The following is a 144,179-nucleotide window of genomic DNA, read 5'->3' as shown; positions in this document are numbered from 1 at the left end:
CCTGAATCAAGGTAGTTTTCAATGTATGCATACCAAGGTGTGTGAAAAGATACTTCAAACAAATATTCATCTGGAAAATTGTCCTCTACAGGAGAATTATTAGCATTTATAATAAATATAGATAAAATATATGCAACTACATTATCTTTACCAAGTTTATCAATAATTGTAATGTCAAATTATTTCATAAGTAATAGCCACCTAATAACTCACACACTAGTAACAGGTTTTTTAGATAAATACTCATTGGTCGAATGGTATGTGTGCACAAAAGTGGGGTAATCAGTTATATAATTCGTGAATTTGTTAATTGAAAACATGATAGTAAGAAAATCCTTCTCAATTACTGTATAATTCAATTCTACTAGCAATAGGTTCTTGTTGGTATAGTAGATGGCGTATGGTATCTTATCTTCTTCCTATCCATGCACAACTCCCACAGAAGTATTAGAAGCATCTGAAGCAATATGGAATGGAAATTTCCAATTAGGTCCATATAATACAGGGGATGCAGACACAATCTTCTTAAGCTTTTCAAAATTAACCTGGCAGTTGTCAGACAACTCAAATGTTACATCCTTCATTAATAATACATATAAAGGGGAAGCAATTTAGAGAAATTTTCAATCAAACGATGATAATACTCAATTTTCCCCAAAAATATGTGTACCTCGTTTTGTGTTTTTAGAGGGATTAAGCTCAATATTACCTAAATTTGATCTGGATTTAAATAGGAACACAACAAATTACAGCGATAACCATAAACACAGAGATGCAGCACAAATAATACTTCATTAATGTAAAATACTAAAATATGCTTACAAACAACAATGGAAATAAACCAACTAGGGCGATGGTAGCTTATCTCTGAGAAGAGATGTGATGGCTACATGCCTCTGAACTACCTTACAATGAGGCTCAAGGGCCCTTTTATTATTGAACAATAAGAGCAAACCCTAAACAACCAAAACCCTAACCCGAGGAGATGTAACACCAAGAGTTTATGGGCCCTGTTGGGGTGAGTTGGAAAGCCAACTTCCAGGGGTCGCCACTTGGTCATACTATCTCTATTTGACGTGCATGATAGCCCATTGGAAATATCTCTTCGAGCACTATGACAAAAAAGAAAATTCGAAATAAAAAAACATTGGCGGTAGATTTCCAAAAAAACGTCGTTTAGGGCCTCAAAACGGCTCCAGAAGTTTAGGACTCGAAAAACTGCTAAAAATAGTAAAATGTGCTACAATTAAGGAAACTGAAAAACTGAAAGAGACAGTTGTGGGGGTCCAAGTGGGATAGGTGGGTGGCCACCAACATCCACCTGGATCAAAATTTTCACTGGATCAACCTAAATTTCTACAGCTGAGAGAATATGTCTCAATATTATGCCTTTTGTCATCATCATATGACATTTTTTTGCACTTAATGCAAGATTAACAATTATGCACTGTTGGAGTTTTTCCTCTAGATTAAACAATGCTTGATCAAAATCATTTCCATACGTTGTAAATTCATCCATGTATATTTCAAGGCTATCATTAATCAAATAAAAAAATATGCCTAATATGGCTTGTTGAAAAGTTGAAAGAGTATTGCAAAGACCAAAAGGGAGAACATGATATGCAAATGTGCCCCATGGGTAGGTGAACTTTGTCTTGTCTTGGTTTTTGTGGAGATTTGTATATGATTATATACATTAAAATCATCGAGTAAAGAAAATGACTTTTCCCCGATAGTGTATCCAAGGCCTGTTCAATAAATGGAAGAGGAAAATGTTATTTTTGTGTTGCTTTGTTTAGTTCACGATAATCTACATAGATTCACAACTTATTGTTCTTATTTGGGGCAATCATAAGAAGGGAAACCCATCAGTGTCAGATATGGGATAGATAAAATTAGCATCCAACAACTTCTGGATTTCTTGTTTAACAACATCCATTGAAGCGAGATTTGTTATCCTTTGTGGTTTTCAGATGGGATTAAAGTCCTTTACTATAAATATGATGTGTAAAAATATCTAGGTGTATACCCTTAATATCTTTCTAGTCCCAAGTGAAGGGTTCCTTTTTCCTTTTTAAAATTTTTAACTACTTATCATGATGCCTAGGGGTTAATTTTGGGTTTATATTTAATGTTTTCCCTGGTTCAATTTCAATGGGGACTACTATGGAAAATTGTAGTTGGTATTCCCTCTTCTTATTTCTCTTAGTCAAAATGTCTGCAACAATATCTTCCATGGTTGTTTCTATAATCTGCTGAACATGCCATAAAATAAAGGAAGGGCTACTGATAATATTGTCATCTATTTTTGTTTTCAATGCTAGGGCTTTTTCAATGGTTAATATTTGTTGGGTAAGATCACCCTTGTGTTCAAGATCGACCCATATAGGATATTCACATTCTAGGGTAGGTTTTACTGGGGGATAAAGTGTTGGATTTTTCATAAAATACCTATGAGAGATCATCATATTCCCCATTTTTAGGCACCACCGGTAGTGAACCATGGTCTCCCTAAAATCAAAGGATGACCACCAAGACTAGATTTTGTTTGAAGAACAATGAAATCTACTGGGTAGGCCCAAGAATCCACAAAGATAACCACATCTTCCAAAACCCCCTCGGGTTAGATGCTAGATCGATCAACAAGTTCAAGGATAGTGGGTGTGGGCCTAAGAGGTGGAGATCCTAGCATTTCCCAATATTCCTTAGCGATAATGTTGATGATTGCACCTAGGTCTACTAGTACATTTGGGAACATTGTATTTTTAATTTGAAGCATACTAGTTGGAGTTCCAAGATGATCATACTTAAAAGGTATAATTTCTCCTAAAATTAAACTATAGAATCTTCCTAGAACATGAAATGTGGGTGGATCCTTAGGTTTTCTCCTAGGTTTCTTAAAATATAAATCTCAGAGAGTCTTAGCATAGATCAACATGTCCCTTATTGCTTGAAGCAATGGAATCTTAGCATACAAATTATGTAGTTCTCCAAACAGATCAAATTCAAGTTTCAGGGTTGTTTTGACTATTGCTAGTCATTCAATATAAGGTGGAGTAACAACTAAAGTATCAACTGGATTAGAATAAGCCACTTGAGTTTTTGTTTCTTCTATTACTCTCAGGTCTTCTATATATTAGGGTTTTCCTTCTTCATCATGACTCTTCCTTGTTTCCTGATATGAAATTTCATCCTCCACTTGTTCTCTAACAATTGGTGGATTTTATGAGTGAAGTGTTTTCCCAAACTTAAGTTTTATATAATTTCACACAATAGGACTAATACTATAGGCTAGGAAGTTCATTTTTTCAACCTGCTACACCATTTTACTATTAGCATTTGGTGCATCTTGGATAGGTAATTAGGGTCGAACAACAGGATGACTTGTTTAAGCATTGACTATAGGATTCATAGGATATTGTAATTGAGCCTATGAGTGAAGTAGTGAAGGTAACTTTGGTTGGAGTGTTAGGATTTTTTTCCCAGGGAAAGAATAAATTCGCCAATTCAACAGCCATTATTGGTTTTTCATTGGTTGGATTGGCCATTGTACCCATGGTGAAGGATATTGGAACCGTTGAGGATTTTTTCACTTACAAGAAAATGGTTGAGTCTCTGGAAAGCTATATTGATTAGCCCATGTATTGAAAAATGAAAAAGGGTCATAATTCATACCTCGGTTTCGTAATTTCCACGGCTTCTTTGATACACATGAAGCACGTTGATTCAACCTCCTCACTAGTGCCTTGATAAACTAATTTCAATCCAGGAAAATATGGGAAAGTGTTTGTAGGATGTTCCTTATCATATATCTCACATATTTACATGACCTTAACTGGACATTCTTTAGAAGAATGTTTCATTCTGTGTCTTGGGAAAAATATGGCAAGTGCTTTCTCGAATTCTAACTATTTTTGTTTGTTTTGAAACATGTACAACTGAGAAGTCAATGTTCTGAGAATATCAATATTAACATATTCTAGTAAATCTTTGATCTCCATAAGATTTACTCCTCCAGTGGTCGACTTTGTGACCTTATAAAGATCCTTGATCCCTGCTTTGTTGTTGATCGATCCTCGTGAACAGATTTTGAATAGCTCTCAAATATTATCATAGGTTTCTTTATAAATGTCTCATTTTCCCATTACATTAAGCAAATCCAACCATTCATCTCGTGTTATTTTAATTAAAATCATCTCTAAAATATCTCCTCCTAATGAAGCATATGGGTACCTCTACACATTATACTGAAACCAATCCACGAAGTCCTCCAAATTTTCTTCTTCCTTTTGAGCTATTTTAAAGAAATATATTTTAATATCCCAAGTTCTACTATATTCCTAATACTTTTCAAGGAATTTATTATTGATTCCATCCCATGTGGTTATAGTATTGCCACCTACGCCCATAAACCACCTCAAAGTTCTCCCCTTTAAGGTCACTGGAAACAATTTTAGTTTATGAAAATCATCAATCTAGTTGTAGCTTCAACATATTACGTTAAATTTAAACACGAAAGCAATTGGGTCGTCAGTGGTGATTCCATGAAAATTTGGAAGAGATGCCAAAGAAATAAATTCCATAGGGGCATTTCCCTGAGTATCAATAATAGGTAACTTGATTATGGGAGTAGTATTGGACATCTCTTCCCAAATCCTCAAATATATTTTCGGAATTTCAAAATTAGGAGGAACTCACTGCAATGATATGGGAGATATTACCTTTGGTTCTATAGGTTTAACAACACTGCCTTGGTTGAGATGAAGGGTTTCAGGGTAGGTCCCTTAGACTATGCTACAATAACTTGATACAAAATCCCTTGTTTCCCCTCGTCCTTCAACTAGGTGCCAATGCTTAGGCCCAAATGTATATTATCTAGACTATATCTTAGTAGGTTGTTTAGATTCTGCCACCTCAGAAAATCTTCGCGGATACCTTACTTTCCTCTTATGTCTATCTTTGACTGTTTCAGTTGAATGACCACTTAAGGTGGTCATATGACTGAGTCTTTTACTGTAACGGGACTTTGCTTCTGCTTTTGAGATAATATCTTGTATATATGTCTTCCTCCTCAATTCATGTTGTTTTTGACCTTATCTACCTATACTATTGTTATTTTTATGTTGTTTTTCTTATCTCTAGGATTATAGTCCTATATGCTTCACTTCATGCAATATAATTATTCTGGTACCAGTGGGATGATAGGCTACCATGTTTTGTCCCCGCAGGGAGGTATGTGGTTAGTTGCGTAGGTTGATTCCCCTCCCATGTTTAAAAATAAAGCCCCAATAGTACCAAGAATGATATAGCTATCTAACACTAGATCACTTCTTCATGCCCTTACAACCTACCCTGAAACTAATGAGCCTAAATATTACAACAAGAGTGTTGCAACTCCCAAGGATACTATCTATAATTATCAACATGAGGTTCATAAAAACTTAAGGGTTGGTAGTGTTATATGCATAGTAGTCTAAGCTCCACTCAAGTAACTTTGAAGAAATGGCCCAGACCAAGGTATACAGAGACCACTCTATCAATTGAATCTAGATTTGAAAGGAAAGAAATTGTGTGAAAGGAAAGTTCTAATCTACTTTGGAGATTCAATGAAAATGTTACTCTATTTGCAAAAATGGAAATGCTACTTGCTCAAATGTAAAAGCTAACCTATTTTCATAAATGTAAGTGATGCACTACTTACGAGAATGTAAAGGATACACTATTTTCCGAAATGTAAACATTAATCTATTTACAGAATGTAAATGTTGCATTAGAAGGAAACTTAGCCTATGGAATGGAAATACCAATGCTCGAAATAGAAACCCTACCTTAAGAAGAATAGAACAAAGACAACCAACATAATCTACCTTGCATAGATAAAAGAGCATGAAATCAATCTTTAATCACTACATTACAAAGAGATTAGATCTAGTGACATAGTTCATTAGATACTTCATGAGGCAATTGAGAAAATCATCACTATGTTATCTAATTCATAAATGTGTCCACTAACCCTAATTGTTGAAATGTGTTGCAGTGGTTAAAAGGAAATTCGTAAGTGGTATATAGTCTTCCTCAATCATGGTTTCAAGGCCTAAGGGACATCATTCAATGCAAGAGGTAAAAATCAAGCTTCAAGGGAAAATCTTGTCAAGTTTACACGGTGCTACGAGATGTTACAAGATTGCTACAGGATGCTACATGAACTCACTTTTTTGCTACAAGATTGGATTCATGATTATTTTGAGGTTGGAAAAGGTGATCCACATGTAGGGAAGGGTAGTAGAGGGTAGATTAAGGTTATATGAGTTCCTTACAAAGATTAGTACCCTTCAGGGTCCCATCTTGCATAAGAACCAATGCACACGGTAGCCTTAAATAACCCAGGAATGTACTCTTGGTGAACAGTTCTTTGAGGGAGCTTTTGAGGTTGAAGAAAGTAATATGGTCATGGGATAGAGCGTGAATGATAATTCCAACCTTGCATATCAACAATAATGATTACATACCATAGAAAGCTACACAACTTTCCCAAACAAATAAAGCATGATAATAATGTAAAATGCAGAAAATTGAAATAACATAGAAAGTATGAGTTCAATTTTATTGGGAATCTAATTATTGCATAGGAAGACAACTATCTCAAAATTTGCATAAGTCCTACATCCTCCAGAGGTCATACTTCATTTGATAAAAAAAAACTACTAAACCAATCACTAGATTGCAGAAAACAGATATGCAAGAAAAAGGACTAATCTGAGGTCTAACTAATGCAAAGGAAAGTGACTATATATTTTTTTATTGCCAATACAGTATTCTCAACCACACTTCCCACAAGAGAGGTGGTAGATAGACATGCACATGAAATTTTCATAAACAAATGCTACTAAGAAAGGAAGAAAATGTTGTTAGGAAAGAAAATGCATAAGTAAAATACACATGAGAGAGACTAGAGCCTCTGCGTTGGGCCCTATGCAAAGGGTACTCAGCCCTCTAGAACAAGATAAAATGGAAAATAATAACAAACTTCTCATTAGTAGGAAATAGTGTTCAAGTACATGATGAAAAGAAATGAAAATGACAAGCTCGAGCTCCTAGCTCTTTGTAGTCCCTATATGCTCTGAAATTTCGAATCCTATTGAGCCCTTCAGCTTCCTTATTCATACAAAATTTATTAAGGGGAGTCCTCCTTGGAAAGAGGGTTTATTCCCTCCAAAAATCCCTAGAAATATGGATCTCGCTCCCTCAGATCCTCTCACTCCTTGAGTGCATCAGCTATTAGTGTATCTTCGAATTGTGGGTGAGTATTCATGGAGCAAGTCGAGTTGCAGGTGAGTAAATGTAGGGGACAAGCCTCTTGTAGCTTCTCCAAATACCTCCAATGTATCTCTTCATAGTAAATGCACTCAAATGCACTCTTTTTCTGCACATTAATCACATTAGGGCCTCAGATATGACAATCATCCTTTAGTCTTCCTATTAAACACATAATATTCAAAAAGGTCATTAAATTCTAGGGAAGAGGTAAATATATGCTAAAGGAAGGTCATATGGGCCTTAGTATATACCTATTAATGTGGCCCATCATCGCCCCCTATTGAGGGTGTTTCTCACCCTCTGAGAAACTTAGCCATTTAGTTCCATCTCCTTCATAACCTTGATGGCTACCCTAACATCTCAAAGTATCTCTGAAGAAGTTCCTTCCTGAGGATGTAACCCTACATTTCTTTCTATTTCTACCCTCTTGTTTCTCTTCAATCTGATCCTTTCTTTCCTGCAGCCGTATCAAAAAAGGAGGATAAAAATTGAGCCCAATCTAGTTGGCCTTCAATATTTGGACTACCCTCTTGTATAAGGGTGTCTTCTCCAATGAATTCCTCAATCTCTCTAGAGAGTGATATTCCCTTATTTGAAAGTTATTGGGTAATCAATGCAATCTCCTTTGACAGGCCTACAATCCTTTGGTCCCTAGAAACCTTAACATGTCCTCAAAGTGTTGAATTTATTTATCATGTATTTCTATGTAAAGTGGTGCCAATTTGGGATCCTTAGAAACGAGCATGTGGTTATTGATGACAAGGTGGGGAGCCCTCAACTCTGCTCTAATCCATATGGGATAATTAGTCTCCTTGTTTGCTTAAGGGGGCCTGACCCAGGTTTAGATTTATTCGCGCCAACCAACAAAACCCTAAATTTTGGCCTTTTCACCAACAACCTGTGTAGCACAAGCTGCAGCCTCACCCGAAGTAGTATTGGGGGATGCTAGAACTAGGTTTTTGCATCCATAGATCGTGTGATGTGTATTCCTAATCCCTTGTAGCTCAGATATGCCTTTACGAAAATCTATACCTTCCTAAGATTTACTACTACAACTCTATTCAACTAACCTCCCCATCTTCGCGAAGGGATGTGGACGAGATTATCAGACCTAAAAGAAGTAGACTCACAACTTTCACTCAGTAAATAACAACCCTAGATCTACCTTTGCGCAAATCTACCCAATTCGAACAGTTAGTATCAGATCTATTTCAATATCTTCGTGGAAATAGTTCATCACATTCTTCGTGCATGAATATTAAAGGTTTAACAAATTCACGCAGAGAATACACTTTATTTCACAGAAAATAGATCATTAAGCAACAATACATAATCTTAAATAGAATTAAGAACAAGACACAGATGCAATAGATTCGATCCAAAATTAGTCTTTATTAGATTCAACATTCAATTTACAAACTCTTCAAACCTGCGCACCCAGATGCAGGGGCCTGCGCACTCAGCTGTGGACTTGCCAAGGTCTCCATGCACTCAGCGACATGAGCCTTTCCCTTTGCCTAAGTATAGGAAACATAGCTTTCCTACCTTAACACTTGCCCTTACACTTGTTCTTCACCAAAATTTATTTTTCTATACTCACTATGACTCAAATATTTATATCCTTTCTATTACAATACCATGGCCAGTGGCCTATTGGTGAGTCTCAAAATGATCTTATCAGTTACCCATACAAGAGGCTAAAGCCCCTTTGACTCTTACTTAGTTGCACACTCCGCTTCCACATTTCGCGGAGACTTTACATTCTTTAAAAAATTCTACTCAAAAAATTGATTAAACTAACAAAACTTGACCCTAGGGACCCTATCCCAATAAGCCCCCAACACAAATATGGTGACTCACCGTCAAGTCACTCAGTTGGCTTCTCTACTTTGCGGCGAAGCTCACTGAAATCCTACTACAACGATTCCAGCTCCGCGATGCCTTGTAATACAACCTGATTCACCTCTCTGACCAGCTTTTTTGTATTTGGTCCCTCTACTGCAAGCTGCATGGTCCTATGAGCCTGCTACAGAGCTTTGAGTTTCTCCTAAATAGTCTGGGAAATTTGGCTGGCCTCTTATGTCCATGGTTGAATCTGAGCCTTTAACACTGATTCCTTTTCCTACAACTCCTATACTTGTGCCTATATCAAATTCCCTTCCTGTAGGCGCACGAAGCGCTAGACTAGGGCCAATGTGTGCGCGGTCACCCTAATTTCATCATATCTCTACTAGGCCTCTCTGATTTTTGTACTTAATCTCTGCAAATTTGGGTCCTCCTGCAAAGTGTCCCATAAATCCATGGCGTTGTTAAAAAGGAAGTCACTACCTTTGACTGCATTCTTTAGAGTAGTCATGTCCTCCTTTATGGTTGCGTTGTGCTGCTCCCTAACCTCTGGTGGAGTAGACAACTATAGCTTCAGCTGTAATTCTGAAATCTTCATATGGAAGTCATGTGACTCTTCATATCTCATATTTTGATTCTCAGACTACAGTAGCCAATTTCCAAATATTTTTTGTAGTTGTGGCATCTTCTAGAATATGTAACTTTGGGACAGAATTACACACCTGTGTAATTGTTGCTTCCAGGCTATGACTTCGTGCTTCTATATCCTCCTGTTCTTTTATGGTTTGAGCCTTCTCAGTGAATATTTTTTCGTTGTTTACCTTAACCTCGCTGATTACTGAAAGTGCGCACTGCTCTCTAATTCAAAGCTTGTCTGAGACCCCTTGATGAAGCACATGGATGGTCTGAAGTGGCTACGCGGCTAAGTTCACCCTATGTCTTTGATCGTGCCCAGTAGAGCATGGTCGTCCCCCATTTTATGATCATAAATGCATCTTTAACGACATATCCCCAAATATTTTTGCCATAAATGTCACCTACCCACTCCTCCTAATGGGATTTTCACTATCCAATAATGAATAGTGACTTAAACAACTATTTTTGGACCTGACTGTGCAGCAGCACCCATTGTGGCATAGCTCATCTGTCACATCTTCATCCGTTGCAGCTTCATTTGTTGTAATGTCTTCCATCGTACCCTTTTCATCCATTGTGTAGCTTCGTTGTTGTATTTGTTTCTTCTTCCGACAGTGTAGTTTAAAGTCCCACTCCCCCTTGCAACTTCCTGGAGTGCTAAGACTGTCTTGTGACCATATAGTCATTGCGCGAGGCCAGGATCCCCTGTATATAGTTTCAGCCTACTGTTGGGTGCAGAGCCTGATTATCTTCTTTATTCAGAGGTATCACCGCATTGGACCCCAGTTCATAATGTGGCAGCAACGCCGCCCGTAATATTTATGCTACAGGGGGGGTCCAAGGGGGTCAACTGTGACCTTTGGGAGCCCCCCCTGGCAGGGGATCGAGGGCAGCACCCCCGAAACTAAAAATAGATGTAAAATTGCCTTGTAAAATGTTGTAATTTCATAGTCAATTTGAATCATTCATTAAGCAGAGATCTAACAGTAGAAGTTATGTTTAATTTAGGGTTTTTTGCCCTAGAAGGCAACCCCTTGCTATATATTATGGAATTGTATTGCGTCTATGTAGATCTATATTCTGAGGGAGAAAGAGAGAGGAGATTGTGTGAGAGAGAAGAGGGAATTACACCAGATTTGATGTAGGTTGTATCTCTTCAGTTTGCTCAATAATATAAAAGGAAGGACTGGCTGTTTCTCCGTGTACGTAGCCCAAATTGGGTGAACCACATATATCTGTGTCTCTCTTGTTTTATGTGTTTTCTGTGTTTGTATTTCTATAATATATTTTATTTGTTTTGTTGCTCTATAATATATAATTTTCTAACACCTGCTTCCATTCACTTTCCTAGGGAATGGCTCCCCATTCAGCTTTGCGAGCTGAACTATGCCACCATCTATGATTTCCTTAATAACATATGGCCCTAGTTAGTGCATTTGAAATTTCCCCGGAAACTTCGTGAATTTGATGTCATATAGCAGCACTAAATCATCCACCTTGAAAGTGTGCAACTTAATATGCCTATAATGCCATGCTTTTTTGTCGTTCCTTTTGTACTTGCTAGTGAAATTCGGAAATAAAGCGGTCCTCTTCCAACTCCATCAGCTGCATGAGACGTTCCTCCAAGGTCTCGTGATCCACCATCTCTATCAAAGTTGCAATACATATACTTGGCACAATATATTCCATAGGCATCACCACTTCAATCACATAGACTAGCCTAAATGGTGTTTGGCCTGTTAACTTCTTGCAAGTCATCCTATATGCCTATATAAATGTGGGTACATGCACATCCTAGTCATTCCTCTATGTGTTATAGACTTTTGTCAACGCATTCTCCAAGATATTATTAAATGCTTCCACCATTCCATTCGCTTGTGGGTGATAGGGTGTGCTCTTTTGGTGGTATACCTAGAATTATTCAAGCATCATGCTGACCGTTTCATTCAAGAAATGTGTACCCCTATCACTCGTCAACACCTTAGGGCATCCAAACCATGTTAATACATATTCAAACAAAAACTTCCCAGTGGCAACAACTATACAATCCTTCATTGGCTATGCTTCTGCCCATCTGGTTAAATATTCTGTTGCAGTAATAATACACCGCACGCATGTCTTCTTTCTTGGTGGTTGTATTGGACCTATGAAATCAATAGCCCACTTATCAAATACTTGCAACGAAACCTGAGGATTTAAAGGAAATTCATCTCTTCGCGAAGGCTTCACGGTCTTCTGGCAAGCATCGCATGCCTTGCAGTATCCTTTGGAATCCTTATGTAATGTTAGCCACCATAACCCTATGCGAAAAATCTTCTATGCAATTGCTTTTCCTGCGTAGTGTCCTCCTGCTGCTCCTCCATATGCTTTGACGAGGATACTAGCACATTCAAATTTTGGAACATACCTTCACTGTATTTCATTTGTTACCATCTTATACAAGTGACCCGAAATCACTGAAAAATTTGTAGAGCAGACTACTAATTCGTTCTTCTGGTGAGTGGAATATCATTCTAAAGATGTACCCATGGTTAAAAACTAGATGATATAAAATGGTCATCTGCGACATGCACCACAAAGAGTTGCACATCCTACAATCCTTCCTCCAAACTATTTGGTTCTGTTAGTTTCAGTCTTTACAGCCTTCCTCCAGTGATCAAATGTGCTCTTACATAGTGATTTTGAAGTGTCAAGGTCAAATTTTGTCATTTCAGTGAGTCTTCAAGCAAAATTTGGTCACTAGGCATTAGGTCTAGGGTTTGCCTAAATGTCAGTCCATGTCACTATTCAGCTGAGTCTATCATCATTCATATGGTTGTCATTATCATATCAGTGTCTAATGAGTCATTTTACACCTGGTCCATGCTTCAGTTGCCACCCAGGCAAGGTCATTTCCCTCTCCTAGGGTTTTGAAGCCAATTTCTCTTGGATGGTCAAATCACCGGCAAAACTTGTTTCCTGATATTCATACACCTTCCCCTATCCTTAAAGTACCTTATCAAACACTTCCCATCCCTTAGATCCACCAAATTCCTCATTTTTGCACAAACCCTAGTTTCTAGCTACAATCTGGCAATTTTCTAGGTTTGGCCTGTGTTTTGCCCTTTTCGACCCCTTCCCCTCACTCAATCTCTGAGATTCCACTTTCCCCTGCTTCCTAACATCCCTCGCCACTCCCAAAAATTTCCCCAAGAATTTAGAAGCCCTCTATCCCCTTCATTTCGCTCCATTTCGACAAAATCCCTTGTTTCACACATCGGGACAAGTTGCACTCAAATGATGTTTCAGAGCAATAAAAGATGAATTTTGCAAAACTGAGAGAGGTTTTGTCCACAACATGCCAAGGAAGAAAAACCTCTTTCACTTTTTACACAGGTGTCATGGTTTGAGAGAAATATCAAAAATACCGGTGAGAACGAAGGTGCTCCAAGGACGGTTGGCCAAAGCACAAAAACGAAGGAAAACGCCCGATCCACTCCAAATTTTGGCCAAAGCCTCTTTTACTGAGCATGGTACTTGATTGGGGACTCCCAGCCCAAATTTCAAGAAATTTGGAGAAAATTTTGTCATTTGTGAATTTTTTGTGCAATTTACAGGTTTTGCCCACGGTTTGGTCTCACCCCGGGTGAGACCATTTTGGAGGACTGCTCGGAATTTTGAAAATTTGGCATTTTTGGAAAGGGCATTCAAAAATAAAAATTACCAATACTTGGGAGAAGCCTGATTTTGAGTTTTGAGCCTCCAAAAGCTCAAAATACACCTAAAAAATGACTTTCTGCCCACTTTTTGAGTTGCAGAAAGTGACCTTGGGAGAAATGGTTTTTGAGGGGTCAAATCAACACCAAATTCAGAAATTCCACTTGGGATGGAAAGTATACAGGCCAAGCTTTCCAATGACCCATCTTGCACCTGATTTGGACCAGTGGAACCCACTCAAAAACAGCTGTGAAGGGGCGCGACCAGAACTTCCAGATTTGCCAGAATTGCCATTTTCGGTCAAAAAACACTGTTTTGACTATGGTTGACCATTTTTACTTGTAGATGATGGATGAATGTAATATTTTCATGGCACTTTGATAGGTTTTATCTTTCTTTACTCTTCTAGAAGCTTCTTTGATGTAAATAGTGAATAATTAATGCATGGATGAGTTAGCTAAGTAATAGAGGCAAGTTGTTGGGCTGCCTATTTTCTAGTTCTTAGTTTAGAATTAGTTCAAACTGCTCCTAGGAAGCTGAGCTCGACCCCTAGAGGTGGGGAAAGGAGTTAGATGGTCTAGGAGGTCTATATTATGCTCTCTCCTTCTCATTTTCATGGTTGGACTCTTGTGTAAGGAAGTTTTATTGTATATTGTGCATCTATTTCTGCAATTGAAGGCAAGGAAAGCCAGGGTTTTACAGACATCTTTGAGGATTCTTGTGGATCTGATTGTTGATGGTGTGTTCTCTACATGTTCTTGTAAGTTTGTTTATGTGTTTCACATCTCTCTTATGCTTCTAAATTGGACAGATGAAGTGGTAAAGTTTGAACTCATGTTTTGACATGCTCAGCTTTTTAGTTTGTTCAATTTTAATGTTTTCTACTGTCTAGAGAGGATTCGAATTGTGTGTTTGCCCTCTTTAGCTTCTCCTCTATCATCTCTGATCATCCATATCAGATTAAGACATCAGCACTCATTCCTACCTTGCCCCTTAGATCCCCCTGTGAAAACTGTGCTCAATCCCCGCACCTTGAATTGCACTTCCACCAATTGCCACCAAAACCCCCACAAATCATCAAATCAAACCCCCTATCAATTTACTAGCCTAAAATCTTTATTTTTAATTGGTCAGCCTAAACATATTGAAAGATCTATCAAATCTGACCCGAGAGAGCCTTCTCATACCTCGTAGGGCTAGCTACGAGGTGAAATGGTTTGATGTAGCCTTGAAGATTTACTTTTCTCAGCCTAGGGTGAAATCTCAAGTGCTAACAGGTTCTTCGCCCGTTTCAATCCTTGACAGGTGGTCTGGTCCTACATTCAGCCTTCTAGGCTTCACAATCACTTCAAAGTCATATTCTTGAAACAACAATAACCATCAGCAGATCTTCCCTCCCAACACAGGCTTATTGACCAGGCACTTCAGCGCAGAGTGATTTGTATACATTTTAAAATGTCTGCCCAACAAGTAATGTCTAAATTCTTTTAGCGCGTATACCATCGCTAGTCCTTCGCGCTTTGTAGTGGAATAATTCTTCTCAACCTTTGATAAATTTATGCCTGCGAAGGCTATCGGGTGATCAATTTCACCTTCTAATGCCTGTGTTAATACTCCACCGAGTGTAATGTAAGAGGCATCTACATGCACATGGAATTCTTTCTTCCAGTCTGGAAACACCAAAATAGGTGCAGTCACCATTTTTTTCCTTTAGCACATCCATACTACGCTGACATTCTTCATCCCAACAAAACATCACATCTCTCTTCAATAATTTTTCCACTGACTCAGTTATCTACGCATACACCTTGATAAATTTCTATAATACCCAGTTTGACCCAAGGTCACACGTAGCTATTTTACATTCCTGGGAGCTTCCAAATTCACAATCACAATAATCTTCACAGGGCCCACCATCAATCCTTGCTTACATACTACATGACCGAGAAAAATTCCAAAGGGCACATAGAATATACACTTCTTCAAATTCAACGCGATCTGATATCTTCGGCATGTATCCAGCATAAGGTGCAGACTTGAAACATGGCGCTTCACCAAAACAAACACAGTCCGATCATCAAAATAAACCTCCAAAATTTTATGAATAAACTCCTTGAATGCTGCGATTAATACCCGGGAAAAGATTGCAGGCGTGTTTTTCAATCCAAATGGCATTACTGTATATTGAAAGCAACCCTACTCCATATCAAAGGTTGTCTTTCTTTAGTCTTCTGGTGCAATCTTTATTTGATGGTATCCTGAGAACCCATCAGTAAATGAATAAGCCTCTTGTCCACCAACATTCTCTAATACTTCATCTGTAAATGGTGTTGGAAATGGATCATGCACGCATGCAACTTTCAGCTTTCTTAGATCTACGTATATCCGGATTTCTCCTTTTTTTTTTCTTCTCTTGGACAACCATTGGGCTTACCCAATTGGATTCTTCTACTGGTTCAACAATACCAACATCCAACATCTTATCAAGCTCTTGGCACACACCTTTTCTTTCTTCTTTAGATTTAGATGATAAGGTCTCTACTTAACGGGCTTCGCATCCGGTTTCAACTTAATCTTCATAACACCCAAATCTCAAATGATCCCCTTCAGATCCACAAAATTTGTTGGAAATAGGTCCTGGTATTCACGCAGCAGTTCGACCACCTTATCAACTTTATATTCATCCCAATATTCTCCTATCTTCACGAACTTAGGCTCTACTTCAGATCCCATATTTACTTGTCTAGTTTTCAAAGGCTCTGGTATCTCCAGGTTTTCTGCTCTCAGTCCTTCAACTTCGTGTTGTCCTTCTGCCTCTGGAATGTTAATATTTCGTGGGTCATCTTCTTCCTCTTCAGCAGTCACATTGTAACATTCCAGCACATGACGCAACTGTATACTCCAATTCGGTTGAGCCCATTCAACGGTTCCTTAGGCATTCTGAATATAGCTTCTTTTATCTTCTGGAGTGCTTCATCAATGCATTCAAACCCATCCTCAAAGATGAAAGTCAATAAGAAACTCTCTCTTAATATATATTATCTAGTTGTCCCCTGACAAAGCTCTATTTCCAAATACTAGTTCATTGGGATTATATCTAGGGTATGACAAAAAATGTGCACCCATTATGGTTGTGGTTCCATTCCCCAGGCCTTAGTCCATCGTGCCAAATGATTGCATGGATCATCCATCCCACTGTAATTTTCTGGCACCCGGGTATTATCATACTCAAACCTTAATCTCATCATTCTTCTATATTCCTTCCATCCAGCGAAGATTTCCTTGTGTGTACCCCACCAACGGGAAGGCGTAGCTCCTAGTGCCAACTCCAGGGCTTGGAAGCAATGTTCTTCTGGTACTTCACTTTCAAATTCATCTAAAAATAGATCCACAGCAGTCAAACCATCATAATGTGGAAGCTTCCTTTCCTCAGTTGAGACACACCGCAGTGATATGGTCATCATATTGCAACACAACGTAGATACTTCATGCAACCGATTCTACCAATGTTCAATCTCTTAATCTGAGTCTGAGGTGCAGGAATTATCCCTGTCTCATGCAATTCATCCATCAGCCATAGGATTGATCCAATATTCATTTCACATTGTGATCTTGTATATCTGATCCAGATCATCATCATCTTCCACAAAGTCGTGAACAGGTTCAGTATAATGCGCTCCCTCAGCAAGGTCTAGTGGCACTACAACCCTAAGCACCTTCCTTTCAAACGTCATTTTCCACTTCTTCAATTTGATTACTATGTCCATATCAAAAGCCCAGTCAACCCCCAGTAGCGCGGGGTATGGGTTACCATCATCCACTATTTAAATGAACTCAAATTCAGCTAGCGCGCTTGCACCCTCAATGTCTACAATTACACCATATAAGCGTCCCATCAGAATAATCTTTTTTGATTTTCCATGCGTAGTTGAATAGGATACTATTGTAGTGCAAGTCTCCCATCCTTTCCCACGTCTGCTTGAGTAGTAAATTCACATTAGAACCCAAATCCAGGATGACTTGGTCCATTTCATATTCGCCTATCTACGCAGAGCCTTATCTCGTGCCCTATTCACTTCTTATTCTTACCAAATTTTCTTACAATGTGCTGTTTGACAGGGGTCTTTTGTTTATTTACACACTTGTTGATTAACTCTTTCAGCCCTTCTACTTCTTTTTATCGTGTAGAAACTTGATATAGGTCTTTAGAAAAGTAGATAATACCGAAGGATCTACCTCTTGTGTTGTACTAGTTTCCGGCATTTTCTCCTGGCTTCCTAAGGTGGAGGCCTCAGCGAAGTTCTTCTTTTCTTCCATGAAGGTCTCTTTAGCTCGATTAAGATCAAATTCTATTTCTTTCTTGGTAGGCTTGCACACCCACCCATTAGTCTCAGGCTAATTTCCCTTATCTGCACCAATGGCCATACCACTTCTTGTTACTATATTTATGCCATGATATTCTTCGAGGGGCTCCGCTCTCATCATTTGGATGTTCTGCGTAGGTTTTTTGGGATGCATCTTCTTTTCTTGCATTTTTTCTATAAAGATCAAACATTCCTCTATCACATGTTCAAACTGTCTACAATACTGACATAACAGATGCATAGGGTTTGGGAAATCTCATGCGAAGTGTCATGTTTCGCCACAGTAATAAAAAATTAATGACCCCCATCCTCTGCCAGCTTTTCCCCCTCTTCCTCGTCCTCAGCTCTGGAATCCTTCGCGTGCTACTCCTACACCCTAATCTCGAGGCCGATTTTTTGCCTACATCCAATAGGTTGGGGTTCTATCCATCATTAGCTAATAACTCCTACAATGGAATTCGTCATGACCTACAGATTTATAGAAATTGCAAAACAATTGTTGGGGGCTCTATACAAACTTCTGTAGCAAATGGAAATTATCAGTTGCATGTTGTCCTGTAACCTGACAGATAGTGCACCATGGCATAGCTCCCGTGCTTGGCCCAACAATATTCTTCGGTTTCAGGGGAATAGGACCTCACCCAATAAGATAATTCTGATAAACCGGGCAATGGTCCTTATCATGCCCATGGCCCTTGCATTTCAAGCACCAAACTTCAGCACGTACCTCTGGTTGGGCTTCCTTTCCTTTCTCCAGGCTCTGTAAATCCAAGTGCGGGCATTCTAGTTGTGAGTGAATATGTTGCACTCTAAGGTTTTTATCCTATATCGATGAGGCTTCCAGCCTCATCACGATTTCTAAGGCTTTTGCTTGTGTTTCTATCTTTTGTTGTGACAGCGAAAAACTTAAGTGTGGTAAGAGCCACGCGATGTACCAGCCTCGATGTTGGGAATCTGTAATCATCATATTGGCCTTCCTGATCAAGCATTTCAACATTTAATCAAAATCCCAGGGTGACTCATCTATATTTTTTTGAATTTCTTTGAACTTAGTCATCGACTCTGCCTTTGACTTAAGCTTCCTAAACTCCTTGTTCAGAGCTTGCTGGGTTTCTGCCAACATCACGTTGAGGTTGTCAGTGTAATACTTGATGTACCATGTCAATGCTCGACCTTGTAGTGTTGTGACCAGTTGCGCTTTCTTGATGTTATCATCCGTAATCGTTTGTGATGTGCATACAACTCCTGCAACAAACCAGAATTGTTCAGGGTCTTCACTCCCTATCCCTTTAAAAACCGACATTTTCATCATTTTTTCCATGTTGAATGGTAGAAGTGGAGGTGGAGGTGGAGGTGAAGGTGTCAACATATGAGGTGGAGGTGGATGTGGAGGTGGAGTGGAAGAATGAGGTATCCTCGGGATACCCTGCTTAATCAACTGTACTACACTTTGCAGTGTGGTCAACGTTGTCCCTTCGTTGTCACTTGATGGGGATTCGATTAATGGACTGTATTTAAAGTTTTTTCATTCATTTCTTTTGAAGAATTTACCAGTTCGCATAGCTCCAAACATTAAGGTAATTGAATAACCTTCTTTTCACATAACAACATTTTAATCCATGTTTTCAATGATTTTAGATACTTACATCGCGGTCACTTGAAGAGCCTACGTTCTGCTTCACTATAGCTGATAATTCGATCAACTGTGAATTTAGTCACAAAACTTCCAAGTGTGCGATCAATCCAATGATCCACAACTCGCACGATATTGCTTTATGATGCTTCCAAACATCACACCAGTTCTAGAGTCCACACTATAGGGCCATCAAGCCTCCACGCCCCTTGACTACCTACCAATTTAGACAACCATTCTTGTAGTTCGTCAGGGAAGAAATAGAAGAATGCTTTGGTCTCGTCTGTGTATAAATATCTCTGCAACCACTGCTCCTTGAATAATTTAGGGCTCTTGTTCTCTTGAGCCACAAATGCATGTAATTTTCAGTAAATCCACTTCTTAATCGCTTTATTTGTAGGAAACCACTCATCACATATCTCTTAGATAGATCCTGGTCCTGACAATAGAACCATTTGTTGGATTAAGGGGGCCTGACCCAGGTTCAGATTTATTAGCGCAAACCAACAAAACCCTAACCGCTGGTCCTTTCGGTGACAACCTGTGTAACGCAAGCTGTAGTCTCACCTGAAGCAGTATTGGGGGATGCTAGAACCAGGTTTTTGCATCCAGAGATTGTGTGATGTGTATTCCTAATCCCTTGCAGCTCAAATCTGCCTTCTCATAGATTTATACCTTCCTAAGGTCTACTACTGCAACTTTATTTAGCTGACCTCTTGGTCTTCGCAAAGGGATGTGAATGGGCTTGTCGGACCTAAAAGAAGAAGACTCACAACTTTTGCTCAATAAATAACAACCCTAGATCTACCTTCCCGTGGATTTACCCGATTTGAATAGTTAATATCAAATCTATTTCAATATCTTCGTGGAAACAGTTCATCACATTCTTCATGCACGAATATTAAAGATTTAATAGATTCGCACAGAGAATACACTTTATTTCATAGAAAACAAATCATTAAGCAACAATGCATAAGCTTAAATATAATTAAGAACAAGACATCGATGTAATAGATTCAGTCCAAAATTAGTCTTTATTAGATTCAGCATTCAATTTACAAACTCTTCCACCCTGCGCACCCAGCTGTAGGGGTCTGTGCACTCAGCTGCAGACTTGCCAAGGTCTCCGCGCACTTAGCTGTAGGAGCCTTCCCCTTCACTTAAGTACAAGAAACAAAGCTGTCCTGCCTTAGCACTTGCCCATACACTTGTTCTTCACCAAAATTTATTATTCTATACATACTATGACTCAAATATTTATGGCCTTTCTATTACAATACCATGGCCCACGGCCTATGGGTGAGTCTCAAAATCATCCTATCACTTACCCATACAAGGGGTAAAATCCCCTTTGATTCTTACTTAGCTACGCGGTCCGCTTCCAAATTCCGTGGATACTTTACATTCTTTACAAAATTCTACTAAAAATTTGATTGAACTAACAAAAATTGACCCTAGGGACCCTATCCCAACACTCCTTGGATATCATCCTTTTTGCTTCTTCAGCCCTTGCCTCCTCATGGGTCAACTAAGAGGCTAATGCCATCAGTTGCACATACCCCATCTTAGAATTTGGATCCCAGAAGTTCATGTCAATCAATATGAGGTTGTGCATGTAAAAATATACCATCTTAGCTCGGTCTTCCACACTATGCTTGTGACAAAATTCAATAAATTTCTTGTAGTGTTGGAAGGGAAATGAACCATATTGTGTGAGATTTCTAATTTTAATTTCAAGCCACAAATTTTTTAGGAACAAGGCATATGTTTTTGAGGGATTTATGCATTGGGTGGCCTCCATGGCCAACCTTTCCATGGTGGAAAGTTGTCCTTTCTTTTGCTACAACTGCTCTTTTAATCTCTTGTTTTCCATTTTCACAATTCCCTCATGGTTGCCTCTCTCAACCTCAAACCAACCATTTATTCACCCATATTCCATGCACCCCACATTCTCAACTCCCTTGGAATTAGCAATCTGCATCCATTGATGGGTTTGACTTATTTATTTATCTACCTCAAGTAGGATGGGGACTGCATATTTAGTCAGGATGATTTTTCCTTGTTCATAAAATTTATAGTAGGACCCAAGATCTCATTGAGGATGAGGCTCTTGTTGGTCATGTGGTCCTTCTCCTCCCTCCTGAGGTGTTGATGTACTTTCATGTTGCACTATCTTCCTATCCTATAGTAGTACTTCCTCTTCTTGTAGCACTACCCTAATTTCCTATAACAGGACATATTCTTCTTTTAGCTGTTTCATTTTAGCTCCCCTAGATTTTTTCCTTCTTAGTGAGGTTTGGGGTTGTTTCCCTTTAGTTGTGAGGGAGGTCACTTCCTCAATTTTCTTTTTATATTTCTCAAGCTCCCCCCTCTTGGTGATTGGTTGATCCTTAAATGGTGATAGGAGTAGCATTGGGAGGTTTAGGTTTCCCTTGCTTGATCCTCATACTCCTCCTCCTTTTGAAATACAAGGGATCTTGCTTGGTCTTCCCCTTTTTATTTTGATAGGTGTGTTAAGGGATTCCAATGTGGAAACCACCTCTTGCTCAATGTTTCCTTCTGAAAGACTTACTTGTTGTTCTTGTTTCCTCTTCTTTTGAGGCATAAAAGGCTCCACAAGGGTCTCTTTTACTTCCTATGATTTTTATTATTCCTTTCTTCTTCACCCCCTTCTCCCTTTTCTTCCTTATTTTCTTCTCCAACCTCTTTTTTAGTAGAGATATGTTTTGTGGCATCTTCATGTTCTAATAGAGCTTGGGCTTGAGTTTCAATGAATTCCTCCATGTCCATGTCTACAAAATTTTCCCATGACACGGAGTTATTTACATGACTCAAAGAATCCATGACAATGAGCCTTATGAGCCCATGATGAGCAATGAATTGATGCTTCCCTTCTCTCACTCTTTGGCTCATTTCCACTATGGACTAAAGAAGGAAATTGGGGGATACTAAGTCTGCTTGGGATAGGAAATTCAGCCTGGAAGCTTAGCTCATTAAGTAGCCTAAACTAATAGGAAAAAAAAAACTAAGCCTTCCCTCACAAGATATGTATTTTAATATGTTGTAGGCTACTTCATCACATGGGTAAGGCAGACTTTCCCTTCTAACTTCATTTTTATCCTCAATTGGATTTTATTCATGGAGGAAGAAATTATTTTTATCTTTGATGGATTTTTTTGTATCCTCCTTGCCCGACCTAGCTCCTAAATCCAATGTGGTCACCCTACTATTGAGTTTTTCATTGAAATGGATGACAATCCCTCTTACAATGGTGGTGGCACTATCTTCCCCTTGAGGTTGAAGGACCATGGAAAATTCATGGGTAATTTCATCATCATATCCTTTAATTCTCTCAAAGAACTCCATCCATTGGTGGTTTGTGAATATTTCCTTAACATGAGGGTGTTAATGGATTCTTTTTGAGTCTGTGGGTTCCCTCATATTAAAGCATCCTCCCATGTTTTATTCTATGGTTGTCTAAAGATTTTTCAAAGAATTTTTCTATCAATGGTCAATTTCTGAGTAGCCTAGGGTTTAAAAATAGAGATGAGAGGAATGGTGCCCTTCTTATGATCAAATTTAGGAGAATTATATGCCACATCCAAGACAAATTTACCCTTTTTCTAGCATTCCTTTCACTTAATAAAATAATAGGGTTTGAAATTTTTCAATTTTATGGGTTTGCTACAGGGTGCTTCTAGAGATAGAAATTAACCAATTTTTCCAATTTTTTGTGTAGGGAAGGTGAGGAGAGTGAGCTACATACCCCTCTCTTGTAAGGTCCTTCATGTATGTGGATTTTTAGAGGAGAACATGCACCAAATCAAGCCTTGTTCCACTACTCGGGCCAATCCTGTAGAAACTAGAGACAATCATGTAGCACTAAACCCAGATCCTGTCACACTAAAGCCAAATCCTATAGTAGTTAGTAATAAACCTTGTAACGCCTTTGTAGTAGTATATGGGACCCCTAGTGGTATCTAGCTTGATGCTCAACAACATAGTGGGCCTCTCTTACTATTTGGCTCGTGCCCACTTTTTATCCTTTTTGTGATTTAGTGGCGGGCTCAACACACTGTGTTAGTTGGCTCCCACCTACCACCTATGTATCATCCTCATAGATCCATTATCTCACTCCTAAAAGTCATCACCCTTCCTATTTTTTCATTTTCCACGTTGGATGAGAGAGAGAGAGTTAACTTTTGTTCAATTATTCGAGGGTGGTCAAGACTGTTGGCCACCTTTAGCCTACAAAAACCTAGTTCCTCATGAATTTTAAACATTTTTGAACTATCATGCACTTAAAGGAAGAGGTGATGAGCTTCATACCTGTACATACCTAATGGTATTGGCCTTTGCCTGCTGCTTTAGAAATAATGGTTGGTCTGCTAGCCTCTAGAGGTACCACTTTCGATACTTGTTGCTCCATGTATTGACTGTATTTTGGGAAGAATATTTTTAAGTGTAATTTTTGACATGGACCTAACTAATTGAGGCTTGTCAACATGAGTTTTTCTGATGGTGGATCAAGTACTACTGTTGTTGGAGATGAACAAGGATCCTGTAGCATCTTTACAAAAGTATTATAGTATCCCAAGATCAAGGAAATGAGTCTTCAATACCTCCATGATTGTTGATTCTCCATTTTGGTGCTTCTAGTCCTCCAAACTATGGTCTTGTAGGGTTTGTGCATACTGCTAGAGGATTTTACTTATTCCTATAACAGTCACACAAACCCCTCTATGACCACAATATTATTTAGATGTTGCTCTAAAAAATGTTGATAATTCATGCTCAACCCATGGACAAGGATTACAAACCTTGGTTGCAGTGAAGGTAATGGAATAAGGGGTGAAAATGGGGACTTTTGATGGACATAGATGAGTATTTGGGTGAAAAAGAAGCTAAATGGGATGGAGGATGGATGATGATCGTGTGTTGGACCTCTCCTTTCATTCCTTTATGGAAAAGATAAGATATAAACCCTTTTTCTATGTCAATCACAAACTTGTAGAAAATATAGACAACCTTGTAGCACTTCAGGAATGAGGCAGAATTGAGTGAGATAGGTGACCTAATGGTGGAGGAACTTGTGCAAGGTAGTGAAATTATGGAGGACATGTATAGAGTCAGCATTGAAAATGGAAAAGTGGAGTTTTGTATTTTTCCTCCTTATCTGTTATCCTCTTTGGGCTATGACTGGAACCCTGCACAAAAACATATTAGCAATAATGATGTAAGGGATCATTTTGATTTTCCTTATTCCTTGTTCCTTTTCTTTTTTTCTCTTTCTTCTTTTTTTAAGACCTAAAGGCTACCTCAAAGGAGGTTTTCAACCTGCAAGACTGCCCTAGGTACCTCAAAGGAGGTTTTCACCTAGGGATATTTTCATTATTTCTTCTCTTTTTTCTTTTTTTTCCACTTGGACTGCCCCATAGAGGTTTCTAGCCATAGGGTTCTCCTCAAGTGCCTCATGGAGGTTTTCACCTAGATTTCTTATTCTCTTTTTTTTTTTGTTTTTTTTTTCTTCTTCTACTATTAATCAGAGGCTGGATGAGCTGAGATTTGTTAGACCCCCAATCGCATTCAACTCCTTCCTTATTGAGTTGGTAAATTCCTCCTTTGAAAGAGGTATTTTATAGAGTTTCAACTGGTATCTATTGACTAAAAGTGGAATTCATACTTCATCAATCATTTTGATATGGACAGAGCCATTTTTATGACATTTTCCCACCAGATAAGGGCTTAACCATCATGTCATCGGCTTTCCCTTGAATTCATTGAATCTTGAGTTATATAATAGGGCCCAATCACCCTCTTGGAAAGTCCTTTCTCTGATGTTTTTTTCATGCCAAATCTTCCTCTGCAATTGGACCCACCTCATTATGCATGAGGGTTTGCAGTCTAAACTCATCAAGAGCATTGAGTTGTTGAAACCTCTCTTACTAAGCATTGGTGATGTCTAAATCCAATTGTGTTTCCATTATCAAGGTGTTTTATTCAAACTCAATGGAAAACAATGCCTTCTTACCATAAACTAACTCAAGGGAGTGAACCTAGTGGTGGTTTTCCAGGTGGTACTATAGACGAAAGTGGCCTCCACAAGTTGGGTTATCCAACCCTTTTTGTTGTTACTAAAAAATGTAGTCAAGATGTTCTCCAAAGCTCTATTTGTGGCCTCCACGTTCCCATGTGCCTTATATGATTTTGCTCCATGATCCCCTCAATCATATTTGAAGTAAACTAAGTCCCTTGATTAGTGACCAGCTCCCATGGGAATCCAAACTTGTAAAATATGGTTTCCCTTAGAAACTTAGTAACCTTCTACTATGTTATTCCTTTTACTGCCTTCACTTTAATTCACTTTTTCAAATAATCAGTGCACACAATGATATATTTATTTTGTCCAAATAGGGGATCAATTGGTCTAATAAATTCCATGCCCCACTTCTCAAATGGCTCAAGAGTCACTTGAGGTTGCAAGGGAATTTCATCCTTTGGTGTAGGTTTTCCCATCCTTTGGAATTCATCACATCTGGCAGTATATCTCCTAGTATCTTGGTGTAGATTGGGTTAGTAGTAGCCATCTTGGCGAATTTTTAAGGTTGTCCTCTTGGAAACAAAATGGTCCCCACAAGTTCCATCATGGCATGCTCAGAGGATATCAAAAACCTCATCCTCCCTTACACATCTCCTCAATATCTGATATTGTCCCAATTTGAAGATATTTTCCCCAATCCAGGTGAAAGAGGCACTTTTTCTAACAATATTGCTCTTCTCCTTAGAGGATAGATTAACAGGGAATCTCCCAATAATAAAGAAATTTGATATATCATAAACTAAGGAGATAGTAGTGAAATAGAAAATAGGTGCTCATCTGAAAGCTGATCATCTATCATCTCCTCATTTTCTACAGGAAATGTTAGTCTAGACAATAGTTATGCAACCACATTTTCCTTTCCTGGCTTGTCAACAATGGTTAGATAAAATTTCCAACACAATAATAACCATGTAAAGATCTTAGCATTGACATCAGTTTTATTCACTAAACATTTTATGGTTTCATGATCAGTATGAACAAAGAATTGGTACCATGTGATATAATGCCTAACCTTGTTGAAGGAGTGCACAATAGGTAAGATTTATTTTTTATCAACTGTGTAATTGAGTTAAGCTTTGGAGAGGTTCTTACTAATGAAGTTCCTCCTACATCTTTGTCTGATGCATCTGTGTGGATGTGGAAAGGAAATGCCCAAGTGGGAACTCTAAGAAATGGTGTAGTGGTTAATTTCTCTTTCAGCTAATCAAATGCCTCTTAACATTTATCCACCTAAAAAAAATTTCAATCCTTAGTAAACAATACAAATAAAGGTGAATCCAACTTAATAAAATCCTTAATGAATCTTTTGTAATATCCATCGACCCCAAGAAAACTTCTAACATCCATTTGTTTCTAAGGGAAAGGGACCCCTTTTATAATGGAAATCTTGTTGGGGTCAACTTGGGTCCCTTCCTTAGAAAGGAAGTGACCTAGGACAATCCCTACACTCATAAAAATTCACACTTCTTAGGGCTTAGTGGGAGATTCATTTCAATCCATTTCTTTAATACTTTACACAGATTAGAAAGACCTTCCTGAAAATCATTTCCATAAGGGGTGAAGTCATCCATGTAGATTTCAATTGTGTCATGCACGAGATCAGAAAAAATACTCAAAATTGTCCTCTAGAAGGTAGAAAGGGAATTGCACATGCCAAATGAGAGGACCCTATAGGAAAAGATCCCCTATGGAAATGTGAAGTTGGTCTTGCCCTAATCCTCAACATTGATTTGGATATGATTATACCCACTAAATCCATCTAGCAATGAGAATAACTTCTTCCCTACAAGTTCATCCAAGACTTGATCAATGAAAGGAAATGGAAAATGATCTTTATTTTTAGCCTTGTTGAGTTTCTTATAGTCAACATAGATCCTCCACTTCCCATTTTTCTTGGGTATTATGACAATAGGGGATACCCGTTCACTATCTAAAATGGGGTAGATTAATCCTGCATCCAGTATTTTTTGCAATTCTTCTTTCACAATGTATTTAAGGGAAGCTTTCATTCTCCTTTGGATATTATTCATGATTAAATCCCTCTTTAATATCATGGATACAAACTAAGGGATGCACCCCTTTCATTTCCTTATAGTCCCAAGAAAAAGCATCAAGATGTTGTCTCAATACAATGCTCAGTTGCTCTTCTTGCTCTGCTGAGATGGAAGGGTTATTTTAGAGTTTTGGATGGAATGATTTCGAAAATGTTAGCATGATATTGATCATAATTGGCAGTGAATAGTTCATCCCATGGACTTTTCTCAAGTTTCCCTAAGGATTATTCTACTAGCTCATCGATTGGTATGCAACAGGAGACTAAGATTGCGTGAAGTTTTTAATAAGGCCATCCTCATCTATCTGACTACTTCCTACAGTAGTGTCTAATTTACAAATTGAGTAGAGGGATGACTACTAAAAATATTCCTTCTTCTCTTCCTCTACCCAAAAAGGTAGATCATGCTCAACAAAGGGTTGAGCAGGGGGATATAATACAAGTTTCTTTGTGAGATGCCATTTTTTATAGTCATGTTTCCAACCCTGTAACTGATGTAAGCATTAGCAGTGGCTAACCAAGTTTTCCATAAAATGAGAGGGTACACATTAAAGTTGGTTTTAGGTTGGAGGACAAGGAAGTCTTTGGGACACTCCCAAGAGTCGATGGAAACCATCACATCCTCAATAACTCCCTTGGGGGCTACTGTGGATATGTTTGCATGTAGCAACATTATAGTGGTCTTTCTCAAGGCTCCTTGGAGGTTGAGCTTCAGCATAGTTTCCTTGGTCATGACATTGATTGTAGCCCCAAGGTCAATTAGTGTGTTGGCACTATGATAATCTTGATGTGAACATCCACTAATGGTCTATCAGGATCTAAGTACTTTGGAGAGATGACACTCCCAAGCATTAGATCAGACAGTTGTCCAACAACATTAATAGTGGGGGAATCCATTTTTCTTCTTCTAGGCCTCTTGAAACACTTTTCCCTAATAATCTCGTTGTAAATGGGGACATATTTGATGGCCTAGAGAAGGGGTATTTTAACACAAAAAAATTTCAGTCCTCCTAGAAGTGCAGCCTCTTTCGAGGCATGTTCTTTAGGTTGGACCAACCTTTTAGGATAGGGAGGCATACTAGCTTGAGGGACACTATCTTCCTTCTCTTCTTCAAGATCTTCAGATGGAGAAGGTGGGTGAGCATCTAGAAGTACCTTCCTAGACCTAAGGTTGATCTCATGGATCTCCAGAACATAAGCAATATAGGATGTTTCCCCACTATATACTTGTTGTTCTTGCTTGTTGTTCGTGTTTGGATTGGATTGAGAAAGAATACGAGGTTTCTTGGGTGGATTATTGTGGGGTAGTTATGGTTGAGGTGGAATGTAACCACCCCTCCCATTTCTATCCAGTGTCACCAACTTTCCAGGGTAAATGTGAGACAGAGAGCTACTATGACATGACCCAACCTCCTAGGTCGCATTAAGGAAGTGGGGCTGACAACGCATGAAAAACTAACCTTCCACAACATCCTATAGGTGCCACAAGATACTCAAGGGTTGAAAAAATATCCCAGGTGGCCAAACGTTGATTTGGACACCCTTTTCTCTGATCTGGGTCCCCAACCACTTCCACAACAAGCTCTCCATGTGATGCAAGCCTCCAACTGCATGCACAACGTTGCATCCATGTGGTTGCAACCTAAAATGTCTAGTTCAAGGCATGTGGTCCCAAATTTTGAGCCTAAATTCCAAGTCAATCTCCACACCACTGCCTAGAACTCAATGAAACTTTCTAGAATCAATAATGACATGAATAATAAGCCATCCATACAAAAATTCATCAAAGACTTGACCTAACTAGACCTGACCATGACATTCATTTCGTCAAACATATTGAGAACATGTAATCTACAAGTCATGAATGCATATTTGAACATAGGGGTCAGAAACTTATCTGAGAATCACCAAGGAGGTCTAATTCCCTCTCATAATAGTTGTAATAACAGTTGTTAGCTTATGCCATCAACCATTCATCAATTAATCAAACATGTCAAGAGCCATAACTAGAACCTGTTATGAAACCATGCTTATAACCAACATATAACTAGAATAATAAATATGATAGAACAGCCACCAAAGCCACATAATAACAAGTACAAATATTCATGAAATACAAGAAGAAAATAGCTCTTATTAACATATGCAAAATCCAACCAAGTCAGGGACTTCCACGTACCACTCGACCATAGATTGAGTTGAACCAAATATTTATTTTAGCCAGTCGTCGTTGTGCTATATTCCAAGCATGAATTTGGGACTCAAGACAAAATCAATGAGGCTGCCTAGAGATTACTCCACCTCCACCCTCAAGATTTACCCTAATCCCGCCAAAATCGATGTTATGAAATTAGCTCACAAAAAGATAGAAAAGATAGATTAACGCCTTAGAAATAAGCCTCTTCGAGGGGGAAACCTCCTTTACATTACACAAATGAACAATTCTTAGATGATTCAAATGAAAAAACCTCCTTTGTATATATATGAGTCTAAGGGGTCACAATATAACCAAAGCCGACCGAACAATAATAATATAAAGGCACAAAAATAACAATAGTTGGATTCTATGGGGCACAATAATAACAATATGGGGACAATATGGGCACAACAATAACAATAATGGATACAACGACAATAGTAATGGGGGAATCACTAGTATTATAGGGACCTAACATGCCCCTGTCCTTCAAAAAGTGTTGTCCTCAACACTTGAGTAGTTCTAGATGCTTCTGTATAAAATTCTCATCCTCCCATGTGGAATCTTCAACGGGTAAGTTCTTCAACTTGATGAGATACTCTGAAATTGATTGATTTCATAGCTGTCAAGTTCTTGTTTCTTTTACTACTTCAAGTTCCAATATGATTTTTCCTTCCTCATCAAGTTCTAGAAATTTTGTTTGAACTAGAAGCTTGTCACCTATAACCTTCTTTAAGCATGAAACATGGAAAACTGGGTGCACTCGGGAAGCTGCAGTAAGCTCCAATTTGTATGCCATAGTACCTATCTTTTGAAACACCTTGTACAAACCATAATACTTTGGTGATAATTTATTATCCTTCTTAGCTCGCTTGAGGGACATTTTGTTATATGGTTGTAGTCGTAAGAATACCGAATCACCTACATCAAAACTTCTTTTGTTGCGATGTTGATATGCCTATTGTTTCATTCTATTATGTGCCAAGGTGAGGTTATCCTTTAAGAGTTGGAGAACTTCTTGCCAATGCTTGATGTGATCTTCCATTGCTTGAACCTTAGAATTTTCTCTTAAATATGATGTGATGGATGGTGGATGATATCCATAAAGTGCCATAAATGGGGTCATTTTTGTTGCAGTGTGGAAGGAAGTGTTATACCACCATTCAGATAGAGGCAACCATTTGACCCATTGTGTATGTTTATCGGATACAAAGTAACGAAGATATCCTTCCAAAAATTTGTTTACTATCTCAGTTTTCCCATCAGATTGAGGATGATAAGATGAGTTATGATCTAACTGAGTACCAAGACAAGAAAATAATTATGTCCAAAAATTTCCAGTGAAAATGGGATCTCTGTCGCTTACGATAATCTTTGGGTTTCCATGTGGCTTTTGGATTGTTTCCATAAATGTAGTAGAAACTGTACTCACTTTAAATGGATGAGATAATGCACAAAAGTGTGCATACTTGGTAAGTCTGTCGAATACCACCATGATAACACTCTTTCCTTCAGACTTGGGTAAACCTATGATAAAATCCATTGAAAACTCCTCCCAACGTCGGCTTGGAATGGATAAGGTTGTAATAGTCCTGCGGTCTTAACTATTTCAACTTATTTTGTTGGAAAACCAAACATTTTGCCACAAACTTTAGAATATCTGATTTAAGGCCATCCCAAAAAAAATCCTTCTTAACCTTGTGGTAGGTTTTTAGAAATCCTGAGTGCCCTCCTAAGGGAGAGGTGTGCAATTCCCTAAGAATCTTTTGTTTGAATTGGGAATTCTTACATAGGTATAATCGATCCTTGTACCATAATAAATCATTTTTCCAACTAAATGTATCAGATGTATTAGGATCTTGTTGTATCTTTTGAATGAGTGCCCACACTTCCTCATCATTCTTCTGTTCATCCCTTGCTTCGTTTATCCAATCTGGTTGGATAATAGAAATGGTGCAAAGAAATGCTTCCACATCCTCATCCTTTCTTGACAGTGCATCTGCCACAACATTTTTCTTCCCTTTTTTGTACATTATTTCAAAGTCATAAAACAACATCTTTGTGACCCATTTTTGCTTCTCTTCGGAAGATAATCTTTGTTCTAAAAAACATTTAAGACTATCATGATATATTTTTACCTTGAAGTGTCTTCCCATTAGGTAGGGTCACCATTTCTTAAGTGCATGTAGTATTGCCAACATTTCCTTCTCATAAATAGATTTGTATAAATACTTTCCTTTGATTGGATGAATTTTGAAATCAATGGGTCCTTCTTCTTGCATTAAAACATCACCAATTCCATTTCCTGAGGCATCACATTTCACAATAGAGGGTTTTGTAAAGTCTGGTGTAGCTAGGATTGGTGCTTGGCACATTGCCTCTTTAAGATGTTCAAAGGCCTTCGTTGCTTCTGGAGTCCATGAAAATGCATCTTTGTTCAATAATGTTGTTAGAGGTGTTTCTATTATCCCATAATTCTTAACAAACTTGTGATAATACCCTGTCAACCTGAGAAATCCTCGTAGATGCTTTATGGATGTGAGGATTTTCCATTCCTTAATGGTTTAAATTTTCTAGGGTCTACCTTAACACCTTCATGAGATACAATATGACCTAGATATTCCACCTCTTGTACTCCAAAGAAACATTTGGATATTTTTGCATATAATTGTTTCTCCTCCAATAGTTTGAGCACCATGTCAACATGTTGGACATGATCCTTCCAATACTTGCTATAGATTAGTATATCATCAAAAAATACTAACACAAATTTTCTAAGGAAGGGTTTGAAAATGGAATTCATCAAACCTTGAAATGTAGAAGGTGCATTAGTAAGGCCAAAAGACATGACCAAAAATTCATAATGACCCTCATGAGTTCTAAGTGCTATTTTTGGAATGTATTCAGTCTTCATTCTAATTTGATGATATCCTAAACGAGCATCCAACTTGGTGAAGTAAATTGATTCATGCAATTCATCCAATATTTCATCAATGACAGGAATGGAAAATTTATCTTTGATAGTGAGCTTGTTGAGCTCCCTATAATCTGGACACATGCGCCATGATCCATACTTCTTGTGAACCAATACTACTGGAGCAGAGAAAGAACTTTGACTAGGTTGAATTAGCCCAGCCTCTAGCATTTTTGCAACCATACATTAAATTTCACTCTTTTGGACATGGGGATATCTATAAGGCCTGATGTTTGGAGGAACACTTTCTGGAATCAAATTGATAGCATGATCATGATCACGAATAGGTGGGAGGCCTTTGGGACTCTCAAATACCTTGGAATGATTGTCCAAGACTTTTTCGAGATCTCGAGAAATAGATGATTTTGATGTGGGAACCTCTATTGAACATAATTGTGTAATTATTCCTCGTTGTTCTTTCTTTAGAAGCTTTGTCATTCTGTTAGAGCTGATTATCTTTCCTGGTTTCCATGCGATACCCCTTAATTCAACTTCCTTTCCTTCTGAAGAGAATTTCATGAAAATTTCTTGAAAATTAAAAGCTATTGTACCCAAGGAATGTAGCCATTTGACTCCTAGTACAACATCAGCACCACCCATTGGAATGGAAAGCATTGGGCTATTCAATACATATTCTCCCATGGATAGCTTGATATTATGGCACTTTCCTGAGCAATTTATGGTTCCTCCACTTGCAACCATCACTTGACACTCTGGTGTTGGATATAGGAAGCAATTCAATTCCTTGGCTATCTTACAATGAATAAAATTATGGTTACTTCTGGAATCAATCAACACTATTACCTTTTTTTTCTTGATATGCCCTTCTATCTTGATAGTTTGAGGAGTGGTAATTCCAGCCAATGCATTACAAGATATGGTCAGATTCATTTCTTCTTTTTCTAGGGTTTGTTCCTAGTTTATATCCTCTTCTTTTGATGTTTCTTGTTCCTTTTCTTCCTCCTCTTCACAATCTATGTAAAATAATTTCTTCTCAGCACACTTGTGACCTTTAGTGTATTTGCTATCGCAACTGGAACAAATCCCTTTTGCTCTTTTTTCTTCTAGTTGTTATGGTGTCAACTTTGTAGGTTGTGGACGGCTAGGGGTAGAAACACTTCCATCTTTATGATTGTGAGTAGTAGGCTTCCTTGTTGCCATAATTTTACTTTCCATTTTTCTAGCCAACTTGAATGCCTTCTCCAATGAATTTGGTTCCCAAAGGCAAACCTCATGTTGGATGTTATCTTTTAAAGTCTCTATGAACACATCAATCCTATGCTCCTCTAGAATATATTTTACCCTTATATTCAATTTTTGGAAGTCATCAATGTGCTCCATCATTGAACCCTTTTGTTTGAGATTTATCAATTGGCTAAAAAAAGTGTTTCTTTTTGTATCCTCATAATGTGCTATCATTTCATCTATAAAAATAGCCCAAGTGACTATTCTTTTACGAGAGCAAAGCCATCAAGACCATACAAACTGATTTGGTTCCAAATATAAAGTTGTAATGTGTACCTTTTGTGTGTTTTGCACATTATGGAGATCGAAAAATTGCTCCATTTATAGTATCCACGTTCCGGGATCCTTGCTATCAAACTTCCTCATATCGATCTTTGGAACATGGTGGTTCTTCGATCCAACGTTAGAGTCTATGAAATCATGATTAACATTTATTTTGTTCTCATCTTGAGTTTCCTTTACTACCCTTTCGCCATTAGTAAGCATTTTTTGTAGAAAATTTGTCAAATCTGTCTTTAAATATTCCATGCCTTTCTTTAAATCATCCATCTTAGCTTCCACACCATCCATCTTAGCTTCAATGACGTCCACCTTAGATTCCACGTCATTCATCTTAGCTTCTATGCCTTTTTTTAAACCATCCATATTAGCTTCCACGCCATACATCTTAGCTTCTATGTCTTTCTTTAAACCATCCATCTTAGCTTCTGTTACTTTTTGTGTGAGTGAAATTTGTTGCACTTGGTCTTGTAATTTTGATATATCATGTTGCATTTCTTCCTCTTCTTCATGAGTCATGCTAGAGCTTTCAGGTTGCTTACTAGGTGTTTCCATTTTCTTTCTTCGGGGCATCAATTACCGATAATAATGCTTCACTATGCCCTTTGAATTCCTTCAAACTAATTTTTCAAACCAAGCTTATGCAAAAATTTAAAAAAAACTACACACCTTTTTTCACTTTGTAGGAGCTCGATATTGAATCTGATGTATCTCTATAATTTTGGATCTCCAAGGTCTGAAATTTCTTCCTACGGTAACCCTCTGAGTAATCTTTCTAACCTCACAAGTCTGATCAAGATTGGATTCTCCAATGAAGAGTTATGCTAAATCTCCCATGATGACCTGAGTATAGATTGGTTCAATAGAGCAAACTTGTACGATGTGCCGCGCATCACTGTTTCAACCTTAGGTTATGAAAATAATACCCCAAAAACTACAGTCCGTCCTCTTTCTATAACTTCTTACGAAAATTCAATCTAATGCTCAGAACACAAGTTATGACGATTTTCCCAAGGTCACCTATTTGGAATTTAATTTGGGGGTTTGCAAAAACCCTAACTTCCTCAGATTATATATCTGAAAATTTAGTGAGACAAGATCTAAAATCTGGGCCCAAGGTTCAGACCAATTCTATCTCAAATGGGTTTTTTTGTTAGCTTTTGAAACATTGTAGAGAAAAAGTTATAGCAAACATTCCATGATGACCTGTTTGGAGCAACGAAACCCTAGAATCCAAAGCTCTGATACCAAATGTTATGAAACCAACTCACAAAAAGATAGAAAAGATAGATCAACACCTTAGAAATAAGCCTCTTCAAGGGGGCAACCTCCTTTACATTACAAATATGAACAATTCTTATATGATTCAAATGACAAAACCTCCTTTCTATATATAGGAGTCTAAGGGGTCACAATATAACCAAAGCCGAACTAACAATAATAATATAAAGGCACAAAAATAACAATAGTGGGATTCTATGGGGCACAACAATAACAATATGGGCACAATAGGGGCACAACAATAACAATAAGGGATACAATGACAATAGTAATGGGGGAATCATTAGTATTATAGGGACCTAACAACCGATCAAGGGATTCCTAGGCCCAAACAAAGCACCTAAACAATTAGGATTTACCACAATCCCACCAAAAATGGTCAAGGGATCACTAGGCGCTAAACAAGAACATAAAATACTAGGATTTACCGCAAACCCACCAAAATGGGTTAAGGGATCACTAGGCCCTAAACAAACTTGGACGCCTAAAAATTTCTTCACCAATACCTTGAGGAATTTTTCCATCTCCACCCTCAGGCTTTACCACAATCCCATGTAAATCATCCAAGGGATTCCTAGGCCCTTGGGAATTTTCCTAAGACCACCTCACTCAGTTCGAAAACCATCCAGCAGTCTAAAGATCAACTAAATAGAAGAACCACATCACACCATGGCTATCCAAAAATGGAAAGGCAAGGATGAAACCACTGTCACACCTAGAAAAACTCATGCCAATGACAACAATAGAACCAAATACACACATGCATGTACCATGACTTCACAAATTAGCTAGGAAATCATACATTCCGCTAGTTACCTATGAGTATTCTTGTTGAAGTTGCTTTATCCAACTTTTCCTTGACCTTCCTTTGTTTTCCTTTCCTTTCCTTTCTCCAATGCTAGAGTGCTCCAAGAATTCTCTAAGTGTGCAATAGTATGAGAGAATAGATAGAGCTCCAAAACTGAATTAACAAAAAGCTACAAGTTTATCCTCAGAAGCCTTTTTATTATTCAGGCCTTTATTTTCTTCATTTTCCTCTAATTTCCCTTCAATTTCCTCCTCATGCAAATTTTGTGACCTTTCACCTTCCTTTTCTCCTATTTTCCTTTATTTTCATAAATAAAATACCAAATAATGCCACTTTTCCATTTCAAAACCTTTTCCAATGCCTTTGCCAATTTCCTTAGCCATAATAAACCAAAATGAACACCCACTAGGATGTTTTGTCCAGCATTCAGTTTGGAATGCGTGTCCCATGACCTTGGTCTTATTTTTCCTTTATTAACTTTATTACATGAACTTTTAACTCATAGTTGTTATAGATCCCTCCCCCTTAGGGGAAACCCATCCTTAGCATTCTATGACACCTATGACCAGCAAGACTATTGAAAACCAAAACATACTACCCATGGACCTTTATAACTTAGCTCAATGAAATATTTACAATGAATAAGCCAACATGACAAACATGACAACATGACAACCATACCGCTTATTGGAGATTTATAATAAATCTCATTGGGGTATTTACAATAACAAGCATACATGAATATATACATATACTAAAACTCTTTTGCCTAAATAAAAAAACAATGAAGGATAATTATAACCCACATCTGATCAACCATCTCCCATGTAGCTTCATCGGGCCCAAAGTGCTTCCACTACACTTTAACTTGCTCAATTTCTTGGTTCTAAAACATGAATTGTTTCCGTTGCAAAATTCACTGAGGTTTTGACTGGAATTTTCCTTCTGGATCAACCTATAATACAAACAAATCAATCACATGATCAACATCTTTCACATATCGTTTAAGAAATAGAACATGGAAAACATAATGGAATTTGACTGTCGGAGGCAGTGCAATTCTGTAGGCCACTGGTCCAATTATCTCAAGGATCTCAAAAGGCTCACAATAACAAGGTGCCAACTTGGCACATGATCCAATCCTCAAGGAGCTCCTCAAGGGCTTGATGCATAAGTACACATGTTCCCCAACCTGAAACTCCTTAAATGCCCTATGTTGATATGCATAACTCTTCTGTCTATCCTATGTTGCCTTTAGATTCTTTTCGATAACCTGGATTTCATGTTCCATATCTACCAACATGTCCAGTCCTATAAGTACCATGTTCACTGGATTACTCCAACTAATGGGAGTATTATTCCACCCATAAAGTGCCTTGGAAGGACTCATCCTCAGTGACTCCTGATACCCATTATTGTAAGCAAACACAACCAGTGGAAGATACTCCTCCAACCTCCTCTGTTGGTGCATAACAGACATCCTCAACATGTCCTCCAGAATCTTGTTGATCCTCTATGTCTGTCCATCTGTTTGTGGATGATAAGTTGTATTGAAGGCTAAGTTTGTATCCAAACTTTCAAATAATTCTTTCCAAACCTAGAAGTGAACTTGGCATCTCTATTGGATACAATCTTCTTAGGAATACCAAGTAATCTCACTATCTCCTTGATGAATACTTGTGCTACCTCAACAACTAAATACATAGACCTAACCGCTATGAAGTGAGCTACCTTAGTCAAACTGTCAATCACAACCATAATAGAATAATGTTGTCTAGATGTTCTCAGCAAACTTATATTGAAATCTATGGAAATGACCTCCCATTTCCATTCCAGAATCAGAATCATGTGTAGTAAACCACATGGATTTTTTCACTCTACTTTTACCTATTAATAATCCAAACACCTTGTGATGAACTCAACTACCACTTTCTTTAGATTTAGCCAATAGTAGAACTTCTTCACAATTGTTAGAGTCTTCTAATATCATGGGTGACTTGAATATAGTTTATAATGAAGTTCCCTCAAGATAAGCTTCTTGAGCTCACTGTTGTCCAACACATAGATCTTGTCCCTAAATCTCACCAAACCGTCTACTGTGAGACTACTATCCACATCTTGATCACTTGTACCTTGCTGCTATAACCTGTGCCTAATATCCCTGTACCTATCATCCTATTGTTCTTCCTGTAAGATATAATCTTGTAAATCTATCCCATATCAGATCATAGTTACAATGTGATTTACTTGTAATCTCCTGCTAAGAGAATCGACAACCCTATTCTCTTTACCTTTAATGTAAATGATCTCAAAGTCTAAACTCACTGAGCATGGCCAACCATATAGCTTTCCTGAAATTTAGATTAGGTTGGTAAAATATGTATCTCATCCCACTATGATCACTCATCAACACTAACCTCCTGCTAAGAAGATAGTTCCTCCATATCTTCAATGTGTGAATGATCGTTACCAACTCAAGATCATGTGTCACATAGTTCTTCTCGTGCTCATTTAGTTTCCTTGACTCGTAACATACCACCTATCCCTCCTACATCAGGACTCCACCAAGTCCTCTATTGCAAGCATCTGTACATACCACAAACTCTTTATGTGGATCTACAATCTTTAGAACTAGAGCATTTGTAAGAAATTACTTCAATTGCTCAAAACTAGCTACACTTTCCTCTATCCATTCAATTTTTCTTCCTTTTCTCTGCAAAGAGGTGATGGGATAGGAAATCCATGAGAATTTCCTGATGGACCTCTTGTAATAGCTTGCTAACCCCATGAATGATCTAACCTCATCCACTTTCCTAGGAGTTTCCCATACTCTGAGCTCTGATCTTTTCCAGATCCATTTTTATGCCTTCCTTGGAAACAACATGTCCCAAGTAATGTACCTTTTCCTAAAATAAACTGCATTTACTAAGCTTGGCATACAACTGGTTCTCTCATAGCAATATCAACAATTCTGCTAAGTGTTTGGCATTCTCTTCCTCATTCTTAAAATATATCAATATATCATCAATTAATATAATCACAAACTTGTCCAGACAAGGATGCAACACACTATTCATCAAACACATGAAATTGGATGGAGCATTAGTCAAACCAAAAGGAACCACAATAAACTCATATTTCTCATACCTGGTCCAGAAAGTAGTCTTGTAGATGCCATCTTCTTTGATGCATACCTGATGATATCTTTATCTCAAATAAATCTTTGAGAAAATTTTTTCTTCCTTCAACTGATCAAATAAGTCATCAATCCCCGACAAAGGGTACCTATTCTTAATCGTCACCTTGTTCAACTGCCTGTAGTCAATGCATAAACTGAGAGTACCATCCTTCTTCTTCAAAAACAACACTAGTGCACCCTGAGGTAACATACTTGGCCTAATGTATCCCTTGTCCAGCATTTACTTCAACTACAACTTCATTTCCACTAAATCTGGCATGTTCATCTTGTACGGTGCCTTTGATGCCGGTGTTTCTCCTGTTGGCATTATGATGCATGTGTTGTACTTGATGGCAAACAACTCATAGAAGATCAACTCACTTATATATATCTAGATGAATCTACGGAAGAGATATCAGATGACAATTCTCAGTATGACAAGTCCAAAGGGGGAGATTGTTGGCATTATGATGCATGTGTTGTACTTGATGGAAAACAACTCATAGAAGATCAACTCACTTATATATATCTAGATGAATCTACGGAAGAGATATCAGATGACAATTCTCAGTATGACAAGTCCAAAGGGGGAGATTGTTGGCATTATGATACAAGTGTTGTCCTTGATGGCAAATCACACAAATGATAAATTATAGTGCAACAAATTTATTTGATAAATTATAGTGCAACAAAGTTTCCTTCATATAGAGAAAAGTTCACGCACTTTTATGCAGAGAAAAGTTTATTCCATGTAGAGAAAAGTTCACGCACTTTTATGCAGAGAAAAGTTTATTCCATGTAAAAAAAAAAAAAATTCACGCACTTTTATGCAGAGAAAATTTTATTCCATGTAGAGAAAAAGTTCACGCACTTTTATGCAGAGAAAAGTTTATTTCATGTAGAGAAAAAGTTCACGCACTTTCATGCAAGGAAAAACGTGTATATGTTGGAGAACTTACCTTTGGTCCATGGTAGTTAGTCCTTGGTATTTGAACCTATGGTTTTGGACCATGGTACCTCGTCAGAAGTGTTGATCCCAAGTATTGGGTTCGTGGTATTGGTTTATTATGGTTTTGGTCTGTGGTATTGCATGTAGAGAAAAATTTCACGCACTTTCATGCAAGGAAAAGCGCGTATATGTTGGATAACTTACCTTTGGTCCATGGTAGTTAGTCCTTGGTATTTGAACCTATGGTTTTGGACCATGGTACCTCGTCAAAAGTGTTGATCCCAAGTATTGGTTCATGGTATTAGTTCGACAGTTTTTGATCCTATGGTTTTGGCCCGTGGTATTGCATCCAAAAGTGTTGATCTCACACACTTTCATGGTTGGTTCATGGTATTAGTTCGAAAGTTTTTGATCCTATGGTTTTGGCCCATGGTATTGCATCCAAAAGTGTTGATCTCACGCACTTTCATGGTTGGTTCATGGTATTAGTCCAACAGTTTTTTGATCCTATGGTTTTGGACCGTGGTATTGAGAAAGGACTAAGGCTATAAAAGAGGAAGGAGATCATTTGACAAAGCATCATCTGAATTATTGAATATCTCATAAAGTGCTAGATCTGGAATACTGTGATTGGGTTATGGTGCAGATCTAGATCTGAGCTAAAGAGGGATCTCACCAATTGATGGAAAACAAGATCTAAGGATAGATCGGGATCAAACGGTTTGAAATGAACTATCTCTATATATTTGATTATGATTATTCTAGATCTATATACTGACGCTTGTAATGATCTGAACTGGGTATAACTTGAGTTTGAAATTGCTGCAAGTCATGTTTGAATATTTATAGATCTGTACGCGGGTTGGCTTTGGTGTAAGCGCGTATGTATGCAGGTTTGGTTCATTGTAGTAGCGTATACAATTTGAGCTATGATATTTGAAGTCACAGGTGGTTCTGGTTGTTGATGGGTTCTGATGACAGTTTAAAGGTGTCAGTATTCTGCATATCCTGTTTGGTTGATTGTGTTTAGCTTCAGTATTGATGGATGAGAACTAATATTGGATCAGGATCATAATGGCTCATATTTATGTGATCTGATGGACTAGATCTGGGTGCTAACACATATATTATCCTTGTATATGTATTGATCTAGTGTTTGGGTGATTCAGAAGATTGATTGATTATGTGCTTCAATGATATTAATGGGTCCAGTATGAAAATTGGATGAAACGTGGCCTTTCAGATTATGTGTTGTGCTTCAGGAGTATCTAGTATGAAAATGTATGAAACGTGGTACCTGGAGGAGAGAAGATTGTAGGTCAGTGCCTACGTACTAGTATCTTAGCTAGTACAAGAGCTAAGGGGTTGGCAGCTCCCTTCCAGTAGCAGTTGAAAAACTTTGGAGCATTGTAGCAAGTAGCAGTCTGCGTACTAGTAAATGGATCGGCTAGTACAAGAACTATGGGGGTTGTAGCTCCCTTCCAGGAAAGACTGGAGAACGAGAGAGGGTTGTAGCTCTCTGCAGGTAGAAGCCTGTGTACTGGTATAAGACTGCACCAGTACAGAAATATTGTAAAAGGATTTTCTTATTAAGAAGAAGATTGAGATGACTTGCAGCAGGTGGTTTTCTCCCACATTTGGTTTCCACCTTATATCATGGTGTTCATGTGTGTGGCTTATGTGTGATGATCTGTTCTATTTTACTGCACCTGTTTACTGTTAATATGGTTGATAATGTTCTAATGCACTCATTAAGGATCAACTAACTGAATCATAAGAAGTTGTGGAAGTAGCATATATGAATCTGAATATGGAAATGAAAAAGTTTTATTGATGTGATAATACTGATTCACCCCCCCCCTCTCAGTATTATTTCCAACAATTGGTATCAGAGCAGGTCCTTTGGTAGAAGCTTGATCGCTTGAAGGAGATCCGTGGAACAATGGGAAAGAAGCTTAAGAAGAAAGCTCATAAGAAGAAGACATCTCAGAAGAACTATGACAGTGGGAGAATCGATTGGGGATTAGGTATAAGAAGCTCTTCAGATTCAGATTCAGATTCAGAATCATTTCAGAATGAATATGAACTATCAGGTATGAATTGTCACACGGAATCTGTCAAGGGTGCGGACACGACTGACCTTCTTAGAAGTCTAAGACATTCTAATGACAAACAAGACAAAATGGAGTGATCTTTCTCTAAATACACCTTTTACAACATGAAAACTACAAGTGTTTAGGCTTACCTTATTCCAAAACGCTGTTGTTGAAGTCCGTTCTTGACGATCCGGATGAGCTCCTCCTTCAAGTCAATTCCTGCAACCACAAACAATCAAACAATTACCAAGCACTTGCATTTCATATAATAAAACATATATTCAACATGCAGACCAAGGAACACATGAAATAACTCATTAACACAAGCTATTGAGAAAAATAAACCAGTTTGTATTAATAACGAAACAAAGAAACTCTTACAACCTGGCCTTGGTGTTGTGCAAGTTCCTCCCAGGGTCCATCAAGGGTTTTCCTCTACTTTGACAAAGCTCACCCTCTCCCAAGTAGAATCAAGTGAAGACAATCTCTCCTCACAAAGGCTCTAATGGAAGACCTAAATCCTGCAGCATTTACCCAAAGAAAATGTATAGCTCCAACCTCCTCTCCTTCTGGCTCAATGCCTTTATTTATAGTGCTCTAAAGAGGTTATTCAGGTCCACTATCAATGGGATCATCCCCCTCTATGGGTGGGATAGCTCCCTTATTGATGGGATAAGTTCCCCCTTAATAGAGATACATGAACCAACTGGAGGCGCATCCATTTCATCAAACCGACCTCTAGAATGTTCTAGAAGTAACCACAAGTAACTTTTTCAAGATAAAACTCGCGCATTTTGCCTTTTACAGAGGGACGCACCTGTCCCTTAACATACAGAGCGTCCATGGACGCAGATTTTGTGAACATGGTCAGCGTCCCCGCAGGTAAGGCTAGAGAGAACCTGCGACCCCAGAGATAAACATAGTTTTTACAAGACTTTCTCTCTTCTTTGAGTTTGAGATGGATAACAGAGGCATGAGACTTGCCTAAGAGGGTAGCATGACTGTTGATTTGAGCCATACTAACTGTAAGTAGTCAAGGTGACATTTTTTAGTGTAACAGATTGCCCCCTAAAGTGCGAAGCCTGGAATAGAATAGGGTTTTGTAATTCTAGGAAGGGTGAAGCGCTTTATCATTTCAAGGATTGCCTTGTGGATGGCCTGGTTGGAACCTGCAATTTTCAACACAAAATACATGGATAAGATTATATCATCACTGAGGTAGGCATTCCCATACTCAGATTCAAAACTTTAACTAATGGACTAACTATTCTGATACAGGAATGATCTTGCAGTACATCATTTTTATAGACTTTTGTAGACACAGTATGGACGCAGCCATCTGTTTATGATTAGTCTACATAGATAATGAATACAAAACTCCTCGCAGCCTGGATGGTAGAAACTAGATCCAGGGTCTTCACTTCTACTTCCCGAATTGGTACGATTCTAGCCATGTGATTAAATGATTCGATGTCGAACATGATAGAAACCACTTGATTACCAGTCAATGATGTAAACTGTTAACAAGCGTGAGAGAAACCACCAGTAATGTCAATGGTTCTCAAAGTACCAAGCACAACCCGTGAAATGTGAATAGATGTTTTGATGTCGAACACTTCACGGAATCCTCTGATCGAAAGTCAATGATGTAAACTGACGTCAAAGGCGAGAAACCTGCCATTGATGCATGCAGACTTCAAGGTACTGTCGATTCCTAAGTCATCTTTCTAGATAATGTGTCGATGTCGATAGAAAGCGACCCGTTGCAGGCAAGCCCGCAACACGAAATCATTGTTCAAGTTGAAGAAATGTTGCTGTAAGGACTGACTCAGGGATGGTCAAATGGATGACAAGTATTTTGCAGATGAAAGTTTTTGCTTGCAGACCTCTTGAACACATAACGACACAACAGATGGCTTGGTGACGTATAACTCAAAGTTAACCCCTGGAACCCGGTTAAAGACTTTCAAAGTGATTTGGTCAACTGTGAGGTAAAAGATTTCCCAACCCAGGTGAATGAAAAGTGTCGTGTTCAAGAGCGGTAATAAAGTTTCTTCTGACAAAAGGTGACAAATAGGTTCATTCTTCTCTTTTTTCCCCCACCATTTCTGGCAAGTACCTCTTTATTTTTAACAAGCTTGAGGAGGATAACATATGCTTGATTATAAGCTCATCCTTCGGACGAGTCCAACCTAGTTTAAATTCGAACCCTAGGAAGGAGTGGTTCGTTCCTGTTTGTAATTGAACAGGTCCTCTACTGTAAAAGTTTAACGAGCCCAGTATAGGAGAAACTCGGCGTTTTTCAATTTTAGAGAGTCTGAAAAAACTAAAGGAGACTCCACGTTGAACTTTTTCGTATATTTGTGTCCCTCAAGCCCGAAAAAGTATAAAATAATACCTGGGGGAACCGCTTGATCTTGCGACCAAGGAGTACTTTCATAATAGTGTCGTTAACCTGAAAAGTAAAAAGCGATCAAGGACACGTCGTTTTATTTCCTTATCGAGTTCGAAACGACAAAAACCCGGCAATCTTTTCCTGATTTTGCGGTCAGAAAAGAGCTAAAAGGGGACCGTCTTTTAATTCCGTTTTAACGAGTGAAAAAGAAACACTCGGCGATCTTTTCATGTTTTAGGAGTCAGAAAAGGGCTTAAAAGATGACTCTGAAATTTTGTTTGTGAAAAATTACAATTTCCCTCGAAATCCCTTTGTCCTGCACAAAAGCGACACATTACTCATACCTGTTTAAAATAGGCAAAAATACATTCAAAAACATCTTTTCATGGTAAAAAATGAACTAATTCATCCAAAAAACCTATAAAAAGACCTTTTACCATGTCATTTTTACCGTTTCACTGTTGAGGTTAAAAAAGGAGCTTTTGACAAGAAACTTCCCGTGGTCGCTGCGGAAAATCTGACCGTTGGAATCGAACGCCGTCTCATCCAGGTATTTTACACATCCTACTCTGCATTTCTATCCGTTTAGAATCAATTTTTAGGTTTTAGTTTCATTTTTTGGGGGGGTTTTGGTTTTGGAATGCGCCTCTCGGCGGACGCAGGTGCCCTTCGGGTGACCTGCGTCCCCCGACTTTTTCTCATACGGGAAAACAGTCGGAAGACGCAGCCCGCCTTCAGGCCAGCTGCGTCCGGGCGCCCTGTGCTACAAAGCCGGGGTGCGTCCTCCGAGAAACGCGCATTTCAAAACCCCAACTCTCTCAAAAAACCACCAAAAATTCCCAAATTAATTTCTAATTGCTATTTTTGATATGCAGGGCATTAATCATGTTAGACTGGAGAGAAAGAGAGCATGTAGAGGAAGATGAAGCTGCAATAAATCATCAACCTTCCCTGGATGCCCTAAGAGCATGCGGATTATACAAATATTGGACCATACCGGGCATGAGGGGCCAGGTAAGATTCTTGGAATGGCTGGTTGAGCGATGGAACGTACAAGAACAATGCTTTTACATAGGAGGGCACCAGCTCGAGATAGAGCCCTCGGATGTATACTTTCTCACTGGCTTGCCAAACAGAGGTGAGCAACTCAGTCTTGCGGGGACTAGGCCGGGTGGCCAATCCCTTGATAGTCTCCGCGAGAATTGGTGCACACCTGGGGCTCACCATTCAAAAGGCATAGAGATAAAACACATCACTCTGCTGGAACTCAAAGTCATAGCGTTCACGGTTACCAGAATTTGCGGCGCGGCCGCTTTACACATTGCTTCCGGATCCCAAATGCGGATGGCAATTGACTGTTACCAAGGCACCATTTTCAACTGGTGTGAAGCTGTGTCGGCTCATATGAAGAGCCAACTGACCAAGGCAAAGAACGGACGACTAAAGACTTTTGGATATGGGCCTATAGTCGTGAGCTTTGCCTTGGAGAGAATTCCAATGCTGATCCCTCAGCAACTCACTGTTGATATCTTGGGTCCTCAGCAGCCAAAGCTGATACGATGGGTTGCGGTGATGGCCCGGCATCCTGACGAGGGCGCGACAGTAGTTCGATTCTCAGATAGTTATTTTGACTGGTTAGAGGGCCAGCTTTTTGTGATACAGGACTTTCCGTATGCCGGAATGGATTTCAGAGGTGATCCGGACATGGTTCTTCCACAGGGAGAACAATGGGACGACAGAGGTACTTTTTATTTTCACAAGTTTTCTAGTTATGTATTTTTTGTATTTTTTATATATATCGTCTCAAAACTAATAGTAAATCTTTCAAAATGCAGATGTTGGTCCACAGCGTCCAGCCAACCTCCGGCCTTATGATAGACTACATCCAGCTGCACCGGTACCGGCCCCACAGGACGCGACAGCAGAAGTACTAGCTGAGTTGGAGCATGATCTAGAGCGTCTCACGGCAGATATACCTGAGACTACTATGGACGACATTCCTATCAGGCTTCAGCGCTTCGTAGTCGCGGTCCCTGGACCGTTTAGGAGATTTTTGCGTAAGGTAGCCCGCGCAGTGGTGTCGTACAGAGAGCACCACCAGTGATTGACTAGTCACTTTTGTAGTCACATGTGACATTTTTGACTTTTTGTACTATCATTTTGCCGATCATAAGGTGTTTTAAACCTATGATCGAAGACGATGTATATATTTTTTGACACACTTCTATCTATATATATCACTATTACCGGCTTATCTTGTTTAACATATGTGATGAAATGTTTTTAAATTTACTTGCATGATTATCGTAAATGTCTGTCCAACATTCGAGAAGCAATTGCATCTGCTAATGTATTCAAAGACCTTGGAATATGTTGATATTCAATGTAATCAAATTCACGTTCCAAGAGACGCACTCTCAAAAACAACCTTAATAACACAGGATTTCTAATGGCATAAACTCTATTAAGCTGTAATACAACAAGTTCAGAATCTAACCTCACTATCAAACGTCGAATTCCAAATGAAATAGATTCGGATAATAATTCAACCACTGCACTGTATTCTGCAATGTTATTCGTTGTTTGACCGAGGCTTACCCCATGCATAGAAACTAACTCGTCAGAGGGCGAATAGATAACCCAAGCTGCGGAAGAGATATTCCGTGTACTACGACAAGCACCATCAGCAAATCCAATGTATGTTTGGAGAGGCGTCGACATCTACAATATCAAGAGTAAAACCAAGATAAGCCAGAATAATGACGAAAAACCACACTTGCTAAGCTAGAAAGAAAATCTAACCTATCTAAAAATTTCTCCATACCCATCATTTTAAGCATAATACCTCTTTAGGTAAAGTCCATTTCTGGGTTTACCCAAAGAGTCCCCATCAAAATCAACTAACTCATAAGCCCCTTTTGCTAGCTTTCGCTTTACAATGTAGGGCCCATGCCACATGGGAACGAATTTTCCGGCACCTAGCTTATCGTTAGCTTGATCATATAATAGTACTAGGTCTCCTTCCGAAAAACTTCGAGGGGTTACATTTTTATCGTACTGAGCTTTCATTCGTTTCGCGTGAGTCTCGATAGCTAAAGTAGCGTCACGTCGAGTCTCATCTAATTTAGCCAAGTATAATAACCGTTTCTCCTCTTCGGAAGTAGCTGGAAGTAATTCGACAGCCATTTGAAGTGATGGGATTTCGCATTCAATAGGTAACACAGCTTCTAAGCCATAAACTAGCTGGAAAGGGGTGAAACCTGTTGAATTTTTCACTGAAGTTCGATATGCCCATAGCGCCGAAAATAACATGTTATGCCAATTCGTTCGATGGATACCAATGATCCGTCGAATCATGATGACTAGAACTTTGTTGATTGACTCAACCAAACCGTTGGCTTGCGGATAATAAGGAGTAGAGCTATCGTGGCGCAAACCAAGCTGGCTTGTAAGCTCAGTCATCATGACGTTTCGAAAATGGCTTCCATGGTCAGTAATGATTGCTTGTGGGACACCAAACCTAGTTATGATATGATTGAATACGAAAACTGCAGCTGTCTTGCCGCTTGCGTCGAATGTAGGCATCGCCTCGGCCCATTTTGTAAAATAATCAACCGCGAGGATGATATACGCATGCCCCCCGGCCGAGTGAGGGTTACAAGTAATAAAGTCAATGCCCCATTTGGCGAATGGACCAGCGGCAATTATAGGGTGGAGAGGAGCAGGTGGAGCGCGCATCTTTCGATCAAACACTTGACAGTTGTGGCATGTTCTGACAGCAAGGATACAATCTTTAAACATAGACGGCCAGAAATAGCCAGCGCGCAACACCTTCTGAGCTGTGGCATACCCAGACATATGACCGCCACATGCTCCAGAGTGACAATCATTCAAAACTCTCTCAGCCTCTTCGTGAGTTAAACAACGTCGAAAAACTAAGTCTGCCCCCCGGCGATAAAGTGTATCTCCAATAATTCTGTATTGCTGGGATCGAAACCGAATTTTTCGACGGTCTTCCTTGGAAGCTTCAGGCCGAAAGGTTTGGGTTTGGAGATAGATGATTATATCCCCATACCACGGATCTAAAGTGCTAATAAGAAACAAAGATTCGTCCACAATGGACTCCTCTGCCACAGTCTCTGTGTCAGCACTCGGGAAATCACACATCAATTCCGCAAAAACTAAAGATTTCTTAGACTTGGACTTCTCGAACTCCAAGTCGAACTCTTGCAGGATAACAATCCATTTAGAGTACTTGCCCCCTAGCAGTTGTTTTGTCAAAATATAAATCATAGGGTTGCAATCCGAAATAACTGTAGTCTTGCGGAGAAGAATGTAGTGACGAAAACGCTGGACAGCTTGAACGGCTGCCAGGGCCAATTTCTCCACATGCGAATATTTTAACTCAGTGGGATTTAAGGTTCTACTAAGATAATATATCACATGCTCTGCTTTGAATTCATCTTCTTGAACTAACACCATTCCAATGGTGGAATGCGAAGCTGCGAGGTATAAGAAGTAGTCCTGGTTGTAGTTGGGAGGATGCAATAACGGTGCATGGGTCAACGCGTGTTTCAGTGCATCAAAAGATTGTTGGGCAATCTCGTCCCAAAAGAATTGTGCGTTCTGTTTCAACAACCGTGTAAAACCTTTAGTGACCTCGGCGTAGTTTGGGATGAATCGGCGTAAAAAGTTCGCTTTCCCTTGCAAACTTTGGAGTTGGCGCAAACTCGAAGGAGGAGGCAATTTGATGATAGCCTCGACTTTCGAGGGATCGACGCGAATGCCGGCTTTTGAAACAACAAATCCCAGCAATCGACCTGTTTCTATACAGAAAACACACTTGTGGGGATTCAACCGAATTCGATAATGCCTACACCTCATAAAGATTGCTCGTAGGTGGACAAGGTGATCAGCTCGTTGTAAAGAATGAGCAGGCAAATCATCGAGATAGGGTTGCACAATGTGCTTGATGTCATGAAATGCATAAGACATCGCCCGTTGAAAAGTAGCGCCGGCATTCTTAAGCCCAAAAGGTAATTTGCAATAAGCAAATGTCCCCCATGGACAAATGAATGCCGTTTTTGGTTGATCGGCAGGTAGAATATTGATTTGATTATAGCCTGAGAAACCATCCATGAAGGAAAACATCTCACTTCCGGCACAATCATCAATAATTTGATCGATATAAGGCGTAGGATAGTTGTCTTTTGGACAAGCTCGATTGATATCCCTATAGTCGATACAGATTCTTATTGTTCCTTGTTTTTTATTGACGGGAACAATATTCGATACCCAATCCGTTAACGGGATCGGATAAATGAAACCTGCTTTCAACAGCTTTTCGACTTCTGCTTTAATCGCAGCCGCTTTTCGAGGGTGAATCTGACGCAACCGTTGCCGAATGGGTTTAGCATCCGGGTAGGTTTTGATTTCATGAACAACAATGGCAGGATCAATTCCCGGCATTTCCTCGTAAGACCAGGCAAACACGTCGCGGAATTCTTGGAATAGGGCCTTGTAAGTTTGGATTTCTTCTTCAGTACATGCGGCACCTATATGAATGTTCTCCTCGATTCCGGGCTTCACTGAAATATCAATGGGAATAGTACGAGAAATATTCCCTAAATTCAGCTCTGAATCAGAATGTTTCGTTGGATCCTGAGCGTCTTTGACATATTCAGCGGTAAAGATAGATGAAAAATCATTTTCAAATGCATCATCCTTAGGTAAAAACGAAGATCTGTGATGGAGATCTTCCCATGGTAGATCATCTACACTTAGGATTTCGCGAAGTTGTTCGTCAGATGACACTTCTTCGGGAAACGTTATCCGTTCTAAGGGTGAGGTGAAAAGTGACTCTTCACTGACCACATTCATTTGGTCGGTTGAATGAAAGTCGGTAAAAGACATAAGAGCTTCATAAGCAATCTCATACGGACTCAACGGCATAACATCACCGAGTGAGTCTAGCTCAGAGTCAGAGGGAACATACCAAGGATCATCATAAATAATGTTTTCTGACGTGATCATATGAATTGTTGCAAACGAAGGGTCTGCATTGAGTGGAGGGAGAGGAAAAGTTCCCAGTAAACCGGAATCCTTAACTAAACCTACACCAATGTCCCTATAAGGGATTGTCGTTTTACCAACATGCTGGATAGTTTCTAAAGAGGTTGGGTCGGATGAAAAGTATGTCAGCTGATCAATAGTCACGATCTTACCGTTATGTGGAAACTTAATGACTCTGAAGACCGATGAAACGACCGCTGTCATAGCATATGACCAACTTCGACCCAAAAGAAGGTTGTAGTCTAGAGGGGCATCAACCACTTCCACATCCAGACTAACGGTTTTACCTTCGACCCCTATAGGCAATTCTTGTAGAATACCAAACGGACGGAACCCACGGCCATCAAAGGCCTTAAGGATGGTGGGGGATTGGTTCAACGAAGGAGAACCAAGCGATCTCCAACATTGAATCGACATAATACACGTAGAAGCTCCCTCATCAATCACAGTCCGATGAATAGGCCTGTTTTTGACTATCACTGGAATTTGGAAAGCCATTTGATGGGGGAGACGCGGTGTACTACTTTCTAGATCAAAGATCATTAGGTTCGGGTCCTGAACATCGACAGCTCCAATAGCCGACAAAAGCAATTTTCGTTGCGCTGGACATGATTGCAGCACTTCGAGTGCCGACATTGCTGAAGGTGAAACAGCTAAGTCTTCAACAATGTTGTAATTCTGGGCTGCTCTCGCATGTGGATTGAAAGCAGACCTTCGAAGTACACCCTTGGCGGGCGGCTTAATCACTAAGTCTGGGTTAGGTTTTTCGATCTGTAGTGGATCGGAACCAGGAGCTGAGGTTGATGGGTTAGAGTGAGAAGATTCTGCTTCTTTACCATCAACAGGAGCCTTACTACCATAATCTTGCGATCGAGTCGCAATCCTGACATGAGACATCATCAAAATGGGTTCTTCACTGGCATTCGAAGAAGAACCTATCATCTTATTCTCCTGCTCTGGAAATGGATTTTTTAACACAGCAGGAGTGGGAGAACCTTTGACTATTTTCACTACCTCGGCCCGATGAGGGCAGTCTCTCGTAAAATGATCTTCTTCACAAATAAGACAAGGATAGCGAGGTTTGCGCTTTTCGTCATTGGTTTCCGACTTTTCCGTTTTCTCCTTTGGAGCCTTGTCTGCTTTAGCCTTCTTCTTTCCTTTCTTCTTTCCACCGTTTTTGGATTTGGCCGTAGATGACTCTACAGCGTGAATGTCGGCGGTAAGTTCAGGAGGAGAAGACTCTCCTGTCGGAGAATCAGGCAAAGTGATAATTGGAGTATTGGAGGTCTTGGAAGACTTCTTCTTACTCTTCGTAGTCACGATACCGATCATACCATCAGCGGCATGAGATCCCGAAGGAGCAGCAGCGATTTGGTTTGACTTTGGAAGATCCGGAATTTTCTCGTGTAACGTACCCGACTGAGTGTAAACTAAGTCAAGGTATTGTGCCTGAGCAATGACTTGCTCCTCAGTAACTACTCCGGCCTTAGCTACATCTTCAGTAATTCTTGGTAATAATGATTTGACAAACCATTCAGCTAAGATTTGGTCCGGGATAAAAACTTTCACTAATCTTCTTCGACGTCTCCACTCATGGATGTGATCAGAAATGTACGTGGATGTCGATTGTTTTAGCGAAGTTAATAATTCTGTACCATTATCGTATCTGACTGGTAACTGAAAATGAGTTAAGAACGAGGTAGCTAACTGGCTAAAGTTGTAAAAAGAGGCCCGTGGTAACTCAATGTACCACTTGGCTGCGAGACCAATGAGTGTACGCTGGAAAAGACGTAAGCGGATGGAATCATCTGAGATGGAATTTGATGCACACCAGAGGTGGTAAGTCATCACGTGATTAGACGGATCCTCTCCAGACTTACCTTCGAACTTGGGTATATCGCTGGGCAACTTATTTGGCATTGGCGGCCAGAACAGAAGATATTGAATTGGATCGTTCGTTAGGCGCGTCAAGTCGGGTAAATCTAAAGTCGCAATAAACGGTAACTGCCGGTTAGGATCTCTAAAACTCTGAGTCACAATACCAGCCCCAGGAGGAGGATATCCAGGATAACTAGGAACAGGAGTCGCATTGGGGATATTATATCCTCCTGGAAAACCAGGATTAACCGGACCGTACTGGGGTTGCTGAGGTGGTTGATAAGTGTACCCAGGATACGGTTGATACTGGTAAACCGGTTGTTGGGCAGCTTGCCCAGGTTGATACTGTCCCTGGTACGGAGGTTGAACAAATTGAGGTTGAGTAGTAACAACCGTACTTGTACCAGGTTGGCCTGCAGGCATCTGGACTGTGGTTTGAACCGTGGGTCCAGACAACGGTACAGATGTCTGAGGAGTGGTTACAGGGACAGTAGAAACCGGAGCTGCCGATACTCCAGAAGTAAGCATGGTAGATGAAGCGGTAGTTGCTGCAGCCGTGTGAGGTGGAGTACTAGGTGCAATTGGCGGCTGAGTAACTACAGAAGTTACAGGGGTCTGAACACTTGACTGGACAGGTTGCGGTTGCTGGGGTGGACCAGGAACTGCAGGTTGTCCTGCTTGAGGTACCGACTGTATACTTGGTTGCGACATCTGTTGACCCTGTGACGGATCCCATGTTAACATTCCAGGGTATTGACTCGTAACAGGTTGAGGATACTGAGATCCATAGCCGTATTGAGGATAGGGTTGATAACTGTAAGGTGCAGTCCCATATGATTGCCCTTGAGGTGGTTGATAACCTTGACCAGGGTATTGACCCGTAGGTTGATAACCTTGAGGTAAATACGAATACTGGGGTTGACCTTGACCTTGAGGTTGGTATCCTTGAGGTTGATACCCTTGGGGTTGATACCCTTGGGGTTGCCATCCTTGAGGTTGCCATCCTTGAGGTTGATACTGATACTGAGGTTGACTTTGGGGTACATATTGAGGCTGGGGTTGATACCCTTGGGGTTGATACCCTTGAGGTTGCCCCCCAGTCACGAATGAAGTACCTTGAGGTTGCCCCCCAGGCATTAACGAAGGTTGCCCCCCAGGCGGTAATTGGCCACCTTGAGGTTGGTTAATGGGAGTTGAACCTGACATCATATAAACTTCACCTATACTCAATGGTACATTACCACTGTTTCCAACTAATAACCCATGATCAATGGGTTGAGGAGATGCTCCCGCAAAGGTACCAGAAAGTGACTGATACCCAGTAGGAACAGAAGGACCGCCATGTAAAAATGATTCAGGACTTTGTGAAAACACAGATGACTGACCAGACATATTTACAGGAGAATGAATTCCTCTAGGTGGAACCGGAGTACGAGGTGTAGAAAAACCTACTGAGTTGTCTAAAAAATTGGTTAATGCAAGGTACCAAGATTCACTTCTAGGAGGACTGTAAAAGATGGATTCACGCTCCCTTAGATCAAGGGTAATTAGATCTTCAGAATCAGAAACGCCTATTTCTTCCTCTGGAACAAGTTCTTCTATAGCAATTAATCCAACAGGAAGATTTTCGGTGATAATTCTTTCTATTCTTGGTGAATCAGGAACACTAGGAGTTGGAGTAACAGGTTCTGAAATTTCAGGTTCTTCGCCTGTTTCACTGGCAGATGAAAAACTACCAGCAAGCTCGGAAACTGTAACAGCTTCGGGATTGTAACCTGTTTCTAAACTTTGGTAATCTGGATGGACTACCAAGGAAGATTCTCCTTCTTCAGGTGATCCTACTCTACTGCCACTAGGAGGAGTTACAAGGACCTTTAACCCTTCTAAATGACCCGGAATGTCTTCAGGAGATTCACCCCGCGATTTACGGAGTTTTCTTAACAAATCTATTCCGGTAACAATCTCAGGAGACTTGCCCCGAAGTCTACGGGACTGTCTCGGTAATTCCGCCACAATTAAAGATTTTAACTACAACACACGAAAACAAAGTAAAAAATTTCAAATCAAACCACCTAAAGTCTTCTAAAGAACCAATCAAATTTGAAGCACACGCCTAAATAATCTAGAGCGTCAAACCACACACAAACAGTAGTCTTCCGGACCAAAAACGCTAGTTGGTGATTAGGCCCAACCTCGCAGGATTCAGTACAGAAATAGTGGGTGGAACAGTTACCCCGGCAACCTGCTTAATGAATAGACTGGACCAAGTTCCTCCACTTTAACCGTCTCGAAGTGAAGCGAACCCCCCAGAAAATCCAAGTGAGTATAACCGACGTCTGCTCCAGGTACAGTGGGACCTTCCCTCCACCGTCACCTTGGGTAGAATCCTAGATATTATGGCCACTAAGGTTACCAATCACAACAATTACACCTGGGGGAACAGTCTAAACTCCGACAGCACGCAAGGGCAGAGTAGCAAGCTCCAATCCCCTTACCGGCTCCTTGACAACAATCCAAGGTTTACCGATAAGTGACCCCTGGCTCCTCGACAATGGTTAATCCGAGGTTTACCGTTTGTAATACGTACTGCCTGGCGTCGTTCCCAACGAGGGAGGAATGATCCCCTCACTGGTTCGGACACGAGCTCGTGTTTCTCCTTTAAGAGGAGCTTTCCCAGAATGTAACTGAAACAATTGGATTTGTTCTACTCAAGATAGACTATCTGTTTGGTTTTGTAGTCTTGGAGAGTTAAGTACTCACCTACTCCAAGACCCTAGCCTAAGCTATGTTGGTGCTTCAGAGCCCTAGAAAAATAAAGATTACTAGATTGATTTTAATTTAAGCGTTACTTTTAAGGTTGTTTCTTAAGTCAAAAGGTGATGGAAGTGAAACTAGTGGTGTGTTGACTCGACTCGAAACCACTACAAAATGCACCTAGAATGATTTATCCACTACTTTACTTTTTCGATGAATTGCTTAACTAAAAAGTTGAGAGAATGCAATCTTTATAAAAGCAACTTCTTAATTGAAGACAATCAAAGAAACAATTCGTTTTTCTTTTCCAAGCATAAAAACATAACTTCTCTTTACATGCACGAAAAAACTCTTTTCTTCTTTTGAAAACAAAAAGCTACTTGAAACAAGACTTTTTAAGAAGATGTTTTTGTATTTTTCTTTTAATAAAGCAAGTAAATCTAATGTAACCAAAAATCAATCTTAACAACTCTTAAAATCTATGAAAATGCACTCATAAGCAAACTAAAGGCAAATTTACTCTAAGCAATCTTAACGAGGCCAAAACTAACAATGATTATTTCTAAGGTGTTTTACTTGATCACAATCAAATCAAGGACTAGCTTATTGCAGAATCAAAAACTAGCCAAAACAAAACTCTAATCTTTTTGTTCTTTTTGTAAAATGGAAATCAATACTTTATAAACAAGTAATTCGAAATTTGACCCAAAACAACTCAAATGGCAAGTTGCTCACAAAAGGAGACTTTACGACAGGCCCGACTTCTAAGAAGGTTGACTAACCAGAGAGATCTAAGGCTGGACAACTTTCTACTATCAAAGTCACTACAAAGCCTTTCCAAAAATCAAACCCTAGGTCTAAACTTCGTTGAAAACCACTAAAACACTCAAAGCTCACAAAACAAGTTTAGGTGAAAATTCTTGACAGGGTACTAAAGGATCTGGGCAGAAAACACTAAGGAAAAACAAAATCTAAAAGCAATTTAAAGCAAAAATGGAATTTTCTTAAGTTTTACAGGAAGACGCAGGCAACCCGTTGTCACAGGTGCGGCCCCGCTCTGTGCAGACGGCAACAGCGCGTCCAAAGACGCACTGTGCAGTACTAAGAGGGTGCGTCCTTCTGGAAAAACGAAGAAAAACCAAATCTAACTAAATCTAAAGCTAAGCCACCCAAATACTAATTCTCACAGTCAAAAACCAGAAAATAAAAATGATTTTCTCAAAGCAAAGTTCATATAAAGGAAAAGACTCTCTCATTAATGGATTCCCCAGCGGAGTCGCCAATTTGTCACACGGAATCTGTCAAGGGTGCGGACACGACTGACCTTCCTAGAAGTCTAAGACATTCTAATGACAAACAAGACAAAATGGAGTGATCTTTCTCTAAATACACCTTTTACAACATGAAAACTACAAGTGTTTAGGCTTACCTTATTCCAAAACGCTGTTGTTGAAGTCCGTTCTTGACGATCCGGATGAGCTCCTCCTTCAAGTCAATTCCTGCAACCACAAACAATCAAACAATTACCAAGCACTTGCATTTCATATAATAAAACATATATTCAACATGCAGACCAAGGAACACATGAAATAACTCATTAACACAAGCTATTGAGAAAAATAAACCAGTTTGTATTAATAACGAAACAAAGAAACTCTTACAACCTGGCCTTGGTGTTGTGCAAGTTCCTCCCAGGGTCCATCAAGGGTTTTCCTCTACTTTGACAAAGCTCACCCTCTCCCAAGTAGAATCAAGTGAAGACAATCTCTCCTCACAAAGGCTCTAATGGAAGACCTAAATCCTGCAGCATTTACCCAAAGAAAATGTATAGCTCCAACCTCCTCTCCTTCTGGCTCAATGCCTTTATTTATAGTGCTGTAAAGAGGTTATTCAGGTCCACTATCAATGGGATCATCCCCCTCTATGGGTGGGATAGCTCCCTTATTGATGGGATAAGTTCCCCCTTAATAGAGATACATGAACCAACTGGAGGCGCATCCATTTCATCAAACCGACCTCTAGAATGTTCTAGAAGTAACCACAAGTAACTTTTTCAAGATAAAACTCGCGCATTTTGCCTTTTACAGAGGGACGCACCTGTCCCTTAACATACAGAGCGTCCATGGACGCAGATTTTGTGAACATGGTCAGCGTCCCCGCAGGTAAGGCTAGAGAGAACCTGCGACCCCAGAGATAAACATAGTTTTTACAAGACTTTCTCTCTTCTTTGAGTTTGAGATGGATAACAGAGGCATGAGACTTGCCTAAGAGGGTAGCATGACTGTTGATTTGAGCCATACTAACTGTAAGTAGTCAAGGTGACATTTTTTAGTGTAACATGAATTTTCTATCCTCTGATGTTCCTGCTATCTATCCATTTGGAAAATATGGAAGTGATAACAAAACAACTGAATGTGCTCTTATGGGTGAGGAAGAAGGATATCAAATAGAAGCAGAATTTAACAAGCTTACAAACAAAATTAGTGAACAAGAAAGACTTCTGAACATAAAGAGTGGTGCCCTCAAAGAAGTTGTTACTAGACAAAAGGCTCAACGAGAGTTATTCAAGGAGAAATATCAAAAGTTTCAGGTTGAAGCAACATCTCTAAGAAATGAAGTCAATGAAAAGAACACAACCATCAAGAAACTCAGAGATAGATCCAGTTACTATGAAAGTCTTGAAGCCACGATCCACTCTCTAAAGGAAGATCTTGAAGAATCAAAGAAGCAGAATAAAGATCTAGTCCAAGATATTGAAAAATAGGGAAACGAAGTTATCAGCTTAAAATCTCAGCTAGAATGTGCCTTTAGAATTCGTCAAATGCAACAGGATCTGAATGAAGAACAAGAAAAGGAGATTCTCAAGCTAAAGCATCAGTTGGAAGAAGAAAGGAAAGCTGAAGAAGACATGAAGAAGTGATATCTAGAAAAAGAAGAACAACTTCAGGTTGAGGTAAATATCTTGAAAAGTAAATTAGAAGAAAAGGATAAGCTCTTACGTTTTCAAGATAGTACTAAAGTCTTGGATGATATTCTTAATAGTCAAAGATCTCCTGCTATCAAAACTAGTCTTGGCTTTCATGAATCTGTTGAAGGTGAATCTAGTTCACAAGGTGAGGCAAGGAATTCTAAAGAGAAATCTAAAATGATCAACAAGGAGATAAGAGAGATGAAAGGTCAATCTCATCATCAACCAAGGAAAGAAATTCTTCAAAGAAAATCTTTTACTCCTCCTATGAATAATGTTGAATGTTATGTATGTCATAACCTTGGACATGTTGCAGCCAGATGTAGAAGAAGAAGGGTTCAAGATCATCAAACAAACAGATCATCTCAGTCAAGGTACTTTAATGGATATTGCTTTGCTTGCAATATGTTTGGTCACAAAGCTATTGATTGCTACAAAAGGAATATGAAACATGTAAGATGTTATGCATGTAACAAGCTTGGACATATAGCAAAGGAATGCAGGAACAAAGCACGGACATCACACCAAAAGGAGAAAACATCATCACACTTGAAGATATGGAAGAAAAAGGAAGTTCAATCAGAAAGTGGCGGCACAACACATTATACAGACATAACAGAGGGAGCCGGAAGTGTAAAACTTCAATCTCCTACGCAAGCTTGATAAAGGGAAGTTGCATATATACGTGAATTTGTTACTGCACAGTCGCGTATATGATTGTTTGAAGAAAGGCAGTAGGGACAGATTCAAGAAAAGGATCAGTTTTTCTCTAATTGATAATGGTTGCATTTTGCTAATGATGTGTGGATATGATGGTTAGAAGTATTTTGGTTCTAACTTGATATTGCTGATTAATATGCATGATCAGATCTAACAGATGGCACAAGTTTAGGGGGAGCATATGCTCTTAATGCATTGTTGGCATTATGGTTAATAGTCCTTGGTGATGATGCTTATATGGATAAATGATTCATCTTGCTATGATATGAGTTGTTCAGATGATTCTTGGGGTTACATAGTTGATATTTAGATCAGATTTGTGGTTGATTCTCTAATGGTGCTTACATGGTGATCTTCATAAGGATAAGGAGAAGTACATAGCTTGAATTCACATCTTCTTTACTTGATGATGAGTCACTCATATGCTGTTGTCGTCATATGCATAAAGATCATTTATTACAGTTATGATGCAGGATTCCTATTGTTCTTGGCACATATATGGATGAGGATTGTTGGCTGGATACATGGATGATTATTCAATGTTGCATTGTTGGAGACATGATGATGATGAGTTCTTACCTATATGATGATAGGTTGTTTCGTACATATGTTGATTGATATTCCCAAGTGATGATACATGGATGATCTTGATGGCTATGGTGTTTTACACATATGATATAATGTGAATGATTTTATGATGATGAGTTGTTATCTATCTGCAGACATACCCTGTCATAGGACATTTACAGGTTGCTGATCTGGAATTGGCTGTACGCGAGTTTCATACGGAGTATCCGCGTATATACGCATGTTTCTGTGGATACAGTCGCGTATATGTTGGTATGAATAAAATCAGTGGGCCAGACTCTGGATGAGAAGAGTCTGATATGGGTCTGACAGAGACCATCTGGCACAGGTTCAGGGGGAGCAGATTAACTTCTAATAATGCATTGTTGGCATTACCTTAGAAGCTCTTGGTTCATGTACACAAGCTGTTTTGGTTAGAACAGGTGCAGAAGGAGAACAGAAGGAGAGCATGGTTGCTGATCTGAAAAGTGTTTGACAGATGCTACTGCTATCAATTATTGGTGACTTTCATAAGTCTTGCTCTAGATATTTCATCTCTATGTCATGTATCTCTTTTTTGGTGTCAAGGTCATGTAACGGCCTATCTTGGTTTCCCCACTATGCCTGGGATGAAGATGTAATGTTCTTGTTTTATCATGTGTAAACTTTTGATGTATCCCCACTTGGTTGGATGAGTCAATTCTAGTATATCCCCACTTGGTTGGGAAATGGATGTATGTATGAGTCCTTGGTGATAGGAAGGTCATTTATGATAGAGTCATGTACTTCTTGTAGAACATCTTTTTGCAGACCTTGCTTAACAGTCAGGGGGAGCATGAACAAGCATATTTCAGCAGAGCAGAGATTTCAGCATGTTCTCAGAAAAAGCATGGACAGATTTGTGCACCATGGCATATACAAAGGGGGAGCTCATTCAGAGATTTCAACAGGTACTCAGGGGGAGTATGAACAACGGAATGCCTTTCTAGGAAAGAGAATATCTTGGTTTGCCCTTTGCCCTTGATGTCAAAGGGGGAGAGTGATTTGGTATTGTTGCCATCAAGTCCAAAGGGGGAGATTGTTGGCATTATGATGCATGTGTTGTACTTGATGGCAAACAACTCATAGAAGATCAACTCACTTATATATATCTAGATGAATCTACGGAAGAGATATCAGATGAAAATTCTCAGTATGACAAGTCCAAAGGGGGAGATTGTTGGCATTATGAGACAAGTGTTGTCCTTGATGGCAAATCACACAAATGATAAATTATAGTGCAACAAATTTATTTGATAAATTATAGTGCAACAAAGTTTCCTTCATATAGAGAAAAGTTCACGCACTTTTATGCAGAGAAAAGTTTATTCCATGTAGAGAAAAGTTCACGCACTTTTATGCAGAGAAAAGTTTATTCCATGTAAAAAAAAAAAAAAAAAAGTTCACGCACTTTTATGCAGAGAAAAGTTTATTCCATGTAGAGAAAAAGTTCACGCACTTTTATGCAGAGAAAAGTTTATTTCATGTAGAGAAAAAGTTCACGCACTTTCATGCAAGGAAACGCGCGTATATGTTGGAGAACTTACCTCTGGTCCATGGTAGTTAGTCCTTGGTATTTGAACCTATGGTTTTGGACCATGGTACCTCGTCAGAAGTGTTGATCCCAAGTATTGGGTTCGTAGTATTGGTTTATTATGGTTTTGGTCCGTGGTATTGCATGTAGAGAAAAAGTTCACGCACTTTCATGCAAGGAAAAGCGCGTATATGTTGGATAACTTACCTTTGGTCCATGGTAGTTAGTCCTTGGTATTTGAACCTATGGTTTTGGGCCATGGTACCTCGTCAGAAGTGTTGATACCAAGTATTGGTTCATGGTATTAGTTCAACAGTTTTTGATCCTATGGTTTTGGCCCGTGGTATTGCATCCAAAAGTGTTGATCTCACGCACTTTCATGGTTGGTTCATGGTATTAATTCGACAGTTTTTGATCCTATGGTTTTGGCCCGTGGTATTGCATCCAAAAGTGTTGATCTCACGCACTTTCATGGTTGGTTCATGGTATTAGTCCAACAATTTTTTGATCCTATGGTTTTGGACCGTGGTATTGAGAAAGGACTAAGGCTATAAAAGAGGAAGGAGATCATTTGACAAAGCATCATCTGAATTATTGAATATCTCATAAAGTGCTAGATCTGGAATATTGTGATTGGGTTATGGTGCAGATCTAGATCTGAGCTAAAGAGGAATCTCACCAGTTGATGGAAAACAAGACCTAAGGATAGATCGGGATCAAATGGTTTGAAATGAACTATCTCTATATATTTGATTATACGTATTCCAGATCTATATACTGACGCTTGTAATGATCTGAAATGGGTATAACTTGAGTTTGAAATCGCTGCAAGTCATGTTTGAATATTTATAGATCTGTACGCGGGTTGGCTTTGGTGTAAGCGCGTATGTATGCAGGTTTGGTTCATTGTAGTAGCGTATACAATTTGAGCTATGATATTTGAAGTCACAGGTGGTTCTGGTTGTTGATGGGTTCTGATGACAGTTTAAAGGTGTCAATATTCTGCATATCCTGTTTGGTTGATTGTGTTTAGCTTCAGTATTGATGGATGAGAACTAATATTGGATCAGGATCATAATGGCTCATATTTATGTGATCTGATGGACTAGATCTGGGTGCTAACACATATATTATCCTTGTATATGTATTGATCTAGTGTATGGGTGATTCAGAAGATTGATTGATTATGTGCTTCAATGATATTAATGGGTCCAGTATGAAAATTGGATGAAACGTGGCCTTTCAGATTATGTGTTGTGCTTCAGGAGTATCCAGTATGAAAATGTATGAAATGTGGTACCTGGAGGAGAGAATATTGAAGGCCGGTGCCTACATACTAGTATCTTAGCTAGTACAAGAGCTAAGGGGGTGGAAGCTCCCTTCCAGTAGCAGTTGAAAAACTTTGGAGCATTGTAGCAGGTAGCAGTCTGCTTACTAGTAAATGGATCGGCTAGTACAAGAACTATGGGGGTTGTAGCTCCCTTCCAGGAAAGACTGGAGAACGAGAGAGGGTTGTAGCTCTCTGCAGGTAGAAGCCTATGTACTGGTATAAGACTGCACCAGTACAGACATATTGTAAAAGGATTTTCTTATTAAGAAGAAGATTGAGATGACTTGCAGCAGGTGGTTTTCTCCCACATTTGGTTTCCACCTTATATCATGGTGTTCATGTGTGTGGCTTATGTGTGATGATCTGTTCTATTTTACTGCACCTGTTTACTGTTAATATGGTTGATAATGTTCTAATGCACTCATTAAGGATCAACTAACTGAATCATAAGAAGTTGTGGAAGTAGCATATATGAATCTGAATAGGGAAATGAAAAAGTTTTATTGATGTGATAATACTGATTCACCCCCCCCCCTCTCATTATTATTTCCAACATCTCCTGATACCAACTTAATAGAAAAGTACACTTCCCTATGAGGTGGAAACTCTGAAATATCTGCTGGAAACACATCCTAAAACTGCTATAAATACATATACCTATTCAAGACTTCTGCATCCTCAACATCCTTACCTTTATCATTGGAAATATAAACTCTGAACAAGACACACCATTTCATGTGACTGCACTTTTCCTGCATAGTTGTAACCATTCTAACTAGTTTCAACTTATTCTTAACTTGAAAGATTCTTTATTCTCCATTGTCATCCAAGAACTCAATATCCTTTTTATAGAAATCGACCTTAGTCTCGTGAAGGTACTGTTGGCATTATGACATAGGTTTGGCGCTATGGCACAAGTGTTGTCCTTGATGGCAACTCACTTTGGTGCCAGATCTCAGTTCAGGCTCTCAGAATGAAGGAAAAATATATATATACGCAGGTTCATCGTGACCAAGCCGCATATACATGCAAGTTAGACGTTCCAAAGACGCGTATGCGTATACATGCACTTTCACGCAAGGAAAAGCGTGTACATGTGGGAGAACTTATGTTTGGTTCGTGGTATTTAGTCCTTGGTATTTGAACCTATGGTTTTGGACCATGGTATCTCGTCCGAAGTTTTGATCCCAAGTATTGGGTCCATGGTATTGATTTGTTATGGTTTTGGACCGTGGTATTGTGAAAGGCCTAAGACTATAAAAGAGGGAGGAGATCATTAGGCAAGGTCACGATCTGAATTATTGAATATCTGATAAAGTGCTAGATCTGGAATACTGGTGATTGAGGTTAAGGTGTAGAGTTGGATCTGAACAAATGAGGAACCTAAGCGCAAAGAAAAGGATAAGTTCTATTGATGGGTCAAAATCTTAAGGCTTGAGTAATAGTATCTTTGTATAGTTTTGATCTGTTATATGTGGCGCACGCTTGACCTATAAATCTGATAATCTAGGTTAACTAATGTATGAATATTTGAAGGAGTGAATTATCTTTATAGATATGTATGTAGGTTCAGTGAAGCGAAGGCACGTATACACGCTGTTTCTGTAAGTAAAAAGTGTTTATACGCAGGTTGGTCTTAACACAGAAGCGTATGCACGCAGGTTTCTGAATATTGAAGTAGCGTACGTCTCTTAAATTATGTTCTAGCTGCTTCTGTTGATTACTGTAGTGATCTGGGTTCAGAATTGGTGTATGGTTACTGTTACTGTGTTCTGGGTACAGCTGTCAAAGAAGTGTCTATTTGATTCAGTTTTAATTGGTGAAAAGGAGATTGTTTGATGCAGAAATTCTTGATGTTTGATTGATGTTATTCATGGATCCAGTCTAAAAATTTATGAAACGTGGTCCCTGGAAGAAAGAGAAGGTTGTAGCCTTCTGTAGGTCAGCACCTACGTACTAGTACCTCAGCTAGTACAAGAGCTAAGGGGGTTGTAGCTCCCTTCCAGGAGAGGCTGGAAAACGAGAGAAGGTTGTAGCCTTCTGCAGGTTGAAGCCTGCGTACTGGTATAAGTCTGCACCAATACAGAAACATTGTAAAAATAAGTTTCTAATTAAAAGAAGATAGAGACGAATTGCAGTAGGTGGTTTTCACCCACATTGGGTTTCCACCTTATATCTTGTGTTCTTTTGTATGATTGTCTTCTACTTTGTTTTATTGTTCCTGGTTACTGTTTATATGATTCTAATGCACAGATTAATGATCAACATCTGTAGAATAAATTAAATTATAAGACTGCATGGTATACGCTGTTTTCCTTATCTGTAGTTGCGTATATACGCAATTTTCTCTAACTGAAGTAGCATATATGATATGGGTGTGAAATAAAAATAATTGACTTGATAATACTGATTCACCCTCGCTCTCAGTGTTATTTCCAGCAATTGGTATCAGAGCCATGTTCTTCAGGAGAAGCTTGATCGCTTGAAGGAAGATCTATCATCATGAGCAACTATGAGAGAGAAGCATCGATCAGGCCACCAATTTTTGATGGGACTAACTTCGTCTATTGGAAGGTAAGAATTACAGCCTATCTTCAATCTCTTGGTACAGAAGTCTGGGATATCATAGATACAGGGTACACATTTCCATCAGCAACTCCTATAGATCCGGATGGTAAGAAGCAGTATGAAAAAAATGCAAAGGCTGTCAATACTCTATTAGGGAGTCTATCTCAAACAGAATTTGTCAAGGTTATGCAGCTCAAAACCGTAAAAGAAATATGGGACAAGATCGTTCTGAGCTATGAAGGAGATGAACAGGTAAAATGAGAAAAACTTCAAACCCTCGGAATTCAGTATGAAAATCTTAGAATGCACAATGATGAAAGTGTGGCTAACTATTTCCTTCATATAGATGAGATTGTTAATTGTATGAAAAACTTGGGTGAAGAAATAAAAGAGGTTGTTTTGGTTGAAATGGTTCTAAGATCTTTGTCTTCTAAGTTTGAAGCAAAAGTTTCTGCAATAGAATAAAAATAGAATCTACAGAGCCTTACCATGTCACAACTGCACGGAATTCTAATTGCCTATGAGATGAGGAAAGGAGGACCATTAGACAGGAGAGAAGCTGCATTCAAGGCTTTAGGCAAAGGAGATTACTATGAGTCAGGACATATGTCAGAAGAAGAGGAAGAATCAAATTTTGTCAAGAACCTTCAACTAGTAAGTGGAAGATTCAGAGGTAAGATGCCTTTCAAATGCTTTTCTTGTGGAAGAGTCGGTCATTATGCTGCAAAATGTCCTCATAAAGATAAAATAGACAAAGGTAAGGAACCTGTTAGATGAAACAAAAAACAGAATGTAAATAAGAATAGCTATTACACGCATGAAGACAGTGATGGATTATCAAATAGTGATGAAGATGAGAAAGGTAATGATAATAGAAATTTGATGGCTTTTGAAGATGATGATTTCTTGGATGCTATAAATGAAGAAGGTCTTTATGAAGAAATTTCTAAACTTAAAGTTTGTTTGGAAGAAAAGAATATGATTATAGATACTATAACATTCCAACTTGCTGAAAAGGATAAACACAATGAAGAGTTAGAATGTGAAATTGTGGGACTTAGAAAAGAAATTGAGAAAATAAAAGCCCTTAATCTCAGATTTGCTAAAGGATCTGAAATTTTAGATGAGATTATCAAAGTACAGCTTTCTCCTCTAATCAAGATAGGTCTCGGATATTCCGAAGAAGCATCTCAAGCTCAGAAGCAAGCACAGAAGCTATCCACCTCCAAAAGTTATATTGATGTAGCAAGGAGAGGTGAACAAGGTGACAATCGACAGCAAAAGCATAATGCAGATCACCAGGTAAATCAGGGAAAAATTGCTTCAAGAATGGTTATCAAGTAAATCGGGGGAAATCTACTTCAAGGGTGAACAGAAGTTTCAACAAACCATAGGTAAATCATTCTCAACTTGGCTCAAGAATGGATGGAAACTACAATCATATGGTTGGTCGATTTGATAATTGTAGGAATTTCTTCAATGGCCAATGTTTCACTTGTCATAACTTTGGTCATAAAGCTGCTCAATGTGTTGCCTACAAGACCATCATGACTAGGGAAGCTCAAAAACAAAGGAGTATGATAGGAATCATGAAAAGAACCTACAATGACTTCTCTGCTCTTGAAAATGAAATAGAATGTTCTATTTGCAACAACTTCGGTCATGTAGAGTCTGAATGTAGGAGTAGGTTCCGGAAAACAAATCAGAACGAGCAAGCTTCATTGAACACCAAAACATGGAGAAAGAAAGAACCACAACCAGAAATTTGTGGGATAGCCTTATATGCAGAAGGATAGGAAAATCAATGGTACATCGACAGTGGATGTTCAAAACATATGACAGGTGATAAAGAAAAACTCCAATCATATAGTGCCTTAGAAAAGGAAAAGAAGGTCTCATTTGGAAATGACACCCCTGCGTTCATAAAAGGTAAGGGTTCTGTTTAGTTGAAAGAAAAGGTCAAAGCTAGAAATGTTATGTATGTTTATGGTTTAAAGCATAATCTATTGAGTGTCAGTCAGATGTGCGATCAAGGAACTGAGGCAATATTTCGATCAAATGGATGTAGTGTTCATGACCATGATACAGGAAAAACAGTGATCAAAGGCATAAGAAATCCAAATAATTTATACATATTCAAAGAAGGACAACATCAACGCTATCTAAGCAAGAATGATGAACAATGGCTATGGCACATAAGATTGGGGCATCTTAGCTTCTCTCAGATAAGGAAATCATGCAAATATCAGGTGGTTTGTGATCTTCCTAACATCAGAATTCCAGACAATACAATATGCAAATCATGTCAGTTTGGTAAGCAAACCAGAACTAATTTCCCTAAGAATGAAGGATCGTCTAGCAGGCCACTTGAAATTGTCCATACTGATATATGTGGTCCAACTAGGAAAAGGTCACCTCGAGGTGAAGAGTAGTTCATATTGTTCATTGATGAATTTTCAAGGATGTGTTGGATAGGACTCATGAAGTACAAAGATGAAGCTTTTGAAAAGTTCAAATCATTCAAAGCCTTGGTTGAAAACAAATCAGATCGCAGAATCAAATGCCTCAGATCTGATCGAGGAGGACAATTTAACTCAGATGAATTTTTCGATTTTTGTGAAGAACATGGCATAAGAAAGGAATTTTCTGCTGCAAGGACACCTCAACAAAATGGAGTAGTGGAAAGGATGAACAAAATGGTTCAACAAATGGCTCGTGCTATGCTTGATGAATCTGAAACTCCCGCAACCTTCTAGGGTGAAGCCGCATTTGCTGCAGTAACTATTCTTAACAAGACAAATGTCCAGATAAACGACACTCAGACTCCTCATGAACTTTGGTATGGTAAGACTCCCATAATAAAATACTTCAAAATTTTTGGAAGCAAATGCTACATTAAAAGGACTGATGAAAATCTTGGCAAGTTTGAACCTAGAGCAGATGAAGTCATTCTCCTTGGTTACTCTCCCCATAGCAAAGCATATAAGTGTTACAATAAAAGACTTGGAAAAATTATTGAAAGTATTGATGTAGTGATTGATGAAGAAGGAAATACCTCTAGGCAAGAAAGATCTGAAGTTTTCGAAGATGATGAGGACTATCCCTCAACGTCAAATCAGATTCATGATGAAGAAGAAACCCATGAGGCACCAGAAGAACAAATAAGAATAGAATAAAAGACTCCATCCAGATACGTTTAGAAGAATCATCCAGAATCTCAAATTTCGGGGCAGAAAGAGGCAGGTGTACAAACAAGAAGAACCATTTCAGAAGCTTCAAGCTATCTAGCATTGCTTTCCTCCACTGAACCACAAAATGTAAGAGAGGCATGCAAAGTGTCAACACCCAGGTTGTTCCCTATGACTCCCAAGGGAATACGGCCGGGGTAACCACTAACCAATCTTTGGATCACAGTTTCTAGCCAAGCTGTGATCAGAGAGGGCTCTCTCTTTATGATTTGTCTCTGTTATGATGGTGTTTTAGGCTAGTTATTATACTCAGGTTTTGGTTTATATTTTGGTTGAAGGATTTCTTTCAGGTCTTATGACATAGTGTTTAGATGGTGAAATACCATTGGGCAATGGAGTCTGGAGTTGTGGAATGATCTGATACGCTGGATTGGTGGTGTTCAAACTGCAGGGCCTATTGTGTATTTTTAGACAAACAAAATTAGCTTAAATAGTGATGTATGTCAACCAACAGAAAGCAATTAAGAATTTTCTGTTAAATTGGTGAGGTGAAAGTGTAGCACGGTGCACAGGAGCAAAACTTGAATTCCTGGGACAAAGGCCAACATGAAAGATGTATTCTGAAAGTGCAGCAATTAAGAATTACACTTATCTAGATTACAGCCGAAGAAAACATTCATAAACAACATAGATTGAACTCAGGGTACTCAGTGAATAAATCCTGAAAGTTATTCTTTTTCCTTGTTGATTAGCATTGAAAATCAGATAACATATATGAATTTTAACAAACAACTAATTGACAGAGAGAGTTACAGAGACTTATTGTATGGTGAAATACACAGGAATCCAGCAGTTATCAACAGACACCAGAACGCATTCAACACTTCAGAAATCCGAGAAATTCCATCACTTTCTTTATTAAACTTCTGAAAGGATTACAGCATAAGAATTTCTTTAGGAGAAATCAACAACAACCCCTCAAGCTTATGCGAGGGGCAAATATATACTCTCGGTCTTTACAAAAATATCTGAGTTCTAAGTTATCTCAGATTTAATACTCTCACCAACTTCTAAGATATTAAAATCAGAAAGTTATTACAACATTGAATACAAAGTAAAGGTGTCTTTATGCTTTGTCAGAAGATATTCTGGCCTTTGGAGGCCACTGAGTCGGTTGGAATGCTTTGATTAAATGCTGGAGAACACGTCTTTATGCTTGCCGCGCTGTATTTTCTCGGGTTTGCCACCTGTGATTGTGATTGCTGCTGTGGTGACCGAATAGCCTTGCTGAGTTGGCTCAGCTTTTGTCTTTCCTTTGTATGCTTATCTACCAAAATTCTGCCTGTGCATGACTACTTATAAACTGGACAAAAATTAACATTACAGGTTCTGGCTTGATAATATTATCTGTGTCAAATTCTTCCAGACTTCTTGTGTGGGCAATTGGTGCTTCACAATTGCCTCTATGGTTTCATCTGCTTCTGTATACTTAAAGAAATTTGGAGGCACATCAAACAGATGATTGATCTCATTCATAATAAAAAATAGGTTGTCCACCCTATTGTACAAAATTTGCCCTGATGTTGGCCCTGATTCTGCTGAAGTGCTGGGCTGTCTTGCAATTTGTCCTGCAGCATGGGCATCAACCCTTTTGATGTAGTTTTCAAGGGTAAGCAGTCTTCCTACACTGCTTAATATACTGGGGAGGCCTCTGTTCTGTAATGCCTGAAATCTGTCCATGAACTTGTTGATTTCGGTCTGCATATCCTGGGTTCTCCTTTCCAGCGTTCCAACCAGGTTTCGTAGTGTCAGGACCCTTTTAACCATTGAGATTGTCTCAGTCCTGTGAGCAATTCCCATGGTGGCCAGTTGAGAGCTTGTCCTGTTATTTAAAATATTGATCATTCTGGTGGCAGCATCAGGCATGTTGCCAAGGCTTGCTCTAGCTCTGTGTATTTCCCTGTTTGCCTTTGCAATGAGTACTGATTGTTCATCCATAGTCTCAATATACTGCCACTGATTGGTGATAGACCGGCCAATATTGCCCCAGAGGACTGCTTTTAGCTCTGCTGTCACCTTTTCTAGTGTGAGCTCCTTCTCAAGCTCAGTTATCCTCTTCTTTAGAGCTTTTATTTCTCGTTCCTTTACAGCTTCACTCTGCTTGCTCTTATCATATCTCTCATTTACTTTAGCCAAAGATTCTTTGGCTGAATTGAGCTCCAACATTTGAGCTTCCAGGACTTGAATTTCATTTCGGAGCTTCTGCATATCCAGACTATGAGTCTGCTCTGTTGTTGGTGCAGTTGTTGATGTAGTTGGTGCTGTAGGCCCTGTCTGCTGAGGAGGAGGGGCAGTTGTTGGAGGAGCTTCCTCAAGATTGATTATTTCAGGAGGAGGCTGGGAGGTTTGACCCTCTTCTCTTTGCTTCAATGCTGTCTGTAGTGCTGCCTTTGCAGCCTCTGATTCTCCTAGTTTGTCTTGAGTCCGGATCAGCTCCTTGTACAGAGATATCATTAGATCTGTGGCATCTTTTTCAAGTCTTTGTTGGGCAACATCATCTGTCTGAGGGTGGATTGTGGCTGGGAGTTTGATTTTCCTCCTTAAGGCCGCCATGTCTGCATCCCTCAACTTCAATATTTCTTGGATACCCTTAACATCCTTGGGATCATGTCCCATCTCTATAATTATATCTTCCAAGGACCTGATTCTGTTGTCCTTAGCTTGTGATGATGCTCTCTCCAATTCCAGCTGAGAGGCTGTATTATCAAGGCTGCTTTTTAGTTTGTAATTTTCCAATGTTTCATCTGCCAAGGAGGCATACACCATCTCATCAGTCTGTTTGTGCAGTTCGATTTTGTCCATTGGGTGTATGTCTTTGGCCAGGACCTCCATGTTGGTCCTGAGGTAATCTGAGGCAAATTGGGGATGCAGAGTTGTGGGCATAAAGTGACTCATGATCATTTTGCCTTCACTTACATCGAAGGCAGACATGAGTCTTTGCTGATTGGTGGGAGCCAAGTTTAGCAGATGATTGTACAGCTGTATTTTGATAGGATCACTCCTCCTTTTGATGTCTATAAATTGCTGTTTGATGCTTACTTGTCCTTCTTTTTGCTGGCTGGAGGAGCTGACCTCTCCTCCTATAGCTCTGTCCTGTTCCTGCTGGAAGGAACTGGCTGAAACTTCTCTGCTGGGTGGGCCCATGCCCAATGCTTGCCTTATTGCTATGTCATCCTCAGAAGAGTCATTCAACCTCTGCCTTTTCTCTCCCTAGTTTATAGGTGATGTCAGGGGAGTTTCTCTATCCCTTTTCCTAAAAAAAAATGTATCCTCCTTTTGAGGAGTTTGGAGGACCGAGGCATCAAAGGTAGTCTCTGGCCTAGGAGGCACTATATTTTGAGCCTGTTGCTCAGTGGAGCTTGGAGTATCAACTACTCTTTCTTGCTGCAGGGGCTGTTGTCTGTCATGTTGCTCTCCTTCTTTCCGCTGCCCTTCTCCCTGCTGCTCCATCTCTTCTTGTTGCTACAACAATGTTTCCACTTGCTCTTCTGTCAAAAGAGGTGGCTGTTCCACCTGCTTTTCTTTGCCTTTGCTGGCTGTCTCTGCAGTATTCCCGGCAGCTTGCTAATGTGTTGTTGATGGTGAAGTAGCTGCTCCAAGTTGTTTTTTGTATGAGAGGGGAACCTGTCCACAAGTTTCTAAGTCAGCTTCCTTTTGAATATTTCTAGCCTCTCTCTCTAGCAGCTCTTCATTAGTAATTTCCTCTTCTAGGGTACCTTCTTCCCAGCTTAATGCATTGGCATGCTGCTCAATCTCAGGCTGCCTTACGTGTGAATAGCTGCCCAATTTGTATTGTATCCTCCTGAGGGAGACAAAGTGATTGGGGTCATAGGGTATCCATTCAAAGCTAGTTTGCAGTCTGAGGGCCTCTAGGATACTGTTTGCCTCTTTCCACCCCTCCTCTTTTCTGTTGTATAGGAAAGGGCCCAGCTGGCTCCTTACCTTTAACTGTGACTTCTTTTTCTTGCTTTGAAAGTGGAGGTAGTCGGCATTCCCAAACTGCCTGAAATATTCTAAGGCAAAAAGCCTCATGGGGACATACCTTGGCAACCTAAAAGGCTTCAACTCACAGCCATATATTCTGATGACTGTGTGGTTTTGGTAGAGGTACCAATTACCAATGCTGTAGGTTTTGTTCAGGTGGAGAATTCTCCTCATGTCATCAGTTAGCCTTGGAGGAGGAACACCATGCAATACTGTCATGGCTGGATGAATGAATAAGTCAATGAACTCCGAGTATGTGTAAGGTGATACAGAGGCACAATGAAAGACAGAGGTCCAAAACACAACTGACCTTGGATTTCCCTGGGCATTGACTTGTTTCAAGGGAATAGAGAAGCTGGTTGGCTGATAAAACAAGAATAGGTGGTATATGTATGAGGTATACCTGAACAGTCTTTCCCTCTTCAAATTCATAAACTGGTCATGGATCTTATCTACAATGTATGTAGCATAATCATAATGTACAGCTGGGGGCTTACCAGGAGAGAATAGAGACAGCATTGCCATTATGATTTCATCCACATCCTCCAGTCCCTTGAACCCTAGGACGTAGCTGATCAAATCCACTAACATCCTGCCCAATTCATTCAAGTACTGATATCCAATAGGAGGAGTTCTGATGGCTTCAGAGCCTGGTTTTACAAACAGCTGGTTGATTTTGATGAGTTGGTCATTTGACAACTTGCTCCCCTTCTTTATCAAGTTCTGCATGTGGAGGGGGGTCAATAGCTTTGCAGTATGGAAGTGCAGCATCTCATTTATACTCTCTGGGGTGATATGGAACAGGACTGAGCCTGTAGGGCTGATGACAGCTCTTTGGCTTGGGTCATAGCACTCCTGGCATCTGTAGACCAACTCTGGCATAGGATTTACCTGGGGGAGGTTGTAGATGGGCAAGTTTGAGTCCCAAATCCCCAAGATGTCTGCTCCACTAAGGTGTTGGGCTTTCAACTCATTCAGCATCTGAATATTATATTTGGAGCCCAATGGAAACCAGTCTATCATTTGATAATCCATATCTCCCAGGGCTTTCCATTCTAATTCCTGGTGAGGGGCATTGAGAGGCTTGATGTTCAGAGCAATGGGGGTGTCCATGGTCTTCTTTAAGCTTGTAAACTGTAAGTGAACTGCTTGAAGGGAGCAGCACAGCACAGAAGTGATTTTTATAATGACAGTTTGAGTTTCAGGTACCAAAGGGAGAATTGATGCAACAGCAATTGAAATACTGTTTAAATTAGGAATAGGACTACTGTCTGGTCTCACTTTGTCTTCCTTAGCAGGTGAATTCAGTGTAAATGAGTCTTTCGCGAATGCGCGAACAGAATACTACCTATTTGTGACAATGCGGGCAAACAAGGCTCAGCTGGTGTTTTGGAATTCACAATTGTAAATGGGGTGTTTGCAGAGGGAAATTGCTGGTGAAATTGTGAGTTTCGTCGTTCCTTAAGCCCTCTGAGTAATTTTATAGACAACTTCAGGCGTACGGAGGATAGAAGATGAAAAATACCTGGTAAACAGCGAGCAGAGGTCGCGTATGCGTGCAGGATTGGTACTCTGGAGGTCTCCTTGGTCGATTTAGCAGGTTGGCGGAGTTAAGAACGTAAAAACAGCATGCAAAGGAAACAGTAGCAAAATGAGCGAAAAGTACAAAAAATTGCGTTTTTTGGCTAAATATGGACTTTTTGCAATTTGGCGCTTTTTTGTGATGACGTCAGCATGACGTCATTGGTGGGGTCAAGGTCGGATGACGTCAGCTGACGTCATCGGGTGACGTGGCGAGATGTTGTTGGTCCATGGGGGATGGTGCGGTGGCAGCCACGTCGGCGGAGGGGCGGACAAAGGACTGATGCGATGGCAGGGTGGAGGTGACGTGGGCATGACGTGGGATAGTAACTTGGCGGTTAGGGCCGTAGCGGTTACGGTTAAGGATAGCTGCCACGGTTTCTCTGGGCGGTTAGGGTACGGCCCCGCAATTGTCAGAGTTTGCTCCGAGAGCCCTCAATGAGCGACGCGTGGCCGCGCCCTGACGTGACGCAACGTCATGTTCTCGGGCGCTAAACGTCCGCCGCGGGGGCTGCTCCGATATTGATACGGACCGTCGGATCTCTTGGATCTGATCCGACGGTGGACGGGGTAATGATGTGTTCGGGGGATATGCATACGGGCGGAAACCTTCGGATATGGGTTTTTTATAAGGTTTTCAATGTATTTTAACAAATCAAAATTGCGCGCTGATACTTTGGATAAATGCCAAAGGTGGGTTTTTGGACTTTGATAATTTGCAAAGGGGTTTATGGGTAAAGGGGATTTATAAAGGTTTTCAATGCGCAACAATGCAGGCCCGATACTTTGGATAAGAACAAAGTGGGTATTTAGGGGTTATCTTTGCAAATGAAGGGGTATAGGTAAAACAAGGTTAGTTATGAGGCTTCTTTTGGCAGATGAAGCTTTCCAAGGGGCTAAATGACTTCAGAAGAGGGGAGGGGTTTAGGGTTAGGTTCATCGAAGTGGCCAGATGCCATTTGATCCCTGACACAGAACTTATTGGCTATAATACCAAGGGGAGGGATATTTATACAAAATTTGGGGTTTATACACCATGGTGTTAGATACTAGTAGGGGAAAAGGTACTGTAGGGGATTTACATAGTAGTTTTAGAGTTAATATGGATGAAGGGGTAAATGGAGGGGAAACCACTAAGCTTATTTGAAGCTTACTTAGTTTAGAGAGTAGATCAAAATGAAAAGATTTTTAGACAAGAAATGTGGCTTTTGAATGAACAAGAACCGCCATGAAACCATGATCTTCTTCCATGAATCTCAGCTGATGAGGGGATGTTAGTAATGAACTGGAAGGGGGAAGGAGGGAGGTTAGTCATGCTCCTTGCTGTAACTTGATGGAGGTGAACACCTTGTCAATTAATTGACTTTACTCTGGTAAACACAGTTAACATATGTGCAATGGTAAAGATAACCTTTCTGCAACCCCAACTACTTACCCAGCTACTTACCTAGCATTTTTTATTTCTCCTTGGAGGGTGCACTTGGACTTGCAAACCCTTACTTGCCTTTTTCTTTTCTTTGGCTTTTTCTTTGTCTTTTCTATCTACTTCTACCCTTATCTCTTCCAAGGTCCCAGATTAAGCTGTTGGGAGCCTTTTCTTCTCTACCTGAACTACTTGTCTGCCAAGATTGAACAGTTTGGACAGACTCCTTTCTCTATTCTACAACTGCAAATTTAAACCATGGAATGATCCAGATTAGACTTTTGGACCATCCATCAAAACTTTGAGTCCATACCAAGCTATAAGCACAGATCAGACTTTCTAGGAAATATGTGATCTTTGAATCATCAAAGCAGAGCATATTTGGACCTTCCATAGCCAATCATGAAATATGAAACCTATTGGTATAGGTAGCTAACACAAAGATGAATGCTGGGTCAAGGCAATGGATGAAGAACTTGAGAAGATTGAAAAGAATAACACTTGGGAGTTGGTTCCTAGACTAAAAGATAAGAATGTCATAGGGACAAAATGGATATTCAAAAACAAGTTGAATGAAAATGGGGAAGTTATTAGAAACAAAGCCAGACTTGTTTGTAAAGGATATGCTCAACAAGAAGGAATCGACTTTGAAGAAACGTTTGCTCCTATTGCTAGACTTGAGGCCATCAGAATGTTCCTTGCTCTCTCTAGTTTTCAGAAGTTCAAAATATTTCAAATGGACGTGAAATCTGCTTTTCTAAATGGAGACTTGGATGAAGAAGTGTATATTGAGCAACTAGATGGGTTTATCCTTGGAAATGATCCAAAGCTTGTATGCAGACTCAAAAAGGCTCTCTATGGCCTTAAACAGGCTCCAAGGGCTTGGTATTATCGCTTGGATAAATACCTCCGTCAACAAGGTTTTATAAAAGGATCAACTGATAGCAATCTTTATATAAAAATTGACAATGATAAGTTGATAATACTTGTTGTGTATGTTGATGATATCATCTTTGGTAGCAATGAAGAAGACATGAGTCAAAATTTTGCCTTAGTAATGCAGAAAGTGTTTCAAATGTCTATGCTTGGTGAGCTCACATATTTTCTTGGTTTACAAGTCCAACAAAACAAAGATGGCATCTTTCTTTCACAAACCAAGTATCTCAAGCAGATCTTGAAGAAATATGGGATGGAGGATTCGAAACTAGTATGTACCCCTATGGTGACAGGATGTAGCCTCAGCGCAAATGATGAATCGACAGCAATACAACAACCAACGTAGAGATCCATGATTGGTAGTCTACTCTATCTAACAAGTACCCAACCAGACATTATGCATGCAGTGGGAATAGTTGGAAGGTTTCAGGCATATCCAAAGGAAACTCATCTTCAGGCAGTTAAGAGAATTTTCAAGTATCTTCAAGGAACTCAAAACTATGGCTTATGGTATCCTAGATATACAGATCTCACACTTCATGCATATACAGATGCAGATTGGGTAGGAAGCGTGGATGACAGAAAAAGCACTAGTGGTGGTGTATTCTTCATGGGTCCTAGATTAGTATCTTGGTTCAGCAAGAAACAAAGTTCTATTGCTTTATCTACAGCTGAAGCAGAATATGTAGCTGCTGCATCTTGCTGCACACAACTCCTTTGGATGATGCAAACATTGCAAGATCTTCAAATCACTTGTACTCCACCTATCTCCATTTTTTGTGATAATACAAGTGCTATTAGTATCTCAAAGAATCCTGTCATGCATTCAAAGACTAAGCACATACCGATCAAGTATCATTTTCTCTGGGAACAAGTGCTTGAACAAAAGGTCAAGTTGGAGTATGTTCCCTCTAAGGAACAAGTTGTTGATATACTCACCAAACCACTACCCAGGGAAACATTTGAATATCTCAGGTAGAAGCTGGGAGTAGTTGACGCATCAGCTTGCTGTTGAAACCTGTCTGTTTCAGAGAAATGTGGCTGTATGCGAGTTGCATGAGGAGGATCCGCATACATATGCCAATTTATGCAGACACAGTCATGTATATGGTGGTTTGAAGGAAATCAGTGGGGACAGACTCTGGTTGAAGAGAGTCTGATATGGGTTTGACAGAGACCATCTGGCACAGGTTCAGGGGAGCAGATAAACTTCTAATAATGCACTGTTGGCATTACATTAGAAGCTCTTGGTTTGAGTACATAAGCTGTTCTAGGTTCAGGTGGGTCAGCTGCAGAAGGAGAATAGGCAGAGAACATGGTTGCTGATCTAGATAGTGTTGTTGATATTAGTTATTGGTGACTTTCATAGTCTTGCTCTAGATATTTCGTCTCTATGTCATGTATATCTTTTATTATTATCAAGGTCATGTAACCGCCTAGTTTGGTTTCCCCACTATGCCTGGGATGAATGATGTAATGTACTTGGTTATCATATGTAAATTCTTATGTATTCCCACTTGGTTGGGTGGATGATCCCCACTTGGTTGGGTGATAGATGTATGTATAGAATCTTTGATGATAGGAAGGTCAGTTATGATGTATGAGTCATGGTTCTTCTTGGAGAACATCTTTTTGCAGATCTTGCCTACAGTTAGGGGGAGGATAGCCAGCACAGCAAAGCAGAGAATTCAGCATGTATTCAGGGGGAGAATAACCCTTTTCCCTTGATGACAAAGGGAGAGAATGACTTTGAGGATCTTGGGGTTGCCATCAAGTCCAAAAGGGGAGATTGTTGGCATTATGACACAGGGTTAGCGTTATGGCACAGGTGTTGTCCTTGATGGCAACTCACTCTGGTGCCAGATCTCAGTTCAGGCTCTCAGAATGAAGGAAAAATATATATATGTAGGTTCATCATGACCAAGCTGCATATACACACGGGTTAGACATTCCAAAGATGCGTATGCGTATACATGCACTTTCACGCAAGGAAAAGCACATACATGTGGGAGAACTTATGTTTGGTTCGTGGTATTTAGTCCTTGGTATTTGAACCTATGGTTTTGGACCATGGTACCTCGCCCGAAGTGTTGATCCCAAGTATTGGGTCCATGGTATTGATTTGTTATGGTTTTGGACCGTGGTATTGTGAAAGGCCTAAGACTATAAAAGAGGAAGGAGATCATTAGGCAAGGTCACGATCTGAATTATTGAATATCTGATAAAGTGCTAGATCTGGAATACTAGTGATTGAGGTTAAGGTGCAGAGCTGGATTTGAACGAAGGAGGAACCTAAGTGCAAAGAAAAGGATAATTTCTATTGATGGGTCAAAATCTTAAGGCTTGAGTAATAGTATCTTTGTATGGTTTTGATCTGTTATATGTGGCGTACACTTGACCTATAAATCTAATAATCCGGGTTAACTAATGTCTGAATATTTGGAGTGAATTATCTTTATAGATCTTTACGCAGGTTCAGTGAAGTGAAGGCGCGTATACATGTTGTTTCTGTAAGTAAAAAGTGTGTATACGCAGGTTGGTCTTAACACAGAAGTGTATGCATGCAGGTTTCTGAATATTGAAGTAGCGTACGTCTCTTAAATTATGTTCTAGCTGCTTCTGTTGATTACTATAATGATCTAGGTTCAGAATTGGTGTATGGTCACTGTTACTGTGTTCTGGGTACAGCTGTCAGAGAAGTTTCTATTTGATTCAGTTTTAATTGGTGAAAAGGAGATTGTTTGATGCAGAAATTCTTGATGTTTGAATGATGTTATTCATGGATCTAGTCTGAAAATTTATGAAACGTGGTCCCTGGAAGAATGAGAAGGTTGTAGCCTTCTGTAGGTCAGCACCTATGTACTAGTACCTCAGCTAGTACAAGAGCTAAGGGGGTTGTAGCTCCCTTCCAGGAGAGGCTAGAAAACGAGAGAAGGTTGTAGCCTTCTGCAGGTTGAAGCCTGTGTATTGGTATAAGTCTGCACCAGTATAGAAACATTGTAAAAATAAGTTTCTAATTAAAAGAAGATAGAGACGAATTGCAGCAGGTGGTTTTCACCCACATTGGGTTTCCACCTTATATCTTGTGTTCTTGTGTATGATTGTCTTCTGCTCTGTTTTACTGTTCCTGGTTACTGTTTATATGATTCTGATGCACAGATTAATGATCAACATCTATAGAATAAATTAAATTATAAGACTGCATGGTATACACTGGTTTCCTTATCTGCAGTTGCGTATATACGCGGTTTTCTCTAACTGAAGTAGCGTATATGATCTGGGTGTGAAATAAAAATAATTAACTTGATAATACTGATTCAACCCCCCTCTCAGTATTATTTCCAACAGGTACAACCAATCCATACCCAGAATCATATTGTACAACCCAAATGGAAGTACATTCAGATGTGTTGATGTAGGCATACTATTCAACTCAAATTCACAAGCTCTTACCCAATGATGAGCTCTTTTCTTAGTACCTGTAGCCAACTGCACCAACCAATAATTTGCATGCATTTCTTTTCTCAAACCACGATTATTTTCCATTTTAGGGTTAACATAACTATAGTTAGATCCAGGGTCAATCAAAATAGAAAAAACTCAATCACAAATCTGGTTTGCCTCCCTGTTATCCAATACAACATAGACCCGAGGAATACTCTATCCAACATCCCCAAATTTTTGCACCTCCTGAGCACTATATATTTCAGGCCTACCACCTTGATATGATGGATAGTCCTTCTTGATGTGCTCCTTGCCACATATCCAACACTGCAACTGTCTCCTACCATCACTTCTATTATGCTGCTCTCCAGGCTGAGATCCTTGTCCCTTCTCAACTGCATTAAACTTATTGTAAGGAACAACATTCTCTTTCTCACCTACATCCTAAGGTATTGTTTTCTTGAGTGGCCATTTACCTTTAGTATTTTCATTCCCTTTCCAACCCTACTTATATTTGGTCTTATGATTGGATTGTTCATAATAGTGCTTCAACTTTCCAATGACTTATTCCAGTGACCGGGGCTCATCATACTCAATCTAATCCTTAAAAGATACTGGTAATCCATAGAAAAATCTTTAAACTTTGGTTTTCTCATCCTTAAGATATGGCACATACCTCAACAACTCCAACAACTTAGTCATGTACTCCTCATATGTCATTGATCCCATCTTCAACTCATAGAACTCCTTGGCTTTTTTGTCATAGTACCTCTATGACAAGTACTTCTTCCTACAAAATCTCTTGAATTCATGCAAACTCAACTCCTTTGTCCTAATAGCTTTGACCCGCTTCACATCTTCCCACCAAATGTTTCCTTTCCATTTGAGACTGAAAATAATTATTCTAGCCTTCATGTTATCTGTATAGTCATGCAACTCAAAGAATTTCTTCATCCCAAGTAACCATGCCTTTGCATCTTTTGGTTTCTTCATCTCTCCAATAAATGTAGGTTGCTTGGCTTTCTTGAACTCATTTGGCAAGTATCCCTTGTCACTCTTCTTGTAAGGATGATAGTGATGATGACCATCATACATGTTTGAACTAGAACTAGAGTAGAACCTTTGTCTAATGCCTCTCCTATCAAGTATATCCAAGAACCTTCCATTTCTAACCGTTTCATCTTTGTCCGACCTGTGACCACCATGAGACTTTTTACTATATTCTCCATTATTCATGTCCTCCTATCCTAACTTATTCATGGATTTCCATTTCTCTACAATTATGAAAAACTATAAAGGATAATTTCATTGACCTCTACTCGTTTCTCTGTGCCCTGGAAAACCTCTCTTATAACTAAATAATTATGTCATTAGTCATGTCCTCCTATCCTAACTTATTCATGTATTTCCATGTCTCTACAATTATTAAACACTATAAAGGATAATCTCATTGACCTCTACTCATTTCTTTGTGCCCTGGCAAACCTCTCTTATAACTAAATAATTATGTCATTATATGCTTTGCAACTTCTGATAGTTTCCTTCAAACTTCTCAATGTGTCTTCTATGTTCGGAGACTACTCATCTTTTAGCTGCTCATCTGATCTGTAAGGGGAGTCTCATGAACTGTATTCCACCATTTTTCTAGTCATCTTTGATCCTCTTCTTCCCGAAAACATACCATTTCAGATAGCCAAATATAAACATAATCAACATACCTCAGTGAAGTTAAAGGGAGTCTATCTCGTTTGCAAAATCAATGCACATTAACATGATACATTTATATACATAATTATATCAATATATCGACATCATCTCAATCATCATCCCAATTACCATGCATGATATCACAAACTATAACACCGACTAGATACAATGCATGCATAATAAAAATATAGACAACTGACATGCATGCATGACAAATAAATTCCACCCATTCAGTCCAATTATTGAAAAATTCTCTGATACCAATCTATAACCACCCCTCCCATATCTACCCAGTTTCATCATCCTGCAAGGTTAAACTTGATATGGAGAGCTACTATGACATGACCCAACCTCCTATATCCCATTAAGGAAGTGAGGTCAACAACTGATGATAAACTGATCTTCCACAACATCCTATAGGTGCTACAGGACATCAGTGGCTGAAAAACCATCCCCAGTGGCCAAATCCTGAGTTGGACACCCTTTTCTCTGACCTGGGTCCCTAACCACTCCCACAACAAGCCCTCCATGCAGTTGGAAGCCTCCAACTGCATGCACAAGCTTGCATCCATGTGGTTGCACCCTAAAATGTCCAGTTCAAAGCATGCAGTCCTAGATTCTGAGCCTAAATTCCAGGTCAGCCTCCAAACCACTTCCCAGAACTCAATGAAACTTTCTAGAATCAATAATGATATTAAGACAAAGTCATCCATAGAAAACTTAATCAAATACTTGACCAAACCAAGCCTTACCATAACAGTCATTTCTTCAAACATATTGAGAACATGTAATCTGCAGGTCATTAATGCATATTTGAACATAGGGGTCTGAAACTTATCTGAGAATCACAAAGAAGATATAATTCCCCCTCATAATAGTTGCAATAAATTTTTTTAGCTTATGCATTCATCAACCATTCATCAATTAATCAAACATGTCAAGAGCCATAACTAGAACCTGTTATGAAACCATACTTATAACCACCATATAACCAAAATAAAAACTATGATAGAAAAACCATCAAAGCCACATAATAACAAGTACAATTACTCATAAAATACAAGAGGAAAATATATTTTATTAACATATGCAAAAGCCAACCATGTCAGGGACTTCCACGTACCACTAGACCATAAATTAAGCTAAACCAAATCTTTCTTTCAGCCAATCATCCCCATGCCATATTATAAGAATGAATGTGGGACTCAAGACAAAAACAATCATGTCTTCCCATAGATTACACCACCTCCACCTTTAGGATTTACCGAAATAATTCCAAAATGGGTCAAGGGATTCCTACACCCAAAGCAAGTACCTAAATAACCAGGTTTTACCACAATCCTGCCAAAACAGATCAAGGGGTCACTAGGCCCTAAAAAAGAACATAAACCACCAAGATTTACCACAATCCTACCAAAACCGATCAAGGGATAACTAGGCACTAAAACAGCTTGGATGTCTCAAAATTTCTTCACCAATTCCTTGAGGAATTTTCTTGTCTCCACCCTCAAACTTTACCACAACGCCTCCAAAACTAGTCAAGGGATTACTAGGCCCTTGGGAATTTTCCTGAGATCACCTCATCCGGTTCCAAAACCATCCAACAATCCAAAGCTCAACCAAATGAAATAACCCCATCACACCATGGCTATCCGAAAATGGAAAGCCAAGGATGAAACCATTATCACACCTAGAAAAATCCATGCCAATGACAACAAGAGAATGAAATACACACCTTCATGTACCATGAATTCACAAACCAATTAGGAAATAATACATGCACCCTGTTACCTACAAGTATTCATGTTGATGCTTCTTGATCCATCTTTTCCTTGCTTATCCTTCACTTTCCTTGTCCTTCCTTTTCTTTCCTTTACTTTCCTTTCTCCAATGCTAGAGTGCTCCAAGAATTCTCTAAGTGTGCAATAGTATGAGAGAATAGAGAGAGCTCCAAAACTAAACTAACAAAAATCTACAAACTGATGCTCATAAGCCATTTTATTGTTGAGGCCTCTATTTTGTTCAATTTCCTCTAATTTCCCTTCAATTTCCTCCTCATGCAATTTTTGTGACCTTTCACCTTCGTTTTCTCCTATTTTCCTTTATTTTCATAAATAAAATATCTATTAATGCCACTTTGCATTTTCAAAGTCTTTGCTAATTCCTTTGCCAATTTCCTTAGCCATAATAAACCAAAATGAACACCCCACTAGGATGGTTTTCCCAACAGTCATCTTGGAATATGTGTCCCATGACCTTTCTCTTATTTTTCCTTTATTAACTTTATTACATTAAATTTTAACCCGGGGTTGTTACAAAGGAGGAGGCATTAAGGCAGGAGGTTGGGCTACATGAGGCCTCCATCCTTGTGAAGGGATGCCCCATTAAGGAGGTTGAGGTTGATATGGCTGGAAGGGTGGATTAACAGGTTGAGGAGGATACTAAAGGGTATAGGACCAAGGAGATGAAATAGACCAATACGAGTGAGAGGGAGGATACCAAGGCTAAAAGGGTACATTCTGGTTTGGATTGAAAGAAGGAAAATTTGCACCTTGCATGCCTTGTTGGTATGGTTGAGGGAATTTGTAACAACCCTGTTCAAAATTCCATGTAATAAATTTAATAAAGGAAAAATAATAACCAAGGTCATGGGACACGTATTTCAAGCTGAATGTTGGGAAAAACATCCTAGTGGGTGTTCATTTCGGTTATTATGGTTAAGAGGAAATTGGCAAAGGCAATGGAAAATGTTTTCAAAAGGCAAGAGGCATTAATTAGCATTTTATTTATGAACATAAACAAAATTAGGAGAAAACGAAGGTGAAAGGTCATTGATTGCATGTGAGGAGGAAACTGAAGGAAAATAATGGAAAATGAAGAAAATAGAGGCATCATTAATAAAAAGGATTCTGAGGATCAGCTCACAAGATTTTGACAATTCTATGGTGGAAATCTCTCTCTATTCTCTCTCACACACACTCTTGGAGCACTTTAGATTTGGACCAAGGAAAGAAAAGAAGGAAAAGAGGAAGCAAGGATCGACAAGGGAAGAGTAGGATCAAGCAGGTACAATGGGATTACTTGCAGGTATTGATTTGCATGTGTGATTTCCTTGCTAGATTTGGCATGCATGGTACATGCGTGTGTGTATTTGGTTCTCTTGATGTCATTAGCATGGGTTTTACTAGGTGTGACAATGTTCTTCAGCCATGCCTTTCCATTTTTGGATAGCCATGCGATGATGGGTTCTTCTCTTGTATTTGGTTGACATGGATTTTCGGATGGTTTCGAAACTGAGTGAGGTGGTCTCTAAAAGAAATAACATATGGAATCCTTGACTAGTGAATGGTGGGATATACAATAAATCTTGGAGGGTGGAGTCTTGATTAGGCCTAGGAATCCTCGACCACTGTATCGTGGGATATACGGTAAATCCTAGAGACTAGGAGACATGAAAATTCCTCATGGTATAGGTGGAGAAATTTGGTGGCATCCATGTTTTTTTAGGGCCTAGTGATCCAATGGGGATTGTGGTAATGCATGAGGAAACCTTGTTTTGTTTGGTGAGTCCCACATTGATTTTTGGAATATGACACGGGGGTGATTGGATGAAGGAAAGATTTGGTTCAGCTAATCTATGGTCGGGTGGTTTGTGGAAGTCCCATACCTGGTTAGAATTTGCATTCATTAATAAGAGCTCTTTCTCCTTGGTATTTCATGTGTAAATGTATTGGCTTATGTACGGATTTTATGGATGTTATATCCATGTTATTTTTGTTGGTTATATGTTGGTTATGAGTATGTTTTATACAGACCTGATGTATGGCTCTCAACATGTTTTGAGTTGTAAATGAATGTACAATGAATGTATGACCCAATAGATGATAATGCATTTATTGTGATATGACAACAATGCTTCTTTATGAATCTCACATAATTATGAGACCCCTATGCTCAGATATGTTGTTATGACTTGTAGATTACATATTTGTGACATGTTTCACAAAACGTATGTCATGCATAGTAGGGGTCCAGTCAATTCATTAATCAAGTGTTTGCATTAGTACCTTTGTTTCAATGTCATTTATCATTCCTAAAATTTTCATGAAGTTACGGGCAGTGGTATGAAACTTGGCCCTGAAAATGTGGCACAAAATCCAAGGTTGATGGCTCAAAACTAGCTTGAATTCTACAGTCATTTGCATGCCCTTGTTGTGTGAGTGACTGGAAGGCATCAGTCACATGCATGGATTTTCATGGGAGCAGTTGGGGGTCCATATCAGTGAAATGTCAAGTTTCCTTAGGGGTTGGTCACCTAGAAGGGTTTGTTGGCCCCTGAAGTTTTTGTAGCATGTGTGGAAGGTCAGATTGGGTTGGTTTTGTCGGTTACACTTCCTTAACTGTACATGGGGATTTGAATCACATAATAGTAGCCTCTCGTCACATGCTTACCACAACGAACCTGTTAACTTGGGTAAATGTGGGAGGAGGATATTATATAGTGGTATTAAAGCATGGTTTCGTTCACTTTGGGTGGCGTCTGGTTTTTGTTCTCCTTGTGTGATATCTGATACCATAGAGTGGTATCATAGCTTGGTTTTTTTCTCTTTGGGTGGTGTCTTGTTTCCATTCTCCTTGTGTGACATCTGATACTACAAAGTGGTATCAGATCATGGTTCAACTCTTGGAATGGATGGGCAGAATCTATTTTTCGTGCATGCATGGTAGTGGTCATTATTACATTTGTGTTGACATGTAGGAATTGATGATGTTGTCATTAGGATGTGTTTTTCATGAATGCATAACGGTTGTATATGCATTGGTTATGCATGTCAGTGTCTATATGTTATTATGCATGCATTGTCATGGTTAAGATTGTTTTCCATGAGATCATTGTATGTAGTTATGTCATCATGATGATATTGGTATATTATGATGCTAATGTGTTGACTAAGATAGAACAGGAGATGCATATCATCAAAGCGAGGTTGCAACATTAGGCCTCTGGTTAAGAGCATATCGTCATATAGGTTTGTATGTTTGGCATGCATGTATGTGGTTAATGGTTGTTATAAGCATTAGGGTTACTTATATGTTTTTAATTCTATTGGTGTTATATTTACATGTATGATAGATGCTAGTTGATCAATGTAGTCATATACACATGTGTGAGATAGTCATGAATGATAGTAACATGTTGTTGCATGCATTGTGGTCATATGCCTGATGATTATGGTCATTGCAACTAAGGTCTTGATGTTATTCTGTTATGTGCTAATTGTGATTGACCTATGCAAATGATTATGGTTATGACATCGAGGTATGAGTTAATATATTGTGATATTATGTCATAGTAATTTAGACTAACTGTGCATATGTGATAGTTATGCATGAATGAAAATTGTTTATGAGTTTATGATGTGAACACATTAGCTAGTTACTGTTATGGATATCATGACCTTATTTATGTTTGAGATGATACCTTGTGAAGTTATATCATACTAATCTATATTGATTTCACAGAAAAGATAGACTCCCCTTAGATACATGAAGGTATGAGTTTACTTATGTCGGCTATTTGGTGTTTGAATGTTTGATTAGTTGCATGATATGAGTTTGTATATATAAGGTTGCATGAAGAAATGATCATGTTTTAAGATGATCGCGCTAACACATATGTGTTGATAAAAATTGATATGTACTTGAGTGTAAGTGGGTGCTAGTTGTAGTATTATGACTCGTGATTGTGAGTTGATTGTGATATGTTTGTTAGTCTTGGTAAAGGTTGATTTCAAATTAATAGACATGATGTCTCTATTTTTGGAACATGTGATTGACATGTATGAATAGTTTCAGGGCAACATGCTTGGCATTAGTATGACAAGGTAATAGTTGATTTGTCTATATAACTAACAACAAGGTGATGTGATAACATATAATAAGACTCAATTGCAGCAAGGTAAAAGGTAAGAGAAAGGAATTGGGTGAGAATTCCTTTGGCTATTTTGGAAACCACAATTCCAAATGAATGAATGCTTTAACTACAAGAAGTCTTCTTAACCTAGATTTTGTCTAATATTATGTGGATATATGTTATATTCCTAAACCTGTATTTGACAAATATATTAAGTTGGTTTTTGTCCATGGTTGGATTTGTCAACGGAATGGATTCCCTTGAGAGATGATATATGTACAAGTTCAATTACAGGTCAATCCGCTGGGTACAACAAGGTAAGGTAATCGATGTATTGTTATATCTATTTATACACTAATAGTTATGTCTTTATGGCAGTGTGATGCAATGATTGCATGGAAAAAAATACTTCCATGAAATATTGAAGAAGGCTCAGGTTTAATTTTGCTTGGAGGCATTGGGAACACATGGGGTTGAGTCATGATGTTTGTTGGTAGTTTTGTTCCTTCGGTATTTTGTGATTTGTTTGAGATTGATATATGGGTTGTGATTGTGTATGTTGCAAGGCCTTTCCACTTTGTTTTTGGTGGCACTTTGTTATTGTTATTTCATGGGTTTCTTCTTGTTTGTTTCTTGTTCTTTCCTTTATGTTTTGAGGGTCTTGGGATTTAGTTTGGAAAGAGGGAAGTTAGTGGAGTTCGGGGAATGTTGAATGAAGTCCAATAGGTAATGTAAGACCTGGATGAGGCTTGGTGCATGTATAAGGGCAACTGAAGACAAGAGTATGCCATTCAGTTGGATTGGTTGGGTCCATTGGGATAAATGGAAAATGGCAGGATAATCATGAGAAAGGTAACAAGAAAGGTTAAGTAAATGGTTACGAGGCATCATATTCCTTCACTATGTTGGGAATGATTATTCTCAGTGTTGTGCATGTTGTGCACTAATAAAAGGAGTTGTCTTAACCTTGACCTAATGGTATATGGTAATTACATTGTGATCATGATTGTGTTGATGTCTATATATGTATACATGTATGTATCTATGTATCTATGTCACTGTTTGACAGGGTTGTCAGGGATCATTCTTATGGAGGAATGATTGCTTATGCAGGTGAATGGCATGAAGAAATTCTTGGTCATCTGGGGAATAAAGTGGAAACATTAGTCCTCAGAAATCTACGACATTAGTATCATGTGGTTATGAGTTGATATTATGTGATTATACTATGTATATGTTATGGATAGGCTATGTTGAGGGATACATTAGCGGAATGAAAGCAGTGTGCTTTGTGGCATGTTGGGACAAGCATGTATAAGACAATAGAAGCAAGGTCATTTGTAAAGGATAGTGTGGTCTTAAGATGTGCAGTACTAGTGTTGTGTACATGTAGCATATGCAGTATTGTGTACATATGATGTTGTGTGCCCGTTGTATATATGGTTTTGTGTGTATATCGCATATGTAGTGTTGGGTATATATGGTACTATATACATGTTAGATATGTAGTGTTGTGTACATATCGTACTATGCGCATGTCGGATATGTGGTGTTGTGTACATATGGTGCTATGTACATGTTGTATATGTAGTGCTATGTACATATGTTGTTGTGTGCATGTTGTACATGTGGCGCTATGTACATATGGTGTTGTGTGTAGGTGGTGTTGTGTACATGTCATGCATGTGGTTCTATGTACATGTGGTGTCATGTACATGTAGTGCATGTTGTGTTGTGTACATGTTGTATGGGTGGTGTAGTGTACAGGTGGCATTGTGTACACATTGTGCAGGTGGTGCCGTGTACATGTGATGTTGTGTACATGTCATGTAGGTGATGTTGTGTACAAGTGGTATTGTGTACATGTTGTACAGGTGGTACTGGTGTACATGTGGTATTGTCTGCATGTCGTACATGTAGCGTTGTGTACATGCGGTACTACATATGTGCATTGTGTAGTTGTGGCATCGTGACAAGTGTACTTGTTGTGTTGTACTTTGTGTATGTATATTTATTGTGTTGTAAACTGGATGTAGGTGTATATGTTGTGTCATATGCTAGATCTGGTGTATGTATTGTGTGGTGTCATATGTTGTGTGTGGATGTATGTGTTGTGATGTACATTATTTATGTGTATGTGATTGAATAAAAAAAAAGGAACTAGGTGTTTTCTGGGTGTCGCAACTAATATGGTATGTGTATGAAACGGACAAAGGATAAAGGTAGAAGCAAAGGACCACTTAAAGGATTAGTATCATTATTTTATTTCAGTTTTATTATGCAAGTGATATATGATTATGATTTATGATGGTTACATGTGATCTATGATTCTAGTTTAAGATGATTGCATGTGATTCATGATTTTGATCTATGATGGTTGTGTTTTGAGCTAACTGGATGTGACAAGTTTATACATGATGATTTGATCAAATAGCTAGTTTGACTTGTGAAAAAATTTAAACATGATTGCAAGTGTACCTTATTGGAAGCTCATCAATGAGGTATGATTTGAATTTATTTGAATTTATTTTTAAGTCTAATGGAAATTATGTGCTTGGTACAGGAACACAGGGAAATTCCCTAGTTAGGTGGTTGGTATTGGCTTCCATAGAATATTAACATAAATATGACAAAGGAATTCGAAAATGTAATAGTATGTTGGTAGAGAACTTTAGGAGTAGGGCCATTATGGGACACTGGTACCCAATAGTGTCCACTGATTTCCATGAGCACATTATGACTAGTATTATGGCTTTGAGGTAGGTATATGCCTTGATTGTTTGACCTTATGATGTGAGGAAGCCTTGCCAAGGTATGGATCGCCTAGGAAAGGAGATGCCAGGGAACTTGGAAGGTCAGTGACTGCATGGAAGGGGGTGGTCAGATTTCCCGAGGGACTGTGTAGTATAGAAGGGAAGGACAGGGATGGATTTGTTTTGGTCATTAGCATTTCCATCTTGAATCAAATGCACATTGGGAGTGTGCCCTGGAATAATGAGTCGCTAATTTTTCACTAAGAGGACAAGTGGCGCAAGATTGTGGTGTTAGTCATTAGATGCATCTTTGACTTTGGAAGTGGATTTTGGACTTCCTGGGAAGGAGGTGAATCTTGGTACTACTTTTGAGGGTGGAGGTGTGAGCCTCTAGATTCCCTTATTGCTTATATGGGCATCATATCCTTTTATTTGTTGGTTGAGAAAATGTGCAAAAGTATATGTGTGGTTTTTATTGTAAATATTGTAATGAGTTGTGTTAAAAAGCTCCAGTAAACAGTATCATTGTCATGTTTTCAGTAGTGGTCATTGTAAATATTGCAACGAGCTGTGTTATAAATATCCATGGATAGTATGTTTTGCTTCTCAGCAATATTGTTGGTTGTAGGTGTCATTGAACACCGAGGGTAGTATTCCCCCAAGGGGGAGGGTTATGTAACAACCCTGATCAAAATTCCATGTAATAAAGTTAATAAATGAAAATAATAACCAAGGTCATGGCACACGTATTCCAAGTTTAATTTTGGGAAAAAAATCCTAGCGGGTGTTCATTTATGATATTATGGCTAAGAGAAAATTGGAAAAGGCAATCGAAAATGTTTTGAAAAGGAAAGAGACATTAATTGACATTTTATTTATGAAAATAAAGGAAATTAGGAGAAAATGAAGGTGAAAGGTCACTAGTTTTAGGTGAGGAGGAAATTGAAGAAAAATAATGGAAAATGAAGAAAATAGAGGCCTCATTAATAAAAAGGCTTATGAGGATCAGTTCACAAGTTTTTGATAGTTCCATGGTGGATCTCTCTCTATAATATTCTCTCTCTCTCTCTCTCTCTCTCTCTCTCTCTCTCTCTCTCTCTTGGACACTAGAGTTTTCTTTGAGCACTTTAGCTTTGGATCAAGGAAAGCAAAGAAGGAAATGAGGAAGCAAGAATCAACCAAGGAAGAACAGGATCAAGCCACTATAGCGGGATTACTTATGGTATCAATTTTCATGTGTGATTTCCTTGCTAGATTTGGCATGCATGGTACATGCATGTGTGTATTTGGTTCTCTTATTTTCATTAGCATGGGTTTTTCTAGGTGCGAGAGTGTTCTTCAGCCTTGCCTTTCCATTTTTGGATAGCCATGGTGTGATGGGTTCTCTTGTATATGGTTGAGCTGGATTTCCATATGGTTTTGAAACTAAGTGAAGTGGTCTCTGAAAGAAAGAACACTTGGCCAAGGAATCCCTTAACCAGACTAGGAATGTGGTAAAGACAGATTTTATGTGGCTGGTGGGCCTAGGAATTCTAAACCATTGTATGGCGGGATATACGTAAAGCCTAGAGATGTGTGCCCTCGATCAGGCCTATGAATCCTTGAGTAGTGAATGGAAGGATATATAGTAAATCTTGGAGGGTGGAGCCTTGATTAGGCCTATGAATCTTTGACCATTGTATGGCAGGATATATGGTAAATCTTAGAGACTATGAGACATGAAAATTCCTCACAATTTAGGTGGATAAATCTGGTGGCAACCATGCTTATTTATGGCCTAGTGATCCTGTGGGGATTTTGGTAAAGCATAAGGAAACTTGGTTTGGTTTGATTTGAGTCCCACATTCATTCTTGGAATATGACACAGGGGTGATTAGCTAAAAGAAAGATTTAGTTCAACCAATCTATGGTCGAGTGGTTTGTGGAAGTCCCATACCTGGTTGGATTTTTCATTCATTAATAAGAGTTATTTCTCCTTGGTATTTCATGTGTAAATGTATTAGCTTATATGTGGATTTTATGGTTCTTATATCCATGTTATTTCTGTTGGTTATATGTTGGTTATGAGAATGTTTTATGAAAAACCTAATGTATGGCTCTCAGCATGTTTTGAATTGTAAATGAATGTACAATGAGTATATAACCTAATAGATGATAGTGCAACTATTTTGATATGGAAACAATGATTCTTTATGAATCTCAGATAAGTATGAGACCCCTATGCTCATATATGTTGTTATGACCTGTAGATTACATAGTTGTGACATGTTTGATGAAATGCATGTCATGGCTAGTAGGGGTCCAGTTAATTCATTCATCAATTTTTTGCATTAATACCTTTGTTTCAATGTTATTTATCATTTGTGAAGTTTCATTAAGTTTTTGGCAGTGACCTAAGTCTTGGCCTTGAAAAAGTGGCACAGAATCCGGGGTCGCTGGCTCAGAACTAGCTGGAAAAGTCCACATTCGCTATCATACCCTTGTTGTGGGAGTGACTGGAAGGCCTCATTCGCATGCATGGATTTTCATGGGAATGGCTCAGGGTCCAAATCAGTGAAATGTCAAGTTGCCTCAGGGGTTGGTCACCTGGAAGGGTTGGTTGGTTCTTGAAGGTTTTGTAGCATGTGTGGAAGGTTAGTTTGGGTTGGTTTTATTGGTTTCACTTCCTTAACTGTACATTGGGATTTGAATCACATCATGGTAGCTTCTTTCCACATGTTTACCCCAGCGGACCGATTAACTTGGGTAAATGTGGGAGGAGGGTGTTACAGCCTTGTGGTCTCCTTTGGTTAATGAAGCAGAGCTAATATAATCCACTCTATGCCTTGTGATACAACCTATGGGCCTAGAAGAGAGGCACATTTATTAGTTGGATGGTTTTCCTCACAAATAGATAATATCTCTATGACATTTAGTGGGCACTCATTTATGGGGTGCCTCTTAGTGCATCTAGGGCAAAAGATAGCCAGTTCCATTCCTGATTCTTCCTTCTTCTTTTTTATCTACATAGTGTCCATTTGGAAGGAAAAGGTGTGCAACATCTCACTCTTAAATTCTTCTAGCATTCTCCCTATTTCATGTTTTATGGTTGAGGTATAAGGAGAAGAGTTGATTAGGCCTTGACTGGACCTACCCTCTTCCATGTAACCCTAGAATGATTCTTGAATACTATCATGATGTATTCATAGGTTAGTTGGTAAATATCTCCGCGAGACAACGTATTAAGGGTCTCCATAAACTCCTCCCTAATCCCTCATAGAAGTACAAGCTTCAAATTTTTTGTCAAGGGTACAGTTAGCTCTTCTGTAGTTGAGTTTAAATCTCTCTTGATAATCCTCTAAGGATTCATCTGGCCGTAAGGTCATCCTAAAGATATCTTGTTTTATTTCTCTTGAGCTATAGTATTCCATGTATTTTTTATTAAAGGCTTGCTGCATTTGAGCCCAGGTGGTGATGTTGCCTCCTAATTCCAAGCTCATGAACCAGCACAAGGTTTCATCCTTGAGGGTGGAAGGGAAAAACTTAAGCTTCTAATCATCAGAAGTGTAATCATAAGTTATGAAAACCACAACAAACTCGAACATGAATGTATTAGGGTATTTAGAGGCTAGTCCATGGAAGTGTGGGAGAGAAATGGGGATTATGTTTTTTATTTTGGCCTCCCCATTGGTTTCTCGAATAGGAGAAAGCTCATTCTACCTATTCTCAGCCATGTTATGGGTAGGTGATATGGGTTCTTCCTCCCCTATAGGTTCTTCAAAGGTTTATGGCTTCTCACCTAAAGGAATCTCTAACTCCTTTATGGCTAAAGTAGGAAGTTCATAATCACCAAAGAAGATTGATGGTTTACTGTTGGGAGTGGGATCCCCCAAGGGCTGTTTTGGGGCTAAAAGCCCATGTTTGAGTCAAATTTTGTAATAAAAATGTAAAGACTCTGAATTTTGTGGTCATAGAGCATGAAGGTGTCATGTGTCATAAAGGTTAGTCTGCCCTTAGTTTTGTAAAGTAAAGTCGGCTGTAAGAGATCTACCCATGGTCCGCGGACCATGGGATTGTATAAAAAGAGCTAAGCTCTAAGTAGTTTTAGAGACACACAATTATGAATTTTGTAAGAGAGTTGTAGCTCTAAAGAAGAAGTCTAAGTCTTGGGTTGTAGCGTAGGTAGAGGCTCTGTAGCTGAGTGCACAGAGGCCTAGGGTAGAAGTCTGCAGCTGAGTGCGTGGACCCCTGTAGCTGTGTGCGCAGGGTGGACAGAGTTTGTAAACACTTGGAAGATATCAATAAAGAGAGATATTCTGCAATTTTTGTGTCTTTGTTCTGTTGATGTATCTTGATATGTTATATATGAAATTCATTTGTTATGCTTATGTGACACGTGAATAAATGCAATTACATTGAATAGTTGAACGCATTTACGAATATTTGTTTATGCAGTGTTAACTATAATTTCCTAATAAGATAAGCAAGTCACTAAGATTAATTGGGGAACCTGCTCGGCATGCTGCCATAGCAGCGCGGAAGTACCTTTGTAGCTGGTTAGGGCTGCGCGAAGGTCAATCGTACTCTTTCACGGAGGTATTGAGGATTGGAATAGAGGGCTCATCTTGAAAGCCCTAGAGCGAAGAAACCTGTGCAAAGGCAGGGATAGAGGGAATCAAATGACATCACAACCATCTCAGGGTGTGGAAACTTGGTTCTAGCATCCCCCCATATTGCTTCAAGTGAGACTTCAGTTCGTGCTCCACAGGCTGATGCCAAAAGGGCGAGTAGTGTTGGGATTTGTTTGGCTAATTAATGTTGAACCTAGGTCAGGCCCCTTCAAGCCAACAAATGGTTTTGTTGCCAGAACTAGAATCTACATAAGAGATGTGTGATGTCGTATCACTGGAATCCTACTAAGAAGGATATCAGAGACTAGTTGGATAGGAAGATCCATGAATTCACGGCACAGGAGAACATAAACCCACAAATGACAAATGAATAGTGGTTGGACAGATACCTATATACAGAGATCCATGAGATATTTTTCTGCTCCTTCCCAATTTAGCTACATGAGTGGATCGCAAAGCTAGCAGATAGTCAAGGAAGGTGGAAACTTGATGGTCCTATTGTTTAGACCCCAGAGCTAATACAGAAATTGGGAGCATCTGAGGACAAGATTGCTCGCGCTGTTGATCATTGGATCGATTGCGTCATAGGAGGATTTGTGATTGAATTCGCGGTCGACACCTTAGTTAGCTACAGTGAGGCACAACGATGCTTTTTCAAAGTGTCGTGAGGCAAGTAAGTGAAATATTTGAATACTTGGATTAAAATTCTATTGTGCGAAAAATGGGTTATGCAGCTACCTTGATGTTCGGAACTATGCGAAGCGGAAAAACTTACAAGAACGAAGGAAAAAAGAGTCCAGAGTATAGTGCATTAATTTCACCTTCGCGAGGTGACGGGGAAGGGATAGTGAAGGTTTCTCCACGAAGTACTATTCAGTTAATAAGATAAGGATTCCCATGAATACCACCTCTGCCCACACCACCTCCAACTTCACCACCATCTCCTCAAACTTCACCCATACCACGTCCACCTCCACCGTAGTTCAGTATGGAAAATTCAGTGAAGTTGCCTTTGTTCAAAAGCTTGGGAAATGAGGGCCTGGACCAATTCTAGTTCGTTGTAAAATTTGTATGGGAAGCTCAAGGTGTTACAAATGATCATATAAATAAGGCAACATTGGTTAATGCTCTGCAAGATCGCGCGCTAACCTGGTATATCAAGTACTCTAATGATAACCCAAATGCTGGGGTGGCAGACATCTAGACAACACTAAATAAAGAGTTCAATAAGCCTAAATCTGAGGCATAGTCGATTGTGGGATTCAAGGAGATCATGATGCAACCAGGTGAGACGCATTGGGAACTAGATCAGAGGTTGAAATGTACAATCTGCAAAGTCAACATGAATTTGACAGATCGACAGCATCGTGAATGGTTTGTAGCTTCACTTTTGCCACACTTAAGGGTCGCACTATCACATCATAAGATAACGACGCAGGCAGAGGCCTTGGAGATTGCAATGAGACTGCATGAAACACTGATGCAAGATACAAACTTGGGGGTTCAACAGATCCATGCACATCTAAAGAATCTATGCGTTGAGATGCAAAGTCTGAAGCAAGACAGGACAGTTTGACCATAGGTGTGCAAGGAGGTATGGTGCTTGAAATGCAAGAGTCAGGGGCATGACAAGAACCATTTCCCAATATTTGCAAACTATATTGCAGGAGGAGGAATGATGCCTTTGATGCCAGAGGCTCAAGCAGGACCTAGCGTGGGGCCTACACTGTGGTGCACTATCTGTCAGGTAGCAGGGAAACATGCCACGGATAAATGTCATCTGCGGCAGAAGTTTGTACAAATGCCGCAACAGTTGTTCTGCAACTTCTGTAGGTCGATAGGGCATGATGAGCGTAATTACAAGAGTTATGAATTAATGATGGATAGAACTCCTGCCTATAGGGTTTAGGCAGAAACGCAGCCTCTTGAGCAAGGCGCAGGGATGGCACGGATAGGATTTCAAGGGCGCGAAAGAGGCTGAGGCGGAGTAGGACCTAGCAGAGGTCGAGGATAGTTGATTTTCTACAATTGTGGAGGACCAGGACACTATGCCCATGATTGTACTAACGCAACATGTTCGTCGTGCAAGTATTGCACACTGTTTGATCATGAAATGGAAGACTGGCTTACGTTGATAGCTAGGATATGAGACAAAGGGGTGCTACCACCTCCACCGACTTAGAACCTGTAGATGATGAGGTCTAAGCCACGCGAAGAAGATCCAAACGTAAATATAGTGCTTAGAAGTGGAATCGTGATGGGAGATGACAAGGGAAAATAGCCAGAAGAAAGTACACGGGTCCACAAAGCTCTGGCGAAGGAGGCTGAGTTCGATTTAGAGCGCATGCATGAAACCTTCAAGGAAGCTCAGAAGAGCTTTACTGAGGCCTCCACCTCAGGAAGCAAGGATAAGCCTGATCAGGAGATGGACCCCTCTATGCTCACAACTTTCCTGGAGACCTGTATGAAGTTACTACATGATAGTAAGGTTGTGAATTGGTTACAAAAGCTCATCAAAAGATGCGTTGGAACTGCATTGGGTGAGCCACGCGTAGTACGAAAGATTGGAAAGCATAAAACAAGGACGGGGCAAGAGATGAGACTGACAACATAAATAGGAGAGTATGAAATGGATCAGGTTATTTTGGACCAGGTGTCAGATGCGAATGTCCTACCGAAGCAGACTTGGGAACGAATGGGGAGACCCGCACTACAATGGTCTTCGATTTAGCTAACGATGGTGAATCAACAAAATATCATCCCCATGGGGCGGCTGCAAGGGGTGACTGTGGATATTGAAGGCACGAGCGCACTGGCTAATTTTGAAGCAATAAAGATAGTGGATGACAGCAATCCATATCCTGCACTCCTGGGAATTGACTGGGCTACTGATATGATCAGGGTAATCAACCTAAAGAAGAGAAAGATGATATTTGAGAAGAAATTGTTGCACATAATAATACCCCTAGATCCGGCTGAAGGATCGGGCTATATTGAACCAGTTCACGATTATGAGAGTGATGATGATATGGACTGTATACAACACAAGATCAAGATTGGGTGAATCCCACCACAGATTGATGAATTACATGGGATCATGAGAGTTCCTGCACTTTGGACTCTGATGAAATGTTAGAATGCTGGCAGATTTGGTTACATGAAGTGACTACGCTGAACAAAAATATGCTGACCCAATTATTGTGGTGTGTGTCCTTAGTGTTGTTGGGAAAAGTATCCAATTCGGAATGCCCCTATCCCACTCTAAGGTGTGATAGTGCCTTAGCAACAAACGAAGTAAACTAATTGAGTATTCTTCTTTATGAAATGTAAATGAGGAAGAAGGATTTAACTAACCTGTGTCTTCCACTAGTTTGTCGATCCAAATCACTCCTCTCTTCAGTAGCTCCCAGCTTCCTGCTCCTTCACCGGCCCAGCTTCACCGAATTCCTGCAAGATCACAAGAGAGAGAAACTACATGAAGATACAGATATACATTCATAAAAAGCTCAAGATCAGATTAAGCTAAACATGTAAGCATAGCAAAACATCATTGGTACACAACATGTAGGAGAAACTCAAATAGTTTATTGATATGATAATAAAGTCCAAGAGGAGATACAACCAAGTGGGTTCCGATCCAGCATCTACCTCCCAGCAAAGGAATCCCTTCCTCTCCTCCAACAAAGCATAAATCACCCAATGTACTAATCTCAATCTCAAACCAACAACAATTCTCTGCAAAGTACAAAATTCCAGCCTCCAACCTCTGGATCTCTGGGATGAGAGATCTATATATAGATATTTTCAGAGGTGTGAGTCAGCTCTGGGTTTTTGATTAGTGTCTTCTCTCTGATAGTTCTTGATGCCACTTGGAGATTTCATTGATCTCTTACTCATCCTTGGGCGATTTTGATAGGCAAGTGTCCCATGAGAAGTTTCTGGAAGATTCCATGATCATCCACCTCGCAAACTGTCTCCGCCACTTGTATTTTCCCGATCAGTGCACCCTCACAGTGTATTTAGGTGCACTGAAACGCAATTCCCGTGTGTACAAGGTGCGCTGCATAGCACCCTGGTAGTGTATTTAGGTGCGCTGATCCAGTTTTGACCAATTTTGAGTAGTTTCTGGTGGAGAACTTCTAGGAGAAGCTGTAATTTGTTGACCTTGTTCCTTTAGGGGTAGGAACAACACTTTTAGGGACTTTGGATCCCTTGGATTATGGAATTTTCATGCTCAAAGCTGTAAGGCACAAAAATGTCTATAACAGTTGCCCCCTAAAGTATGAGGCCGTTTATCGGGTGAAATGCTTTATTAGGAGGATCCGAAGTTCATTCAATGCTGGGAGGAGACCTGTAATAAGATACAATACAATACATTATTTTTCATATTGTTTTCATGATCTAGCTGAGGCGGGCATTCCCATGCTCAGCTTTATAAATTCATTATTATGTACATAGGACAGACAATTGTCTGATGATAGACTGATGATCCTGCTGAAATCATCATCCTTTGGTAGGATGATTGTCTGTGCTGCAATGCTGTACATGTCAATGTCTTTATTTTTCCTGAATATATATCGCAGCCCGGATGGATGAAACTAGATCCGGGGTCTTCAAACTCGTTCGATCTTCACTCTAAGTACAAGTCGATCCATGTGAGAAATGTTCTGAAGTCGAACATGGAAAGACATCGCTTGATTACCAGTCAATGAGGTAAACCGTTAACAAGCGCGAGAGGAATCACCGATAATGATAATGACCCTCAAGGTACTGCAGTACAATTCACGTGGTGTGAATAAAGGACTTGGCGTCGAACACCACGCAAAATCTTTCGGTCGAAGGTCATTGATGTATACCTGTCGCCGGAAGTGAGAAACTTGCCATTGAGGCATGCAAGCTTCAAAGTATTGAAGGGGTTGTCCCTAGATCAACTTCTTGGATAATGAGTTGATGTCGACAAGAAGCGATCCGTCAAAGGAGGGCCTTAATGTATCCCACATCAGTGACATGGAACGGAGCAAATGATTTTGATGGAGGTGAAAACGATCTGATGATATATAGTTCAGGGTGGCGGTCATGAAAGAATGAAGGATAATGTATGGTAGTGGATGGGACACGGTTGACTTCTCTGGATGACTTCTCTTGAACATATCGGCGACACTTATGTGATGGATTGGTAGCATTTAACCCAAAGGTGGATGGTATGGCGAGACCATGGTGATGTGACCGGTGAATGAAACAACCCAACCCAACTCAGGCACGGAGTGGAAGTGTCATGTTCAAGAGCGACTTGCTACCAATAAAGTTCTTTGAGTTTCTTCCCAATTTTTCCCCAGTCATTGCTGACCAGTACCTCTTTATTTTTGTCAAGCTTGAGGAGGATAACATGTGCTTGTTCTATAATTTGCCCTTCGGGCAAACCCATCGCTATGTTTTAACGAGCCTAGCGATAGTGAAACTCGTTCTCGTCTAAAGACAAGTTTGTCGCTATTTAATGTTTTTTAACGAGTCTAACGACAAAGATAACTCGGTCCTTTTCATTTTTAGAGAGTCTGAAAAGGTACGTAAAGATAACTCCAAAGTTCCTTTTTCGTCATCTAATCCCTTAAGTCCGAAAAAGTATAAAACAATACAGAAGGGATGAATTTTCGATAGTTTTAACGAGCCGAACAAAACAAGCGCTCGATCTTTTTGTGCAATAATCCCTCAGGTCCAAAAAGATTAAAATCTAGAGGAGGGATAGCACTTCCGGTCGCTTTAACGAGCTGGAAGGCCAAAACTCGGCAATCTTTTCATATTTTACGAGTCAAATGAAAAGAGCTTAAAAAAGACTCGTCTTTTGAGGAACGAGTGATGAAACGGGTTAGCAGCTGATTCCAGGTAAGGGTTGGAATTTTCCAATCACGGCAGTGTTACAAGGATGGCTAGTGAAATCACTCTTCGCAGCTATTCCTCAAAATGGGTAAACAATCAAATGGAGGTGAATGATCGGCCAATGGAAAAGTGGAGGTGACGGTGCAAACACGACCAAGGCTTTAATGGTTGATAATGTTACATTCATGGTGGTTATTTACCGGAGGGTAGTTCATTTTTTAACGAGCTTAAACGCGGGTTGAAACACTTGCTCGATCTTATGTTTATTTTTTAACGAGCATGAACTATGTGCTAAAACTGCTCGATGATAAGCTTGCATGCCCCTAAAAATGGAGGTGACGGTGCATGCCCCCCAAGCTTCATTGCATTCAAATCGGTGGTTGGAATGAAGGTTTACCTTTGAGATTTGAAAAGGGGATTCGTTTCATTTTTTAATGAGGTTGACACAGTAAAAGAACTATCCTCATGACTCCTTGTTTCATTTTTTAACGAGGTTGACACGAGATAAGAACCGTCCTCGGAGTCCAAATCCATTAGATATAGAAGGTTTCATATTCCACTGTGGCCACTTCCGCCAGATTACTCGGAGGTGGTAGGGCAAAAGTACCCATTAAGGCAGGGTCTTTTAGGAGACCTACTCCGATATTTTGGAGCAAATGATTGCTTCCATGGATCATTGGAATGCTTCCCGTAACTTGTGAGAAGTTGGGGAGAAATGTTTGTTGGTCGACGATTGTAATCCCTCCTTGAAAGGGAAATGCAATCTTTCTGAAATAGGTCGACACAACAGCTGCCATGGCATATATCCATGGTCTTCCCAATAGGATGTTGTAATCAAGGTTTCCGTCGATTACTTCAACATCAATTTCTACTGTTTTCCCTCCTAGTTCAACTTTCAAGTTATTTAGGATACCATACGGGGTATATGTCCTTCCGTCGAATGCTTTTAATGTCGTCGAAGATCGCGACAAGGTTGGAGATCCTAAAGTTTTCCAGCAACTCATCGACATAATGCATGTAGATGCCCCCTCATCAATAATTGTTCGATGAACAGTTTTGTTGAGGGCTTTCACTTGAATAAGGAAAGCTAGTTGAGCTGGTAACTGAGGGTCATATCCTTTATGATTAAAGGCCACAAGATTGGAATCCATTGGGTCAATCCCACCTATTGCTGATAATAAAGCTTTCTCTTGGGAGAGGCAATTTTGCGGTACCTCAAGTGTCGACATAGCGGATGGCGATTGGGCCAAGTCCTCTATTATATTATAATTCTGTGCTATTTTTGCACGAGGATTAAATGTCAATTTGTGCACTACTCCCTTTGGCGACTTTATCATTTGTTCAGGAATGATGGGTGGCACAACTTTGGTCAAAGTTGTTGTCGAACTACTAGGTTGTTCATTAGCCTTGTTATTCGACACCTGTGGATTCCCGTAATCTTTTTTCCTTGCCAAAGCATCATTTTGCTGCTTTGAGATAGACAACATAAGCACTTGGGATCGGGAAGCATTTTGATTAGCAACCAGTTTGGTTCCCGGGCTTGGAAACGGATCAGTCAATACTGCTGAGGTTTTTGAACTCTTAAAGAGTTTCTTAAGCTCAGCTTTGTATGGACATTCTCTCGTCCGATGATCCTCATCGCATATATGACACCCCGCAGGGGGTTTCCTTTGCCCAGAAGGGTTTGTAGAAGGCTTTTCAGGAGATGACTCATCCTGCTTCCTTTTTCTCCCTTTCTTTTTCTTCTTGCCCCCTGGTTGCTTCAGTTGTTTGCCCTTGTCAGTCGACACGGCATTTACTTCCGAGGCAAGAAGTTCCTCATTTGCATTTTGACTAGAAATCTTACAAGCCTTTTTAGATGTAGCCTTTGTCGATTTCGTGTCTGTCACGCCAATCACGCCATCATCGGCATGAGAGTCATTGTTTGATTTAGGAGGAGGAGGAATTGAGAATTCTGGTCTAGGGGCGTCAGGTATTTTGTCGTAGAGCGTGACAGACTGAGTATAGACCAAGTCTAGATATTGCGCACGAGCGATAACTTTCTCTTCCATTACGACTCCCCCCTTTGCCACATCTTCCGTTATGGCAGGAAGTAACGACTTGATAAACCATTCAGCTAATAGCTGATCAGGAACGTACGTTTTTACCATCCTACGACGACGTCGCCACTCATGTATATGATCAGATATGTGAGTGGCCGTTGTCTGTTTGAAGTTGGTTAGGATTTCCGTTCCCATTTCATACCTTATCGGTAATTGAAAATGGGTTAAGAAAGTCGTGGCTAAGGTGCTGAAATTGTTGAACGAAGCTCTAGGCAATTCAATATACCATTTTGCCGCTGGACCCGTTAATGTCCTCTGAAAAAGGCGAAGCCTTATCGAATCATCGTTTAGGGTTTTTGATGAACACCATAGATGAAATGTCATCACGTGATTCGACGGGTCTTCACCTGGATTTCCATTAAATTTAGGAATATCTGATGGAAGTTTGTGAGGAATCGCTGGCCACCAAGGGGCATAAGAAATTGGATCATTCGTCAGCCGGTTTAGATCTGGTAATTCTAGAGTTGCTACAAAGGGCAACTGTTGATTCAGGTTAGGCAAAGCATACCCAGGATAAGATGGAATCGCCTGAGCAGTGGGTCTTTGCATACCAACATAATGTATTTGATGCTGGCAACTTTGACAAGGTTGATGGGCATAACCATTATAATATGGTTGTTGGTAACCGCTTTGTAAATGCGATTGCCCATTACTTACAAAGACTTGTTGCTCAGGTCCTCGATATGATTGCTGGAATGGGGGTTGTTGAGTTTGAACCAGCTCTGGTTGTTGGACCATTTGTTGTTGTCCAATACTAGATGATTGACCAAGATGAGGAGTCATAGTACTTGTTTGAGCCTGAGTCGCTCCAGATAAGGAGGCACTAACCGGAGGTTGTGATTGAGTTGTCGAGACAAGGGGCTGTTGTATGGCAACCTGAGAAACTTGGGGTTGACATGCAACAGGTAGCGCTTGTACTTGCGACGCAATCACCATACTAGGTATAGTGGCAACATTCGACACAGGGTGGACTGGTTGCATTGAATATGCAACCCTTGGTTGCTGAGGCAGTATTGGTACCCATCCGCTGGATGTAATTCCAGTTTGACCTGAACTTTGTTGTAAACTCCCATATGGTTGTTCTCCGGGGGGGAACAATGAAAAGGCATACTGTCCTCCATATGGTGGCAATCCAGTACTTAAAGGGTAGATTGGCCTTTGAAGACACATTGGATCAACTTGTTGAGTTTCAACATAAGAAATACCAGATGATAATCCGGATGAAGAAATAGGAACTAACCATGTCGTCGAAACAGTCTCTGATTGGACTCCAGCTTGTTGTTGACAATTTGCCGGGACAGATGGTATACCAGCGAACATCGTTGGAGTAGCAGCAGGAGGTTCTGCCGCTGCTGCGTCGGATGACACAATCCTGGATGTCGACAGTTGTTCAGACATATTTAGTCTATCCAAAAGATTTCCTAGCGATTCTACAAGAACTTGCGATTAAGGGAGACTAACTTCGAAGATCAACGAGGGAAAGGTGATGATTATTCCGTTTAAAATAAATTTTAACGACGCTTTAGACACAACTTGCTTTTTCAATTTTAAAGAGTGGAGAAAAAGCTAAAGATGACTCTAGTCGCCTTCGATGTTTTAACGAGCCCGAAGTGACAAATGCTCGGATGGAATTTTTCCGTTATAGAGTCTGAAAAAAGGCCAAAAGGAACTGCTCTGGAGTTCTAGGTAGAGGGTGTGCCAAACTTTTCACAAAACCGCAGAATACTTTTTAAGGTACGGGCGGTCAATCTTCCCGAATGCTGTGTTTAGTGCATTGCGATCAGTAGGGCGGCCGACACAGCTTCCTAAGGATAAAGGCTTTATTCCTATAGGGGTCTCCCAATATATACTCGACGGTACGTGGGAGCACAATCCATACTGGCGCTATCGTCCCTCAGGAGGAATCACCCAACCATCAGTGAGATCGAAAGTCACCAGGTTTTACGACGCCGGAACACGTCTCTAGCCTAGACCTCTATGTTGTGCGTTAAGTTACAAAGCGTTGTTAAGTTCATTCAATTTATTTTAGGTTGATCTTTCTTAGAAGTTTGCCTTTTTGGATCACCACGAGATGTATGATACAATTCCTAAATGCAGTCTAAAGATGATAAGCAAGATTTTATATCTTTTCAAAAATGAAAATCCTAGCTACAAGGGGAAAAGGAAGACACAAACTTTTCTCAAAGAGCATAGAGCACACTGTAAATGCACTTTTCCTAAATCAAAGCATGCAAACTATCAAAATGCAAATGCACAAATGCATGTATTTGTTTTCGCTTCCTTAATATTGATGCCTAAAAAGAAAGTTGTTGTACAAATTTGAATTCGATTTCAAGTGAAAACATAAACAAGTTCCTTTTTCAAAATCAAAAAAGACGATTACGACACTTTATTATTTACTTGTTTCGACACTAGAAATACATAAATTCAAACCAAACGACAAAAGTAAAAGCTCAATCAACTGTGAATAGCAAACAAACTTACTCCTAAGATCAAAACGACACTTACGACAGGTCTAGATCTAAGGGCGACAGTATGACTAGTTTACTTTTGTAATGGGAAACTGCAAATGATGTAACAAATACACAAAGAACAAATACAGTTTCTTTATACAACTGAGGCAGAATTGAGGCAAAGAAAAGGGGTTTCAGATAGGTACACTGACTGATAACAGGCTGCAAAAAACAGAGATAAAACTGAGCAAAAGGAAGCAGGGAACCACAGCTGCACAAGGCAAAGGCTGATCAGCGCACCCTCAGCACAGAGAAACTGAACTTCAGCGCAGGTATCCTTCACGGGACCTGCTTTGAAATGCAGAACCTCTTCACAGAGTCTACGCTGAAGCAGAAACGAGAGTTGTTTCTGGGTTCTGGGTCACGGTTTGCAGTTAAATCTACAGTTTTTGGCCGGATCAAAGCTATCAATTAGGTACAATTAGGAGGATGATTTAAAGGAGGACTAAGATCTATCACAAAGGGTTGTTAGAGCACTTGTGGATCAGTTCGTTCAGATCATAAAAACAGGCCCAGTGAGTGGACTAGAATGGCAGATCTCTACTTTGCATTTGAAAATGGCAAATGCATTTCGATTCGGCACTCCTGAGTTTATGAGAAGAACAATAATAGAAACACAAATAAACTAACAAGATACTGTCCCCAGCGGAGTCGCCAATTTGTTGTTGGGAAAAGTATCCAATTCGGAATGCCCCTATCCCACTCTAAGGTGTGATAGTGCCTTAGCAACAAACGAAGTAAACTAATTGAGTATTCTTCTTTATGAAATGTAAATGAGGAAGAAGGATTAACTAACCTGTGTCTTCCGCTAGTTTTTCGATCCAAATCACTCCTCTCTTCAGTAGCTCCCAGCTTCCTGCTCCTTCACCGGCCCAGCTTCACCGAATTCCTGCAAGATCACAAGAGAGAGAAACTACACGAAGATACAGATATACATTCATAAAAAGCTCAAGATCAGATTAAGCTAAACATGTAAGCATAGCAAAACATCATTGGTACACAGCATGTAGGAGAAACTCAAATAGTTTATTGATATGATAATAAAGTCCAAGAGGAGATACAACCAAGTGGGTTCCGATCCAGCATCTACCTCCCAGCAAAGGAATCCCTTCCTCTCCTCCAACAAAGCATAAATCACCCAATGTACTAATCTCAATCTCAAACCAACAACAATTCTCTGCAAAGTACAAAATTCCAGCCTCCAACCTCTGGATCTCTGGGCTGAGAGATCTATATATAGATATTTTCAGAGGTGTGAGTCAGCTCTGGGTTTTTGATTAGTGTCTTCTCTCTAATAGTTCTTGATGCCACTTGGAGATTTCATTGATCTCTTACTCATCCTTGGGCGATTTTTATAGGCAAGTGTCCCATGAGAAGTTTCTGGAAGATTCCATGATCATCCACCTCGCAAACTGTCTCCGCCACTTGTCTTTTCCCGATCAGCGCACCCTCACAGTGTATTTAGGTGCACTGAAACGCAATTCCCGTGTGTACAAGGTGCGCTGCATAGCACCCTGGTAGTGTATTTAGGTGCGCTGATCCAATTTTGACCAATTTTGAGTAGTTTCTGGTGGAGAACTTCTGGGAGAAGCTGTAATTTGTTGACCTTGTTCCTTTAGGGGTAGGAACAACACTTTTAGGGACTTTGGATCCCTTGGATTATGGACTTTTCATGCTCAAAGCTGTAAGGCACAAAAATGTCTATAACACTTAGAGGTAAGAAACATTCCTACTTATGATGGCCTGAATGAGGTAGATATCTTTTTGGATGCATTTGAAAGGGAGGTACCAGAAAAGCAGTGCTTCCAGGCGTTAGACTAGGCACTACATGCTACACTTGCAAGATGGTGGGGTACGCATAAAGGAAGCTTTATTGATTGGTGTGAATGTAGGAGGATGATGAGAACACAATTCGGGAGGCCTAAGATGTGAATGACAGACAAGTATGATGGGCAGGATGATCCATGCATGCATTTTGCCAAATGGGCCCAAGCTTATGGAGAAAAGCCTCAACCTGAGTGGGTGCACTTATTCTTTCATACCCTAGATGTTGTCCCAATGAATTGGTACATAGAAACTAAGCTCCGCCATGGTACCGGTGAATGGGATGTTCTGCGCAAAGGCTTTGTGATGACATTTTTGAAGACGGGTTTGGTTGTATTGATGAGGCACTACAAGAAGTAAAAGAAGCTATCTTTCAGATACCACAGGATCCTTTAGACCTGATTCAGCCTGAGTGGGCTACTCAACTAAGTCACACGCTGGAATGCTATAACATGACCGCTGAAGGAGAAGACGAGGATCCGTGAAGGATTAACATTTCGGATACAGAAGGTTACTACGAGGTTAAAGGACCACAGATTGAGAACCCTGATATAACCGCGTCGTTGAAAACAAAACAAGTGAAAATTGGTATGAAGGCAGAACCCAAATTCATGGAGATTGGAGACTATTGGGACGACGCGATGGTAGATAAGGTCATTGAATTTCTCCGTGAATACCAGGATTTATTCCCTACCAATTTTACGGATCTAAATGGGATAATCGGGGACCTAGGAATGATGAAGATTACATTGAAGCCCGACGTGGAGCTGGTTAAGCAAAGACCTTATCATCTCAATCTGAAGTATAAGGTGAAGGTTTGCTTAGAGTTTGACAAGATTCTCGCGGCAGGCATCATTAAGCCTATGGAAGAATCTGATTGGGCAAGCCCAATGGTGGTACAGGAGAAAAAGAAGAAGGATGAAATAAGGATATGCGTGGATCTCAGAAATCTAAATGATGCTTGCGTACATGATCCTTTCCCGACTCTGTTCACTGATGAAGTGTTGGACAATGTAGGTGGCCACGAAGCATATTCCTTCACTGATGGGTTCTCAAGATAACACCATATCAAAATCGTGCCGGAGGATAGGAGCAAGACAACCTTCGCGACTGAGTGGGGTTATTTTTAGTACAGTGTAATGCCATTTGGATTGAAGAATGCGCCTGCGATCTTCTCGCGCGTAGTGGTTGTTGCATTCAAATAATTTATTCATAAGTTCTTGGAGGTATATTTTGATGACTAGATTGTATTTGGGCTGGTAAAACGCCATGTAGCAAGCTTGCGCCTGATGTTTGATACCTGTCGAAGATACCAAATCGCACTCAATCATAAGAAGTGTTTGTTTTTTGTTCCTTTTGGGAACCTATTGAGGCATGTGGTTTGTAAACAGGGACTGATGGTAGATCCTACAAAGATAGTAGTGATATTGAACTTGGAAGCACCAAGGAGTGTGAAGCAGATGTGCGCTACCTGGGACATACGGGATATTACAAAAAGTTTATCAAAGGATATGCCCAGATCACCGCGCATATGGATAAATTGTTGAAGAAGGATGTCACTTTCTGCTGGAACGATGATTGTAAGAAGAGCTTGGATATATTAAAAGAAAATATGGTCACCACGACGATTCTAGTCTTCTCGAATTGGAAGAAGGAGTTTCATGTACATTTCGACGCATCATGTATAGTGCTAGGAGTAGTACTAACACAGGATGGCAGAGAAGGCTTGGACCATCCCATCGCATTCGCAAGCTGAAGATTATCCAAAGTAGATAAGAACTATTCCACCAATGAGCATGAAGGGCTAGCTATGGTGTATGCACTCCAGAAGTTTAGGCACTACTTGCTGGGAGGCCATTTTAAGATGTATACGGATCACTTTGCGCTGAAGTACCTGGTCAATAAGCCTGTGTTGGGGGGGAGAATCTGTGGGTGGCTCTTATTGTTCCAAGAGTATGATTTTGAAGTTATTGTGAAGCCTAGATGACTCAACGCGGGACCAGACCATCTGTCGCACATCAAAACATGGGAAGAGCCCACTCATTTGGAGGAGGGATTTCCCGACGCATAGATATTTGTAGTGTGCATCGCGGATGGTCATTTCGAGGATATAATATACTTCCTAACAACAGGAATTTCTCTGGAAGGATACACTATCCATCAAAAGAAGGAATTAGTGGCGCATGTGTCAAATTTCTCTGTCGTTTCTAGGCATCTGTACAAGATGGGGACTGATGAGATATTGTGACAATATCTACTTGAGTTCAAAAGAAGTAGCATCCTCATGGATGCTCATGGAGGCACCATAGGAGGACATTATGCAGGAAGAGAAACTGCACAGAAGCTTCTACGCGCATGGTTATGGTGGCCAACCTCCATTAGGACTCAAAAGCATATTTCAAGGTGTGTAACATGTGTCAAAGGACTGGCATGCCACCATGGAGGGATGAGATGCCTTTGAACCCTTATGTGACATTGCAACCCTTTGAAAAGTGGGAGATAGATTTTGTAGGACCCATTCAGCCACAAGGAAAGATAGGAGCAAGGTACATTATCACCGCGGCCAAGTATTTGACTTGTTGGGTGGAGGCACAGCTTGTGGAGGATTGCATAAGCTTGATCGCTACAAAATTTCTCTTTGAGCATGTATTGACGCAATTTGGATGCCTGAGGATCTTGATGAGTGATTGCGATATGCACTTCCTGAATGAGACGATCAGTGCACTGATAGAGGAGTTTCAAGTATACCACCAGAAGAGCACACCTCATCACCCGCAGGCTAACAGGATGGTGCAAGCATTCAATAAGGTGCTCGAAAATGCGTTGACCAAGGTTTGCAATGCTCAAAAAAGTGATTGGGGCCTATGCATACCTACAATATTATGGGCTTATCGAACGACATGCAAGAAGTTGATTGGGCAAACCCCCTTGAGGCTCGTCTATGGGGTTGAAGTGGTAATGCCTATGGAATATATTGTGCATAGTCTATGCATACCAGTGCTCACAAGTATGACAGATCGTGGAGCCTTGGAGGAGAGGCTCGAACAGCTGGATGAACTAGAGGAAGAAATATTTCTAGCTGGATTTCACTAACAGGTCCAAAAGCGGCGCGAAAAGGCATGGCATGATCGAAACATTAAGTTGCGCACATTTAAGGTAAATGACCTGGTTTTTCTATACGATAGTAAGTTTGATAAATTTCTACGGAAATTCAGGATGCACTGGTTAGGGCCCTATGTCATCAAGGAAATTACCAATGGAGGAGTGCTACAACTAGTCAAATTAAATGGAGAACCCTTCCTAGGAAAGGTGAATGGCAGTCGCTTGAAGCCATACACCGGTGGTCCGGCCATGTGACTAGATGAATGTAGCATAGTCTTAGCACTCTAGGCAGCTGAAAGGAGGTGTGGGACTATAAACTACACTGCCGAGTTGGGGAGATGCTCGATTGGAAAAGCAAGGAAATGTCACAAGGTTTATGGCAGCGCGGAGGGAGTTGCGCTACCCAAGGAGAAGTCGTGCAGGTCGGCTGGAAAGTGACTGTTAAAGTCATTGTTCGTGATTTGATGGTAGAATTGAGGCCAAATGGAGCAGGTGGATGGCATTTAAGACGAAATTTATGGCTCAGATCCTTGAAAATATGTTGCCAATCCCGCATTAATGAACCGATTTTAGGGGAAACAGTTGGATTTGAATTCAAAATACCCTATAAATTACAAATGGCTTTCCAGCAAGAAACACTTGGCATTTTGAGAATTGAGTTGTTGAGCTCTCAGGCACATATGAATCGTGAGAAATGCGAGCTTCTAATAGCTACTAGGGTATTTGAGACTTTACAGATGAAAACACACGAATTCTTGCATAAGATCATGTCAGCATCCCTTGAACTTATAAATATTGAACAAGTAGTAGAGGAACCGGCACAGGAAATGGAAAGAGAGGCAGAAGTAGCTGCTATGGAAGTGGCCGAAGTATTGGTGGAGGTCCCTAAATCCCCGAGAACTCTGAGACCGAATCCAACCCCAACCAAGGAGACCATGAAGGACAAGAAGGGTAAACAACTTGCAAAACTAGTACATGCATCGCCAAGAAGAAACCCACCGAAGCCCACTGCACAAGTGAAAGGCAAGGCTATAAACCTAGAACCAGAGGAGGAAGATATTGAAGACATCCCGATGGACGATGAGGATGTGGGAATAGAAGTGGAGGAGGTTGAAGCCCAGGGTGCAGACCCTATTACGTGGTTGCCGGAGTATGTCCTTCCATGCAAGCCTAAGTCCAAGGTCCTAAAGGACATTGATGAGAGTAAGACTCCCCTGTAAACCCCTTTGTTGCTGGACGAAATTATTTTCAATGGTTCGCGCTTGGCATGAGTGTCGATACTGAAGCTAGAAGACTGGGACTTGGTGGACCATGAGAAGTTCCCACACCTAGTGACCGAGCAGCTCATGTGCTGCATCATAGACACGAATACGAGAATGACCACATTAGAGCCACAGAAGTGGCTCAAGGGAGTAGAAAAGGTAGGGTTTCTCAACCTTCTCTTGGTGTCGCACTACAACTGCACCCTGGTGATAGTTTTGGTCATCAAACAGTTGTTGTGCTTGGTGCATGATGGGCGTCCGTGGATGGAGGAGCCGATACCCATCACAGATAGGTTGATTCATAGAAAACCACACATTCCATATACAGGTGAGAATCTAGCAATGATCTTTGGTGGAAAGGGTGGAGAGCAAGCTCTCACAGAGTTAATGAAGGAAAAATTCAAGCTGGTAAAGAAGCTGCGCGAGTACACTATCTCCAGCATCTGTGACCCCACTGTGAAGGTAGCCACATAGATCCTCACAGGGAAAGTAATGAGGAAGTGCCACGCTAATGAGGTGTCAGTGTCTGTCACCGCGCTCGCACAACTACGCACGAAAGGAGTCCAATTTAACTGGTCGGACTACCTTCGCTGAGAGTTCCTGGCGAACTACCATGAAGCACAAGAGCTCAACAAGATGTTCCACCATGCATGGCTCTTGCTGTCGATTATGCTGGTAGCATGGAAGCTACCAGAGGACAGCCAGTTCCCTTCAGTATCGCCAGAGCTCCCGAAGGCAGTGAAGTACACTTTGTTGTGGGTGACCAAGTATGTGCAGTGAGTTAGGGACAATAATATCTTCTGGATCTTAATGGAGATGAACATCAGGATGGCCATCAATCGCAAGCTGCAATTGTCACCCACGGTGTACACCAACCTGCATAGCTATATCGAGTTCAAAGCTAATTTCCATTGAGTCCCCATCATGGCACAAAAGGACCCTACGCAAAAGTGGTATGAATTTCCATATCTGGCCACGGATGATGCCATTGATGCGATGCTTGATCAATGGCCGGCGGAGTGGTGCACTACCACAGACTTGGTGGTCGACGGGAATAAGTCCGCCACTCAGAAGAAGAAGTAGGAGGCCAGGCTGAAAATGGCGCAGCTCATCGAGAAGAGGAAAAAGGAGGCCACTGATAAGGCCCAGGTGGAGTAGGCAGGAATGTAGATAGGTGGAACAAAGTGTGGCTCTGAAAAAGGTGCGAGGTTTCCTTCACCTGAGACAAAAGAGGGAGAAACATAACAACACAGCACAAACCCTCAAGAGACGTCCACCCTCATCAAGCACCTAAGAGAGCTGGAGAAGGGGGGGTCCAGGAAGAAGTCAAAGGTGACCATGACCTTGTTGGACCCTATCACATTGACAGAGGGTGACTTACATGATATCGGTGACATGGTCAGGGATGTCACTGCGGAGACCCTGTAGCAATTTGAACAACAATAGCATATCATCCTAGGCGCCATCCAAACCAGGTTGCAGGAGTTGCAGACCCACGTGTTGTAGGCTGGTGCGGTGTCTACTAGCTTGGCTATTAGCACTTCAAAGGGTATCGATATGCTGCACATGAAGACTTCCAGTGCTATAGTGATGCTGGATGGAGCACTGACCACAGAAAATTAGGTTGACAGGCCCACTGTTAGTAGCCTAAAGGGATTTGGGCTGAACCTGGTAGCACTTCCACACGAAGCACTCTACCTCTTGCAGGATGGAGTAATTGCAAAACTAAGGGCCCATGAGCACCACGCCCTCTAGGTAATCAGCAAATAGTGGATTAACAACAAGAAGATGGCCCTACGGAGAAATGTTTCCATCATCATTGAGACTGAGGTGACCAATCAGAGTAAGAATATTATGCAAGTCTGAGGAGGCATGTAGAATGGTCCCAGAGTTAGCCATTATGGAGGACAAGCCAGTCTAGGTACGCATCTACAAGTTTTCCATACGGGTGCGTGAAACTCGGACTGAGATGGCGTAGGTTCAGTTGGAGTTGAACCTAAAATTACAGAGCTACAGTTGAGGGCCCAACCTTCAACATCGCTAGAAGTAAACGAACTGTTAGCGCTTGAAATTTCACCTCAGGCTGAGAAAGGTAAACTTCAAGGCAACATCAAACCACTTAGCCTCGTAGCTACCCCTACGGGGCAGGAGAGGGCTCTCTCTGGTCTATCTCAGTAAAGATCTTCAATGGGCGAGATGACCAATAGGAAAACACTGATTTTAGGCTAGTAAACTGATCAAGAGGTTTAAATTTGGGATTTTTAAAGTTTTGGTGGAAAATTGGGGAATGGCAATTTCGGGTGCGGGGATTGGACACAGTTTTCGCAGGGAGTTCTTTGGGGCGAGGTAGGAAATAGTATTGATGCCTTTGATAGAGATGGATGGATGAGAATGACTGGTGAGGAGTTAAGGAGAGCAAGCAATAACCTTGAATTCCCCTTAAACAGTTGAAAACATTGATATTAAGCAAACTTAAAAGCAGAGCATGACAGTCATGAATTCTACTTTAACACTTCATTTGCCTAATTTGCAGAAGGAAAAGTAAGGAAATGTTTCACATAACACACTTACAAGTACAAAGAGAAACACACCATCAATACATGTGACCACAAGAATCCCAAAAAGGACTGCAAAACCCTGGTCTTCCTTTGCCAAAACTTGCAGAGATACAGTGAATAATACAATAAGAGCTTCTCCCTCAAGAGTCCAACCCTGAAAATGAGCAAGAGAGTACATAATATAGATCATCTAACATGTTTCCCTGCCTCTAGGGGTCGAGCTCACTATCCTAGGAGCTGTTTCAACCAATTCTAAACTAAGCACTGAAAACTAGGCAGTCAAAACAACTTGCCTCTATAAACTAGGAAACCAATTCATTCATTTAATTTTCACCTATCTCATGAATGAATATTCCAGAAGAGATACATAAGTGTAAAAGTGTCATAAATTTACATCATTTACAACAAGAAGGATAAAAATCAACTCCAAAAATTCAAACACAGTCAAAACTGCGTTTTGCTGAGCTATAGGCTGAAATCCTGAGCAATTTGCTTGACGGGTCGCGCGCCAAATCCTGACGGGTCGCGCGCCTTTGAGAGAACTTTTGGGGCACTTTCAGGTGTCCAAATGAGGCAAGCGTATGCTTGTTGGAAAAGTCTGTAAGTCTACTTTCCAACCCAACTAGAATTTCTGAATTTGGTTCTCATTTGCTCCTCCAAAATTGCAATCTCCCAAGACTGCTTTCTGTGTGTCAAAAATGTTGCAGAAAGTCATTTTTTGCTTGTTTTTTTACTTTCAGGAGGCCCAAAACTTCATAAAATCTCTTGGAAATGGGTGAGAATGTGTAACTTTTCATGCCAAATCCATAAATGCTAAGTTTTTTGAAAATAGAGTTGCCAAGTGAAAGGGTCGCGCGGGGGGTGAGACCCGTCAAGCGGAAAAACCTGTTTTTTGCCTTAAAAACCAAAAATCACCCAAAATGCTCAAAATTTCTTGGAATTTGTGTTGGGGCTGAGCTATTTAGTGCCATGCTCCTTCAAGGAAGCCTCGGCCAAGATGTGGAGGGGATCGGGCCTTTTTCTCCGTTTTTGTGCTTTGACCAACCGCCTTTGGAGCACCTTCATCTTTGCCTTGCACACGTGCATCTGTGCCCAATAATGATTCTTCATGTTTCTCAGCAATTTCTTATCTTGGTTGGCCTTAGCCAACAACCTCTCTAAATGAGCATTGAGCTGGATAAGCATAGCCTCTCGCTCAACTGGCACTAAATCACCGGGTCTTCTTCGATTCAAGTTGCAGCCACTACGAATCCTCCACAACTCATCAAGAGTTTCCTCATCCTCCAACTGCTTTTTGCGCTGTTCTAGATATGAGATTGTCCATTGTGCCCCTTCTAATCTCTTCTGCAATGCATCATTTTCAACTCTAAGGTGCTGAATGATCTCCTTTGACTCTAGGCTAGGAGAACTGACATCAAGATCAACAAGCTCTATATCTGGAACACCTGATGGCCCCTCATCAATCCTGGGCTGTTCGCCCCTCTTTGATACCTGTGCTACTGTCAGAGACGAGGCCCCTTCCACCTGGTGTGGAGATAACACTCGTGGTGCTGATGAAGAAGGCGAGACCCCTTCCACCTGGTGTGGAGAAAATACTCGCCTAGCTGCTGCAAATAAGGCCCTGTGGCCTCTCTGATAAGTGACCAATGGAGAAGAGCTGACATGGCTAGTCCCGGGGATATCATGCTGCTGTGATGGTCCTCCCTCCTCATGAACAATCTCCGGATGTGGTGGTGGTGCTGTAAAGAACACACGAGAGATGAACTCCTCCCATGTGATTCCCTGCTGAGCCAACTGATGTCTGACCACAAGCTGAATCAAACCGTAATGATAGAGGCTCCTATACTGCTGTGCTGGGCTCTTCCTCTGCATCAAGGGCACCATCCTCCCAATGTTTTGGCACATGAAAACAGGGATGTTCATCATCCGTACCCGTGTGAAATGCATCATCAGGCGAATATGGTACGAATATATCTGTGAAAATCTGCCCTCACAGGTGAAAAAGAGCATGATAAGCCTCATCATGGGAGCATACCCACTCCTCAAAAATCTGAAGGGAAATACACCCGTCAAATGTCTCATGAATGCAGGTCTAATGAAAGGCTCAAACTGAACACTGTCCAACATCCTGCGCTTGTTCCACACCTCTCCGACATTCGGTATCCCTGTGGCTTGAGCAATCATCTCGGGTGTCAATGTAAAATCCACCCCAGCAAGGTTCACATGTCCATCATGCAAATGCAAAACAAATAAGCGAGCCAACTCCCTGTGATGCCGAATCCGAGAGATCCTCTCGAAAAACTCATAACAAGACATATAACGGAAACATGATACTGCCATTGGACAAGCCTGCAAATCGGTCAAAGAGGTGGGCTCCTCTCTCCTATGATGACTGCCCTTTCCACCCTTGTGAGGCCTCCTCTGTTCCTCAAACTTTGAAGCTGATGCATGGTCATCACTTTGCTCATAATTGGTTTCGGTTTCTGACATTGTTTTAGGAGCAAAGTGGCTGAAATGTACTGTTGTTTCTGCTTTGCAAACTGCTGATTAAAATGTTGTTTCAAGGGGACAAGGAGCACAAGGGAAATATTAGGGAAGGGATATTTTAAAGGGAAACTAGGAATAATAATGAAACAGGGAGTTTAGGGAAAGGATTATTGCATATACATTATTTTCCAAATTTATTTACAATAATGATATGGGAGGAAGGGCTAGGGTTTAATTTTTCTTTTGATTTCTTGAGAAGAAGGGTAGGGTTTAGGGCTCTTTAACAAATTTGGAAGGGAAATTTACATAAAATGATAAGGAAAATGTAATGGGAGGTGGAAAAAATGAGAACAATGGGATACCTCAAAACAGCATGTAAACCCTAGCAATTTTTACAACTTCAAGCCAAAGCATAATAGAGACTTCTACTTGCAAATGGAGACTTTTACAAATATAATCATGACCTTCTTGAACTGTAACAAGCAATAATTTTTTATGATGGAGGGCCTACCTTGCACAATTTAGCAATTTGTGGCTCCTTGGAAAATTTGCTGGCGGTTTTGCAGAGAGAGTGCTGATGGGTCACGCGCCTCACCCAACGGGTCGCGCGCCTCTGACGGGTCGCGCGCGTTGTAAATTAACACTGGCGGAGGGTGCCTGACGGGTCGCGCGCCTCTGACGGGTCGCGCGCCTGGTTCGACGGGTCGCGCGCCTTCCCAACTCACAAACTTCACTCAAACTCTCTTGCAATCAGTTGCTCTATCACTTGGATGCATAATGAGGCTTGATAGAGGGAGATTAGGGCTTTTATAGCCTTGTTTGAATTAATTTCATATCATAACCCACTTTATAATGTTTTTTCCATGACACTTTATAAACTTGACTTTTTGGTTTCCTTTTGTCCTGAAACTGATTGATTTGATGCTTTTCTTTGATAATTTTTTGCAGGGATAGGCTCTGAGGGATCTTGGCAAGGGAGCCAGGGTTATATGCTGTCCTTTGAATCATTTTGAATTTTTTACAATTTTCACAAAATTTTTGAGAAATGACTTTGGCTTTAAAAACAGGGTTTTTAAATCCAAGGTGAAAATTAACTGTACAAGATAGAATATTTTGAAAAAACACTTTAAAAATCATCCCTCTGGCTTGCTGAGTACTTATTGACCTTCAGAGACATGAGCTTGAAGACAAACTTGACCAAAAACCCTAGACCTAAAAATTTGATCTCAAGACAATAGACAAGTAACCTTGACAAAGTTTAATGACTGAAACAAGCTGATCCAGCAGTGCCCAGAGGGGGACAAAGACACTAGCTCCTCCATCAGGGTTATGGCATGCCTAACGGAATACAAAGAATGACACTGATGAGACACCTACCTATGCAAATGCAAAGAGCTTTGATCGTTGATGGAGGGCTATTAGACCGACTCTAACAGGAACAGTGAGCGATCGTTGTCATAGAGGCAGTAGCGGTGGTGGAGAGTGCAGTAGCAGATTGCATATAGCTGTTCGAGTAGTCATTTGAGGTCCTAACAAGATTGTAGGAGGACCCAAATATACAGAGGCTGGAGATGGAAGCGTACGATCTACCACAGCGCTACAATTAGGTTAAGGGCATAGTGTGGACCGTCGTGCTGACATAGAGACTAGCCAAGCTACAAGAGGCCAAGCAGTTGAAGGAACAGGTGGACGTAGCACTGCACAAGGAAGCAGTGCTGAAAGCGAGGCTAAAGCCCTGCTGGAGGAAGCTTACGTAGTCACAGGAAATATTGAAGGCAATCTTGCAACTCTGCAAGAGATGCAACAAAAGTTTCAGGCTCACAGGGCAGGAGCAGTGACTGAGAAGACAGTGGAAGATGTGAAGCAGGCGACAGCTCATTGCATGGCTAAGGTTGCGGTCATATGGGTCGAGCTAGACGGGCTTCATGTAAAGATCTTCGTGCCTATCGAGTGACTTGAGGGCGTGTCACGATGTTTGTGTTTGGGGCCTGTTGGGAGCGGGATCCCTCAAGGGCATTTTTGGGGCTAAAAGCCCATGTTTGAGTCAAATTTTGTAATAAAAATGTAAAGACTCCACATTTTGTGTTCACGGAGATCAAAGGTGTCATGTGTCATAAAGGGTAGTCTGCCCTTAGTTTTGTAAAGTAAATTTGGCTGTAAGAGATCTACCCATGGTCCATGGACCATGGGATTGTATAAAAAGAGATAAGCTCTAAGTAGTTTTAGAGACACACAATGATGAATTATGTAAGAGAGTCATAGCTTTGAAGAAGAATTATAAGTCTTGGGTCATAGCATAGGTAGAGGCTCTACAGCTGAGTGCACAGAGGCCTAGGGTAGAAGTCTGTTGCTGAGTGCGCAGACCCCTACAGCTGTGTGCGTAGGGTGGACAGAGTTTGTAAACACTTGGAAGTTATCAATAAAGAGAGATATTCTACAATTTCTGTGTCTTTGTTCTATTGATGTATCTTGATATGTTATGTATGAATTTCCTTTATTATGCTTATGTGATGCGCAAATAAATGCAATTACATTGAATAGTTGAACGCATTTACGAATATCTGTTTACATGGTGTTAACTATAATTTCCTGATAAGATAAGCAAGTCACATAGATTAATTGGAGAACTTAATCGGCACACTGCCATAGCAGCGTGGAAGTACCTGGGTAGCTGGTTAGGGTTGCGCGAAGGTTGATCGTACTCTTTCACAGAGGTATTGAGGGTTGGAATAGAGGGATCATCTTGAAATACCTAGAGCGAAGCAACCTGTGTGAAGGCAAGGATAAGGGAAACAAACAACATCACAACCATCTCAGGGTGTAGAAACTTGGTTCCAGCATCCCCCCATACTGCTTCGCGTGAGACTTTAGTCTGCACTCCGCGGGCTAATGTCGAAAGGGCCAGTAATGTAGGGATTTGTTTGGATAATTAATGCTGAACCTAGGTCAGGCCCCCTCAAGCCAACATTTACTACTAGAAGGGGTGGGGGTCTTTGGTAGGAATTTTCCTAGATTATCCCTAATCCTATGAGGCATGAAATAGTTTGTGTTTTTTTTATGTTTTTCTCTTCTTTTTTTAATTATTTCAGGTCAAGAAAAATTGATGCAAAGCAAAATGTAAAATGGAAAATACATAAGCTATAAGCATAAACAACACCTACTTATACACCTCCCCAAAAATGACACAAAACGTGATGAGACTTTGTTTGGCCAATTTAATTCCTTTAAATTTTCAATCATAAATTGTCAACCAAGGTACATATACTAATGAAGTACAGGTGCACTCTATGTGCTAGAAGCTATTCCTTATGTCGTTATGTTCTTGTTAGTGTCTAAACTTAATATTAGTATGGAGATGGTGTCATTGATTATATTAATGTCTCAATCCCTAAAGTTATCAGCTAATTTCTTAGGAGTTATTCTCTATTGAATCAGTTTAGGAGAAGACGCTCACACTTTTACTTATTCAATTTCATTCAAACAAGATATTTTGAACAGTATCTACATTATGAAGTAAACATTATTGGAATACACTAGATAAAAAGAAAATGAAATAACCATGTTGTACCAGATAAAAATCAATGAAAATAGCATATTAAACTAGGTATAAAGCAAAGGGAAGTGCTCATGCATATAATGGTTCATTGGTGAACTCATCATACTGCATTTCTTCACCCAAAAACCGAGTATTCAAGGAATGAAAAGAAATCTAATTGCAATTGGTTAAATATTTGTCACTGGTCGTAGGGACCCTCCACAGATCAATCCATAATCTCCAATCAATGCAGTGCATACACACACAAAACCAATTCTATTGCTTGCAAACGAAATTTAACAAACTGTTTCAAAAATTACATCATCCGGTGTGCACCAAATCACAGTGCGACCATAGTTTTTATAATGAGTCTTTGACACAACAACATGAGTATTTTAAGCCTAAATATCTTTATTCCAACTAAACTATATCGCTAAACCTTTGATTTTCTATTTCGAAAGCAAATTTATAAGGTTTTGATGAAACTCGGATTCTGTTTCGATGACAATCCTGTGGTTGACTTTGGGGTTTGACCGTGATATCTTGTGATCATATTGATGAACCGGTTCAAGGGGATATGAAGGGATCCACTAAGGGACCATTCCTTATCCATATGTATCCTTCGTCACTGACCTGGAGCTTCTGAACCTTACAAACAATGGAGGCAGCTGCAGAAATATAGATTAGTTGCAGAAACAGACCAATTATGTAGCCAAATGCATTCTTTAACAAACAATAGGGTATATAGTCAAACATGAAGAAGAAAACATGTTATTTCTTACCTGTAACAAAACCTTGTGTCTATGGCATTATTCAGGTGGTAAATATATGAAAAGAGAGGAAACATATGCAAAAAGGGATGTCATGGTAAGACAATATTTGGACTCTACATTCCCCCAGGCTAGAGGTTTTGTATGTCCTCATACACTTCATCATTGTCAGTCACTTGTGGCTTCTGTTCATCACCTCCAAGTTTCACTGTTTTCTTCTTTTTGGTAGCTACTGGCATCCTAGGTTTTCTCATGAGAATTTTGTATTTTAAGCTGATAATCTCTCTTTGCATTGTCATGTTTTCCTTCTTTTGATTTTTGTTCTTTTTATACCACAAGATCAAATGAAGGATGAGATTGTCACTTTTTGCAATCTGGATCCCACTTTGTGCCTTTAAAGCTTGATTCTCATTCTTGAGATACCTGTTCAATGTTTCTAATTCAAAAATATCCTTCTTTAAAATGTTTGAGGCTGAGTGTTCCTGTGGTTCATTTAACTGATTGCTCCCTTCTCTAGGAATTTGAATTGTTTCTTTAGTCCTTATCTCTTTTCTTTCCAATGACTCTATATAGTCATATATCTCCTATTGAATAGGGTCAACACCCGGACTATGTACTGGGCTTCTTAGAGGTGAGCTGCAAAGTGGTGGTGATACTCTTGGTGATGATTTTGGTGACCCTTTTGGAGAACTTTCAGGGTTTTCAGTTGGCTCGTTCTCAATTGGATCGTTCTCAATTGGCTCATTCTTAGTTGGCTCATTCTCAGTTGGCTCGTTTCCCTCGAGATCAATGTATTATATAGCTTTCGAGATTGTCTGTTGGACTGTGCTCAACCTTGTCCTCCTCCTCAGTCTTGAGGTTTGTAATCCCTGTACTTTCCTTCTTTTAGTCTCTAATTTTTCTTCTTGAGGAAGGGTCCTAGTTTGTGGTATTTCCTTTGCTCTTTTGCTAAATTTCTTCCTTCTAAGATTCCCCTTGTTCATTCTCTGCAATATGTCTACTATGGGAAGCTCTTCTTCTGATAATTCTGGGTGAGTCTGGGGTTCCTATTCTTTTACCCCTTCTATTGTTATCTTCCTTCCTCTAAGGGTCCTACTACTGCTGGCTTGTTCTGGGGATCTTTCTTCAAAATGGTTCCACACCAGGAAACTCTCCCAGTAATCCCCTATACTCTGAAGATGGAACTCAACAAATATCTTTATTAGGCCATGATGATACATGGTGTTTTCTATAAAATGAATTCTCTTTTGAACGTTTGTTGACATTTTCTTGAGACTATTTAAGAGAAAATAAGGAAGACTCATCTGGTGATATTCAAGAAAATGCATCATCATCCTAACATGGTAAAATACATACACCGAAACAGACCCTCATAGGTGAAAAATCTATGAAGTATAAGCAATAAATTTCTCCATTTACTCTTAAGGGTTATGCAGGGAATACCTCTCTTGAAGACAGTGGTGTCCATATTTGGATTTTTGAGGAAGACCTTCCAATCTTCTCCAGTAATTCCCCTGTTCTTGAACCATTTTTCCCCCTCCTTGGTAATTTAGTAGCCTCTGGTGATCATTGACTTTGTTATGGTGATCTTGATGTCTCCTATTTCGGCTTTAGTTCCATCAAACGAGCGTTCAAATGTCTTGGTCACTTCCCTATGAAAGCCGTTGAATTTTTCAATGAACTGCAACCATTTTTTCTTTTGTAGCAACTCCTTGGTTTGAGGGTATCCCTCCAATAATTTCTTCCCTGCTAGCTCAGTTTGAAAAATTATCCCCATTATGGAGGTTGCTTTGCCTTAAAGACTGGTTACCTTGACAAGAGAATGATGTTGGTAGGGTTTTGCTAAGTGGTGGAAGGATGGAGTGGCTATGAAAGTTCAGAGGAGTGTAAGAACAGGTGGATTATAATAAGGGTTATAGGAATGAATCAGACCATTAGGCACATTTAAAATGATGATTTGGTAATTACTTCGGTGGATTTGGAATGAGGATGTGACATGACTTTTAAGTGGTGGCTTATGATATTTTGTTAGGCGGCCATCACCCTTAAGTTATAATGATTTCGTTTTAATTTTCAGTAGTACTATGTCTTCTTAGTCATATATGCAATATATCAATCCCTATTGCTAAATTAAAGTAGCACATACCTTTGATCCACTTTTTCTAACCTTGTTTGTTGTTATGAGATCTCCTGCAGGTACTTTGCTTTGTCAATTGTCTTTCAATTCAAATCACCAAGTGTCCTTGTAGGCTAAAAAAAATTATTAGGCTGCAAAAACTTGTCGTAGCTATGGAAACTTGTCCGAGCTGCAGAAAGTTGCTGATTCTGTAGCTAAGAAAGAAAAACTTTTTAATAAAGGAACTTTATTATTTTCCTTTTGAAAGGAAAATTTGAAGTGCCAAATAAAATTGGTTTTCACTCTACAATTTCTATATAAACCTGCCAACAACATGTTGGTTTTCATGTTTATACTCTTTTTTTATGTATATATAGGTATATATATATAAATATAATTTACTTTTTTTTTTTTTTTTTTTTTAGAGAGTAAACTAAGTAAAAATTTCTAAGGTGGAAAAGAAGAATAATTCTTCTTTATCATTTTCAGTTCTGAATTATCTTGGAACATTTTAACAAACTCCTCTTTTGTCAATGGCTTCTGGTACAAGCTGTGTCAATGTCCATTTACTAATAGAGGAATTTTCTCTTCATCAATAGTCATGATTCTAACTGCACCATTGTCAAAAATACTTTCAACTTAATAAGGTCCAAGCCAGTGGGTTTGGAATCTCCCTTGAAAATTCTTGAATTTTGAATTAAAGAGTTATGCCCAATCTCCCAGATGAAATTTCCTTTCCTTAATGTACTTATCATGCCATATAGATCTCTATTGTTGAACTAGGCTAGTTCTCCGGAGGGCTTCTTCTCTGATTTCATCAAGTTCATTTAGTTGTTTCATCCTTTGCTTCTATGCTTCTGATAAGTCAAGATCTAACTAGACTGTTTTCTTATAGTTCTGGATCTGGAACTCTATCGGAAGTAAGACTTGCTTCCCATAAACAATTTCATAGGGAGTATGTCCTGTAGTATTTCTCCATTTAGTTCTGTAGACCCATAAAGCTTCTGGAAGCTTTTCCACCCAGTCCTTCCTGTGTAGATGTACAGTCTTGGTAAGGATTGCTTCAATCACCTTATTTGTGGACTCAACTTTTCCATTGTCTTGTGGATAGTATGGAGTGGACTTCCGATGTTTGATTTTGTATTGATCCACAAGCTTTTGCACTAATATGGATGTGAACTGTGTTCCTTGATCCGTTACAATTTCTCTTGGAACACCAAAATGAGTAAAAATATCCTCAAAAAGAAATTAAACTACAACATTTTTAGTAGCAAAAGGAAGTGCTTTAGCTTCTACCCATTTAGTGACATAATCAATACATACCAGAATATTCTTATTTTTCTTTGAAGGTGGGATGATTGGTCCAAAAAAATCTAGTGCCCACTTCTCAAATGGTTCGATGGGTACCTGTGGTTGCAGTGGAATTTCATTTGAAAGAGTGGGTTTGCCCATTCTTTGACCATTGTCGCATCTTTTAACATATTATTTGGTGTCCCTAAAAATGGAAGGCCAATAATATCCTAAAAGAAAGATTTTGTAAGCAGTCCTTCTATCAGAAAAATGTCCCCCACATGGCTCATCGTGGCAAGATTTAGTTTTTTCTGGTATTTCGTCCTCTCAAACACATCTTCTGATGATGAGATATGTTCCTGTTTTGTATAACTCTTCATTTATCCATGAATAAGATGTGTTATTGTGAACTATTATTCTCTTTTCTCTAAGAGATAAATGAAATGGCATTTTTCCTGTAGCTAAATAGTTAGCAATACCTGCATACCAAGGTGATTTAGTAGAGACTGCAAAAAGATATTCATCGGGAAATTTATCCTATATGGGTTGATCATTATTTTCATTTTGTATTCTAGATAAAAAGCTGGCAATTGTATTTTGCTTTCCTGGCATATCTAGAATGGTTATGTTGAATTCTTGTAACAGTAAGAGCCACCTAGTTAGTCTTCCATTAGTGACTGGTTTATTCATTAGGTATCTAATGGCAGAATGGTATGTGTGAACAAAAGTTTCATAGCCAGTTATGTAATGTCTGAATTTGTTAATGGCATGAACTATAGCTAAAAACCCTTTTCCGTTACAGTATAATTCAACTCTGTAGGAGTTAAATTTTTACTGGTATAATAGATTGCATAAGGAGTAAGATCTTTTTGTCCCAACACAGATCCTAAGGCTAAATCTAAAGCATCTATTGAGATATGGAAAGACAATTTCCATTTAGATCCTTTTAAGATAGGTGCTTCAGAAATTCTCTTTTTCAAAGTTTCAAAGGTAGCTTGACATTCAAAATCCCAATTGAATTCACAGTCCTTGGTGAAAAAATTTAAAGAGTGGGGATGCAATTTTTGTGAATTTTTCTTTGAATCTCCTATAATATCTAGTAAAACTGAGAAAACTTCTAACATATTTTTGAAAACTTGGCACTGATAACTTAGAAATGACTTCAAATTTAGATGAGTCTACCTTGATTCCATCTCCTGAAATATGATGACCAAAAACAATTCCTTCGTTAAACATCATGAAACATTTTTTATGTCTTAACGAGAGATTTGTTTCTTTACATCTTATTAATACTTTTTCCAAATTTTCTAGTGCTTCATTGAAAGAATCTCCATAAATTGTGAAATTATCCATGTACACTTCTACACAATCATGAATAAGATCAGAGAAAATTCTGAGGATTGCTCTTTGGAATGTTGTTGGAGAATTTCATAATCCAAATGGAAGTACTCAGTAAGCATAAGTTCCCCATGGACAAGTGAACGTGTTTTTATCTTGATCTTCAGGGGCTACCTAAATCTGGTTATATCCACTGATCCCATCCAAGAAGGAAAAATATTTTTTTCCTGCTAATGTGTCTAAGGCCTGATCTATAAAAGGTAGTGGAAAGTGGTCTTTTAATGTTGCTTTATTTAGTTCCCTATAATCGATGCATACTCTCCATTTTTCTTTTTTCTTAGGAATGATTACTAGGGGTAAAACCCACTAACTGTCATATATTGGATAGATGAAATTTACATTTAACAATTTCTGCAACTCCTCCTTAACAATTTCTTTTAAATTTGGGTTCGTTCTCCATTGAGGTTGTCTAACCAGTCTTTCATTTAGTTCAATATAGATATGATATATGCAAATTTTAGGATCAATCCCTCTCATGTCAGTGTGATCCCATGCAAAAGAAGAAGAATGTTTCTATAAAATTTCTATCAATTGATTCTTTTGCACTTCTTCTAGGTTTCCATTGACATTCAAGGTTTTTCCTGGAAAGATTTCTATCGAGGAATTCCCAAATTTTTCCATGGAGAGCAATAATACCTGTTTAGATGAGAGATACTCATTGCGACTATGATCATAATGTGAGGAAGATTCATTATTTTCCAATAGATTTAGAATTTGGTCTTCCTCTTTTACTTGTTCAATAGTAAAAATAGGTTGTATATCTTCTTCATCTTCTATCCATTATTCAATTTTTGTATCAATTGTTGTTCTTCCAAGAGGCTATAATGTAAATTTCTTTGTAGAATTTCCATCTGAGATAAACATGTCACTTGATCTACAATCGATGAAAGCATTAGTTGTAGCTAACCAAGGTCTTCCTAGAATTAATGTATGTCCTCCTAAATTATTCTTGGGCATTAAGACCGCAAAATCAACAGGATATTCCAAAGAATATAAGGATACACAAACATCTTCTAACACACAATCAGGTTTAATCACAGACTTATCTGCTAATTGCAATAAAGGTTGGTGTGTATTGAAGGTTAGGAAGCCTAAGTGTGTCCATAACTTGTTTTTTCATTATGTTTATGGCTGCTCCTAGATCAATCAGTGTGTTTGCAGTTTCAGTTCCATTGATGTGAATTTTTACAATGGGGCTTCCTGGATCTAAGTATTTTTGAATTGTCGTCTTCCCCATCATAATGTTTGCAATTTTTCCAACTAACCAAATTCTTTTTATGTATTTTCTTTTTCTCCCTGATCTTTGTGTACTTAGTTCATTAATTGTTTTTGCAAAAAATGGTATTTCCTTTATGGCTTGTAATAAAGGAATCTTAATACAAACATTTCTCAATTCATCCATCATATTGTAATCAGGCAAGATAAATTTTTTTTCTACTCCTTCATCAATTTTCAACCGTTTGGGGAAAGGTGGTCTAATTGATACCGAGGGTTGTTCTATGATGGGAGTGTTTATCAGAACTTCTTCTGTTTGTTTATTCTCCTTCTGAGGGAGAGAGGTCTCCCCTTCTTCTGATTGGTTTTTATGTTTTTGAAGATCAGATCTTGTTTCTTGAATGACAAGGGGTTTTATTGGTAACACTCTTCCATACCTTAATTGGACATTATTTAGGTCTAGTGGAGTTATTACATAAGTTTGAGGATTTTTCTTCTCCATGTTGTACATCGGTTGTTGTGGTATTTTATTATTAGGATTCGGAAGTGGTTGAGAGGGCAATTGATTTGGTTTTTGTGGAAATGGTAGGGAGAGTTGTGGGTTTTGATTCTGAACTGGAATTTGTGGTAATTAGTTAGCTTGGGGAATTTGATTAGATGGTGGTAGAAATTGTGGTGGAAGGTAAGATGGCGAGTATTGTTGATATTGAGCATAGGCTCCATAAGGATTTTTCCATCCTTGATTCCAAGGTTGTGACTGTGGTTGAGCCCAAGGCTGTCAGGCTGAATTCTAATTATTTTGTGAAGACTGGGAAAATTGTTGTGGTCTAAATCCTTGTGATTGATTTGGTTGGGGATTTTGTGATGGTATTTTGGCGATAAAGTAGAGAGGGTCTATTGGTTCTGATACCCCCCCCCCCCCCCCCATCATTAAATACAACCTTGAGACCTAGTAAGGATGGACATTCCTTCGTATCATGATTATCTGCACATATGACCCAATTTCTTGTGGCTTTTGAATCTAAGGGACATTCTCTTAGAGCATGTTTCTTTCAAAACTTGGGATAGAAGATGGATAATGCAAAATTTTTAGAATTTTTCTTGTTTTGTATTTTAAGGGTGTCTATCTACTCACTTAGGCTCCCTAAAATATCTGTTTTACAAATTTCCTAATTCTGCCCTGCTGACTGTCCTAGCTATAGATTTATTAATTCTTGACAAGAGAGGTTCTCTAGGACTCCTTCCAACTCGTGCTTTACTCCTTGTGATATGTACACATAAATCACAAATATCTGCAAATGATAGTTGGGAAATATCTCCCTTCCCAGTTAGGTTAAGGAGGTCAATCCACTCATATTTAATAGCTCTGACAAGACGGATTTTAAGGTTTCTTCATCCAAATTATCCATTTTTGCTCTTTTAACATTGTAAACAAACCTTTATACTAAATATTCAATATTTTCGTCTTCTTTTTGTGTCATTTTGAAGACTTCATCTTTAAGGTTACTAGGCATACAATAATCTCTATATTTGCCTAAGAAAGCCTCTTTCATTTGTCCCCATGTTGTTATAGAATGCACTCCTAGACTCATGAACCATTTTAATGCTGAGTCTTTTAATGTAGCACGGAACAATTTTAACTTTTTAGCATCATGCAGATAGTCATACGATCTGCATAATACTTCAAATTCGAAGAGAAATGTCTTTGGGTCTTCGTTTCTTTTTCCGTGGAAATTAGGAAGAATTGAAAGTGACATATTTTTCATTGTGAGGGTTGTATCTTCATCAAGAATATGAAATCCAAAAGGATCTTGGTTTCCTCTGCCTCTACCCCCTCCTCTATTCCTATCTCCACCTCTACCTCTACCTCTACCCCTTCCTCCAATCCTATTTTCCTCGCCATGGACATTATTTTCCTCTCCTTCCCCTTCTTCAGCCATGATAGATTCTTTGGAACTAATATAATGTTCTTCTAATCTCTCGGGTTCCTTTATCAATGGTTGTTCAAAGTAACTTTTCGATTCCTCTTCTTCACTAGGAACTTCTAATTTTTATCCCAAAATTTTCTCACCAGTGGAGGATAGAAAAATTACTCTTGTAGTTGGGGATGTAGGATTTTCTTTAATTACAGCTTCAGTAGAGGAAGTGGGTGAAGTTCTGGATTGGATTTCTAATCTTGAGATTTCTAGAAGCCTTTGTTGACCTCTAAAAGGAATTCAGGTTTGAGTAGGTGGTGTGGATTCTTGAAATCTAGGTGAAGTGAGTGGATTTGTGGGAATTAAACTTTTTCCTCGCCCTACAAATATACCTCTAGAGTCTCTATCCCTACGCATATCATGTTTTGATTTTTTTTTTTTCTTAAATTCTATTTGTACTTCCCCGGCAATGGTGCCAAAATGTTTGACCAATTTAATGTCTTTAAATTGTCAATCATAAATTGTCAACCAGGGTATGTGTACTGATGAAGTACAAGTGCACTATATGTGCTAGAAGTTATTCCTTATTTCGTTATGCTCGTGTTAGGTTCTAAAATTAAGATTAGTATGGAGATGATGTCGTTGATTATATTAATGTCTCAATCCCTAAAGTTATCAGCTAATTTCTTAGGAGTTATTCTCTATTGAATCAGTTTATGGATGATATGAGAGTGATTCTAAATTCTACTTGTGTTAGACTATTTTGGATTTTTGTCTTGAATCTTTATGCTATAGCTCTAATTCACTAAGTGAAAGAGAAATCTATTCTATCAAATTGTAAAGAAGTACTGTCTAAATTCAATTGTTAAGGAGAAGACTCTCACACTTTTACTTATTCAATTTCATTCAAACAAGATATTTTGAACAACATCTACACTATGAAGTAAACACAGTTGGACTACACTAGATAAAAAGAAAATGAAATAGTAGATTAAACTAGGTATAAATCAAAGGGAAGTGCTCATGCATACAATGATTCATTGGTGAACTCATCATGCTGCATTTCTTCACACAAAAACAGAGTATTCAAGGAATGAAAAGAAATATAATTGCAATTGGTTAAAGACCTGTCACTGGTCCTAGTGGCCCTCCATGAATCAGTCCATAATCTCCAATCAACGCAATGCATACACATACAAAACCAATTCTATTGCTTGCAAACGAAATTTAACAAACTGTTTCAAAAATTACATCATCCGCGCACACCAAATCATAGTGCGATCATAGTTTTTGTAATGAGTCTTCGGCATAACAACATGACTATTTTAAGCCTAAATATCTTTATTCCAACTAAACTATATCGCTAAACCTTCGATTTTCTATTTTGAAAGAAAATCGATAAGGTTTTGATGAATCTCGGATTCTATTCCGGTGACAATCTTGTGGTTGACTTTGGGGTTTGACCGTGATATCCTACGATCATCTTGATGAACTGGTTCAAGGGGATAAGAAGGGATCCACTGGGGGACCATTCCTTATCCATCTGTATCATTCGTTGCTAACCTGGAGCTTCTAAACCTTGCAAACAATGGAGGCAGTTGTAGAAATCTAGATTAGCTGCGGAAACAGACCAATTATATAGCCAAATGCATTCTTTAACAAAACAATAGGATATATAGTCAAACATGAAGAAGAAGACATGTTATTGCTTACCTGTAACAAAACATTGTGTCTATGGAATTAATTATTTAGGTGGTAAATATAGGAAAAGAGAGGAAACATAGGCAAAAAGGGATGTCATGGTAAGACAATATTTGGACTGTACAGACTCAGTATTGTAACAAGAGTGTTGCAACTCCCAAGACTACCAACTTTAATTATCAACCTGTGGTTCATACAAACTTAAGAGGTGACAATGTTATCTGCACAATAAACTAAGCTCCACTCAGTCACTTTGAATCAATGGACCAAACTAAGATATACAGAGACCACTCTATCAATTGAATGACTAGTTTTGAAAGGAAATAAATTGCATGAAAGGAAAGTTCTAATCTACTTTTCGGAAATGGAAATGTTACTCTATTTGAAAAAGTGGAAATGATACTTGCTCAAATGTAAATGTTAACCTATTTGCATAAATGTAAGGGATACACTACTTGCAGTAATGCAAAGGCTACAATACTTGTAAAAATGTAAACATTAAACTATTTGTAGAATGTAATTGTTGCATTAGAAGGAAACTTAACTTGTGGAATGGACTAGACATAGAAACCCTAGCTTAAGAAGCATAGAACAAAGACAACCAACCTAATCTACCTTGGATAAAGAAAATAGCAATAAATGAATCTTCAAACACTACATTCCAAAGATATTAGATCTAGTGACATATTTCATTAGATGCTTCAGGAGGAAATCAAGAAAATCATTATTATGTTATCCAATTCATAATTTTGTCCATTGACCCTAATTATTAAAATGTGTTGCAGTGGTAAAAGGGAAAGTCCTAAGTGGTATTTAGTCTTCCTCAATCATGGTTTTAGGGCCTAAGGGACATTACTCGAGGACAAGAGGAAAAAATCAAGCTTGAAGGGAAAATTTGGTCAATTTTACATGGTGCTACAAGATGCTACAACATTGCTTCAGGATTTCTACAAGATATTATAGATTGTCCTATTTTTCTATAAGATTGGATCCATGAGAATTCTAAGGGCGTAAAAGGTGACCCTAAGGTAGGAAAGGGTAATAGAGGGAGATGAAGGTTATATGATGTCCTTTCCAAGCTTAATACCCTTCAAGGGCCCATCTTGCACAAGAACCAATGCACATGGTGACATTTAATAACCCATAAATGTACTCTTGGTGAAAAGTGCTTTGAGGGAGTTTTTGAGGTTAAATAAAGGGATATTGTGGTGGTTTAAGGAGTTTGAATGAAAATTCCAACCCTACAGATCAACAGTAGTTCCTGCACACCATAGAAAGTTACACAAATTTTCTAAACAACTAAAGCATGTTAACAATGTAAATTGCAGAAAATTGAAATAGTGGAGAAATGATGAGTTGAATTTTATTGGGAATCTAATTATTGCATTTGAAGACAACCTATCTGGAAATATACACAATTCCTACATCCACCAGAGGTTATACTTCATGTGCTCAAAGAAAACTACTAAACCAATCACTAGGTTGTAGAAAACAGAGATGCAAGAAAAACGACTAATCTGAGGTCTAACTACTGCAAAGGAAAGCAAACATATATTTTTGTCTTGCCAATACATTATCCTCAACCACACTTCCCACAAGAGAGGAGGTAGATAGACTTGAAAAAGAAATTTTCATACACAAAAGCTACTAATAAAGGAACAAAATGTTGCTAGGAAAGAAAATGCATAAGTAAAATACATATGAGAGAGACTAGAGGCTATGGATTGGGCCCTAACCAAAACGGACTCAACCCTATATAACAAGCTCATATGGAAAATAACAACAAACTTCTCATTGGTAGGAAATTGTGTTCAAGTACATGATGAAAAGAAATAAAAATGACATGCTCGATCTCCTAGCTCTTTGTAGTCCCTATCCACTACAAAAGTTTGAATCTTATTGAGCCCTTGGGCTTCCTTATATATACAAAAATGACTAAGGGGAAGCCTCCTTGGAAATAGGCTTTCATCCCTCCAAAAATACCTAGAAATATGAGTCTAGGTCCCTAAGATCATCGTAATCCTTGAGTGCATCAGTAATTAGTGGATATTTAGAGTATGGGTGAGTAAATTTAGGGAGAAAGTCAAGTTGTAGGTGAGTAAATGTAGGGGAAAAGCCTCCTACATGTTCTCTAACTTCCTCCAATATATCTCTTCATATTAAATGCACTCAAATGCACTATTTTCCTACACATGAATTGTAATGCCCCACTTAAATCTTATCCTGCAAATTTTATTAATGTTTACATTATCTGAAAATATTGAGAAATATTGGTCTAATATAAAATCCATGGTTTCTATTATTCAAATTCCCAAATTACTTTCTCAAATTGAATCTTAGGTAGGATATGGTCTCCTTCCATTATTTCAAATAATATATGTATTCATCTCACATTCCCCAATGTACCCTCACATTTACTAGGGAGAAGACATGGTCCTCTCCATGTAAGTACATCTCACATTCCCCAACGTACCCTCACATTTACTAGGGAGAAGACATGGTCCTCTCCAACTCATTATTAATATATATATTCATTTCACATCCCCCAATGTACCCTCACATTTACTAGGGTGAAGACATGGTCCTCTCCATGTAATTACATCTCACATTCCCCAATGTACCCTCACATTTACTTGGGAGAAGACATAGTCCTCTCCATTTAATCATCAATATATATATTCATCTCACATTCCCAAATGTACTTTTCAGATTTACTTGGGAGAAGAAATGGTCCTTTCCCATTAAATTCCCAAATTTTATATTCATGTCACAATTCCAAATGTACTCCCAGCTTTACTTGGGAGAAGATAAGTCAACTGTAAGGATGGATGAGAAGTTAATGACATTAATGAGAGGTGGTTGAGGAGGAGAAGGGAAGGAGGGTATAAAAATGGAAGGGGGGGTCTTACTTAGGGGGAGAGGGGTTAGTTGTGATTTTTTGGACTTGTTGTGTTTTTGGAGACCTTAGGAACTTGTGGAGGTTTCTTGGGTTGTTGAGAGGAGGGAAGTATTGTTATCTTGGTATGGATCTTTCATCTTGGACACACACACTACATATGGTTGGACTTGGGCTCGTAGGGCTAGGGAACCTGTGGAGGTTTCCTGGGCTAGGGATTATTTCCTAGTTGACTGGGAGGTAAATCTGGTTGTGTCCATCAAGAGGAGCATTCAGCAGGAGAAGCAGGACAAAGGTATCTCCATCAGCCACCGGTATAGGTATTCCTCCATAGACTACTCTTATAAAGTTTATTAGAATGAAATATTCACCTTAATTTATGTTGATTATAATGTAAATGATAAAATTTTATTTGTTTAAAAGCCGTGTAAGTAAGTATGTTATCTCCTCTTATCGCATTTAATTTCAGAAGAAATTAGATCTGTTACCAGACCCTAGAATAGGGCTCTTACATGAATCACATTAGGCCACGAGATAAAACAATCATCCTTTATTCTTTCTAATAAACACATAATAGTAAAAAATATGTCATTAAATGTGAGGAAAGAGGTAAATAGAGTTTGAAGGAAGGCTAGATGGACCTTATTATTTACCTGTTAACGAGGCCCATTAGAAACGACACCAAAAATTCCGACCACTACAATTGTCTGCGTGAGGAAACTATAGCAATTCACATTTACTTTGTCAAACCCAGATTCGTCTCATTGTTTTAGGGTTGTGTGCAAGGTATATGCAGAAGGATGATTTATATTGTTGGTTTTCCAATGGCTATGTAGTTAAGAAATCACACACAAATACAGACACATGAAATTAAATAAAGGCAGGAACTTGGAATAACTAATGTGGCAACTGAATTAACCACAAACTTCACACTGAGAAAGGAATAGAAAAATCACCACACATGAATTCGTCTTATCTTAATAGGTCAATCTTCTGCAAGTAACAACTACAATGATTATCAATAATTCTATGAGTAATAGGAGTTCATAATCAATGTAGCCCAATCACTCATACAGTAAATGATATTAAATGAACCAACAGCTAAATTGAGTTACAAATAATAAGAAACAACATCAAGAGGAATAAGAAATAAACCCAACTATGCTACAAGTATCAGCTTACACCATTACAAGAATTCAAAATATCCTCCAAATAATAAGTGCATATACCAACTCCTATAAATGGCAATTGTTATATAATCAAAGCATAATGCACTCAAATATATTTAACTAATCTAACTATCGACAAATTTGCAGCACCTAATCAGTGAAGGGGGGCCTTCCTTCACCAATCAGGGCTGAAGAAATTATTCACATGACTAAGACTTCAGAAAGGAAAAGGTTGCATAATATATTATATCAAAATGGTACAACAATATGTGATACAATACCCTATTTTGGAAAATGTTCAATAGTCCTCACAGCCTCTAAGGCACTTAAATTTATACAAATCAGATGAGTAACAAACCCACCGAAAATCAAAACTAATTTGTACATATTAAGACAATAGTTTGTTATAGATTTTATGTTGTTAAATTCATAGTTAAAAAGGAGAGTGATTTGTTACAATACACTCCAACTGTCATAGTGGCTTCAGATCCCATGCTACTTTGGCCTTTGTTTCTTTTCCGCTTCAGCATCAGTCAAAGACCAAATTCTCAAGCTCCAATAACATAATAAAAGAACTATATCATGGTCTCACAAGTAACAACATACCAAAAATCATGCACTCTTTGTGAATCTGTAATCATTCAAACATATGTCTCCAAACCAACACATAAACAACCCAAAACTAGGCAGAGACTACTTAAAAATATACATTGTCACTTGAATAACTTGGTTCTATAAGCACAACTAATTCTTATTCAAAACATGATAATGAATAGGATATTTTCACAAAAAGGGATAACATAAAATAGTTAATGTAGTCTCAGATTTGGGGAAAAGGCGTAACAAAAGGAACAGTTTGAGGGCTCCACATATTCGTAAGTCAAAATGGAAATACTGTAATTTCATAGCCCCCATATATAGCTATGAAAGTTATTTGAGGAATATCATCCTCTTTAATCCTTAATTGATGGTATCCATACCTTAAATCTACTTTAGAAAAAATAGTGGCTACCCTCACTTGGTAAAATAAATCATCGATTCTATGCACTAGATATTTATTCTTAATTGTTAATTTATTCAGCTACATGTAATCAATGCATAATGTTAATGTACCATCCTTATTTTTAACAAATAAGACCGATGCTCCCCATGGAAAAACAATCAGTTTGATATACCCTTTATTTAGTAGCTCTTGAAGTTGCATTTTTAACCCCATTAATTCTAGAACACTCATCCTATAAGGTGCTTTAGATATTGGTGCAACCCATGATACTAGTTGAATAGAGAAATCAATGTTTCTTTGAAGTGGAAACCCAGGAATCTCATCTAGGAACACATCCTTGTAATCTTGTATTACTTCTAAGTTGTCTAGGGTTCTGTTTTTAATTGCTTCAGAATGAACCTCTACTTGAATAGAAAACAACTCACACCATTTTTTCAATTATAAGGCAGATATTTGTCAAACATAAATGGGTTTGGATATACCTCTTACAATATGTATTTCTATGTTATCCATGTTACATGTAACAATTTTATCTAAACAATTAGCAATAGCTCTATGTATTTACAATCAATCTATCCCAATTATTATATCATAAAAACCCAAAGGCATGATATTTAAGTTTATAGTGGTTTTACTTCCATTTAAATAAATAGGACAAGTCTTCACCCAATTAGTAACTCTCGTCTTTATGTTGGTAGCCAACTAAACCAACCAAGAGTTTTTGTATTTTTCCAAGTTTAATTTACATTTCTCTACTAATTGGGGACTAATATAACTAAAACTGCCACCAAGATCTATCAAAAAAGAAGCAGGTAGGTTCAAAATTTCACCTTCTATATCCACTATTATGGGTTGATGATTAGCCTGAAATTCCTCTAGTGTTGTGTTAATCCAGGGAATTTTTCTAGCCACATCGTTTATTGTGGACACCTCTTGAATATTTTGCATATTATGAGTATATTTTGTGTTATAATGGTGGTTTAGTAGGATGTGAGGCTCCCCATAGCCCCAACACTTTAATGGTTCCATTTCCTTCCCATTGAAACCTTTATTGTTAAAATCTATCTATCTAGATCCAGTTTGAGTCTTTTGTGTTTGATTAGTGTTTCTGCTAAATTCTAACTTTGGTTTCCCATACCAAAATTTTTAAAAGAACTAGATTTTACTCCTTTTCCCTCCCTATCCAAATCTATATTTTGTTTTATTAGGACCAAAATTTTACATTTCCATTTCTCTTTTAGCCTATTGGTAGCATATTCTTTCCTTTAGAAAGGCCCCATCCATCATTTTGGGGTTATTGTATTCAATTCTCTCTTTAAAATAGAAAGGAAGGAAATTAATGAAATGTTGTACCATAGCTTTCTCTTCTCAAATATAAGGAAAATATCTTAAAAGGTGAGTAAATTTCATCACCAATTCATCCATGGTCATTTGGTTGAGTTTCAATTCGTGAAATTCTTTTGCCTAATCATCATCAATCTTTTAGTTAAGTATTTTTCCTTGTAAAATCTTTGAAATTCTTCCCAGTTAATATTCTTATCTTCCAAATTGTGTACAGTTATAACTTATTCCCACCATAATGAATTATATGAATTAGATCATTATATTTTTTTTTCCATCTCGATAAATTTGGAGTGGAAAAAGTGGAGGAATCAACTCACATGACCATTTTTACGGTTGAGAACCAATTTGGTGAAACAGGGTCTCAAACCTTCTGGGAGCGTTTTGAGGCATAAAACAACGTGTTTTGGGAGTAAATTTTTTTCACTCTAGTGTGCACCTTTTCATGCTATAATACATAGAGATATCTTTCCAACAACGCAAGAAGTGCGTCAATCAGAGTCTGTATGCAAATGTTATGTCACTCAAAAGTTGACCTTCCTTTTTTCACACCTATAGTTTGAGAGGATGTCGAGTCAGCCCCCATTGTTCATAGAAAAGGGGATTTCGAAGTGATTATGATGTAAAATGCTCTAGAAGAGTTTATATTGTAACTCTAGTTAAGAGTTGATGTAGTCCAAATTAACCACTAGTAGGCTATCGGGCTATGTTATAACTGCGCCACTAGGGGGAAGAGGCATTCCATTCTTTCGAGAGAATTTTGTTCCATAGCTGAGCAAAGACAGATAGGAGAGATAGGAGCTAGATCACACATAGATGATATGTTCACTATAGCAACCCACGGGCCACAGACATTACTTCTTTGTACCTTCAACCATATTTCCAAACATAAAATGAGAGCAAAGTGGCCTCACCTTCCAGTTGGGTTTCCTCCCAAAAGGGTTTCCTAGAGAACAAATCTTGTGTCTTGTGTGTGTGTGCTTATTTTTTTGTTCTCTACTTTTCTACATAATTTCAATTCGCATGCATGTACTAATTACAGTTAAATCCACATATCTTAAAGTTTAATGAACTATAATAGTGTAGAATTTTAAGAGTTTTAATATATATTATTAGATTTGTTGTGGCAAACTGTCCAGTGGAATATCCACAACATTTTATGGATCATTTGGTATTGGAGCCAAGTTTCTTTGGGTATTTTTTGAGATTGCAAGGATCTATATTAGTGGGGCTGAAAATTGTAAAACCCTAATCATGGTTGACGAATTTGTAAATGAACCTCGTGATCCTGTAGAGGTGACGTTTTCGTGGGTCGAACAGCAAGTCTATGACATAAAATGAAATGTAAACCTCCTCATGGCGGCCCTAAGAAATAAGTTGGGGTTATTTGGAGAAGATGGGGGTTCGAATGTAGAGGAAAAATCATAAGGGGGGTCAGGAGATTGGGAAGACATGAAGAACCAGACAAAGAAAGAACCTAGAAAAGATCAACCCAGTTCGAGCGTTGTGAATCAATCCTTGTTAAAAATGGAAGCAAAATTCAATATAAAGTCATACCAAGGTGAGATCAATGCTCTGAAGATGAACTATTAGTTGTAGCAACTAAAAGTTTATTTTAGTGTCCATCAGATCGAGGAAGGGAAAAATATCTCGTTCCAACTACTGAAATTAGGGGGCCATGCACTGACTTGTTGGGAGAGCCACACAAAAAACTTGAGGTTGGAGGGAGAACCTTCAATGACTAAGTGGGAGGATTTCAAAACCCTCATTAAGTCACAATTTTATCCCATTGGGTACGTGGAGGACCAGTGGATCCAGTGGCATTACTTCAGGAAAAATCTAGGCCAAAGCGTGCAGGAGTACAACACAGAATTTAGAAAGATGGATATAATGTTGGGTATCTCTCCAAAGAACCCAGATGTACTCCTCAAGTATTTGGGGGGTCCGCGCCACCATCTGCGTGAGAAAGTGATGTTTTTCAATCCCAAATCAATGGATGAGGCTTGTGTAAAGGCACAATACCTAGAGAATATAGGCGTGAAAAGAGCACAATCAAGTGGATCGAACCAAAAGGAGAAATAGGAAGCTTCTAAGGAGGGTAAGAATAAGAAAAAATGGGGAAAATATAAAAGTACGGTAGCCACAACACACCAGTGCAAAGGTCATAGCAACCACTACACACATTGATGGCCATATAGAGGAGAAGTGCTAGAAGTTCCATCCAGAGCTAAACCCCAAGAACAAGAAGAAAGATAATAAGAAGAAGAATCTCATGGCCACTGATTCAAGAAACCAAGTTGAAAGAATCTGAAATGTGGATGAGAAGATCGATTGTACATCAGTGAAAAAGGAGGTGAATCTGAGTAGCCTTTAGCAACAGGAAGAGAAAGAAATGACCAAACTCTTCCATATAAAGATACAGGTCAAGAAGACAAAGATTGATGCTCTGTTTGACTTAGGATCACAGGAAAATCTCATTGCAGCAGATTTAGTCAAGAAGTTGGGGCTAGAAGTTTGTGATCATCCAAACCCATATCCACTAGATGGGTAAATAAGGATTTAGAGCTGAAGGTAACAAAATAGTGCAAAATTAGATTTTCTATCAATGCTGATTTTATTGATGAAGTAGATCTGGATGTGGTTCCCCTTGATGTATGTGAAGTCATGTTTGGGAGTCCATACATGTACATGTGTGATACAATATTCATGAGGAGATCTAACCAGTACCAGCTCATCAAGGATGGAAAATCATTCATCATCAACGCGCACAAAGGCAAGTAAAAAATTTCACTGGTAAGTGCCAACCAAGCCAAGAAATTGATCAGTTCCAACAAGAAGTATGTTTTATTATTTTTAAGAGAAAGTCAGTCTGAAGAGGATTCAATAAGAGGAAAGGCATCCCTGGAGGGGTGTACTAAGAAAAAAAAAATTGGAGTTGTTACAGGCATACAAGGATGTGTTTCGGGAGCCTAAAGGGTTACCACCTAAGAGAGAAGTGGAGCATGAGATTTAGCTATTGGCAAACTCCCAATTGAAAAATATTGGGTAGTATAGGCAGTCTCTTATAAAATCAAGTGAGATGAAGAACCAGTTGCAGTATCTGCTGGAACAGGGTGTCATTCGACCGAGTACATCACTAGTTAGATCACCCATCATCATTGTTTCGAAGAAGGATGGGACTTGGCAGATGTGTATAGATTACATGTCATTAAACAAAATCACGCTTAAGAATAGATACCTCGTGATTAGGATATATGATCTTCTGGATCAATTGCAGCAAGAAAAATACTTCACCAAGCTAGACTTGAAGTGTGGATATCACCAAATTTGAGTTAAAGAAGAAGATACATGGAAGACCGCATTCAAAACCAAGTAAGGTTTATATGAGTGGTTAGTCAAGCCATTTGGCCTATGTAATGCACTAGATACATTTATGAGATTAATGAATGATGTACTGCATACTTTTATAGACTCATTTTTTATTGTCTATTTGGATGATATACCGGTATATAATGCTACCTGGGAGGATCATATTTCACATTTGACATAGGTGTTGCAGACATTGAAGAAGCACCAACTATTAGCGAATCTCATTAAGTGCGAGTTGTGCAGCAGTCCTTGGTGTATTTGGGGTATGTTATCGGTGGACGAGAGTTTAAGATAGATCCTTCTAAGATGGAGGCAATCATGAAATGGTCAGTGCCTACTAATGTTTCTGAGGTCAGAAGTTTCATTGGGGAATCACAGTACCTAAGGAAATTCATAGACTCATTTTCAGGAGTAGCAACACTACTCCATGCCATAACAGCAAGTGGAAAGAGTTTCCAGTGGGGAAAAAGTAAGTAGAGGGCTTTCGAGGATTTAAAGAAGAATATTAGTCAAGAACTAGTTCTAGCATTACCAAACTTGCAGCGTCCCTTTGAAGTGGAGAGAGATGTGAGTGGGTATGTTATGAGAGTTGTCTTGATGCAAGGAGGAAGGCTCGTTTGCTACCATTCTGAAGTATTTTATGGGGCAGTTATTCTACCTATGATAAGGAGCTTTATGTCATGGTGCAAGCTGTGAAGAAGTGGAAGCACTATCTCATGGGAAAGGAGATAGTAATTCACACAAATCATTAATTTTTACAGTACTTGCAGGCCCAGAGTAAGTTACGAAAAACTAGGCATTACAAGTGGATTGGGTTTTTTCAGTAGTTTCATTTAGTGATTAAGTATAAGAAGGGAAACACAAAAAATTTGGATGATATGATTTCAAGGCCACCCACATAAAAGATTACAACTTTGGGGACTCTTATGCACATGGAGCCATTCACCCATGATGCATACATAGAGGCATATTCAAAATATGAGGACTTCAACGAGGTGTATCAACAATTGCAAAGTCAAATTCATGTGCACAATGGCGACAACATTATTGACTACCATCTCTAGGATGGGTTACTCTACAGGCTACATAAGATATGTGTTCCTAAAGGTGAGAATTTGTAGCTGATTAGAGAGGATCACACCTCCTAGGTTGCAAGTCACTTTGGTGTAGGGAAGACCATGGCTAACTTGCAGAGCTATGTGTATTATCCCAAGATGCAAGAGAAAGTAACTAGGTTCATAAGAGTATTAATGCTTTGTTATACCAACAAGCCTAGCAATACGAAATAGGGTCTATAACATCCCTTACTTGTACAAACTCGTCCTTGGGAAAGAATTTCCATTGACTTTGTGGGAGGTTTATTGACGGCTAGGAAGGGACATGACTACCTGTTTGTGGTAGTTGATACGTTCAACAATATGTGTGTTCTAATGCCCCGTAAAAGGACCATCAACATACAAGAAGTAACAAACTTGTTCTTTGGACAGGTCTAGGTGCACTTTGGGATACTAAGGAGCATCATTCCAGGTAGGGACATAATATTTTTCACTACATTCTAGAATACAATGTGGGAGAAGATGGACACAAAGTTGAATATATCTGCAACATTCTATCCACAGGCAGATGGGCAGACATAAGTAGTCAACAAGACTTTGGTGCATCTTTTGAGGGGATACAACCAGAAGCATCTGAATTCCTGGGATGAAAATCTGGTATATCTACAACAGAGCAATCCACACTTCTATAGGAAAGTCCCCATTTGAGACTTGTTTTCGATATTTTCTACCTTAACCATTAGATATTGCATATCGGCAGCAAGGAGGAGTGAGGAAAGATCTTATAAGAGATGCTTTGAGGGATGAAAAAATTATAGAGAATATCCGGTGGATACATCTATAGGTACAAGAAACACTGCAGAAGTTGCAGGAGAAGTATAAGGCCAGGCATGATCAAAATAGAATAGAGAAATCATTCAAGGTGGGAGACAGAGTATGGCTACAATTGAACAAGGAGAGGCTACAGGGGCCTGGTAAGAAAATCAAGGCTCTAAGGTATGGTCCCTTCGAGATACTGGAAAAGGTGGGTGATAATGCCTATCAACTTACTTTACCATAATATATATGCATTTTCTTAGTTGTGAATGTAGAGAATTTGAAACTTTATGAGCCTTCCATGCTAGACCAAGAAAAGGAACAGGTCCTACCTATTGTGGAGGATTTGGCATCAAATACTCAAGCATATTTGACATAAGATATCATTTTATAGAAAAGGTCAAAAACTACAAGACAGGGGAATCATGACCTTTAGCATATTGGACTGGAGGGACAACTTCCAGGCAAAGCTAAATGGTACACCAGAGAGAAGGTGGAGGAAAAATTTCCTCACCTCATTCAATAAAATATTTCAGGGACCAAAATCCTCCCAAAATGGGGAGGTGTGATCTGAATTGGATCATTATATTGTTTTTCATCCATCTCGAGGCATTTGGAGTGGAAAAAGTGGAGGAATCATCTCACGGGACCATTTTTACTGGTGATACCCAATTTGACGAAACAGGATCGGAAACCTTTCAGGAGAATTTTGAGGCATCAAACGACGTTTTTTGGGGGTAAAACTTTTCCACTTTGGCATGCATCTATTCATGATATTCTACACATAGATGTCTTTCCAACGGTGCAAGAAGCACGTCAATTAGAGTTTGTATGCAAATGTTATGCCACTCATAAGTTGACCTTCTTTTTTTAACACCTATAGTTTGGGAGGAGGTCGTGTCAGCCCCCATTATTCATGGAAAAGGGGATAGCCACATGATTATGATGTAAAATATTCTAGAAGAATTTATATTGTAACTCTAGTTAAGAGTTGATGTAGTCAAAATTAACCACTAGTAGGCTATTAGGTTTTGTTATAACCAGGCCACTAGGAGGAAGAGGCATTCCATTCTTTCAAGAGAATTTTTTTCCATAGTTGAGGAAAGATAGCTAGGAGAGATAGGAGGAAGAGCACACAGAGAGGATTTGTGCACTACAGCAGCCCACAGGCCACAAACGTTACTTATTTGTACCTGCAACTATATTTCCAGAAAAAGAAAGAGAGTGAAGCGGCCTCACCTTCCACCTGGGTCTTCTCAAGAAAGAGTTTACCAGAGAGCATATCTTGTGTCTTGTTTGTGCATGTGTGCTTATTTTGTCATTCTCTACTTTTCTGCAAAATTTCCATTCACGTGCATGCACTAAGTATAGTTAAATCCATAGATCTTAAAGTTTAATGAACTATAATAGTGTAGAATTTTTAGAGTTTTAATATAATATTATTAGCTCTATTGTGATGAAATATCAAGTGGAATATCCATGATAGTTTACAAATCAATGAATCTTTTCCCTGTAGCTAATATGTAGCTAATTTAGCCTTTAAATTTCTAGGGTAATGATAAAATTTAAAATACCGATTAATATTAAGCAACCATGCCTATGTTGCTTCCTCTAATTCCCCATGATAGGTTGTGATGAGCTCCAGTATTGCAGCAATAATGTTGCAACTCCTGGGGCTCCCTACTTTACTTTTATCAACCCGGTAATTCGTAACAAACTTGGAAGTGACGGTGTTGTATGCACAAGTACTAGCTCTTACTGCAGGCTGTCACTTGATCACCTGGTGCAAGT

This window comes from Pinus tabuliformis, chromosome X (assembly GCF_031772625.1).
Source record: "Pinus tabuliformis cultivar Carrire ecotype Pingquan chromosome X, CPIR1, whole genome shotgun sequence".
NCBI classification, from domain to species: domain Eukaryota; kingdom Viridiplantae; phylum Streptophyta; class Pinopsida; order Pinales; family Pinaceae; genus Pinus; species Pinus tabuliformis.
Note: the sequence above shows the minus strand (reverse complement) of the source record.